General features: G+C 40.7%; 2 protein-coding genes and 1 long non-coding RNA gene across 5 annotated transcripts; 1 reads left to right on the top strand and 2 right to left on the bottom strand.

Moving 5' to 3' along the window:
- Nucleotides 1–3881: 3881 nt before the first annotated feature.
- FOXL3 (forkhead box L3) lies at nt 3882–5915 on the bottom strand. The gene is made up of 3 exons (XM_067551481.1): nt 5809–5915; nt 4740–4908; nt 3882–4367 (listed from the first exon to the last, which is right to left on the bottom strand). The coding sequence occupies exons 1-3, from the start codon at nt 5913–5915 to the stop codon at nt 3882–3884; spliced, it is 762 nt and encodes a 253-aa protein (XP_067407582.1).
- A 37419-nt stretch (nt 5916–43334) lies between these two features.
- Nucleotides 43335–119177, bottom strand: FAM20C (FAM20C golgi associated secretory pathway kinase). Of its 3 annotated transcripts, none has more exons than XM_067550921.1 (11): nt 118582–119177; nt 117508–118075; nt 115058–115236; nt 104782–104860; nt 62996–63088; nt 59852–59967; nt 50324–50504; nt 49550–49659; nt 47252–47333; nt 46379–46438; nt 43335–44463 (listed from the first exon to the last, which is right to left on the bottom strand). In XM_067550921.1, exons 2-11 carry the CDS (start codon nt 118062–118064, stop codon nt 44211–44213), a joined length of 1710 nt encoding a protein of 569 aa, XP_067407022.1. In that variant the 5' UTR covers nt 118065–118075; nt 118582–119177; the 3' UTR covers nt 43335–44210. The 3 variants fall into 3 exon arrangements, with proteins under 3 accessions (XP_067407022.1, XP_067407020.1, XP_067407023.1); XM_067550919.1 differs by having other exon boundaries at nt 117508–118312; XM_067550922.1 differs by lacking the exons at nt 43335–44463; nt 46379–46438 and adding an exon at nt 46461–47111 and having other exon boundaries at nt 117508–119177.
- On the top strand, nt 74496–76789 carry LOC137155010 (uncharacterized). The gene is made up of 2 exons (XR_010920318.1): nt 74496–74576; nt 75101–76789. It is a non-coding gene; the product is annotated as an uncharacterized lncRNA (long non-coding RNA).
- Nucleotides 119178–144179: the final 25002 nt, after the last annotated feature.

Raw genomic sequence — 144179 nt, forward strand, 5'->3', positions numbered from 1 at the left:
TCTCCATGGGTAGATTATAGTACAGAGAATGAGACAGGCTGCCAGTCAGCTGCTGGGGATCCTACAGGCTGAAGTTTGGTCACATGTCGCTAAAGTTTCCAGCCAGATAGCCAGTGCAAAGACTGACTTGAGATGTGTTTAACAGATGTGATAACACCCAATCCACCCAACAAAACACAATGCAATAGAATGAAGGGAAGGTGAGACCCACAACCCAGCACACACCAAACCTCAGCTGCTCCTTGTACATGGCCTATATTTGGTTCAACTAGAGTTTTACTTGTCTGCTAATTCCAAGCTATTTAGTGCACTGTCTTCAAACTCTTATAAGTACTTTGACTCGTTATAAATCCATATAAATGAGGGATGGTCTTTTAGAGTGAGAAGAGGATAGCTTTACTCACACTGAATGGTCCCAACAAAATCCAGCCCTTAATGAACAGAGCTCATCACTACGGGCCATATTCTCCCCTAGCTTACATGCTTTGCCCTGCCTCCACAGTGTAGAACATGAACCTGAGTACCAAATTCTGCTCTTGGTTACGCTGAGCAAAATCTGGAGTATATCCATTGACTTCTCACCTTCTCTGCAGCATGGGGCACGAGTCACTTGCAGGTTTAAACTAGTGTAAATGGTGGATTCTCTGTAACTTGAAGTCCTTAAATCATGATTTGAGGATGCCAGTAACTCAGCCAGAGGTTATGGATCTATTACATGAGTGAGCGAGTGAGGTTCTGTGGCCTGCAATGTGCTAAATGATCATGATGGTCCCTTCTGGCCTTAAAGTCGACGGGTCTATGTACATCACAGACAGGCCGTGGAAAGCTGAAGCAATAGCACTGGACTGTGTATGCAGAAAATAACTGGGCATTTTTTTCCCCAGTGAAAAGGTAATTTACGTAAATTTATCCACAACTAGCATATGGCAATAGCTCACAACTTTGTTAATGGAAACCTGGTGATCCATATCACTTGTGTAGGAGACATTTGCTCGGGGGTTAATACAATATTAATGTTAATATCAATGATCGATCAGTGGATTTGCAAGAAAGGCATAAAGTATTTAATTATAATTACATCGAGAATGGCTTTGTAATGGCTACGACATTTGAATAAGGTCACATCTAGCCCTCACCCCTGTTATGTTGTTCTATATTAAATGCCATTCACTTTAAGTGCTGGAAACCTTTCTGAAGTACTCAGAATATAATACTCTGGGTAAATTGAAATATGTCCCTTCATTTTTAGAAATATGATTGATTTCCTTTGCAAAACAAATGTTAACACACATTTGTACACAAATTTCTTTGATTATATGTTAGGGAAACTGAAATATAACAATCTTTCTTAGCAGATACCTTACTGTGAGCAAAGGAAAGGGCTCTTTGTGCATATTACTTCAGCTTACTCTGAATGGCTTTAGATCGCTGATGTAAATCTTTACATTTATATTTCTGTCCTCTGCATTTTCTAACACATTTATTCAAATGTTACTCAGTATGCCCGGTCCTGCCGCCATGGAAAGCAATGGCAAATATCCCATTGTAATCAGCAGGAGCCAGGATTAGGCTCAATCTGAACTTTTGCTGCAATTTAGTTATCTTTTCTTAAAAATGTCACCGAGTAACAAAGAACACATAGTAAGCAGTAGGTCTGTACATTTAGCAGCAGAAAAATATATTTCAAATATACTGTATTGATTTCCTATAACTGCAAACTAAACAGCATCATTGCTCAGTTTAAAACTATTAAGGAAAAAAGTTTTGCATATAAAGCAGTATACATAAATATATGTGTAAATATAGAAGTGCACACACACACACAACTGAGTGCATACATAGATAGAGATACTAAGTACAGACATGTCCTTGCATGCCTACATATGACTATGTATATGTTAAGGAGCAAATTCTGTTCTCTCTTACCCTGATGAGAATCCATGCCCACTGGCTGCAGTGGTTTTATTCTGTTTTTACATCAGTGTAAAGGAGAAAAGAATCTGTCCTCAGATGACTGCACAGAATATCCATTGATTCAATGGGTGTGACAAGCTCCCATCTGAAGGCAGAATTTGGCCAAAGATTTATTCTTTGAAACTCTGGAATTCATGCTGTGATATAACTTTGACGGTTTTTGCCACTTTCTTATTTAAAAAAGTATTCAACTAAGTTATGAAAATGCCTAAGGATTTTAAGTTTTATATTGGTGAAAACAAATAAGAATTTATTACCAATTTTTAAGAAATACTGCTGCTGGTAAGCTGTAGGTACATGGCAATACTTTTAACACCAAGAAGACATACATCATGCATTTTTATAACATAACTGCAGTGATATTGCTCCCTTTCTCAATAACAATATATAGAATATATAGTATAAATGTACAGTATATATTAACAACAATGTAAAATAACTTAGTGAAATGTCAAAGCTTCTGGATAAAAATTCAAGTCATGCCTTTGCACAATTTTGCTTAATCTTATCATCTCAACTATCTTCATTTACTTTGAATGTATGTTACAAAGACAGATTTTTGTTCTTACTTTATATAATTGCCTAGTATACCAAATAATGTCCTGGGCTTTTTGTTTGTTTGTTTTCAAGATTAAATCAAGCCAAGCCAAGTCACAAATAAGGGTTCGGTGGAATCCATCATTAGGCAATGGAAACCAATTAATTGTGCAAAATGTGCTTGAAAAACATTACTATGTGTTGGTCACATCTTATTGTACATAATTGTAATTTTTGTTAAAAATACCCATCTATAGCATATAGAGTAATCAACCTATAATAATTTTAAATGGAGCTCATGATCCTAACGTCTATGTCTCTAAATTATAAATCTCACCAGCTTTGCTGCAATTGTATCAAGTACCACTTTGGTGATTGCTTGCAGGAAGAATCAATAAAAATCCACTTAATAGGAATGTACAACTTGTCTCGAAGAAGGTAGGGGGACTTTACTTTGTCCCACATTTTGTCAATGGATACAGTTCCTTGCAGGGTTGATGCTTCCTTTATGCTGACTAAGTAAAATATGTGCAAGGGCTTTCTGACAACAGTTCAGGAATTTTCTGATAGCACAAAGGGAAAATCCTTTTAACCATAGATATTGTGAGTCTGTCAGTCTCTGTCATATCAGCCATCAAAGTTTACTAGAGTTCAGTAGCCTTGCAATAACTTTCATGGAATTAATTGGAATAATAGTTCACTTCCACTGGCTATGCAATTATGCCTCGAATTGAAACAAAAAATTCTATCATCATATGATGAATAACCATATTTATCAAATAGCATTGTAACTGACCTGTGCTACATACCTGTGCTACATATAAATAGTCCAAGCCATAATACTGAACGTAGCAAAAAAGGGTGGGCTAAACTGTTTTCTTGACCCAATTTAAGAAAAAAAAAAAAAAAACCACTAGATTCTCAGCTGGCATAAATCAATGGAGCCACATTGGATTTACTACAGGAGAAGATCCGGCCTATGTAATGGAATTAATCCTAATTTACACCAGTATAAGTGAAGCCACATCTCCCCTGTCTTTAATAAAGTCTAATGTGACCGAAGCAAATTGAAAGTAGATTGATTTAAATAAGAAAGGGAAATCCATGCAATGCATACTGGTGTCAGTGATATTTTAGAGACTAAAACTGCAGTTTTACAAGATGTGAAGATCATCAACAGTGTTATTGGTTAGATATTAGACTTTAACCTCAGAAAAGCAAATTTTGAAGTATAAACAGCATCTCAGCTGGCTGATCAAGTTACTCGTCACCCTTTCCAAGTACTATTGTGGAAAAAGAAGGCCAACTGATGTGACACCAGGCTGTTGTATAGGCTGTATCACAGAATTTGTTACCAGATATGAATAATATCACATTGTCCAGAACTGGAGATTAATTTTCTGGGACTCCAGTAGATGGTATTTATTATCTTGCATGTTATACTGAGATCTCAGAACAGGCAAAGGGTCTGGGGCTGAAAGAATGTAATCGATGCTAAATTTAATTTCAGAGTCAGATTTTCCTAGGGAGGAGTTGTTTAGGCTCTGTCTGTTGGAGGTGTTGTTTGGAAAGAACCCATGCGGCTCCAAGAGTCTGGGTCCAGATTCAGTTGGCTCGCATTTACTTTCATGACAGGAGATGCTGTATAAACCAGAATCCATGGAAGACAATTCAGGGGAGGAAGGATCTTTCCCTCCACCACTTGGTCTCTGCTCTTTGTGTTCCTTTTTCATGTTCCTCCTTCTCCGTCTCCGCCTGTAATTCCCATTTTCAAAAAGATCCAGCATGGATTCACATCCTGATGCAAAGCTCCAATAGTTTCCTTTTCCTTTCTCATTCCCTTCTGTTCTGGGAACCTGTATTCATTTAAAGGCAGTTTCAATGTTTGTATGTATTACAGATGCTGCTGCTTAACATCTGTGTTCATTTACATTCAAGAATGGTGTAAACATATATGACAAGCCATTTAAGCCTATTCACTTTCATTATACTACTTGTAGGCAAAATCCAACCTCTTCAATTTGCTTTATATTAACATAAATCAGAAAAGAACATACACATTACCTTTTCAAATGACAGCTTGGAGGCTGCACAGAGATTTAAAATTATTTGTAGCTGAATTGCTTGGCTTCCCCTCTTTTCTAACATTTCTTTTGGAGACTATTCCTACATAAAGATATTTTTAGTTGAGTACAGCGTCTATGCAGATATACAGTTACCGATCTTACCTTTACAAAACAACTGTTAAGTGATAAGTTATGTCGGATGGAGTTCTGCCAAGCCCTTTGATTTGATCTATAGTAAGGAAATTTCTTCATTATAAAATCATAGATGCCAGACAAGGTCACTTTGTTTGAAGGACTTTGCTGGATGGCCATTGCAATTAAGGCGATGTAGCTGAAAAAGGAAAACTCAGTGTTATGCCATTGCCTTGTATGTTATATTTTGTAACTAGGATCTCTCTCTCACTCACTCACATATATATGGTATATGATTCTTATAAAATTCTTCCCTGTCTTACATGTTGGTTGTGTCACTCCTTGACCTGAAACGGCTCTTACAGACCTTACCAGTCTGCTCAGAATCCTTTTGCTTCAGTCTAAGAGAAAGATTCCTATTTAACACTCATTGATTCATACGGCATGATACACAGGCATTACTTACAGACAATTGAAACCCAGTCAGGCTGTTTGTCCTTTCACTCAGCAGACAGTGCTTAGATTTAAAAATCTTGATCTGCTCAAGGAAAGTTTCCCTAAACTGTTAGGCTCCAGTGAAATGTACTAGACTGTGGGACTCCATAACTCCACTGGCTTCCATCACTTCAGGCTGGAGATCTCATCAGTCTGGCTAATTAGAGGGACACTGGATGCTATCTTTCCCCAGACCTACTCACGAACCCACACTGTGCATCTCTATTCAATTGTGGGGGCATCCACATTTATTTCCTTAAATAGCATCTGACAAATTTGATTAATTTCTCTCAGTGTCCCTAAAAGTGCAGAAGAGGATAGCTGAGGTCTGATGATACAAAGGAGTCCAGGACATTAAAGAAAGAAGTTACACTTTCCCCAAAGTGAAAGGAGGAAGAGAATTGGGGTGGGATGGAAGAAAAAAGACTTACTCCAAGGGAAAAAAAGACACACACCCTCCCCCTTCCAGTTCTCTCTGCCTTGAAGAAACCACTTGGAAAGATGCCTGTGCTGGTTACTAGAAAGAGCCAAGGGGGAATTCCCATTATCTGACAGTGCAGACAATCTCCCTGGAGAGAGGCAGACTTCAAAAACTTAACCTTACCTGTATGCTGGTCTGGTGAATTTTTTCTCTTCGTCAGAACTACAGGTTGGATAGTCATCCCCATCATAATTAAAACAGTTATAGGGGTACTGTGTGTTATCAAACATCTTCCTGCTCTTGGTTCAGCTCCCGTGGAGTGAGAGAGATGGAGTGATGTTTCTCTTTCTCTGTGCGTGGGCTCCCTCCTCCCTTTTTCCCTCCCCTCTGTCTCATTCTCTCTCTCACCGAGCGCACGCACACACACACACACACACACACACACACACTTCCTCAGTGTTGGGGTGGAGATTGTTTTTGTAATTCCTGAGTCCCAGACAGCCAGTCTGTTAGGATATTCCTTTTGTATTTGTTGTTGTTGTATCCAATCTGCTTATAGGAAAGGCAGCTAATAACTGATTAAATTGGTGAGTTCTCCCATGAACCTTTGAACTTGGGTGTGTACAGCCAGTAGCTCTGCTTCAGCTCTCTGGGTGGTCTGTGCTGGAGAGGGGCCAGCCGTTTTGCCATCTTTACATACACAATGTGACAAAAGCAAACAACATGATGTTAATAAATCATGCTTCAAGGTTTGTTCTTGTAAATTAAACTTTGAGAACAGAGTTTTTCCCCACCCTGCCCTGTTTTTTTCTCCCTTCTCTGCTCAGCAGGGTGGCTTTTTTATTATTTATTTTTGAAACCCGACATACAATAAACAGACATTCCAGCCAATAACGCACGCTGGCCCTGATCTGTAATCTATAATACAGTATAATGGACATAAATTATATTTCCATGACTAAAGGAAAATGTGTACGTTCAAAGAGAGCTGAACAGAGGAATAGGAGGGACTACTGTCAAGCAGGAAAGTAAAAGGAAAATAGCTGAAGGCAGAAGAGCTGCCTGTGTGGGCTTTGATCTGGAGGATGAATTAGACTAATAGCCTTGTGCGTTGGCATCCAATACAGTAACAATTTAATAGTATTTCAATGCTTTGGAGTGTTTTCCAACAAGTGATGTAAACCAAAGACATCACACAACGTTTCAGGGGGACTAGAAAGGTGTATGCCACATGATAATTCAATTATTTGAAGGCGGCTATTTCTCTAGCTCCAGGAGGCGATGCACATTGGAAGGGAGAAAGCAAATCGCTGCGCTGATAGTTACCTGAATGGAAATATAAAAGCAGAACTACCGGCATTACAGTTCAATGCAACTATATGCAAACTATGGCCCCAAAGTCCTTACAGAATTAAAGAATACGGTTAAAGTGAAATTCACCCAAGTGACAAGGAGAAACTTAAAGTGAAGTTTAAGTGGTGCATAAGATTTTGACCAAGCCCTGGGCATTGGAATGAACTTCACACTCACAGAATTAAACAATAAGCAGATATTGACTTCTCTTAAGAATACCAAGATTTACAGACCAGAGAAGTAAATATTGATAGAAGTAAAACCATGATCTTTCTCAGGTATATAACAATATGTAATGGCAGAGGCTGGGAGAAAATAAGAAGTAGAAGCAATGGAGGAAAGAGAGGTTTTCAGAGGAGATATGAGAATAAGCCAGAGCAGTTATGTAGAATCAGGAACACACTTATCCCAAACTACAATAACAATCAGCATATGCATGAGATGTGCACTCCAAAAAGCCCTTTAATGCAGAGGCTCAGATCCTACCCCCATAGGATTCAATGGGACTTTTGCTGTTGAGTTAAACTGGAGCACATTCAGGCACAAAGAGGATAGCAGACACAAGGCCTGCTTTTCATTTACACCTACTGCCAGAAGGGCAAAAAAGGGCCTTACTGTCAAAGAGAATCAGGGCCATTAATTTCAGTGGTTTTGCTCATACAAGTAAGACAAGAAGGATTTAACCCTTGAGGCACAAGTAAATCCCCAGTTCAACTTTTAGTAGCAATTCTTCTCTTTTAAGGTATGTTAGCTCAGTGAAATTCCGTTCACTTTGATGGAGTGATTTCTGATTTTTGCCAATGTAAAAGAGTCAGGTCGCTGGGTTCCAATTTTGTATTTTCTGTTTGTAAGTGTTTAAAGTTGAATATGGTATTAATTATAAAATAGCCTAGATTAAAAAAAAAGAATCAAAACATAATCTATTTTAATGAAAAGGCTACTTCGCATATAGTTACTTAAAGTATTTAATAGATAATGTTTTCTATAAGGAAATGAGGGAAAAGTAATAAAACTTGATTAATCTCATAACATTAGGAGCCATTTTTATTTACTGCAGTTTACCACTGTGCCACTGGGGGTGATAGTCTCTCTCTGTCAGAAGATATCTCTATGGCAGGGGTTTTCAAACCCCTTAGGAGGTTGCAAGATTATTATGGAGAGGTCGTCAGCTATCAGTCTCCGTGCATGCCAGAGAAGGCATGGTTATGGGGGGGTCATCACTTTTTTGGGGGGGATCATAACAGCCTGAAATATTTTCAAAGGGGGTCCCAGCAAAAAAAGCTCGAGAATCCCTGCTTTATGGCCAGGGACGATTGCTGGGAAATTGTTTGAAGGCAGTAGGTAACTTGTATAATAAAAGGGATTTTTTTCTAACATAGAAATGTTTGTTTTCCGTAAAACATGCATATTTGCTTTCCCTTTCTATTTCATCTTTGAATATGTGGATTTTCTATTAAATAACCTTTTTTTTTTCTTTTTTTTTTAACCCAAGCAGGTCTCTGGTATGCAAACTGTGCAGAATGCGTATGCCAAAGAGAACTGCTAACTGAGGGGCTGGTTTCACACCTTCCGCAGTGATGAACCAATGGGGAAAAGTCCAAGTGTCTAGTGGAGAAGAACTTGGAAAGGATGGATTTGGAAACACCCGGGACTGGAAGGGCTGTTAAGATCACCCTGCAAGGAGAGCGAGGCTGGTGAAAGCCAGGGTGGGACTGTGCTTTTGGGCAGACTACTGGCATCAAGCATCTGAACCAAAGTTGCACAACATAAAGGCCTCCTAGACTACAGGACAGGTGATGACACAACCCCTTGCTAGTCTGGATGATCCTCAAAATGTCACAGTGCCTAAACAGGGACTTGGCAGCCTAATTTTAAGAAACCCTTTTTGAAAATCTTGGTAAAGGATGACCCAGAATGACTCAGCTTTGGAAAGGGGCCTTTCCCCTCTAGGATGCCAATTTGAATCCACTCCAGACAGTAGTGACTGAAAATCATTACCATCTAATTGGTTGTTTACATGCAAAAAATTGGTAGTTTTAGTCCTTTTTGCAGGGGCCCATAATAAGAACCAGGACCACAGTTGGCATCCTTGATAACAATCTCAGGAGCGAGGACAAAGAGAAAGAAGAAAGAACTCCCTCTCACTCCCAGCTCTGGTCATAATTAGGTCATGTTGGCCAAGCACATGGGGAAACTTATATCACTGTTCTCTGTTCTGTATCTAGTCCATGGATAAGCATTATTATTAATAATATTATTTACTGAGAGCCAACAATGGGCTAGATGACTTCAGTCTCTGGGGCTGCAAATTGCACCGGCACTAAATTCACTCAGCATATAAGAACAAAGCAATTCCTTTTTGAGTTCTAGAAGAGCAAAAAGAAGTATAAATGAAATCTACTAAACTTCCTTTGGAAATCCAAATATATCAAAATAGCTGAATATATTTCAACAGTATTTTAAGGCCCTACATGCAAAATTTATCTCCTGAGTGAACATTTATGGCTCAATTATAAATCTTTGAAAATAATATTTACAAAAGAAATACTTATAGACCCCTAAATATGCCAAAGCAGAATTAGCAGATGCCACGATTATTGTGGCAAAACATGTTAACAATAGTTTTGTCTTAGCATCTGTACAGTCGTTATAGTTTTACTAGAGTAACTATAACTCATCCACGGTGTTATCATAAAAGCATAATTTTACCAGGCTAGTTTTTTCATATGTTGTATATTTCCAGAATGCAATGCTGTAAACCATTTGATTTGAGATAGTAAACAGGTGATAAAAATGTCATGTCAGATTTGCTTTTTTTTTTTAAATTGACATGAAAAATTATTTGAAATTTGTTATAATTATGACACAGATTAAGGAAATTATATCTGAAATTCAGACCCTTCATAAATTCAAAGATGGTTGCCTTTAATGATTGTTGTGACACATCAGAATAGTAATGGGTATCACTGTTCGAAGGTTACACAGTCTGTTTGTTGGGGTAGATTTTGATTTTAGACACAGCCCTGAGAAAGGGGTATAAATTGTATAAATTGTATGTATAATTTGTATAAAGATGTATAAATTGTACCACCCCAGAGTACTACCAGGAGGCATTGGGAATCAGACACACTTTCAGACTCATAATTCCTATTCTGTTTCCTCCTGGAGCTCTGTTTCCTCTGTGCTCCTGGAGGTGGGGCAGGTAGAAATTTATGGCCTAATCCAAAGCCTGTTGAAGCCAATGGGAAGATTCCCACTGACTACAATACTTTGTACTTTGTACTTCAGAGTATCAGGTCTTCACTGATGGTCTGTACATACCAACAGTAATTTACTTCTCCCTCTTTGCTGGCTACACAGCTCTGGCCACTGAGTAGGAGGGGTGGAGCCAAGGATCTGCTATGTCTTGTCCCACACTCCCACACTCCCAGTAGCTTTGTGGAGGAGAATGGACATGTATAAGGGGAGTTCTCTCTCCTCTGTGAGGGCATGTAGCCAGAGTGACATTCTAGCCCATTGTAAATATCTTAAGAAAATAAGGTCAATGATATTTTGAGAAGGATAGTGGTAGAACAGTGTCAGGCTATGGGTACCTCCTCTTTCTCTGTTCGTTTTTCTGTATTTCCTTCACCGTTTTTAAGATCTGCATATTGCTGCACAGCATCTCATTTTCTGACATTTATGGGCCAATTCACATCTGGGAGTGAACTGACGCAAATGGAGCTGCACCCATTTACACTGATTGAGGGATCTGGCCTCTGCCATGCAGTTTCTCGGGCTGATCATGATTTAGGAATGTCAGGGTGTTTTAACCACAGCTCTCATCTACAGATTTCCTGTTATCTGGTTCAGTGTTCTCTGTCAGCAGCTAACTCTCGGTTCTGTACTTTGTTTCGCGCTTGTGTGTGGAACCTCACTGAACTGAAATTTGCAGCCTTGGGTTCCCTGTTAATATTTTGCAGAGGTGACTTAGGTTTCCTAATTAAATGTATCTTGCTTTCTTTACCATGTCGGACACAGTCTTCCGATCCAGAGCTAGGCCTGAGATCATCACTATGAGGTGAGCAACATTTTCCATTGTACAGATGAGGGAGTTTACTTTGCACTTATCATCGTTCTTATTGACAAGCACTGGTGCACAAGTGGGATTTGAACGCTGCATGACACATCACTAATGTTATCTCCAGGAAAGGGTAATCAGAAATGCATTGAGTGTTTCGTAAGATTATTATCCCGCCTCCTCACCATGGAATAGCTCAGAGGCTCAGATCTCCCCCACTATAGATGCTGAAGTACCCCAAGGGAGTGAAGTTACAACAGGAGAATGGGTATGATGGTAGAAGATCATAAAGAGATAGCTGTAGATCTGCAGCACCTGCACACTGCAGAGCATGGCTCCTGTGTGGTTTCTGGTGGGGCTGCATGCAGCAACTTTAGGGGGCCTGGCTGCAGATAGCAACCAAGGAACTGCCACTATGTTGATCATCCTGTCCTTTTTCCCCATGGAATTATGGATTCAAACACCTACTCTAGTCTTTAGCTTGGGCTAGGATTTGGGGCACTGTGTCTGAGTTACAGAGATGTGCTGTAGTTTTACAATATTAGTTTTTCCAAGATTTTGAGAGCACCCAATGAAATTATTCCTGGAAGCTTCCCCAATCCTTTCCAACCCACAAATCTCACACTCCACCCCCGCTTACAAATCCTTCATCTTCTATTTATTCTCTGTGGCCTTAGCTCTTTCCACCAACATGCCAAGACAGCAGCAGACACTGCAGTCCTACTTTAAGTTTGGGACTGCATTCCTTCACCATGAATTGAGGGAACGGAGCATCTCAACCTTGCCGGCACCCGAGAATGATTTTGCAAGCTCCAAAACCCATCTCTGCTCACATTTACCTGCACCCCAATTGTTTCATGCATCGCAGGAGATCCGAGGATTGGTGGAGGATAGGGCTTCTACCAGGCAAACATGTCTGTGCATGTTAATTTTCCCCCTGAGCAGGCCATTACCATCTCTGCAAAAGCAAATTGTTTTGCAAGACCAGTAGCTTTCTCAACTAACTATCCCACAGTCTTCGTTAGGGTTGTGGACGGTCCTAGCCATCCAACTCTCAGCAGCCACTGGTGAGGATTGTGGTGAATTCTCCATCATTGGCAATTTGTAAATCAAGACTGGGTGTTTTTCTGAAAGATCTGCTCTAGCTCAAAGAGGAATTATTTCAGGGAACTCTCTGATCTGTGTTATGTAAGAAGTCAGACTAGATGACCACAGTGGTCCCTTCTGGCCTTAGCATCTAGGCATGTGATCAATTTCTCCATTTTTTTCCAAGGACAAGATTTTGTGCAGGCTGGACATCCTGAGGACCCCTTTGCAGAAGGGAAGTTTATTGGTGTCTTAAATTCTTTAGTTTGCTGGGGACCAATGGGAGGGAGATTCAGAATGCATCAGTGTGTTCTTTGGGTGTTGTCCTGTTACCCATGACATGGGTCCAAAGCACTTCGACTGCATATTGATGGGATGAAAATGTGGTGGATCAGGGTAGGACTGCACAAAAAGCCTGGGTGCTGCCTCAGTGACATTGTTTGTGTCCCCCCCCCCCCACTCCAAAATCCCTTGAAACTTTGGATGCATGAATGGAGAAGGTGGTGGTGGGGATGTGTAGGCGGAGGATTAGAAGAGTTATTTGGCCATAGACCTTTACTAATACAGTGTTTGTCTTCTAAACTAAACACAGCTAATGACTTGGGCCAAGAAACTAGTTCCAGATGCTAATTGCTTCAGTCTGCACTAAAACTGACATCATACAATTAAGCACCGATTACTTATAAAATTATTTTGCTGAGCGGTTTAATCCAAAGGAAGAACTAACATAGTCTGGATTCCTCTCGCACGTGGTTAATTGCAGAAACGGGCCCAAATTGTGCAGTGCTTTCTCTTTAAGCCCTCATCATGATTGTAGACTATGAGAGTAGGATTTGACCCAGAGCTGTGCTTTAAGTACACCAGCATAAATGTGGAGTAACACCACTGCAGTCACTGGGGCTGATTCCCCATTGCTCTAAAGACCATTTACAACACTCTCGTGGCATAAAGGGGGCACAGACTGCTGCAGGGAAGACCTGCTTTGTGACAGGGCTCTCCCACTGTCATAGAACTAACTGACAGAGCAACCCCACCAGCTCTACTCTCACACCCCAGCATTTAGGATTTTCCGGGACCAGTCAAGGGTGGGCAAGGGTGTGGCCAGAATGCACTGTGCTCCCGCTATTCCCTACTTCCCATGGTCCCAAAGCAGATCTTAATGACAGTGGGGACTGCACTGGCCTCCAAACAGCCCCTGAATACAGTGAGCATGAACACTGCCCACCCTCATAATTTGCGCCTGCACCCAGCGCAGGGACAGACTAATAATCAGGGCCATTTAATGAGCTCTGGAGTTACATGGTTGTAACTGGGAGCATCGTCTGCAGTAGTAGACGATCAGGTCTGTGTACTTCCTCTGCCCCAAAGCAAACAGGTACAGCTCTGCTGATTGCTCCTGGGCTCTCTCCCCAGACTCAGCCTGCCTCTTTTCCTTGCAGCCACACATCTGCATCCCTTCCAGACCCCACCCTGCCTGCCTTTCTCCTGCGTAAGCCAAATTCCCTGGCCTGCTGGGTATTGCCTCTTTGGAATTTCAGGGGATGGGCTGGCAGCCGTGGAGGGCTGAATGGAGACCTGCAGCTCTCTGCCTTGCATCTGCCCAGACTGGAACTAAGTTGCCCATTACTAAGGCATCATACATTCACCCCATAGAATACTTAAAATAGGCTCGTGTATCCAACTCTGAGGCCAAGGCCACCACCCAGACTATTTGCTGACATGCAACAACTGGGGTATGCGTGTTCGGGAACACACCCAGCTACCCCTTTGAAAGAGTTAGAAGCACCTCTAATCCAGCAGTGTTTTTTTACAGGCCCCTTCTGTGCTGATTCATAGATGATATGGATGCACTACAAACACAGCTGTGTTGCTGTAGCTCAAACTAGTGTAACGCCTGGTGTTCTAGTTCAACACCTGGTAGTTCAAGCCCCAGGTGGCCGGCCAAGAGGGCAACTCTCACGAACCCTTCCCCTGCTTGCACCTAAAATGTGTGCTTCTACAAGGATTTTTACCTGTGGGGAAACTTGGCTGTGAGTGAGCCAAGAAGACATATTATTTTATGTATATATAATATATATATAAAGAGGAGACAAACAACGAGGATATGAAACTAGGCAAAAAGAAAAGGGGAAAGTTTCAGTTTCCTCTCTTCAATGCTGAGTGGGCCGCACCCTAAGCTGGTGTAAATTGGCACTGAATTACTCTTTACAATCTTTACTCGTGTTCAGTGGTACTTCTATCCATAAGCAGTCCCTTTATTTTTAGAGAAGCTAATCCTGGACTAAGGTGTCTCTCAGTGTGACTGCCTGTTTTTCTCAGCCCTGATGTTCCTCTTGCAGTGAGAGGAAAATGAATTCTCTATGCTCGTTCCCTCCATGGCCTTCTTCCTAAGGCTGCCAGAAAGGGAACCATGGTGGGTCACTTGTGGCAATCAGGTGCCTTATCCAGTAGAAACTGGACAGAAATCAACACATTTCACATAGGCCGGCTGCAGCAGGCTATGGTCCAGAGCTGGCAAGCCTCGTGGTCCTTTGAAACCAAGCCACACCGCTCCAGCGCAGGCTGGTAGAAAAGTCCCAGAGATAAACAACACTTGCAAATGAGGCTCCCCGTTCTCGGGGATGGTTTGTTGGAATAGAATAAAAATATCAAGAGTTCACCTGACCTTGCAGGCACAAAAAGTTCCTCTCATGGTCCGCAGCATTCCCTGAAGCCTTCCTTCTAGCAACTGCAACACAGCCCCCGCCCAGGCTCTGTTCCCGGCCCTCAGTCTGGCTAGCATGGAGGATTATCTCCAGTGCTGATCCCACTCCTCGGCTGTGCTTGCCTTTTAGCGTACTGTTCTGTTACCTGGCCTCCCGCGTACCCACCTTTCCCGATTTCCTCATGGGCTGCCGCTTGATCATGTGATCTTCCCAGGGCACCACAAGTTCCGGAAAGCCTGCCCATAAAGTGGCCGAACAATAGGACAGGCCTCGGCTACTCTTCAAACGGGCAGACTGTTACCCCAACTGACCAGCTATCAGAGGATAGTAAGTTTTAGCCGTTAGTAACTAGGGTGGTGTGAGAAGAGGTGATCCCTTACCCCACAGCCCATCTCCATTGCTCTTTACATCTGATTTGCTGTGTTTATCTCGAAAACGTTAGCTTGTTGAGGTTTTTCTTGATTTTGGAAGGGTTTCCTTTGTCGGTAATCGTATCAACTGTAGCACTTGCTTTGCTTCCAGAATAAACACTTGGTGGCTGGTATGTCAGGAACACCTCATTACATTTTCCAGTGCCAGACACTTCAGCCTTCTTCTGTGCCACTGAATTAGAATAATCACTTACAGATAATCATTTATCATCCTGCAGGTATTTGAGCATCTATCAAATGATAGTGACTCGCAACAGAGAATTCATTGGTAACTGCATTTTGAGGTTGGTGCTGATAGTTCCTTGAAAAAGTTTCAGCTCCCTTCTTGCATAGCTGTTCTTTTAATCTTGTGAGTTGATTTGTGTTGTACACACAGGTTCTGAAGAAAAATAAGATTTAGTTTCTGCTTCCTGCAGTGTGTTCCCATAATTAATTTTTCTGTCATTCAGGAATATGGGGACGTGGCATTCCATTTAGTGACAGGGGGAACGTTTTAAAAGGCACAAAAGGCAGTTGGACATTCATTGCAAATCAATGGGAGTTGTCTGCATAATTCCCATTCATGCTTTTGAAAACCTTGCCCCTAAGGCTTTATTGGGGGATCAGATATTTATGGGAACATGCTTTGCAAATTTCCTCTTGATTAAGCACAGGTCAGTTAGTATTAACGTATCTGATGTACTCTATTGTTCTCAAGTCCTTAGCAAGGCTGTGAGCTATGACTTACATTTTATATGTGAGCTGGTTGAAAAATGGTGGTGGTGGGGGAATTGTAAACATTTCATTTCCACCCAGTTTTTAAGCAACATTTTCATTTCATCTCGATTTCAGAATCTGACATTTTGTTTACCATCTGAACTTTCTAATATGGAGCTTTAGTTGAATTTTTTTTTCAAAATACCTATTAGAAACCAAATAGTTGGGATCAGGCATTAGTTCTTTCCATTTACCTGTGGCATGACCTGTTCAGGCACTTCTTGGTAAGTTCACATCAGCCCACATTTCCTAATTTCAGGGTGGAAGATTTCTTTCTCATCCTTAGTGTCAAATTCTGTCATGCTTTCTGTTTTACCCGCTTTTACAATGGTTCAGTATGGGGCTTTTGTGTAGAGCTGGTTGCTTCAATAATATTTGTTAGACACTCTTGGGGAGTCAGGAACACAATTGTTCGTGAACTGATCCTGGTTTTCTTCTAATGTCACCATTATTCACAAGTATTCACCCAGTGGTTGAGAGCAGTAATTTTCAAGGTTGCTCATGAACTGTTTGTTAAATATTTACCATTATTGGGTTGCCTAACTCACATGATTTTATTTCTGATCCATGATTTGTCAAATGAGTCATTTTTAATAGGTAGAACAAATGGTGAATGGCAGATATTGAATAAGGCATGATGCATTTCTAGCATGGATTTCTAGACAAATAATAATTTGTGAAACTTTGCAATCTCATGGACTCAGTATTTGTTTGTCCAATCAAAACTTAACAAATAATATAAGCCTCTGAATCACAGTGAAGCAAAGTGAACACTTTTACCACAAAAAAGATATTCATGAACCAGATTATGTAAGATTTAGCTCTAGTAGTAGTGAATGGAGACTGCCAAGATGTACAACGCGCAATGGTCTGTCCTTTTAAAGTTATTACACAGCTATAACCTGAAAACTTCAGCACTGTTGATGAAAGCAGTCAAAGTACTCCTGAGCTTTTACAGTGGGAAACTCAATGGCTAGCAAAATAGTGCTTGTGCCCAGTTGACTTCCCACACAAAAGGACACAAGGCATGACCACGAGGCCACTACGATGGCCCAATAATGTACTTCTAATATATAAACAAAGGATGACAAAGGATGACGAGGCAACAGATAAATGCTTGGGAGTAGAACAAGAATGGCTCAGGAAATGATGAATATGTGTCTGGCTGAGAAAAGCAATGAGAGGACCCAGGAAATAACAGCAATCTATCTATATATACTTGCAAAATCTGACAGTAATAATAATTTCAAGCAATCTTTGGCAGAGTTTGCTTTTCAGAGCAGAGGTTCTCTTCTTGGGGGTCATGCCTGAGAGAGGGTCGCGAACTGGCCTCAGGGAAATTCTGTTCTAGATGGCTGGGGTCCTGAAACATTTTTCTCTTGTAATACGGAGTCACAGTATGGAAAAGCTTGGAACCATTGCTATAGAGTAATTTTAATCATCTCAAACCTAATCCAGAGGATTGTATTTGTCTTCAAAGACACACGCCATTACGCCCTGTACTGGCAATTGATATTAAGGAGAGTAAGGACTGAGTATAGTTCTGAAAACCCACGGAAGTCAAAAAGGATCTGGTTATATATTGTCTTGTCTACCTGAGCCTCCTGGTATAAAATGGATTGCTGTGTTAAATTCATACGCTTTTGTTTTAGAGGATCACATATGTCCAGCTGCTTCCAAATTCTACTCCACACTTAAGGCCAAATCCTGCCCTCAGACAGATGGACCTAATACTGAGCTCACTCAAGTCAATGGAACCCCACCGCTGTAAGACAGGTGTAGGTGAGGTCAGAATCAGTCTGCATGTGCAGCTCTCACTGTCGTCCATGGCTAGAACTTGGCCTTATTTCTGCAGCATACTTGCAAAATGCAGAAGGAAACCTCTGACTGATTCTGGATTCCAGGTTGCTGAAGGCAGGTTACATTTTAGAGGCAGCATGTAATAGAAACAGTCTCGAGAATCACTCAGATGTAAGGGGTAAGTGGTAGTTATGAGGGATAAATATTGACATTATGACAGAATTATGCTGTTCAGGAAGCAGGATTGGTTAGTAACATGGCTTCATACTGGCAGAGATTCCTGTCACCGTGCATACTGCATACTGCACAGTCACTGATTCGTATGTAACGCTCTGTTCTTCAGGAAAAAAGCCAGAGTATAGAAGTGCCTTAGAGGCTGCTTTTCTGCCCTGCTGAGTTGTTCAACAACAGCTGGGCCTGGACACAGAACATTTTTGATCACCTTCTGCAATCCCTGCCGCTGTAACTGGGTCCAAATCAGACACGGAGAGCTGAACGTCCCCTAAAACAATTGGGGGTTGCTTGAAATTGGACTACGGATCTGAATTTTGAAATGGCCTTTGTCTTAAGTGTGGCTGAACAAAAATCTTGGATCCAAATGACCACGGATTTGGGGGGTTCAAAACCCAGACCTGGATCCAGTCTGCGTGGCTTATGCCCTTCCCTATCTCCTGTGAGTCTATCAGGGCAAAAACTCCTTCTAAATAAGTCTCTGGTCTCAAAAGTTGTTCTTCACTTGCTACAGGATGGAATAGCACCAAGTGACGAGCCAGAGATTTATTAAGAATGACTCTTTCCCCTACAATGAGGCTCTCCAGGGGGAGATGTTCTTGATTAAATCTATATGTGTTTGGATATTTTTGGCTGTTGGAATCCAGATCTGAAGTTTGTGGCTTGGTGCCATCCCTAATTTATTTATTGTTGTAATGGATGATTTGGGAACACTGATTAGACAGACCAAGGCTTCGGCTTTATTTGAAGGCACAAGAGAGGTCCTGTCTACAATGCAAAACAGAAGCATGCTTTAACCATGTCAGGGGATGACCATGTTGTAACCACAGCCCCCAAACACATTTATATTTGTGAGGTAGGAAGGATGATCTAACGCTTAGGACACACTCTTGGGAGCTATGTGCTCAGTTCCCTGTTCTGACACAGACTTTGGTGTGATCTTGGGAAAGTCACTTAGCCTCTCCGAGCCTCAGGTCTCCCTCTGTACAATGGGGATAATAGCATGGCGTAAAGCTGTTGTAATGATAAATATATTAAACATCATGAGGTGCACAGATTCTCCAATAATGGGGCATATAAATACCTTAAAGATAGATATGTAGATAGGCCCTTAGCTGAATTTTTATTGGCCTTTGCGGGTGATGTTTAGCTGAAATGAAAAGTTTTTATTAATTATTATTATTATTATAATAAATCTGATTAGATTTAGAGCCTCTCAGAATTTCCCCGGCTCAGTGCAGCTCTGCTCCCAACACTGTCCTGTGCCTTAATAGAACAATCTGGCCTCAGAATCTCCTCGGCATTTACCTAGGAAGAGGAGAATGTTATTCTGGGACAATGCAATCTGCTGATTCGAATGTACAATTCTTACAGAGCTGTGTGATTCCATTTCCATAGTTCCGTCTGAAAAGATGAGTCTTCTGGTTCTAGGGTGACCAGATGTCTCGATTTTATAGGGAGAGTCCCAATAGTTGGGGATTTGTCTTGCAGAAAAGCCTATTACTCTCCCCCCTCACCCCTCTGTCCCGATTTTTCATACTTGCTATCTGGTCACCCTATCTGGCTCACATTTTAAAAATAGCGTGCCTGCTCGAAGCATGTCTCCAGTCATTCATGACAGCTGTCTAGGTGGTCATGGGTGCATGCACCTGTGTGCACGCTTGCCGCAACTGTATGCACAAATTATGCGTATGCATTTTGCATGTGCAATTAACCACAATTTGCATATGCAATTAGCCACAAGGTTACAACTTTTGGACAACCGTTCTGCTTTCTTTTGGGCTGTCAATTACATTGGCTTTTCCCTAGTTGCAGAGCTTTCCAGTGTAATGGAATAGTTGCTATGAAACGACAATGAGAAGTAATGAAAAATGAAATGGTGCTATCTTAGAGTGTGAAAAAGGGGCTTGGCTGATAAAGCCAGTAGCTGCAGCGATATATAAAATCTCTCAGTCTGCTTTAAAAAAGCAATCTGCAAATCATTCAATAGGCAGCATTTGAAATTTACAAATGATTATCCATGTTATATTTATTTAATGTGATGGGAAGGAGCAGGACTGCCTAAACACGCCAAATAGCTGAAAGAAACAAAATACTCACGGATTTGATGCGCCTCACACCATGGTGGCTAATGAAATAATCCGCAGCCTTGTAATTACATGAGGTCATGGACAGAGATGACATTTTTCAAGCATCAAGGTGGACAGAATTCAGACTTTGCAGAACTGCCTCTGTGCTGCACCTATCTGTCGCTGTGGAAATGTTCTGCAGCCTTCAAGTCAAGAGCTCTGGCGTGCCGTTGGGGATGAGGAAGAGGTGGATCAGCCACCCCGTGAGAGCTCCAGGTGTGCCTGAAGCAGGGACTGTGCCTCCTGCTGTTTCGTGGAGTGCAAAGCCTGCTAAACCCTATGCAAGTGTACCATGCGTGCCTCGGCCTTGGTGCTGGATTGGAAAGAAAGGCTGCAAAACCCCACTCCTTCCTTGCCCAGTGTGGTGATGCTAGCCCAGCCCTTGTCTTTAGTCTCTCCCTGTTTGTGCTAAGAGGAGACGGCTAGAACTGACCGAGGAAGGAATTGAGACTCCTTATGCACTCTTTCCCCATTGCTCATTGAGTCACACTCTTGCTGCTAACTGACATGGGCCAAATCCTCTCCCATCCCTTTGTAGGCACCAAAGACCCTAAATGCTGTATGGTTAGTTCAGCTGCTAAGAGACAAAGCAGGGAGACTGCACACTTTGGAGGGTAACTTGGGCGCAGACTTGTGGCTCATTTCATGGGCTTTTTTAGCAGCTGCATTGGTGCTCCGTGGCCTGTTGGGGGAAGGATTCTTGTGTAAAACCCATTTAATTCAGGCCCTGTGTGCTAGCCCAAGATTTGGCCCTGAGCATAAAAGCAAAATTGCTTCTTTCACACTAGGTTACGTCCCATTTGTGGTAGCAAAATGTTGCCCCCTCCATGCAAACTACAGCTTCTCCTGCTAAGAACTTGGGTTAATATATATGAAAAATGTGTGTGATCATTATTTTTTAAAAAAAAGAATCCCTGTTCTTTGGAGCTGCATAACAGCTGCAGGCAAAACTTGTTAGAGCTTGCTTTCTGAAATTTTGTTCCTCCAGAAAGTCAAGGGAAGACAATGTTCTGATTTCAGGCTGGAATAATTACACTAAAATAAATCAGAAGAGAGTTTATCTTTTCTGGTTGTGGAAGCATCTAGTTTCAAACCACTCCTTGATTGTCACTGATTTGACATGGGAGTTTTGCTTTGATTTTGCCATGGGAACAGGATGTTGCTCCTGGTGATTACAGTGTGTTCTGACACTAGCAGAGTCCCTTTGGTAATCAGATGAAACTTTGATAAATAATTGGAGGGTTAACGGATAGATAACTGTAGATAGATACTACGCGTAATAGCTGTGTCCCTGTCATTACTATCATCATTTTATTCGTAGATTTTATCTCTTTCCCCCACTCTCTGTTTTTTGCCTTTAGTGACAGGGCCCATGTCTTATACCTCTGTTTAGCACCTGTTGTACTCCACAGCAACATCCAGAGGAGATAGGATTGTTCCCCATTACCCCATCGAGATCCTCAGTGTTTAGTTCATTTGCCTGGTCTGTGGTCTGGGAACTGGATTTGCCCATTTGCGTTCTAAACATTGTTGAGCTGACACAGCACTTGCTGTATTTCCTGATTCAGCTTTATCCAAGATTTCATTGGTTCACCACTTATCCTGATAAATATTCACCCTCTGCTGAAGAGCACATTTATTAAAGTAGCCCATGCTAACAATCTGGTAATAAACTGATTAATAGTTTGATTCATCAGTTGTCACACAGCAAACTGGGAGATGCTTCCGTGCTGATTTAAAGTTTGCTATTGATCTGAATGTGAATATTCAATAAATGAGCCCAGGAATTTGCATGCAAGTGCTGGCTCCATTTCTGTCTGCTCAAATGCAATAATTAAGCTGAAAAGATTTTGTTGGGTTACATAGTTAAGAGACTGGCAAGGAAACGGTTAAACTTCCCCCATCCTGCCCTTGGTGTAGGATGGATCACAGTTGCTCTGCCTAAGTAAAAGGGCTTCCATAGTACCATGGTTGGACCTATTGTGGGAAATTAATCAGTTTTCCCCACTGCATGGCTTGCAGGGAGTAGGGCTGGGAAGGTCAAGGAGGCTGGATCTTTCTAGGAAGCTACCTGGTGTGCTGTGCTATGCTGTATGGGATGGTGGGAGGTTCTGGCTGCTGGAGCGAGTGGCATTCAGCTGCAGTGAACCTCCTTTTAGATCTCGGCTTTGGACTTGATTGAAATAATTCACACATTGACCTTGATTTTGGCAAGACATCCTTTTTAATAAAACTCCGCAGGAAAACGTGTAAGCTTCAAGGTAAAAATGCAGAACCCTTTTCTGCTTCAATCAACCTGTCACTGGCCTATAAAACAAAGGCTTATCTGAGGTATCTTCTGTATGAACAGCAGTGCTGCTTGGTCCTTATCAATCAGGCAACATTTCTTGCTATTAAAGGAAGCGGTTTCGCCTAGTGGATCAGGCACTAGATTAGAATTCAGGAAGCCTGAATTTAATTCCTGGCTCCACCTCTGGCCTGCTGGGTGACCTTGGGCAACTTACTGTCCTGCTCTGTGCCTCAGTTTCCCCTTTATAATTGTAAAATAGGGATCCTTTGTAAAGCACTTTGAGATATGAAGAGATAAGAGCTAGGTGGTGTTATTTATTATTAAAGCATCTCATCCAGAACAGACCCAATTTTCAAGCTGTGATATGAGCCACTGGCAGGAATAGATGGTTTTTTAAGTAGGCTAGGCTGCTACAGCTCTCACATAGAGCCTTCATGCTACTTGAGTACCTTTCTAGAGTAAAATGGCCAAATGTAGAATCAGTGACCATAAGCTAGATGTGGAACCAGACAGTAGAGCACAAACTCAGAGAAGGAAGATTTTGCAAGCAGTGTTTAAGGAAAGATTAATAACTAAGACTCGGTTTTTGACACAATGTAAAAAAATATTCAGGAGTCTGAGAAATATATTTTTTCAGATAAAAGTGTTACATGATCAGTGGTTGGAAGATGAAGCTGGACAAATTCAGGCTGGAAATAAGGCTGTGATTTTTAACAGCAAAAGGTAATTGACCACTGGAACAATTTGCCAAGCTTTGTGGTGGATTCTCCCTCGCTGGAAATTTTAAAATCACAGTTGGATGTTTTTTCTGAAAGATATGCGCTAGTTCAAACAGGAATAATTTCAGAGAAGTTCTATGACCGGTATTATACTGGAGGTCAGATGAGATGACCACCTTGGTCCCGTCTGGCCTGGGAATCTATGAAAAGTATGAGAAATGATCAAACACTTTATGTAAAAATTAAAAGGCAAAACTGTGCAAAACACATGGAGACAGGAAATAGTTGGCAAGAACAGCGCCATTCTATGCGGAAATGTGTCATTTAACTGGAAGTGGACAATAATGACAAATGAACATCCACCAATATTGTGAAGCCTTAACCTTGTCTGATTCCTGGATGCAGTATATGAAGTTTATGGCTTTGTACCTTTTGGAAACACTTATGTAGTTGTCATGCCAGTCAAGTCTTCTGAATTCGTACATTGCTTTGAAGCTGATGAATGCTCAGTAGTATTATTGCTCTTGATAAAACAGGAAGACAGTGACGTTTATAAATATCATATGTTCTGTGTTTCCATACTTTCAAATCATGTGCAGTAGAATCCTATGATTCATGTCTGTTTTTAAACAGTGATTTATATTTATAGTGATACCAATTCAGCACTCAGATTGTATGCAGACAGGAGCCATAGAAGAACCTAGATTTGAGTGAAAGTGATGCTATTTCTATATTCTCCTCTAGATGGTGCACTCTGATTAAAAATTTAATGGAGGCCTATGTATTACAAAACATTAATTGGTGTGTGTGTTGAGAGAGGTTTTTATTTGCAGGGGCAGAAGGGCATATTGCTAGGAGCTGAGGACTGGAAACACCATATTTTGCAGACTTCCTAGTTAGAATGAGAGCCAGATTCTGAATCTTTTGAATGAACTTTTCTTAAGACACAATGCACTAAACTGGGTTGAACCATGAACTATTTTGCATGCCCAAAATTCTGTGCTTGTGATTTTTTTCTCTCCAAGAATCTGCATGCTCAGAATTGCACCGACAGTTTTAGACCCCTTCTAGAGGGCAGGCTGGAAAATAGCGCAGATATGCGTGAATGTTTTGAACAAAGCTGGATCCAGTTTCCAGGTGCAAATCGCTTTTGACTCAAATCATGAACAGATTTATATTTTCACCAGCTTTTGGTGCAACACCCCTGCCCCATTTTATATATACTTAAAACAATATTTAGCAGGGTGCAAAATCATAACGTGAAAAAATAGCCAAATAGTCCATGGGAAGTCCTGGGGAAAAAATATTGTTTGCAAAATTCTAATCAGGATTCACATATGTCAAAAGTAGATTCCATCCTTTGCAGAGTTCTTTAAAGCATCAGCCACAGATTACTAGGTTCATTCATAGCTCCCATTAGTCAGCCATCTCAGGAATCATTCAGAGACTGTTTCTAATTTACCTCTAGACAAGTAAATCCTGTTGCTCCAAACACAGTGCAGATGAAACTGATGATGATTTGGAAAAATTGAGGCTAATGGTATTATTGAAAAGAAAAACTGCAGACGTCTCTGAAGAAAGAAGGAGAGAGAAAATGGCTGTGCAGGAGGGGATAGGTAGGATAAATCAGAAATTTACTTTTCCATCTTGCTTATATACTTTGAATTTAGTTGCTACTAAACTCAGGTCTGGTACATTTCTAACTCTCCTCTTAAATGCTAACACTGTACTTTGAAAACATTGATATTTTTATACTGATTCTGTGATGATCCACTAGGGGGTGCGCGAGGGTAACACATTCTCTAGGCTATGATAAAGTTTAAGGCTGCATAATTGACTGGGCAGTCATGAGATTTAGGTTCCATTCCCAGGTCCACTGAAGACTTTTTGGGTGTCTTTGGGCAAGTTGCTTAACAGCTCTGTGCCTCAGTTTCCCCATCTATAATACTTCCATTCCTCATAAGGATGCTGTCAGGCTGAAGTAGTTAACAGTGAGTTGAGATGGTTGGATGGAAGGTGGGATATTACTGTGAGTGAAAATTAAAATTAAGTGGAACTGGCTATCACTTTGGCCCAAGAGATGTGCCTCAGGATACCTGGTGGAGTTCTGTTGCTGGGATTTTCTCTGCTTAAGCTTCTGAAAAGCTTTGATTCCTTGTAAATGTTGATGATCTGCCAAGCAAAAGAGTTTTGTCTTCTTGCCTTTCCAGTGACCTTAAGCTGGGCCTATTGGACTATCTTCATCCTGGAATAGAGATGGGGAGAGCAGTTACTTCACCAAAGCAGTCAGAAGTCCCTTCAGTGCAGGGAATGCAGTGGTCAAGCATATTGTTGGTTTTGCAATAGAATGTAGGCTTCAGGCCACTGGGTTTACAAGTGTGTTATCAGAAGTGAAAGGCTGCTTTTAAAAATGGATAAGCAGAGGCTCTCAGCTCAGCATGCTGTCATTCACAATTCACCCGGGCTCATTGCTTAAGGAAGAGTTGATATTTTTATAAAGTAAATGTATTTTAAATCCATTCTTTAGCTGGCAGTGAATATGTGATTCTCTGAGCTAACTAGAGACAAGGGGGCTGCCAGGTGGGTTCGCTCAGACAGATAGGGATCGATGAGTTTTTGTTGTAGTTTAACCAAGGGTGGGTAAAACTGACCATGTTTGGGTCCATGGTTTAGTTGCACTCATACAGCAACTTTCCAATGGCACATCTGAAAGGTGAGTGGGTGGGTGTTATCCTCATTTTACGGCTTGCCCAGGTGAGGCACAGGAGGTTTGTGGTGGGTACATAGGGTGGGGACGTAGCCAGGGTATGCCTAGGTCCCAGCTGTTGCCCAGCAATCAGTAGCCCACATGTGCTGTCAAAGCCAGGACACAAATTATGGCCAGTCACAAAGTTGCTCTACCATGAACCAAGGGCTAAACTCGCCCCCAGCAGCTGCCTGGTTAGTGGAGGCACAAAATACAGAACCCTCAGTCCCGGGCCCAGCTCAGCTCTGAATTAACTCCCCACAATGAGTCTATGGATATGGCTTCACTGCAATGTTAACTCTTGGCCTCTTACTCGAGTGCCTAGCTGGCCGTCCTTCCTGCATCCACCCACAAATCCCTCTCATCTGAGTTTAGTGGTGCTTTCAACCAGGCCAGCTGGCCTGGCTGGTGTGGTAGGCTAAAATCCAAGTGAGCTTTCACTCGGGCCAGTAACCTGTCCACTTTGCAGCGAGGACCCAGGCTACCTCACTTGAGTGCTGATAGTCCTCCAATGCGTTCCCATAATTCAGCCTGCATGCCAAGGATAGACAAGTTCTCCCACAATTGACTGGGAAGGAATGATAGAGCAGCTCAGTTTACAGAAGCACAAAGAAACATGCGATATGTCCCCCCCAAAATCCTAGCAACACACGCAGGGGAATGCAGCATCAATAAGGTGGCCGTAACTTGGGTAACACTTTTCCAGGGGCTGCGCACACCTAGGTTATACTAGCTTGGTGGTCAAGAGTAGGGTCTGATCACTCGAATGACCTGTGCAGTGAAGGTGTACCCTGATTTACCCAAAGCCACTGTCAGTAGTGGAATCAGGGACAGGCTATGGTCTAACCATGACATGGGCCCCACCTGGTGCGTTGTAAACATTATCACCTCACACCACTCACCCAGCAGACCATCAGCCCCGGGAATGGAGTGCAAGTGGAAGAGCAGGGTCAACCTGATGGGCAAGTGGCCGGTCCTTTGCTGTCCTCTTTGCCTTGGGGATCAGCTCCCAGAAAGCTAGGCTCTTTCTCGGGCAGCGTCATGAACCCTGACGTGATGCTGTTTCAGTGCTGACGTCAGCACATAGTTACTACCGTGTCTGCTGAAATCAGTCCCGTAACGCGCAGATTTAGTGTGGCGGATGCCGCAAACTGCTCTGGGTCAGGTATGTTCTGAATGTTGCTCAAACTATTCACCCAGCCCTACTTATAAATGTGAACATGGGGTGTGTGTGTGTGTGTGTGTCTGTGAGTGATGTTTACTCTTCAAGAGAGAGCCCCATTGTTTCAGCCCTCACACAATTAGCAGTAAAGTACTATTAAAGCACCTTCCCTGCACCTATTATAAAGTCACAGTGTGAGGTGCAGCCATTAATCAGACAAACTGCTGGAGAGAGAACCACTAATTGAGAGAGATCTGACTCCCTGAAGTTCCTTTCCTTTTTCTACCCAGGTTTAAATATATAATTAGTTCTATATTGTTGGCTCTCATCGGTAGAAGACAGGGAGGTTGTATTTTTATGCTTCTGTCCTGTGGGAGGCCTAAGGGTGTTTCATTATTTGCATCAGTTGTGTTTACAGGAGTTATGCACATAGGGTAAACCTTCGTACATCCACCAGAGGCTATAAACTGCTGTGGAGTTTGCATGCCAGTTTGGGTGGGTCTAGTGAAAAGTGTGGGGGGGTTGGGGGCAGGGGGGCAAATAAAATCCCCTTGCTCCAGCTAATAAGCCAGTTAGGCCCTCAGTCATAGCGAGATGAGGCATGATTGCATTTGGGACCAGATTCTGATAAACATTCTGGGTGAGAGAGGGTCTCACGAGCGGCCCCCTGGAAGCTAAAGAAACCACTTGTGGAGTGAGGTGCTGCTCAGAATGAACGAGAGCCTCAGAACATGCCTGGCTGGAATTAGCCACGTGCCAGTTTGCGGGGCACACTGGAAATGGAGGCTTGATTCTGATCTCCTTTACACCAGTGTAAATCAGGAGTATCTCCACTGAAGTCAGTGCAGTTATACCAGTGTGAACCTGGTGTAAGTGATAGGAGAATCAGGCCACAGTATGGATATCCTGGGTTTCTCTCCAGAGTGCCTGGGAAACCTCTGCACCAGATTCTGCCACCTTACTCTGAGGTGCTGCTTGAGGTGAGTAAGGGTGGCAATACCTGGCCCTTTATTTTCTCCCCAGCTTATACATTTTAACCCTTGGGATTTCATTTTCTTTGGGCCAGAAATGGCCCTGAGCCCTAAGCAAGAGCTGGTGTATGAACCATACCAAACCAGATTTACCCCAGCAGAGACTGTGACTCAGATACACTCCTCGGAGGCACGTTTCCCTCCTGACTCCCCTCTGGCTCCAGGAAGGTGGTGGTGGAGTTAAATCGCAATTTGCCACTTGGTAGTACATAGCCAGGATGGGGCAGTGCCAAGGCCCCACACATTCCCAAATGCCCCTTCCCCCATTCATCTGCTGTATGGTGCCCACTGTCATCTGCACTGCCTAGACTCAAGGTGCCTAGATCCAGGTAGGTGTGCAAAGAGGGAATTCTCATTCTCCCTTGCTCCCCTTCCCAGGCTTATAGTCCCAGCCACAATTAAGCCCCTGTTCTTTGTTGGGAAGCTAGGAGTGAGCACATCTCAGCACAAGTGAGGACAATCAGAGGCAATGTGTGGAAAAAAAAGATGGTTCCAGTTTAATCTCCAGACCAGAACTTGCCTCTCTTTCTCTGCTCTGCTCATTCCCAACCTCCCCTCACCCCCGCCTGCCCCCCCATCCTTTCGGAGTCGTCTAGAGCTTAACGATGAAAGCTGGCTTCATTCCCTCAAAGGATCAAATGCACTTGGCCTGTTTTCAAGCTTGATTGATGTTTATATTTATTAATTGTTTTCCTGATTTCCTACTGATATCACAGAAAACCCCGAAGAAAGGAACCTTTGATGGAGACCAACACATTTCAAAAGATGACATACCACCTCAAAAGTTTGCAGATAAATAGAAGATTCAATGTGTTTGGTTTGGGAAGCTGTTTGTTTTTCTTTCAGATATCATCCAAGATAGTCTCTTTCAACATGCATTTTAAAGATTCAGCGTCCAGGCATGAGGCTCCTGTCTCTGACTTTAGATATTCCCTTTGGTTCTTTGGATTCTGTTCAAGTCTTGTGAGTCTCGCTAAACTTGGCTTTAATGAACTTTAATTTTCAGTGTCAAGTGTGACAATAATTCTTAACATTCATATAGTGTTTTTTAGCTTCAGAGCACAGTCCAACCATTAATTAATTATTTCTCCCCATTCCAGTGATGAGCAAACTGAGACAGAGAAGTTCAGTGACAAGGCTAGAGAGGAAGTAGGTGTGAGTGCTGGCATTAGAACTCATAGATGTATAGATTGCAAGGCCAGAAGGGACCATAGTGATCACCTAGTCTGACTGCTGTATAGTACAAGCCATAGAATTTCCCCAAAATAATTCCTAGAGCAGATCTTGCAGAAAAACATCCAGTCTTGATTTAAAAATTGGCAGTGATGGAAAATCCAACACAACCCTTGGTGAATTGTTCCAAGAGTTAATTGCTCTCGCTGTAAAAAATGTACATTTTATTCCTAGCCTGAATTTGTCTAGTTTCAATTTCCAGCCATTGGATCATGTTACACCTTTCTCTTCTAGATTGAAGAGTCCATGATTAAATATTTGTTCCCATGTAAGTACTTACAGACTGTAATCAAGTCACCCTTTAACCTTCTCTTTGCTCAGCAAACTAGAAGGAGCTCCCTGAGTCTCTCTCTATCAGATATGTTTTCCAATAATTTAATCATTCTCGTGGCTCTTCTCTGAATTCTGTCCAATTTATCAACATCCTTCTTGAATTGTGGGCACCAGAACTGGACGCAGTATTCCAGCAGCAGTCACACCAGTGCCAAATACAGAGGTAAAATAACTCTCTACTCCTACTCAAGATTCCCGTTTATGCATCCCAGGATGACATTAACTGTTTTGGTCACAGCATCACACTGGGAGCTCATGTTGAAATGATTATTCACCATAATCGCAAAAACTCAAGAAGTCTTGGCTTCCAGTCCATTGCTCAGAGATTCTCATTCCCAGTCAGTCTATTTCCATTCAAGGTTCCAGTAAAAGCTTTGGATATGGTCAATCACTTTTCAGGATTGTTTGGGTATGGATTTCTAACAAAGCCAAGTAGTTCTTTGGCACATCATGTACATCATATAGGAGTCCCACATCATAGGGGAGTTTGCACTTTCTTAAAAAAATTAGCTACTCCTTGTGCTGGTCACTGATAAATATCTCCCTTGCCTTCCTTTGGTTTCCTTTGGCTCACAAAATAACATTTTCCAGTTGGTTTTATGTGGCAATTTTAGATTTTAGCCCTTTTCCATTTCTTCTCTCTCTCTCTCTCTCTCCTCTTTCATTCATACTCCCTTCTGGTAATATTCTGTCCTGCTATGAAGCATGCCCAGAAATGTAACTTTGACTCCTTTTAGAGGGGCTTGGTCTGCCCCCGCCCCTGGTGCCCCTGACTGAGCCGGAGGAGTTCTGTGCCCCCAACTATTATTGGGGGGCCTATGCCCCTGTTTGCTCCCCCTTGTGCACACCCCAGGTCCTACATATGGATAAAGCTCTGTTTAGCTCTGTTGGAGAATGTCTCTCATACAGGATATTTAACTGAAGACTTAGGTCATCTTGCTTTTGTTCAAATTAATGTCACATTCTGCATTCCTACTGTTTCCTTTTTCCATCAAACTCCTGGTAAATCAGGAAAGTGCAAACAAGAGATGCCCTCCCATAATCTCCAATAAAATCCAAGTGAAATCTCCAAAAAATCCAAATGATTTAAACAGCACTAGCCTCTTCTGTTTTTTGTAAAGAACTAAATTCTTGTTCAGATACCTGCGGGCCTGTTCCTCCCATTGTGACAAGCTCCACCCACCTATATACCCACGAGAAGAATAGATTTGCATGAATGTGATGGTAGAATTTGGTCCCGCATGTACAACAGGAACGTCACATAAGATTAGACCCAAACCTTTAAACATATTATTGGACAGAGTGGATGCTTCTCTTCACAGACTTCTAGATCTAATTAAATGCCATAGATGTCTGCATTCCCTTGCAAACCTTTCCCGTGTGTCAGGGGATTTTGAAAAGACTGTGATTTTGTAGATCTCGGTATGACTCAAGTGTCACACTATACCCTTATCTAAGTTGTGTCTTCTCTGGGTCTGGAAGAAGATGACTTTACTCTGGCCTTTATTCATTATAGTGTCTTTAAGGCTATTGTGCTATAAAAAACGTTGCTCATTAAACACTGAAAAGCAGAGGGACCTTTCTTTTGACATGTTTGAGAGGATGAATGAACTTGCAAAAGTCTTGCTTATAGAAAGAAAAATACCACCATACTAAAAGCACAATTGACATTTTTCGTTCTTTTTCGGTGCATAGACTGCTCTGCTAAGCACTGCCACCAGTATTTTGCTTAAGCAGGCTCTTGCCCTTATATATAATTAATTAATGACCCTATCCAGGTTCTTTTATCTCACCAGGGTTAACAGCTCTTGAAGCTCTCAGGCAGGCCTTATATTTAACAGTGTCAAATCTTGTTTTGTCTGCTTTTAGTTTAGTGGTAGCTAAATTTTGTTATCTTTTCACATTTATGTTTCTAAAAAAAAATCCCGGACTAAGGACAATTTTACTGAGACCATGCCTGCATATGTCATTATGTATTTGGGTGTCTGACAGAGCGCGATGTGTCACTGTTACTGCAAAAAGAGTATAGAACAAATCCTGGCTTCAGATTACATATATATGCATGTCTGAAAAATCTTGGCTCAGAGGGAAACTGCAATGTGAAGTTGTTTTCCAGTGATCCTGACTCACAGATACCTGAAGCCACATCTTCAGCTGGTCCATATTGTCATCGGGCCATTGAAGAGCAAGGTCGACAATTTAGCTTCTCTGGAAAAATGGAACTTTCTAACATAAGGGTAGAGATTGGCAGTGGAGGAGGCAGAACCTTATTGAGGGCCAGTCCTAGTCTGTGGAATTAACTCGTACAGGAACTAAGGATTATAGCCAACCTCTCTACCTTCTGCTCCCAGGGCAAGGTGCACTTTTGTGACCCTGCCTCCTCCAGTATAAGCGCAGAGCAACATGTACACTTAAAAAACACTCTCCCAAACCAAAATCCCACCAAAATAAAACACTCCACATAATTCTCCCCCTGGAGAGAGGATGAGAGAGAGAGAGAATGAGCCACACCTGACAGATGTTAGTCACATTGCTTAATGCACTACTGGAAGGTGCTCAGATACTACGATAACAAGGCAGTATAAGAACCTAAATAGAATAGAACAGAACAGAACAAAATACGTTGCTGAGCAGAACTGGTTGAAATTTTCCATTTGAAGAAAAAAAATGTACTGACGTTTGGCCATTTTTTGAAACTAGACGTTTTTGTGAATAGTCTTGACATTTTCTGATTTTTGATTCAACTTTTGTCTTTTCTTTTCTTGCTGAGCTCCCACTGCAAGACCCTCCGTGCATCCGCCACACCTTGAGCAGGAAGTGAATTTTCCTGATCTTTCCGACATTCTCTCCTGTCCACCCTCATGGTTTCAATCCTACATCCCCACCTGTAGTCCAACTCTTTATATTTTCAATGTTGGAAGTGGGGTGAGGGCTGGGGGATGAATTAAAACAGCCAATTAAAGAGGTAGTCATGGACATAGCCAGGATCTTGCCATCTCAGGTTGCTGGAAGGTTTGTTTATACTGAAGTGATTTGCACAGCTTTGAGGTCCTTCAGCATTTTTCATAAAAGTGTAAAACAGATTTTTTTCCCCACATCTACAAACACTTCACAAATTACAGTAGCAAGACATGGAGTAATTCTATCATGACCAACCCTCACTTTCATCTTTATTCATGCTGAAATTAAAGACTGAGCTCCTTCTCCACAGTAGAATACTTATCTGATTTATTTCAATGTATAAAAGGACTGTTCAGGGCTCTAGGCACCATGCTATCATTATAAAGACATCCAATTATCAATGCATCATTTTAGTCTTGATTAAATGGTGGTAATGATGAATAGCTCTATTTATATTATGTCCCAGGCCCCCTCGTCATCTACTTTGAGGTCCTCAGATGGAAAGTGCTACAAAAGTGTAAAACGTAAGTGGAAAAATCACATACTTAACAGCTAATGGTCATGAGATCAGCAATAGATTTAGGGTGCGATCCAAAGCTTTTTGAAGTCAATGGGAGTCTTTTCACTGACATCAATTGGTTTTGGATCCGTCTCCAAATTTGAAATGTCAAAAAAACGTGGCTTTAATAGGAAAAACAAACTATCACAATAGACTCCATACTTCTAGATACAGCCAGATAAAGCAGATACATATTCAGATAAGAAGACACATGGGAGGGGAGGAAACAAAATTATAACGAAACCCAATTTTGCTGTTGCACTTGTCATCTAGGAGCTAAAACAAGATTTCTAATATATTTATTATGAATGTTTTCATCTGCTTTGCTGTTTTTGCATAATGAGCACATTCCTCACTTAAAAATTAGCTTCCTCACTCTCTCTCCATGAGATAGACAAAATGAAGTATGCTGTTATTCATGTATTTATTTATTCTTTCATTAGTTTTACTTGAAACATACTGGGATATACATCCAGTTCCCAGGAAAACCCCAGGGGATAGAAAAGGCTTCACATTCAGTTGTGAACTCAATTACCACATATCTTCTCCCATAAATTAGAACACATTTTCAAAGCAAGGAGAAAATGAAACTCCCAATTTCTTAAGGGTTACAAATTCTACAATAGAGAGAACAAAAATACTTCAGGATGGCAGCTTTGTGAAACACGATAGGGGGAATTTAGGAAGATCCCCTCTATCATTGCTGCATTAAGATGAGATGCTGCTAGGGGCAGTTCCAAACACATTTTGCCATGTCATGATTTGTTACATCAAGCTGAGATCAGCATGGCAGCAATAAGCATGCTTGACATTGATCAACATCGGCACTAATATCTGGGACACAAACATGATCCTAGCATGTAAGGAAAAGAACTTGGCTTGTTCTAGATAGATCCAAGTCATCATCTTTATTTTTTTTCTAGCTAGCACAGAACGTTCTCAAAAGATGTTATTTTCAAATGTAAGCCATTAGGAGATCCTGCATTCTGATAGGTTGAGTGTAACAGCCTTGGTGACTTCTTGGCACAGGACCCCATGTTGGATCTCCATTCGTTTGGAGAAACATATTGTCTGAAATGTTAGCATCTGGCCCCAAGCTCCAGTGGTCACGGCTTCCCCACCTTGTTCTGTTATCCCCTTACAATCATGGCAAGAGGGCTCATCCTTTTAATCATAGACTTAGAAACACTGCATGGAGGCGCTTTGTGTCCTCTTGACAGAACTGCGCTGGTCGGAAGCATGACCTATCAGTATCAGGCCCAGCAACTGTGTGAAGCACAGACCCTCTTTGCTTCCCATCATTGGGCAACACAGAACATGGATTTCACTTTTTTAAACCTCCCACTTTTGGCTTTGCCTTCTGGGATGTTGCAAATCCACTTTTCCAATTGGCTTTGGAGAGTACTTCACACATAGCTGTGCCCATCCACGTTTAGCACCCTGACCAACACACCTAAATCAGGAACTCCTCATTCAGCTGTTCTCATCCTTCTCTGTTCTTCTAGAGCACTCATTCTTGGAGCACCATACACCTCAGTAAAAGACCACATGCATTCTTTCCAAAGATAAGACCTAGGCTTCCAGAGCCAGTTCCTCAGCTAGTGTATCTCAGCATAGCTCCTATCATCAACCTCCAGTGAGGTCTCTGATCTCGTTAGCTACTCAGCTGAGTGGCGTCTGTTTTGTGGAACACTTCCAGGAAAATAATGCCAGGTCATGTTCTAGCTCTGTTATTGGGAGGAGGCCAGAGTAGGAAGGTTCTTATACCATATTCTACAGTTATAAAGTTAGCATCAGCTAATAGACATGATGGTATCTGAGCTAACAACAGCTCCCCCCTATAATTGGAGATGTCAGTGGTAAATGTACAGTAATGGGTGGCAAATATTGGCTTTTTAATGGTTTAACAAGACCTGGGCACACAGTGGTCTCTGGTGTCTCCCCTCAGGGACCATCTGTGTTCCCAGAGTCCCTCCCATTGGCCAGTCACTCTCATGGCCCCAGTATAAAGTCTGGTCATGGAGGAAGAGTAGCTTTTGAGACCATTCCAATTTTGCATATTTTGGGCTGTGAAGATGAGGCCAGTCATCACTCAGAAGTGATGAGAGGCAGTGAAGAGTGTGGAGCACTATTGGACGCTCTCCTATGATGTGCCTCTTCTGGTCCATCCTCCCAGAAGGCAAAATGCATGATGAATCTTAATTTAATGAGCCCTGTTATTGAGGTGACATGGAGGGAAAGGTTTCCATACAGTGGCGATAAAGAGCTTCCTTTTTAAAATAGCAGGTATCTCTAGGTTTGGGTTTTTTTAAAAAAAATTAATTCTATTTTGCTTAATTTAATGATAGCGCCATTTTAAAAATACAGTATAGTTTTATTATAGATAGTTTCATTGCTTACAATTATTTGAATCAAGCTTTTTAGATGGCCACAGTTATATCTTCTGTTATGCTGGAAGATCATTATTCTTCGGCAGCTGCAGCTTAGAGTTGAAGGTTGAGGACTGAACAGTGGACCCAAGACGTGTTAAGAGGACCCCAGAATGACATACACTAAGCTGTATCATACTGACTTAGACCACTACAGGGTCCACTACAGAGAAGTTTGTCTGCCTGAACCACTGATAGAAAAACAAGAAGTGTGTTGTCTGGAAAAATGATACATAAGCAGTCAATTCACCACAATTTATAGCAAAATAGATGAATGCATAATGAATAGGCTGTCATGCTGCTGTGGGATGTTGTTAGACAGGAAACATACCCATGAGTCCTCTGCACTGAATGTCTGAATTATCCATTTTGTGGCCCAAAGGGTGGAGACCTGGTAAATAAATGTCTGAAGCTTTTAAAATGCTAATAAAACATGACAGGTCTGAGTTAGGGTTCTGTAATATGAGAGAAGACATGTGCAATGCTCTAATAAATATGCAGTAGTCTGTTAGCCAGTTTGTATTCTCTCTCCAGACTACACAAGACTAGATGCCCTATTTATTTTTCCTCTGACTTCCTGGCCTCATTGCTTATGCCTATTTTATTTATTCTCACCTGTTGTAACACTTTGAACCCCAGACAAATACCTAAGGGGTTAGTGTAACTACAGAGAGAAACACAAGAGCAAATAAAATGCTGTCACCGCCATTGACCCTTTTAATTTTCGATGCGCTAGTTTGAAATGTGTTTTCTGAAGGCTCACTGAATCTCACAGCCATTGAGGCCCTGATCCAAATCCCTCTGAAGTCAATGGGATGTTTTCCATTCACTGCAGCGGGCATTGGACCAGGCCCTAAAATGAGAAAATCCTACCGTTCTCCACAGGGGTTGCAGAGATCCTGCTGGAGCTGAACTGGGACAGTTCTGATTCACAAGGGGTACGGCAAGATTTGAAAGGGCCATGGATGGGGGGGTTTCTTTTCTGTCATCCATGGAAGCGTCCTGTGCATCAGGGTGCAGTGGGCCAGGGGAGAACTTGGAGGATCAGTCACCATGCAGACGTCATAGTCCTGTCCCTGCCCATCTCAGAATGAATGTAGATCATCTCTAAAGCCTGCAGAGGGTAGATTTTCCCCACTCACTGTCTTAAATCTATAGGAAGCCTAAAGGTCTCACTAACTTGTGCTGTCTGCTAGCAGCCCTATAAGGCCATTAAGGCAGCCAGGGATCGCTGGAGTTCAGGGACACGCCACCCTCAGTTCCTTTCCCATGGCTGTCCCCCACCATCCCCACCTCCGCGAACTAGCCAGAAGGAGGAACATGGCATATGAGTCTCTCTGGCAGCTTCACCTCACTCAATGATCTTCTGAAGCTGGAATAATCCCACAGAGGTCCACAGCATCTTAGTAGAGCAGCCCAAAGCTGTGCAGTGGTTTCCCGTGGTTTGTCGGGATTGCCAGGGTGTAGGGAGATGTCCATTCCAGTGATGCTTTCATCCTCTGTCATGGTGAAGAAGACAGGCCTGTGCCATACTTAATGCAAACGAACTTTCTTTACTGGGGCTGTCGGACCACACAGACCCTGTAATTCTCTCTGTGTTTTTAGCCTGTTCTGTGCAGTGTTACCATAAATTCTGGCCTGGATTAATCATTTGTGAAATACACTGATCTCTGGCTCAGATACATTTTTGGATACACCCAGTTTTAATAAGACTTATCTATCTCAGAGAGATTTTGAGAGGCTCACTTCATTAATGTCTGGAAAGTTCTTTGAGATTCTTAACTGGGAGGTGCTATAGAGGCACAGACTTTCTTTCCTGTAAAGGAGATCTAATCAATTTGTCGGAAAATGATTTCCTTTGCATATGGGACCAAGATACAAAAACTTATTGCGACTAATTTCTTCTAAATGCTATTGTCATTCTTTAAATAAAGCTGCAATTACAATGCAGAGATTCAACCATGGATGCCCCAATTTATAAATAATGATTTTAGGAAAGCTTATTCAGGCCAAAAAAGCATCCTTTAAAAATGGCAATCCAGTGCAATGCAGGGAAGCAAACAGGAGAATAAATATCCAAAGATATATAGAGAAGACAAATAATAATAAAATCTTTAAGCAGATAACTAAGGAGCCCAGGAGAAGGTCAGTGAGATCATTCATCTGTAAATAGGCAGTCAAGGAGGAAATTGGGCCTAATCCTGCTTCATAAAATTCCCATTGACTTTACTGTTTAAGAAGGAATTATTTAAAATCAGCAGAAAGGGCTATTTATATGGAGAATGACATAAACTTCACACTACAGACTGACTGCAAGAGACTTTTATCTTAATTATTTATAAAATTCTCCCAATAGCAAAGACTCTGGGTACAAGTCTAAGATTTAAACCATCCAACCCTTAGCATTCAGGTAGGTGCTACAGAAAATACCATGCTATAAGGAAGGCTGTTCCCAGTTCTGGAGAGATTATTTCATAAGGCCGCTCTTTGATAAAAAATATACATTTATTTTTTAGCTTCTCCGCCGTGTTTCTAAGGTCAGAGAAATAACACCATGAAACTTGATGTTTTGGTATTCCATATTTATTCTCCATCAATTAATTGCATATCAAATTTGCCCAATTTACAAGTCAAAACAAGATTTGTTTCCAACTGCCAGGGCTCAATCTGCGATCAGGACATCAAGTTGTGTTCCTGGCTCATACATTGTCCTGTGATAAAGATTCTAGAATGAGCTTCCCATACTAGTTTTTATTGCTGCTCCATCTTCCACAGCTGTATATCTTCTGCAGTGCTGACAGCTTTAACATTCATCCTTTGTCCATTAGGCACTATTCATCCTTGGAACGATGCACATAGGACTGAGAAGATGTACACAGAGTGTAGGTATTAATTGATTTGTAGAGCCTTTTGCAAACATCCAGGTGCGACACAGAACTGTACATATAAGGAGAGCGTGCTCCACTTCAACAGACATGTAGCCACCTCTGGAGTGAGATGCAGCAACCATTAGAACAGCACCAGTTTGGGGGTTATGAGCTTTTAACTTTGCTGGCTTATTGGTAGCGGGTTATCTTGAATTACACTGCTTTTACTATGTATTTTTAAGCTACGTTAAGGTTACCTCTGGTATGTGGCTAGGCATCCTTTTTAGCATTTCTATACATCTAAAATAAATACATAAAATACATAAATATCTTGACTAGCTTTTAAATAAGCAGAATACCTCTGTTTTAGCTGGGGTGTGGCCAAGACACAAACATAAGTCAATCCCCCAGGATCACAACAGTCATACACTTGGAGGTTTCATGTCCAGATCTGATGCCTTCCAAATTTTGGGGTGTCCTGATTCAGCCCAAGCTATCAACTCCAATCTGAACTTGGATCCAGATCTCAAATTTTGAGTTCGGGTCCACCTCCGGCTAAGATCCTACTGGTTAACAATCCTGTTCTTGTGTTACATGTCACTGGAACTTTACTGACGCCCGCTAATCAAGGTTTCACTTATAAGGCTTGGCTGAAAGATAACACCTCTAGCGGCCGGCTGGTCTTTAGCACAAGTGTTCTCAACTGTTTTCATAATGTGGAATAGCTTTGAATACAGACACTGTCTAGTGGGCCTGCCTTCCCTCCCGTTCACTATGCCCTAACATCCATGGGGCAAGTATAACAGACACAGGAATGAAAAAAAACAACAGCAAACTCTTTCACATATTTGAATGTAATTTAGCAGTTGGAAATCAAGCAGAACCAGTAAAACATATGACCACCACCTCCCCGAGAGCTACAAGTGGCCCCCGAATCCTAATTTGGCAACATGTGCCAGGCTGGCATATTGGTTCAGTAATAGAGGGAAGAGTGACAGTCACTGAATCAACACCACCACAGCCGGCTTGCACGTAGGTTATCCCCCTGAGGCTTTCTAATCAAGCCCTGACCAGGTCTGACCTATCAAGCTGAACTATTTGTAATTTTTCCATACACTCCCCAGAGCACTGGCTGGGCGTTTTAAAGATATAAATACAGAAACAAATAGTTAATCCAATCTGACAAGTCCACAGCCTGAGGTGGTATGGCTGCAGGCTATCAACGTGCCACTCTTAGAGGCACGTTTCTGTATGTAAAACTACTTGCAGGAGGACCCAGAAGCATCTAACAGGCATAAAATCGAAGACCCTGATGCTAACTTGCCCTGTGCTGCTCAAGTGTTCCCTCCCATATTCATTTTACATTTTAAAATGAATTTGTTTAGACTATGTTTTGTGTCTGCTTAGCAAACGAGTGCACTGGCAGGAGTACTCATCATTGACACTGCACATGTTAAGGCAACAATGGAAAAAAAAAATCAATGGAAAGTGAATTTTTAATCTGTAAAAGTGTTAGCTCTGGAAATCTGATGCTAATAATTACGCTTACTCAGGCCCCAGTTCAGCAAGGTACTTAAGCAGGTGTCTAAATTTGATCAGGTGAGGTGTCCCACTGACTTCAGCTGGGGACCTCAACACATGTGACCTCTGGCTCCAATCACAACAGTGAGACTACTCATGGTGTTCATTTGACACCCCGTCCTTGTCTTCATCTCTTGTATAAGACAAGTCTGACTGGAGCTCAGCTTCTGCCTGCTCATCTGGAAGGAGACTGGATGACATTAGTCTTCTTCTGAGTCACGTCTCATTTCCAGCCCCTGTTTATTTCCCACATGTGAAACACTTTGTGCTGTTATTACATTGCAAGCTCCTTAAGACAGCATGGGACAAATACTTAATTTATACTAGAACAGTTTATTTGTGAATTTCCTTGGGTGTTTAACAACAAACAAACAAGCAACAAAAAAGTCTCTCCAACATCTTGATTGCTCAAGAGAACAGTATCACTACTCCAGGCTGTCAGGTAAATTTGCAATTAAGCATTTTTAAAGCCCTGTTATTTATCTGATCAAATATTTACTGTGAATACCACGTGCATTTTGCTGAACATGTTATGTCCCTGACAGACTGCAGCAGCTTCTTTGGGTGTCTTCTGCACATATGTCGTTACGCATACTAATATGTGGTATTTTTGAGTAAAACTGCATGCAGGCACATTTTTCTATAGTGGATATTTGGCCTGATAGATGTGCAGGACTCCTAAAGAGATGTTACACTGTATCACGTTAATCCTCCTTAGTTCATGGATTATTGACCTAATCAACAATGACAGCCCCTTCAGAGCCATTGCATCTCACTGCATTAATCTGGCTGTCACACATGCTTGGTGTGGTGAACAGCCTCCATACAAAGAGCACCTATAACTTCCTCAACGTTACCAGCAGGTACAGAAGACCACCCTGTGCAAAGGGCAGCACGAGGCCTATGAGCCACTGAGGTCCCCAAAATAAGACTTTAAATGGGACTTCAGTGGGTCATAGGCCTTGTGCTGGCTGTCTGCATGCGAGTGGATTTCACCACAGTACAGCAGGTCCCTTTCTCTGAATTGGAAAAAAAAATCCTTACTTATTTTCAGCGTTGAAAGATAGGGACAGACCCTGAACCCAGACCTCTGTCCCTTTTGCGCCACCACAAAGGAAGCAGAGAGCTGTCCTAGCAGGGCATTGAGTCCCCCCTTAGGCTGCTCTCAGCTATTGGGGGAACTGCTTTGGGCCCAAGCATCAGGGTAACAGAAAGTTTGTATTGAGTCACACCTTGTGCCCTTTCCCCCCCTCCCAGTCCATGTCCAATAAATAAATAAATACAGTTGAAACAAGCCAAGTCACTAATTTGATGGTTTCCCCTCTCAGATACCTAGAAGCAGCCACATGAAAATTAACACACAGGCTAAAATTCTAGTTCCCAGCCTGAGCTCCAGCACATGGATGCTTCTTGCAAGACATGGACTGAGGAACTCATCCAAAGCCCATTAAAGTTAATTAATGAAACTCTTCCCATTGATTTCAAATGTGCTTTAGCTTAAGTCATGAGTGCCCTCAATTCCCACTGAAACAAAGCTGAGGGTGCTCAGCGACTTGCTGGATTCTAGCTATGGTACTTAGATGCCCTCCATTACCAGAGCATTTGAGTATCGCACAATCTTTAACGTCCTTATCCTCACAACACCCTTAGGAGGTCGGGCAGCGCTGTTACAGCCATTTGACTGATGAGGAATGAAGCCACAGAGAGAGACTAACTAAGGGGCTGGAAAGAAGGAAGCCTGGAGAGGGAGCAGGGAATTGAACTCTGGTTTCCCAAATCTCAAGCGAGCCATCTGACCATGGGTTTTATGCTGCCTTTCTAGTAGGCTGCTGATTTGTGTATCATAAAAAAGCTAATGTTATTCTGAAGATTAAAGCAGAAGGAAAGAACTTCTGATTTTTGTAAATGTAATAGATTTGGAAATTAAGGCCCCCCCCTCCCTTTTTTTTTTTTTTTTTTAAATACAAGATGACATTTATTGGGTTAATTACAGAGCTGCAGCATTGTCATGCTACGGTCATGCCATATGGTCAAAGTGCAGGGAAAGAAACAAAGAAACAGGAATCCATTGAAATATAACAATAATGAGTTTAAGATCCCATAGGATTAAGTTTAAGATCCCATAGGAACAGAAGGCTGTTAATTTAACTTACAGACCTGTAATGGCTTCATTAAAAAAAAAAAAAAAAACTCTGTGTTGATTCCCCTCCCCCCATTGTAGCTAAGAAGTCCTTTAATTGAAGCCCTTAACTAGAGTCTACCAGCTCTCAGACCTGGAGTTGGTTCCTGAACTATACCACGTTGTCAGGCAGAAGAGACCATCTCAACTATGTTACTTCCCCATGGGAAACTAAACTCTCTACTACACTCCCCAGCTGGAATGAGCTTTTTCAGGACTGGGACAGACTTGTGACACAACTGAGCTCCTACACTGGAGAAACCCATCTGAGCTAAGGGAGAGTTCTAACCAGCCAGAGCTCTGGGACTGAAATCAGCTCCTTCCCCTATGGAGCAGGCTTTATAGTCTCACTACAATGAGCTCTAGCCAATCAGGTTCCTCCACCTGACTCAAAATGGAGTCTGACAGCTAGCAACCAACACTGTGGCTCTCCCCCTCCCCCCCCCTGAAAATCCTACCAATGTATTACTGAACTCTCTGCTATTTCAGGATAAAGGCAATTAAGGGAAGGAAAGAAATAAAATTGTGATAACCCTGCAGAGTGCAGCTTATGGCTGCTCTCCTTAGCACTTATTAGGGGATTTGAATATACATAGGTACATCACAGGGTGGGGGAGCAGGCATGGAGCCTTCCATACCTTGTCTATTATGAAATCATTGGCATTTTGTTCTTAGGGAGAAGAAGGACTGCTTCCTCTGAGGTTGCTCCAAAGGGTCAGGGCAGGTAGGGATGTGGCTCTGCTAAAACTTCTGTAGCAGTCTACAGAGCTAGCCCAACACACATGGGAAAGCAGCTACACTATACCAAGGGAGACTGGGGAAATCAAGGAAGCACAGTGCTTCTGGAAGGCATGTTACTTCCCAGAGCTCTTCCTGAAGCAGTACTCGGTTGCATGATGACCCTATACTCAGGGCTGTGGCTAAATGCCACAATGGCCCACACAGTACCAAAGCAGCTGCAGAATTGCAATGTATATTACTCATCAATTAACCATTTTAGAACAACCTTCTCTACCTAGATATGCAAAACATGATCACAAATTAAACATCTACTTCCTGGATACTTAGTTTATAGTGTTCCTTTGAAACAGATTTGCAATTTAAATGAATCCATTTAGACATTCTGGCTACACATTTGCCATATCTTTATTGCACTTTTACCACGTTGCAAACAATTCCACAAAATGCTGCCAAAGTAAGCCTAGAAGCTGCCGAAAGCAGCTTTTACCCATATATGTATATATTTACACAAAACTATCAAAAGCAAAATTGGGAAAGTAACAGCCCTACTACGATAGTCTAGAAAGATCAGAGCTGCTCCTTTCTTAGAGATAAATAGTACACATCATTTTACATCATTCTGTAAAACCAACATTCAAGTATTCTTGTCAATGCACAATTATCGAAATCCCCTTCCAGATAATCTCTGTACTTATTATTATTGTTATTTTTGCTTTTAAAAGTTCATGTGTCTTAACCCTTTAAATGCCGAGTAGCTGAAAAACAAAGTATTCAATTTAAATTAGGTACAGTGAATGAGAGCACTTAAAGGGTTAACACAAAATACTAAGTGGACTGTCACCAAGAATAAATTGTGAGTCACAAAACTATGCTGTCCCTCTTTTGTTAAATTTGGTAGGTAGGTGTCTGTGGTTTTTGTAGATATACTATATATAAATACAAAATATTAAATAAAGGCCTCCTTTCTATACAAAAAGGGCAGGAGGTGTTTTTGCCACCAGACTAAAGTCACCTGTCAGTTATCTCAATATTTTCCAAACCTTTTCATATTCTGTTTTTAGGAACTATTTAAAAGCATCACATTAGATTTATTTTTCTTAATTAACTAATCCTTCACAGAGTCTACACTTTACCTACTTTGGGAACAATTATAACTCATTTTTGAATTCACTGAATTCACAAAGTTGCATACACAGTCTTTTGCAAGACTTTTTTTTTTTATCTTCTTTACTTAGCTAGTAAAAATGCAGTCATGTGATTTCACTACCTCTTGGTTGTAATAGTGTTAACATCAGCGTCAAAGTCATTTTCGACCACATTATTATAACCATCTTTTTCTATACAGTCACTAACAGCTTTGAGAACAATCCGTAGCCTCCTGTCCATTGCCTCTAGGTGTAGCTGATAAAGGATGGGTGCAACTTTATCTTTTAGTAAAGATTCCTCCATCAAGTGACTTAGTTTGTACTCCTCCTTGGCTAATAACTGTAATCGCAGATAAGTAGACTTCCTTATTCTAGGAATGAAGGAGAAAGAGTAAATCAATATTTGAGTTACGTTTTATTACATGTGGCATAAAAGACAGAATTAAATTAGTCCTCATCATACCAGGAAAGACATGGGCGTACAAAAATATGGCACATATGTAATGTCAGGCACCTACTCTTAAAGAACAGCCAACATTTTCAAAAGTTGCCAATGCTTTTAGGTGGCTCAATTTTTAGATACCCTCTTGAAATATATTAAATAGCCCTGATTTTCAGAAAGTGCTGAGCCACCCACCCTCTGAAAATTAGTCCCCTTCAGAGTTTCTCAGATTGGACACCCAAAAATGAAGGCACCCAGTATCACTTGTCACATCTGAAATTCTTGACTGATGACACAACATTTTCAAAGGTGTCTAAGTGAGCTAGGAGCCTCAGTCCCATTTTCAAAAGTTACGTAATTCTATTTTGTGATTTTTTTCAAGTTTATTTGAAGAAACCAGAAGTTTGCTCTGTAAGTAGCTGAAATAGTTTTGTTGAAAATCTCTTCCTACAGATGCAAATGAGATATGGACGTGAAAAAAAGACTCTGAACAACATTTCAAAGGTGCTCTAAATGACTTAAGAACCTAAGTCTCATTTTCAAAAAGGATTTAGGTGCCTAAATCTCACTGAAATCAGTGGAATGTAGGCTCCTAAATGCCTCAAATGCAGCAGTGCAGAACATTTTAAGAAGAATATACTGCCCAGAGTTTTTTAATGAAATTCCATGGAAGACACAGACCAATATTTAGAGACAATTTCCGTGTCCAATAAGCAGGCATTAAAAAAACCCCAAAACAATTAAACTGGAGAGACGTGCATCCGAACAGTATTTATAAAATACTTCTCAGGCACCTACAGTGCACGTGCAGTGGTGCACAATCTGCATATGAAATCTTCCCTCCTAGGTCAAGCTCAGCAAGGTGCACATCTACATGAGAACTCCAAAGAGGAAAAGGTGCCATTGCATCTGTTTTCACCACATTTGACTATTGTCACTGCCATCAGCCCCTCAGCTTTGTAAGCACCAGTTAAACAGATTGTGTTGCCCAACAACAGATGTCCAACAATACCCAAAGCACCTGTGATGGGGTGTACCTGCCCCTCACTAGAGACCAAGGGGTTAAGCCAATGCTCCTGGCTGCAGAAGCCAGGCCCTTTTGCCCTTGCTGGACGTGTTCCAATTGCTGCTTCAGTGTAAAAGGGAGCAGTCCAGCTCGCTCTGGGTGAGACGTTGAGGAGGAATGATGGGTGGTGGAGGCTCCAGCCAGGGAGTCAGAGGAGTTTGCAGATGCCTAACAGAAGCTGGATTCACAGGCTGCTACAGCCGTCGAAGAAGCTGGAGACCCCAAAGACGGCTGGGTGGAGGCCTCAAGAATCAAGTAGGATGTGGACCAGGGGGAGGGCTATCTATCAACCCATGAAGAAGCAGTGTGTTTTGGCTGGATCCCCGCTGACACAGTGGCACTCATGGATCACTGACAGGGCCCTGGGCTGGGACCCGGTAGAATAAGGAAGGGCCAGGTCCACCTACCCCAGCTCCCACCCATCCTCAGGTGGCGGCCCCTTCCACGCTGGTTGATAGGCCGCTCTACCCTGAAGACCAGGGTCACACTATTGACTCTGGCCATTAGGCCACACTGCCCCAAAGGCAGGGGAAGCTCAAGTGCCTTCAGCCACTAGGCAACCGAGCCCTGAACCTATGGGCTTCTCACATGCTGGAAGTTAATCATGCACTTAAATGCTTTGCTGGATCAGGTCATAACTACTCGATCTCACATCTTCCTTCTACATGGAGTGAGTAGTTTATGCAGCACCTGGCACACTCATGAGCATTTCAGTCCCGCCAGCTGAAAAAAGCAGGGCTCACTACAGATTAGGAATAAATACCAAAATAAAACATACCTGCAGCACTGGTTTAAAGGCACCAATATGGATAGCTCATCATGGGAATATTTTCCAAACCTATTGAAAAATAAAGGATGAAATGACAAAGAATATCTCATTGTCTAATCCATGCCCGTATTTTTTTATTCCAGAAAATTAAAAAGAATTTTAGGAATATAGGGCCTGATCATTGAAGGCAATGGTGCACAATCAATCCCAGGGCTGATGATTTGGGAGGAAAGGTGAGATAATTGTACCAAGGCCCTTAGCTCAGCCCCCCACCCAAATGTCTGTAATTGGGGTGAAATGGGGGTGAAGTAGGAGGGGGTGGGGCCCCAGCAAAAATGATGTACTAGGGCCCCAAATTTCTCTCAACAAGAAAATTATTTAAAGCCAACAAACAAAACAAAGATTGTGTCTTAAATTGATGGGAATTTACTATTCTGGGTGAAAATTGAATTTAGGTAAATTATATTACCAGAGCAGAAGGATGATTTTGTGATTAATGAACAGGACTAGGTTTAATCCCACCTGAACCAGAGCCTTCCCTGTCAGCTCAGGTAAATCATATAATCTTTCTTGGTCTCAGTTGCCCATCTGTGAAATGGGGATAATAATACTTCTTTCTCCCACTCTTTGTTTGTCTTATCTATTTATATAATAAGCTCTTCAAGCCAGAGACGGTCTCATATCTGTGATTATACAGCATCTAATCTTATGGATCCCTGATTTCAGTTAGGGTCTCTATTCACTGTTGTAATACAAATAAATAATAACAATAATAAATAATGTATATATTGAAATGTATAAATTATCTCCATAGCTGTATTGTCATGAAGTTAGTCTAGCCAAAATGATTCCACTGATCAGTACAATTATTAACATATTTACCCTCGTCCATTATCTAAGTGGATAATAAACGTTTCATTTCCAAACTTTTCAAAGGTTTCGTAGTGATGTCGATCCATGTTTCCTATAGAATAACAAGAATAACAATAAAAGAACAAAACAACAACAATAAAACTCTACACTGTTATTCCTAAAGTTTTTTTTGCTGGGAATGCAAATTGGCAGACAGCCCAGAAACTGTTTATTTCAGCAATGGGGAGAATGTTTCTGACTTCCTTAGTTATCTATGAAAAATTATTGTAGTTAGTCATTATTAGCTATGAAAAATGCTAAAAGACATGGCAAATTACAGAAGATACTTTTGTTCAATCCTTTTTAGCTTGATTCTGTAGCAGGGGTGGCCAAACTGTGGCTCATGAGTTAATGTGCTGCTCGTGGAGCCTCCTAAGCCCCCTCATTCTCTGTCTACCAGACTGGGGTGGGCAGCCTGGAGCTTCTGCCCTGCGGCAGGTTGGCGGGGCTAGAGGATCCTACCCAGCAGGGAGGGGTGGTCTCGGATGGGGAGTCAGTAAGTTTGGCCATTCCTGTTCTGTAGTATCTTCCTAAAGAAGGTCTTTGCACATTTATTGGGAATGTATAAATATTTATTTCTTTTGATTTATTTAAAAAAATCTCTATCCTTTCACGTGGCTATTCTTATATAATTTAAAACATACATTCTCATATAAGGATCATACAACAGACAATACATTTCTCATACCATTTTAAGGACTAAATTATGGTTCGCCCTGTGTAAGCAACAGTGCATAGTTGCTCTAAGAGTCATGGTCTGGTTCCTAGTTCCCTCTCCCCTGACAGCCCTATATCTAGTGCAGACTACTTCTTCTAGCATGCTAGCTGGCTGGCACATTCATGAGGTCGAGGCTTGTCTCCACCTACCCCCACCCTTGTCTGCCCATTCCCCACCCCCACGTGTGGGCAGGAGAAGTAACAGCTCTACAGAGACCACTCTCCCCCACATGCTGGAGCCCACCAGGCGTGCAGCTCAAGGGAATAAGCAATTTTTTTGTGCTCCCTTATTCCCCTGTGCAGGTGTATAGAGCAAGCTACAACCTTGCCCTACATAAATAACCTCCAAGCAAATCCTATGAAACCCCCAGCAACCACCTCACAGTTCCCGATCTTCAAAAGCCTGGGAGAAAAGATGAGCTTTTCAACCCATCTGTGATCACCACATCCACACACCGCAGGACCAAGAGCAAGGAAGTGAATTCCCTCACTGAGAATACCCTGCACGCCACTCTCTCTCTCTGTTATAATGAGGGCTCCCGCTCAAGCGCCTCAGCTGACCTTAACTTCACAGAGAGACAGACAATCTCTGAAATAATCAAGCCCTAAACTAGTAAGAGCTTTTATAATTAAAACCAACACTGACACGCCACCGCCCAGGCAGCCAGTAAGCTCACAAAGCACCAGTGTTGTATTCTCTTGGTGTGAAGCTCTACTCAAGGAGCCTGTGTTTACAGTGGGCAAATGTATCTTGTTATAAAAAGGCATTAATGAACGTGATTTAACTAATGTGATGTTAAACATGACTTAGTGTCCAGGATTAACCAGCTAACCCCAGTATCCTTATCTACATTAAGGGTGAAATAATATTTAATGTTATGCTAGTTAAACGTTACTGAGAATGTTTCCTAATATCTTACCCTCAGTGGGCAACTGCAGTCTACACTGGCTTCAGTTTCCAAGTGGTCTCAAGCTGTAGCCCCATGTTCAGTATATTAAAGTAGGCCTAGGATTTGTTACTCTTGTCTAGAGTTTGTAACTAATTTATTTATTTCTGAACAGCTTACACACACAAAAATACTGTTTGTGGTGTGTTCTGCACCTTTCCTGATTGCTAATCAATAGTCCCCTTTTTATCTACCACACCTTATGCACTAGCACACAGGTGTACAAAGATCTACCAATAATGTATAGTCTGGACTTCTACATGTAGAAACCATCCATTACTATGGAGTGACATTCACTGTCAACTGTATTGTAGGGGCTCTGGATTTCCATGAAGAATATTTCACGTGATTATCAAGAAGGACATTCATCATTGTGCTTACTTACAATATATTTCTATAAATCTTTGTTCTTTTAATCTGCACTGATGCAAATATATGTCCAAATAAATCTGCAATTTTTCACAATTACCCAAATTGCACATACAGTATTTGCAATTCTAGCTGTGCATCAGAAAATTGCTGAACTATACAAAACGCCGTATGGAGAACTGATCCTTACTATAATTAAACATTGCATTTAATTTTAAAAAGATCTTAAACATACCCATTAGAAAATCAAAAATTGTCATATCCATTATATCCAAAATTCTGGTCCCACTGTCATAGGGTGGTGTTTGTTTAACCTCTTCACAATAATCCGGATCAACTTCCCATCTGGAAAAGAGATATTGTTGATAGTTTATTTCAGATCTAAAGGTTACTCAGTATAACAAAACCTTTCAAAGTTTTAGTTGTATTGCAGTGGGTTAGCACATGTACAACCAACTCTACAGGCTGTTTCAAGCAATATAAATTCTGATAAACATTGTGTCTGATGAATTAAGGTAAATTTTCTAGAATTTCTAGAAGAATCATGAGTTTAATGAAAATATCAGATATTAGGAGATCAAGTGTGCCTTCTAAATAATTACATAGTCAGATATCTAAACTATTCAACACTTATTTAGGACTGACTGCTTCTGTACTGGACATAGATATTTCCCAGTTTTATCCTTCACAAAAGCTGTTACAGGCCTTGATCCTGGAAGGACTTATGCAAGTGCTTGTCTTTAGACATGGGAATAGTTCTCCTGAAGCCCATTCAAGGATCAGGTATTTCTTTCAGATTCTAAATATTTATTTTGTTTCAAGTACATCATTGTCTAGGGGCCTGATTTTATGCCCACTAAAGGCAATTGAAAGGCTCCCACTGACTTCAGTGGAATTTGGATTAGCCCCTTTTCAGAATTTTTTTTAAAAAAAATTAAACACTGCTTATATTTGACCTAGCAACACATCAGATCTGCTGCTGGAAAGCCCTTTGGTCTCCACTACTCACTCGGCTTTCTTGCGTTTATGGTAGGAGCGTCTCCATGGATTTCTCCAGGTTTTCCTTTTAGCTAAAGACAGGTCAGGTAGGAAAGCGGCGAGAGAACCTTCAATCTGATCTGGTTTTCCGCAAAGAGCATGCTCGGTTGAGCAGTAGTACGAGCACTCGCCATAGAAACAAATGTTGTTCGCTGACAAAGGAAGAGAAACATCTGAAAACGTTCTCTTTTATTAGTGTTTTAGAGAAGGTAAAACACATAGAAATATGGAAACAACCACGAACCGATATAAGATCCTGACTCAAAGCTCATTGACGACTGTGGCAGTATTTCCATTGCCTTCAATGAGCTGCAGAGGCCCAATCCAGGGTCCATTGACGTCAATAGAAAGATTGCTATTGATTTCAGTGGGTTTGGAGCGCAGCCTGGATCAGGCCCTCTGGGAATAGTTGCAATGTGTGTACATTCAAATAAAATAAGAGTTTCCTCTATACCTTTCCAAACTCAATATATCTTTTGAGCCATATTAGCTATTCCCTTCAGACACTGAGGGTAAGCTCTAGACATAGCATAGCACGCCCCCTCCCCCCAAATGCTATACCTGAACATTAGACAATGATCGATATTGCTAAGAGTTTGCTCAGCACTTTCTGAAAATCAGGTCCCTTTGATGTGTCCCAAGCTGGGGACCCAGAAATTAAGGTACCCAAAATCAACAGTCACATTTTAAAATTCTGTTTCATTTCTTTGATGAACACTGACAGCATTTTTTGGGTGTTAGATGCTTTCATTTTTACAAGGGAGAATTGTTTGTGATATGTACCCAATTTTCCAGGGAATCAGAGAGCTAATTCTCTAGCAATAGATATCTTAAATACAAATTTCCTCTCTATATGCTGTATTATTCGATTACCCAAAACCCAGAATGCCTCGACAGCAACTTATCATATTTGACAGGGTCTAGTGCTTTAAAATCTCACAACTACCATCATATATTTGAGTGGTAATAGGAATGCCATGCTGTTTTACAAGCCATAATCCACTTCCCAAGTGAATACACTAGACGGCTGAAGGATGAGCACTTTATCCCAGGAAAGAAACCAGATTATTAACAAGAAAAGCAGAGTGATGTTCCTATTATTGCTGTTTTACTACAAGGCTTTAAAAATTTCCTTACTCAAATATGTAAAATGTAAGTGGTGCAAGATCACGTCCTCTCCTCATGCTACTGTGCCACAGGGATAAGGCGTAAGAAGCTCCATTCTTAGCATGGCTCACCGCAAGGCCATTCAGTATAGCCACTGTGGTGCCTGAGTGCTGCTACAGAGTTGCTTTTCCTAGGGAGAAGCTCACTGAAAATAGGGCAGGGATGGGTGAAGCCATGGCTCAACACACATCCCTTCACATGCTGGCCTGCAGAGCTTTCTGTCTGCAGAGGATGTGCCATGATATACCATAAAGAAGTGTGGCTAGTTACTTTGCCCCTACACCAATAAGACAGTTCAAGTCTCCCAAAATACCTCCTGGAGCTTGTTCTGGGGTGGTAGAGCTCTGCATAACCATTTCAACGGCGCTCCATGCTAATGGCATGATCTAACCCTTAGCAAGAAAAGCATCCAAATGGAAACAGAATGGTGTTTGTTCGTAAGGTAGGTGATGTGATGAGGAGAAAAGGTTGGGAGAAAGAACAGTCCCTGACAGTACAGTGCTAGCATATTGCATGTTTAAAGAGGACACTCCCTCAGTGACACCGAAGAAGTTACAATAGATGTTGATGTGTCTTTTTGAAAATAAGGTTGAACATACCTCAGGAGAATATGAAAGTGCAGTAAGCTGTGATGATGCTTTTACTGATTGGTATTGCTCAGGTCTATTATTTAGAGGACAGACTGATTATCATGAAATTGTCTCAGACAATCAGAGTGCAGGGTTGATGGATTATTACTTAACCGTTTTTCTTACTTATTCATTTCCCTGAACTTTGGTTGTGAGCATCCGATTTATGCATTATCTGTATGGTTATCACTCAGGGGCCACATATTATGCAAATCCCTGTACTCTGATAGGCTGGTAGTCATTATTAGCCAATCAGGGTACAAAAATAATTCCTACCCTAAAATTGTCATATATTCATGTCCACAATGTTTACTTACATTGGCTAAGTCCCTCCCGATTTGGTTCCGAAACACAAGGTAAATAAATGTGTATTACATTCTTTTCTGACCAACAGAAAGAGGGAGAGAATTTTCTTTTGAACTTCAAATTGCCATAAGATTTTATTTATTATTTAATCACCCTCCCTTTTTAAAAAAAATAGTTTTCCTTACATTTAAAATGTGTGCATTGCCTTAACAATTTCAGGATAAGAATAATAACTTCAGGAGATTTGCCATTAACTCAAAAATAACCACATCATTTACTGATATACCCTTTGGGTTGATTAGTTCCTATAATCACCTCAACCTTCAGTCTTGGTGCATGTTTAACACAGGATCTGATTATTAGGTTATAAGCAGCAAACATACTCAATTTATCCTTTAAATAACTTGAAACATTCCTGTAACTAATGTCTATACACATACACCTTTGGAAAATATCTTTCAAATTGCAAAGGAAAACGGTTTTATCTATCTATCTATAAATATGCAATTTAGCTTAAAAATAAACTACTACAGGCCATAACAACAGGACTCTGCTGTCTAAAACATGAAGGGGGTTTATTTCCTCTCTTAAGGCTCTCCTTCTCCAGACTGTCACTTCAGCGTTAGTCTGGATGCAGTTTTCCACGAGGCTACACATGCACTGAAGCTTTTTAACTTCGCCTTTGATCACGACTATTAAATCAGGAGAGTTTCATGCCTCCACCTGAACTTTTTTCATAATCCATAATGAAAGGGGGATGAACATTTGCTGAATGCTATGGTAAGCCACAGTTTACTGGGAAACTGGACTATCGCATCGCAGTAGACAGTGGTACTATTAGCCAATAACTCCTGAGAAAAAACATTTCAGATTATGCCTTTGAAAGGAATCAACATAGACAAAATATTGCAATAGATTCCAGGCTAAACACAAAAGAAGATGTGTAGAAAATCACACATAGGATCAGATTATGATCCTTGCTGCAGGATAAAATAGGGGAGTGAGGAGACGTAAAGAGATCCCTTCCCTCTTCCATGCTTCCTACCCATATTGAAGGGAGCAGTGCAGTGGGAAGAATAGCTGCCCTCTAGCCACTACTCCCCATCCTGTACCAGTGGGCAGGGAGTGGGGAGGGCAGGAGCAGCGTATGGGTGGAGCCTTGGCACAGGTTACTTATCCCATGAGAAGTCAGAATTGGATCTGTGCTCTTGGAGATGGTGCTAGTCATAAGTAGATAAGCAATTGCTTAGGGCCCCAAGTAGTTTAAGGGGGCCCTGATGTAGTATTATCCCCAAAATACCATTCATCTTATTTAATGTGCCCTTCATCTTATTTATTTGTATGTCTTGTGTTGGTATATTTATTGGTTTGTGGAAATAATGCAATCAGTGTTCTTAGGAGGACGGGTAAGGCCCCATCCCCCAAAGATTACTGCTTAGGGGCCCTAGAGGACTAGCACTGCCTCTGTGCTCTGCTCCTGGGTCAGCACAACTGTGTGTTGCCCTATACGTGGGGTGGATTGTAAAACTGCCATCTATCCCACAGGTTTCAATTTAGTCGAGTGCCAATGCTGTCTGTTCATTTGCTGATGTGGATAATCCACTGCGATTTACCTTGATAGTTCGAGACACTTTCTCTTTAAAATCACCATGAATCTGCTTACACCTCGAGGGAGGAAGCTTATCAGCTACCCTGAACCTTAACTGTTTTGTAAAGAGCAAAAGACATGTCAATGACACTCGTCGGCTGTCAGATCCACGGTTACACAGCATGTAAATTTGACCTTTTTAGAAAGGAATGATATTAAATACAGCACTTCTTACTGCAGGAAGAATGAGAGTAATAGCTTCTGACTTGGTACCAACAGAACGTAGTCGGCAGCTTTCCACATTGTTAGTGAAAGCAATCGGGACTAATAATTTGGCATTCATCACATAGTAGTATCTAAATAAATCCACAGCAAGGTTTATCACCACAGTCACATCAACCGCTGCATGGGGTGACAGAGCTAACATGGTATGTGCTGACTGCATTGTACTTTCCAGTTAATCACTGTTCTTATTGGGGCATATCCAGCTATTGATTTTTACACAGATCTCCCATTGACTTCAGTGGTCGTCCCAAGCTCTGAATGATGGCAGGATATGTCCTAACAACGAGAGTTCTGTGGCACTTTAAAGACTAACAAATTTATTGCCGTTGGTTCCCACTGGCTTCCAGGGCCCAAGCATAATTTTTAGGGCCCAGTACAAACTTGTAACATGGGCCCGCTCCCACACACATACCCATGGGGGTTGCAGCCTGGGCCGGGCCCCCCAGGGCCTCCGGGCCCCAGTAAAGTGTACCCTTTCCCCCCCACCCATGTGGGGGCCCTGCTGCCTTCAAAAGGATTGCGCATGGCACTGCAAGATGCAGGCACTGTAGCTCACATTTTAGCATAATTGAAATGAGAGAAATGCATTATACACATCTCTTATTTAAATGACACAAAATGGGTATTTTGCCATTAAAAATATTTCTACCCACTTCCTGCACACAGGGGTTGAGGTGAGGTAGGGTTGGTTTATTATGGGTTATATCTCTCTGAATAGCACTCTTCAAAAGGATTTCTTTAAAAAAAAAAATTCAAAACCACTGATGCCAAATATTTGTAATAATAGACAACCCCAGTTAAGATAAATTCAAGTTGTTTTTTTTTTAAAAGTCCCTTTTAAATTCAAGTTTATCACCTGCCTTCCCCATGACAAATCTCACCTTCATATGCTTATATAGAGCACAGTCAGGAGCCCCATGTGAGGAAAAAGGGCAGTACAGTATTTGGTTTGGTTTTTTTTTAATATATTATGACACCTTTTTGTATACAAAGGGACAATTTATGGAGATCCTTGTGTGGGGATGCAGGCATAGGGGGAGCACAACACATCTTCAGAGAAAGCAACCATGGGGTAAGCTGCTTGCGCTTTCCTAGTGCAAAGGGTTGAGGGGAGTCTGAGCACAATCAGCAGCATTGGCACACCGGAAAGGAGGGGATGTTTCAGATAGGTGGATCCCCGAAACACTTGTGCTGTGTCAACTTCCATTTCATTAAGACAAGAGCACGAGCAACAACGTTTGGAGGGACCGAGAGCGATTCTGCAGTACATTTGCCCTATACTTAAGGCATCTGAATATAAATTGAAAAGATCTGTGGGTTTTGACAAAATGCCTTGCAATCTATAATCCACTGATGGAAAAACAGGAATATAAAGGCTTAGTCTGATTATTACAAATAACATAAAAAATGTGTCTGTATCTATCCATCCATCTTGTGGCTTTCATAATGTTAGCGAAACAATAATTCTACTTTGGTGGAAAAGGAATATTTCAAAATGCTTTAAAATCAAATGACATGGCAAGACCATTATTTCACTGAAAGTAGCATGACTTTTAATACTGTGCATTTAGCAATCCCTTTGCAATCACAAATCTAGACAGAGGATGTAATCCAGTATGCTTTCTAAAGCAGCACATGAAAAGATCTTTAATCTACCTGCTCAGAATAATAACGGACTCAGATTTTCTATTGTTTGCTGGAAAAAAACATCCACAATCCTCTGGAATGAGTTACTCTGAATGAAAGCACTAGTGCTTACTAGCTCTGTAACTGGATTTCTTTAAGCTGCTGCCTCAATTACTCCTAAAACTATGGCTGACATCATTAATATGTCTCTTTTTGCTACCTGAAGAAGAGCTCTCTGTAAGCTTGAAAGCCTGTCTCTCTCACCAACAGAAGCTGGTCCAAGCAAAGATATTATCTCACCCACCTTCTCTCTTTGTGCTAGTAAATTACTATTCATTTGTAAGAGTACTAGAGTTTCCAAAGCCTCCCCTACTGCAAAGGATGTAAAATTAATTTATATGATTACTCTTCTACTTCCATTTTTCATGTTTAGTCCAAGCTGCCTGAGAGTGCACTTCTCCTGGAATGCAGAATAATGTATTGACTGATCCTATTTGTCTGGTTTCAGTGTTCTGCATTTCTCAGCGTAAGAATGAATGCTCCCCTGATGTGTAGTTCCAAACAAGAGCTGCATGCCAGTTATTAGCACATGAGGGCCAGATAGCCTGGTCCCATGGGACAACACTAGTAGGTGGCCTCGGGCACGGAAACTCAGTGAGGTTCTTTCCCCAAATTGTTCCATTGCAGGGATGAGGTTTGCACACTCCACCCATCATAGAACAAGCTGGGAGTTTGGTCCAACACCCATTTGAGTGATCATTAGATGCAGGAGGCCGTTTGAGGCTCTGCGTCTCTTCATGTGGAAGCGTAGGTCCACTGGAGCCATGCAGCCAGGGGCTCCCCATTAAGGGATAGTTTCCTAGTCTGGTGGAGGCTCTGTGCAAAATTAATGCAACTTACTGCTGCATTAACTTTAACAGGTGCCTGGGGTGAATTATATTTGTGGAGGAGACAAGATGTGTCTCCACAGCCCTTAACTCTCCCCATGCACTGGGGTGGACCAGCTGCAGAGACAACATACTCTCTCTAATATTCAGCTGCGGGGTGAATCGCCTGGAGATCTTGAGGACTCGGTGTGGCAGAGATGTGAAGTATTCTTTGGTTCCTTGCTATGTCTGTATTGTATGTACTGAATCTAGTCAGTTTAGCACAAAATGATGGATGGGAGAATCTTCTAGAGGCAAATCACGCCCCCATCTGTGGTTCTGTAGAGGTAAACCCTGAGAACAGAGTAGGTGCATTTCTAATTGGGCAAGCTGAGGGCTGGGTTTGATATAGTCAGTTGTTTTACCACATCATGAATCCTGCAGCAGGGGTATATCAGAGCTATAGAGACTACTTCAGCTACTGGGCTGAGGTAGCCCCTGCTGATATCTGAGGATTCGCACTTCTGAAGCTAGCACTGAAATCAACAGGATCCTTTCAAATAGGAGGCCTTTAATCGGCTAGTTGGGCTGGATGCTAGGTCCCTGGATTTGTCCATAAGTGCTTAATTTAGGACTGTTATTACTTCTGGACCCCACATTAATTAATTAATGCCTTTTAAGGCCAGAATGTAATATAAGATACAGGCTGTTCTTATGGTAATGTGAGAATGGCTAATTAAACTAGGGATTTGCAGAGAATGGTGTTGCAATTCACCAGCCTAATATAAGAAAGGTATATTGATTTAGAAAATCTATAATGCAAAAACACAAGGTTAAGCATTTTATTCTCCAGCAAAGCCTGATGCACAGTTAATCAAATATTTTAATTGGATTTATCTGAATCACATAAATAGATGTGGATAAAGGATTATGCTTGGACCTTCCTCTGAATGTCTAAAATTGTATAATGATGAGATAAATATCTTTATCTTAACTCGCAGCCTTATTTCTGAATTTCCTTGCTTCAGTTGCTTTAAACTGCTCAGATATTGTAACATTGTTTCATTATTCTACTTTCGGAATCACACAAAGTTTCCCTTGAAACCTTGATATGTAAACTAGAAAATCCAAAAAACAAAGGATCAGACCCTTCCAAATCTTTCTCACAAACATGGGAATACAGTGGTTAACATTTCAGGCAAGCCAAAGCAAACTACATTAACTTAATATTATCCACCAGATTTTCAGCCTGAGTCTTGGCTCTAAATTTTGCTCACAGTTTTTGCACCCAGAACTGATTGCAGTGATTGTGCACATATTTTGTGCTTGAAAATTCACATTTGTCACTCAAGTCCTTGACTGGAGCACATGCATTCCGGGGTGTGTACACAAAATGGCTGCATACCTTGTTTTGTGCGCATAGTCAATTAGCTGTACATGTAAAAGTGGGCAATCACAGCTTGAAGTCAGATTTCACTTTTTGCAGTTATGCAATTTTTATTTTACAAGGGAAGTTATGCTATAAATAACAGCATGTTAAAAATGTGCATATGACAATGTTGAAAATATATCATGATCTCAGAATGTAGACATCACAAATGACTCTATCGGTGATTTTATGTGCACAATAAATGGCCATTTTTGTAATGAAAACCCAAAATGGAGGGTTATTGTTTCTATCTGATGCATGCGTGTAACAATTATGTTCATGGAAACTGAGAGAAAGGATTCTCTTGTGATTAAGACTTGGGACTCGGACTCAAGAAATCTGGGTTCATTTCTCAACTCTCACTGATTTCCTGAATGATCTTAGACAAGTCACATAGACCCAGTTCAGGAAAGCACTTAAGCACACTGCACATCATGTAACGTAACTTAATAGTAAAGTCAATGGGAATTAAGCACATACTTTTTCTCTGTGTTTGCACTGAAAGTAATCCTTTGGGGTGTGTGGATTATTAGACTCTTAAGAATGAGCCTTTGAAAATTCAAACTTTGCTTTTTATGAGGCTACTAGAGCTGGGCAAATAGTGAAGAAAGTATTCAGAATCATACTGTAAATAAAACCCACACATTCATTGCAACGGCATTCGCAACCCCTTTTATTGGCTATCCTCAATGTGCAATTTTATTATTTACAAGAATGTTTATGGAGCTTGACATTCTCCCTGGTCCAGAGGGCCAGAACAAAGGCTATGCACCAGTGAGGTCACAATTAAACACTATTCTGCCGATATAAGTGGGACTTAAATACTGCATAGGCCTTGTGATAGCCTCTGGAACACAGCTGAATTTCAACTGAAGGAATGTCCTTCACACATATTTGCTTGAGTGTCACACTGCCTTGCTATGAATATTGATGTAAGTATGTGTCCATGAGAACGTTTGGGCCCAAGGAGATTTATTCAGGTTCCCCTTCCATTTATAAAAGTTTCATCCAACCGGAGAGCAGAAACAATAGCATGTAACCTATAGCGGTGATCATTCACATAGCACAGTAACCTGGTATAAATAATAAATGTGCTAATTAATAGTTGTTTTGAATAATCTTTAAGTAACTGATGAAATTGCTTTACATAAAACACTTGTTGAATAATTTGCATTAACAAACGAATATATACAAATTAAACTCATTGGATTATTTGTGAATGGCAAAGGGACAAGGTGGGTGAGGTAATATCTTTTATTGGACCAACCTCTGTTGGTGGGAAGTACAAGCTTTCCGGGGAAGGAAACAGAGAGCTCTGTATATAGCTTGAAAGTTTGTACCTTCCACAAACAGAAGGTGGTCCAAAAAAAGATATTACCTCACCCACCTTGTCTCTTTCATATCCCGGGACCAACATGGCTACAACAAAGGGGATTCAATTCAATACAATAAATTGTTTGCTGTGAATGGCCTGATCCAGCTCCCCTGACAAACCATATTTGTTTTTATTTAAAGGTATATAAAAAGAGAGCTCAAATTACAATTAAACAATAGGTGCATTTCTTGTAATATTGGAAGATAGCAATGTAATGCGTAAAACTACCTGGTGAAATGAAAAATGTCCTCCACAGTTTCTTGTCACGAGTAACATCCCTTATTTCTCTGGTCATATTAACCAATCTACCTGCAACAGGTGGAACACGACGAAAATCTAGGATCCTGAAAGTGAAATAAAATGGGCAGCTTATTTTAAAGATTCTTTAAACAACAAAAACAAAACCTCTGATAATTTCTTCCCCTAAAAACATAATCATGAGGCAAACTAAAGAGGAACCTTAAACCCAGAAGGCACCAAATAAATTTATCTGTGGCCTTTATATTTCAAAGAGCCTCCTCAAGTTTAAACCAGATAATCCATTTTATATAGTATATATATATATATTAAAGATGTACATTTTAAAATATGAGTCCTGACTTAGCTTTATTATATAAAGCAGAATCATTATACGATAAAAAGCCTGGGCAGATAATGTTTCATGAAAAAGTTAAGCAATGTAAAATCCTAGAAATCTGAGACACAAGAGACCTATTTGCTAGTCCAGTCCAACTGCTCACCAGTGGAGGATTGTTCGCTAAAGTACATTATATTCATTATTTTTTCACTCCTGTTTTAAGTGACTCAAGACATGGGGTTCCAATGTCTTCCATTGGTAACCTATTATCTCCATTCCAGGATACCCAGAGGAACCAAACCCTAACCCTAACCCACAAAATCTTATGGGACAAAAGTCTCAGCCAACACCAAGAAGCCATATAGGACATAAACTTACCTCTAGCCTGAGAGGCCCCAACCTTAACCCTTGGCTGGGTAGCCCTAAGGGCTCCAAACCTAACCCTAAACCAAGAATCCATATAAGCCCTAACCCTGTGCAGGCCCTACTATTACAGCAGGCGGGGTAGACCTAAGGGCCCCAAATCTAACCCTAAGTGGAGAATCCACCAGGGGCATCAATCGTAACCCAAGAAAGAGATGCACTATGGGTCCAAATACTAACCTGGAAAACCATAGAGGCCCTAACCCTACACTGGGGCGAGTTTTACAGGCTCCATGTTTTACACTAGGATGGGGAACCCTAAGGGCCCCAAATTTAATCCTAAAAGGAGAGTCCTATGGGAACCAATCCTAATCCTAGATGAGCTAGTCCTAGGGTATGTCTACACTGCATCTTGGAGCAAGCTTCCCAGCCCCGGTAGACAGACATGTTGGCAGGGCTCTTGTTAGTACACTAAAATAGCTGTATGGACATTGTGACACTGGTGGAGACTCAGGCTAGTCACCAATGCTCAGATCCAGAGTGTAGGGTGAGCTGGAGCTTGGGTGGTCATCTCGAGCCCCCCGTGGTGCTACAACATCCCCACTGCTATTTTTAGCTTGCTAGTGTGAGCACCATTAGCACAAGTTTGTTTACTTGGCTGGGAGGCTTGCACTACTCCCAGCTGCATGGTAGACATATGCCCAAACCTAACCTTAGGCTAGGGTGCCCTACGGATCTCAACCCTATCCCTAGGGCAGGGAGTCCTAGGGATCCTAACCCTAATACTAGACTGGGATGCCCTGAGGACCCACTGCAGACCCTATGTTGGGAAGTGAAACAAGCCTTAATCCTTACACTAGGTCAGGGAGCTGTATCAGCCCCAGTCCTAACCGAGGCTGGGTAGCACACCAAATCTAACCCTAGTCCTAGGTCTGGGAGCCCTCTGGGTCCGAACCCTGTCCCTAGGTGGAGAAATCTTATTGCCCCCAACCCTAACCTTAGGTCTGGAAGCCTTATGGCCCCCCACCTATCCACTACCTTAATCTTAGGCCAGAAAGCCCTATACATTCCAACCCTAACCCTAGGATGGATAGCTCTACCAGCCCCAGCCCTAACTCTTGGCTGGAAACCTCTACCAGCCCTGACCCAAACCCTAAACCAGGAAGCCTTACAGGCCCTGACTCTGACCCTAGAGCAGGCAGCCCTATGGCCCGCACCCTTAGCCATAACTCTAGAAGCCCTATGGGCTCCAACCCAACCCTATATGTGAAAATTCTGTGGGCCCCAACCTTTATCTGAGGCCTGGAAGCCCAAGAGATTCTAATCCTAATCCTTGATCTGGAAGCCCAACTGGCTCCAACCATTACCCTAAAGGATGCCCTATGGGCTCCAATCCTGACTCTAGCCCAGGACAACCCTCTGGCCCCAATCCAGCCTAAACCATGGTACCCAAATGGTCTCAAACCCTCATCCAAGCTCCGATTGCCCCTTGTACCTGAAACTTAATTCTAGCCTGGTCAGTCTCACGGGATCCAATTGTAACCCTTTCCCAGGATTCCCTGCTTTAACTCTTATTATGAGTTATATTATATATTATTATATTACCTTATATTATCTTATTATATTACCCCCCCCCCCAGGTAAAAATGTGTCATGGTCCCAACTCTGTCCCTAACCCAGAATGTGCAAAAAACTGCAACCTTAATCCTAACCCAGAAAACTCCATGGTCTCTAACTGTCATCTTAGATTCCCAGTAAGACCCACTCATAATCTATGCACTGCAGGCTAAACGAGCTCCTTTCCATATGCTATCCTGGACACACAGATGGCCCCTCAGGATCCAGCCCTAATCCTGTCCTAGCCCAAGCAATGGGCTACATTCCTCATTGTAACTGTGGGCCTACCTATGAACCAGACTCTCAACCCTGTGCAAAATGGCTCTCAGTCCCCAGTCCCAACCCTATGAGTCACCATCTCTTCTTCCTTCTCTGTTCATCATTTATTCTTTTCTTCTCTGAGTGCTCTCCTGTTTATCAATAACTATCCCATATTCATGTGCCTAGAACTAATTGAAGTAGGATAGGTTCAGTCATATGAATGCTATGTATCCCCCATGATATGAGACGTCTCCATATGCAACTCAAGATCACATTGTCATGTGCAGCATTAGAAGCTTCTCTTTAATATCACCTCTAATTCTTTTGACTGTTACTTCTTTTCAGGTATCCTCCTCCCAAAGTAAACCTTTGTTTCTAATTATTATTCCCCAGTTTCATTCTGTTCCATTTATTTCTTCATGTAGATTGCTCACCCTTTTTTATATTATTTTCTATTTTTAAAGTAACTCAATTTTTGCAGGGCAGGAGGGTTTGGAATAAAATACACATAACATTTATTTTTTTTCTTTTTAATGTTATTTCATTTTACTTACCTATCCAAATGAAATGCTGCTATTTCAGCATTATGCCTTTCATAGTCTGAGAAATAAAAGAAGTCAGGTGGGGTTTCTTGTTCTCTGGTTTGCCTGCAAAGAAAAATGACAAATAAGGGTTCGTATTTATAATGAGCAATGCTAAAAAATCTAGCTCTTTATTCCAGAGTTGAGTATTGGTTGCTTAATCGAAGGCCCTTAAAAATACTTCATGTGTGAATTGTTCACCATACATTAATTTTATCTTTCTTACTTCTGTAACAAAATTCTGAATTCCAAGCCCATCCTCATGCATGCAGGCTGCTGTCACAAGTGCTGTTCCACTCAAGATACTCGCTCTATTTAACAAGATCTATATTATCACTCAAACATTTCATTAGTGATCGCAGTGAAGGGAATGTTATTTCATTAAATTATCATTAACTGTAATTATAAAATTTCCAAAAGTAATAAAATTTCTCTTTCATCTTTGGCAGTTGTGGAGCTGCTATCTAAAATATGACTCTTCTTTTGTATTACTTGGATCCAACAATGACATGTTTTCTTCATTTCAGAAGAAATGGAACCATTCCAATTTGACTGCAATGACATATGTCACATTTCAAAGAACATTAACAAGACTATGCTCCAGAGAAGTGTCAAGAATTTATTGTTCCTTCATTTTAAGCACAAATAAAAACTGGGTTTTTTAAATAGAAAGATAAAGCTCAAACATCAAACTCTGCTAAGAATGGAAAGATCCTTATATGTAACATAGGGGCGATCTCTGGGCACGGTGAAGTCAATGAGAGTTTTGCATTAACTTCAATGGGTCCAGGAACTGGCCTGGGGATGAAATTCACCCTGTGCAGTTGAACAGCACAAGACCTATGCCTCACCTAAGTCCCACTTTAACCCTATTTTGAGGACTTAAATGTGACTTCAGTGTTGCATAGATCTTCTGTAGGCCATCTGCTTGGGGTGAATTTATAGGTATTATTTTTCTTTCTATTGTATTTGTATAATACAAAGTAGTTAGTGCCTTAAATGAAGCATAACTGCAGACACATAGAGACCATCAACATATTTATTTTCCTGTCACGTGTAGTTCAAATTGTGACTATTTGTGGGCCATCAGCCTCCTTAATGAAGGTACAATACTTAGCACTGTGATCGTAATTTTCACATATGTGGTCCCCTGCTCAGCAAAAGTGCTGCGGTGTAGCAATCAAATAAGCAATCACTGCTCTCCCTTTGCTCCTGTTGTTGCAAAAAGGCAGTAAAGGATAGAAACTAGAAGTCAGCAGGACAAAATAAAACAAGTATTTTCCAGATTGGAACAAGGAAAAAGGTGGAATAGCCAGTGACAGATCGAGTTGAGTCAGCTTATGGTACAGTATGTAATAAAGAGAAAACAACTAGGCCTCTTTGTACAGTTCCATGTCTAGTGTATGTTCTAACGTCAGTACTTGAGAAATGAGTTTTGATTGTAAACTCCAGGAGAAGGAAATTTGTATATTTCTATTGGGCAGACAAGGATTTTGATTAATGTTTATTTTTTTCTGATTTTAATAAGTTTCTGTAACTAATTCAAAGAGAAAAAGACACATCTCCAGTATTTTGCAAAGCTTACACCATTCACGCAATGCAGCTGATCAGCTTCAGAAAATATTACTAATTAGCTAATCAGTACTCTCTGCTTTTTATCTTCTAGAGAGTTTAAACATATCATTGTTGTTCCTTTGCCAATATATATACATATCTTGATTGAGAAAGTAAGTCCTGAATAAAGGGTAGATCTTAATCTTGAAAGTGCAACTCTCCACAAAAAACCATCATAGTTCTTTACTGCTGCACATCTGACATATGGGGAATCAACTCATTACATCGCTGCAGGAATAGTATATTCTAACAAATTTCACTTTTCTATTAGGTCCCTGAAGCTCCAGGCAAAGGTAATGGATATTATTAATGGTAGAATCAGTACTTTTTTTCCTGCAGGCAGGATTAACCTTGTTTATATGTGTTTCTATGCTGTCATTACACATTTTCAAATTTCAGTGCAACATCCTAGAAGGTCATGATCTCGGTCATGAAGAGGACCAGGACACTCATGGAAATGCTCAAAAGGTGGACAGGAAACTGAACTCATGGCTAACTCTGGACCCAAGAGCTACCAATACCTTATAAATCTTGACTTGATGGCAAAAATAAACTACAGCCATTAATTATTTAAAGTCCTTTTGATAGTCCAGCTCACCCACTCTACATACACAGAAAAAAAAAACCCTGATCAATAGAAGTGACCAGCACACATTTTCTCTTCCTGTACTTTCACAGAAACAAACATTGGGTGCTTTTTTTGTATTGGGTCCTGATTCAATATAAATCACAAGGAAGATTTTTCAAATCCCAGAATTTCTGCAAAGCTGCGCAGAGCCAAATTGGGGCAGGCACAGAAGACCTCGCTCAGGGGCCTGAGAATGAAACTCCTCTCCCAAACAACCTCAACAGAGTCCTCAAGCCACCTCAGTGTCCTCCCTAGAATCAGAGTTCCCCCAGGATCCAGGCATTCTCTAGTGACCTACTAGAGCTTCACTGACTCAAGCTTGAAAGCAATTTAAAGAACCCAACATTCTTTGGGGCCTGACCCCTAGCTAGAACCCACCTGGCATCCTGAAGCCTTCACCTCTGGTTATCTAGTGTAATGTCCCATGGTAGGAAATGACTACTGATTCTTAAAAAGGAAATGATTACAGTTTGTACTGTAAGCAGCCTCTTGGACTGGCATAGATATCCACCAATTCTATTTAAACAAGTGTTTACGGCTAATTGAAGTGCACACCAGCGGCCGAGAGATTGTTGGCAACTCCTCAGCTACCAATGAGCTGAATGCCACTCTGTCTCCAGAGAAAAGTGTAAGAGGTGTGATGTGCATGGCACTAGGGACACTACAGAATTTAAAAAGCCACCTGGACCTGGCACTGTTTTTTGACAATGCTTTCTTAAGAACCAATGGTCATTTCCCAGGGACTGCGTTGATCTGTGTTAGGAGGGCACCATTTTCATATTTCCCTTATCCAAATTTGTATTTATTTATATTTGAATCTACTTTACCAACAGTTCAAAACCAAAACCAGTGAGACTCTTCTCTGGTGTGTGCAGTCAAATTGCTTGGCAGCATGGTTAGATAAGAATTCAGTGGGTCAAATTCTATTCTGATTTATACAAGTGTAGAGTCAAAGGTTCAAATTCTGCTCTCAGTTACACTGATGAGACCCCATTTAGCCCTATGGATTTATTCTGGCTTTAGATAATTGTAAATCAGAACATAATTTGTCGCCCAATCTCTAACTAAAGTGTTGGGAAAGGAGTCCTGATTTCTGACTCAATTCCAGGTCAATGACAATATTATATGAAACCACACTTGATTTAATCTAACCTGTAGCATGTTTTAAGTAGAATTGCATCTTAAAAGAAAAAGAAAAAAGAGCCTATTGTTTCTGGTTTATTATGTGATGATTATTGAACAAAGACTAGCTAATAAAATGACAAAAGCAATTAGATATTTGAGCAAACAGACCAAAAAGATAAGACCTCTGCAGAAGTTTAGATGGCTGATTGATAATAAATTAACGACAATGGCAGGAGCTGCTCAGTGCCAGCAATATAATCACACACCATCCACTATTTCAGAATCTACTGGTTGCAGAGGGTGGCAGAGAATTTCTGTCTGTTCTTCCTATTTTGCAAACAGTTGGAATCCAGTATTCTTCTCTTTGGGGAAAGATTTGGCAGATTTCTATAATGACAGAATGGGAAGTTCTGGAGGAGAGACAGATGGAGTTCTGCTCATACTGCAGCAATTAAAATTTGTTCAGTGGCACCAGACCAGACGAATTACAACACTAGTAGGAGACAAATCAGAACTAGCAACATCTGTAGAAGAGAAACAAGAACTATCATGAAAAACCAAAGCCACTGCAAATCCTGAACATAACTGGGAGAAAAATAAGAGCAAAGCAAAAAGTGGAATTTTAAATTAATGGGAACTCATAAAATGAGCTTTATCCATAATCTGACCTTCTGATGCAACAGCAATTCAAGCTAAAAAAGGGAATAATTAAAATGATTCAAATTGGTGAATGCTTTCAGGGACAATCACAGTGAGTTAACTCCATTATTAAATATTAATTATTATTATTATTAACACATGATTTGTTGTTCAAGAACATTTTGACATTTGACATGACGATTTATGTGTGAAAACATTTGCAAATCCCCCAAAATTTCAAAAATTTCAAAAAAAGCATCCTTTTTTTTTAGCCCATAGTTTTGTACCTTAATGGCAATAGTCATTGTTTCTTCTTCCTTATTGGCAATTCATGAATCTCATCTGCACACTGAGCCCATAAAGCCGTCTGTGGCTAGCTGGCATATAACTTAAAAGTATTGCAGAGAAAGCTGGTATAGAAACAAAGTCTTTAGGCTAGTAATCAAAGGTTAGCTTCCAGGACCTCTCTTCTACACCTGCCTGTTATCAGTAGAACTGAAATATAGCGTGCCTGTGGGTTCCTCCCCACCACTCAATAGAATTCCATCTCAATGACATACTTCTCCAGCACAAACTGCTGTAACTTTCAAATCATATGCATAGCAGTCAAAAAGCAAGAAAAGGAAGAAACTATTAGACATTACTGAGTCAATTGTGATATATGAGGACATAAGCAGTATGCTAGCAATCCAGAGACATTCCAGAAGCATCTTTGTATCCAAGCAACTGTATTTTAACTAATCCAAGGGTTTGCCATTGGTTTATTATTGCGGATTCGGAGGCCATTTCTTTTTAAATAGGCCATGTTTCCTACTCTTTTTTATTATTATTATTTAAAGGAACACCCAACAGGAATCTGCAGAATCAACTAAAAGGATTACAGAGGGCCAGTGGATTACAACAGCATACATCCACAAGGTATCAGTACGGCTGAGTGGATGAGTATAGCGAACAGGTGTCTATCTCCTTTTGTGTGTCACACTCTGATTTCAGATTGGAATGTGAGCTCTTCCAGGGCAGCAACTATGTCTAGCTATTGTAAGCCATCTAGCACAATGGAGCCCTGGTCCTAACCGGACATTCTCACAATACACCTAATAACAATAAGTATCTTGGAAGCAATGAATGGGATTGTCTGGGGAGGAACGGTGTTAATTCTACAGTAGCAGGACCAATAAGAGACTTAACAGGCCAATGACCACTGATAAGTAACTTTCTAATAGATAACTGGAGATTATCAGGGTGTACTCACAGGTACCACTTGTTATTGTTCTCTTTTAAAAAGCAACGTTCCTTTCATATGTCTAGTCCCATCCCCTGTGCAATATTTAAATCTTGTTTCCTCTTAGCTGCAGACACTTCGGCGTAACATAAATACAATAAAGAAATACAATGATAAAATATAGTTAATATAGTATTAAAATGTGCCACTTCTGGTACTAGCTTTGCTGCTATCTGTACTACCTTGCAGGTTGCAAGGGAGATGGGACTTGCTCTTCCTATTTACCACATAAAGCCCAGAGAGCCTTTCTACCAACATAGATATGTGTGATATGTTTCTATTTTTCCTGAACTTACTCTTCTTACTAGCTGAAGAAACAGAATGGAAGTCCAGTGATGGCTTGCAATATTTTTTCTTTTTCTTTGTTTCTTTTTTTCTTTTTGTTATTATGTCAAATTGGATTGTGCAGCACTGGAATCTAAAGTGCCCCGAGATAATCTAAAGCTTATTATTCTAAGTGAAGGAGGCAGCCGATAGAGAAAAAAAAGGATGTCTCTGAGGCAGCTGCAGTCCTTAGTAGGGCACTTACATTTTGCATGCAGAGTCATATCACCAGGGAGAGCTTTCTATCAGCATTTGGCATCAGCTAGAACAGGTGGAAAAAATTCCACTTAATTTTATAATACATTTTAGGGGCTTAGTATGTCCTTAGGAAGATAAATGATATCGCTAATGCATTGACATCTACAGTAGCAAAGATATCTGGCACCTATTTGCAGCTCCTTATGGAATCTTGGCAGCTGATAGCTTTGGCTTTATCAAAGCATTCTGTTACAAAGAGCACTCCTAGGGACTATTGGAGCTGTTTACAAGAACAGAATATGGTCCAGAAAATGAGTGGCCAATCCAGGAATGCAAAGACATGCAATTTAATGTGCAACAGAAAGGATGTTTGTTTGGCCCAGTCATTTGCTCTCCTCCAAATGACAACATGGACTTTTGCAAGATGTTTGAGTTTCTCTCATCTCACTAGCAGTTTTACAATTAGAAAAATGGAAGAATATTTACAATGGCAGGAAAGCAGAAATTCACACAGGGATGCAACAGTAATGGGAATAAAACTGCTGAAAGGATAAATACCAAGATCATGCTACTCTTTTTTCCCCCCCCTTTTTAAGGTATGCAGAAAAGGAAAGGTTGACAACAGCACATACTCAAAGACCAGCTAACTTAACATAAATAGTAGAAATGCAATCAGTTGAATGGTACCCAGCTAGGGTGAGAGAGAGAATTGCATATAGATCCTTTATACGGAAGAAAACAAACAAACCGTGAATTGGCCACTGGACCTCTCCAATGCACTTGCTGAGATTATTTTTCCTTTCCCAATACGCCTTCCTTCTTGAATGCACATGCTAGCTTCACTCTTCTATCATGTTAAGTTCAAGCTTTTTCCTCATTTTCAAAGATTCCCATGACTTCCCCCTTTAGTACATCAGGTTTAAATTACTGTAAATGGTGGATTCTTTGTAACATGAAGTCATTAAATCATGATTTGAGGACTTCAATAGCTCAGCCAGAGATTAGAGGTCTATTACAGGAGTGGGTAGTTGAGGTTCTGTGGCCTGCAATATGCAGGAGGTCAGACTAGATGGTCATGATGGTCCCTTCTGACCTTAAAGTCCATGAATCTACTGTTATCTTCAAGTCTGCTTGCCTCGCCCTCCCTCCCGTGTTGCTCTCCTTTTCCGTCAACGCTCCCTTCTTGATTGTGCCCATTGCCTCCTTTACCTACAGTAGACTTTGTGCCCTCTTCCATACTGCTTTGTACTCTGGTTGAGTTGTTCTGCCCTATGTTTGCCAAACTTTCAAAAAAAGTTCTACAGATAGCCTGTTGTATGAAACGTTCTAGCTAGGGCCCATGTGGTTCTCTGCTTGTCTTCTGTGCTCCACAATCTTTGGACTTGATCTTTAAAGGTGCTGAGCACCTTCAGCTCCCATTACCAAATGAGATTAGGGGTGCTCAACACCTTGCCGACTGCGGACATTTCAGACCAGGGGCCCCACTGATTCTTTAGCAATAGTTCAGCTATACAGAGCCGTGCATACTGGCTGGCCTGTATGCATATTAATCCCTTAGGGTTTTTTGTTTTGTTCATTAGAACATTTAAAAAATATTACAAGAAATGGGACAAACCCAGGACCATTTATTTTAACCCCTCCGTCTCTCCAAACTTGAGTGATTTGGATAATATAAAATCCAGATGCAAACGAACCCTGATTTGGGTATACAAAACCAAAATTCATCCAATGAGATTTTGCAATACCCATATCTCCTCAGGCCAATGGACACAAGTTACTATCCTGATTATAAAATCCTATAAAATATAACTGCCTATACAGTCAGGTTACTAACGTGTTTCAGTGTTAGAAAAGCTATATAATAATACATCAGAAACAAATTAAGAGGGTCTTTATTGATGTACATTTTTCCAGCAAGGAGATTTTTATTTTCTCTTGCAAGTCCTGGATTTGAGGCCCAATCCTTCCCTGATTTATACCCTGTGCATTCCATTGATTTTATTGGGACTGTGCTGGGTATAATATCAGGGCCCCAATCTGACTAACAGTCTCTAGTGTAAAACCCTGTATAATTTATCAAAGAAAGGGTCACTAAAGCAGAAGATAGGTCTGTCACACAGGGCAGTTTTTCCAGTCATTCTGTGTTACTTTCAGATGCACAAGACAGGAAGGGAAACTTTTGATCGGAATCAGAAGCATGAAGTTTGACTAGTTCGGAAAATGCCCTTCTGTTTCAAGATCAGCCAAACAAGTAGCTGCACTTCCTCATGGAAAAAACAATGGCAAAATATTAGTAGTAGTGTAAGTGCATTAGTGAAGACGTCTAACAGATCTAACACATTTTTTGGCATGATGCCTGGCAATATTCCATTCTCATTCTTACTGGAACCCACCTGACACACCAATGCCACACCAAGAAGATTTCAAAGCTAAAATGATGGAAGTTAGCTTGATGGAAAATATATTGACAGGTAGGTGAGATTTTGAATTCACAGCTTTTTTTTTTTTTTTTTAATTGAGAAACTAACTAAAAAGAATACAAAATGAAATGTAGATCCAAACCACATAAGCCACACTAAACAATTCCAGAAAAAGGAATGGAATATAATGATGCCTAACTCTAAGCAGATGTATATATGTACATTTGCAGTGTACACTACATGTACAACAAGATCATACACTCTGTATTCTGTGGTAGTTCTTGACATAATGTGATCAGACAAGCAGGGCCATTTCTTAGAATATTTGTCCAGTCTTACCCTTCTTTTCTGCACATCTAACAGTCAGGCATACAGTGCTTAACCACGCATGCAAGTTTAAACAGTTGAGGTGAGGTGAGTTTTTCCAGTGTTATGGGCTAGATTTTGCTTGGATTATCATTACACCAGTGCAGCTCTGTTGCGTACTGATGTAACTAAGAACAATATTTGGTCCTATGCTTTTTAAAATTACTATTTTGTAATTATCTAAACATATAGGAAATACCATAATTGAGGCTGTTTTCCTCACTTTCAAAGGTCCCTGTGACTTTCCCACTTAGTGCATCTCTACCCCACTCTCCCTCCCATATTGCTCTCTGCATTCCACTGGCTGCAGCTACCAAAGAATACAGAATATTTGGCCTTGTTGAACATGTAGCATATACAGCAAATGTACATGCATACATCTGCTTAGAATTAGGCATCATTGTATACATACACCATAATAGAGGCTCAAATTAAATGTATAGGCATTTAATTAAAAAAAAATAGTAAGAGGACTAAAAAAATGCCACGATGCCTAAACAACAGAGTAAAAGATGTGGTTAGAAATAAAAAGGCATCCTTTAAAAATTGGAAGTCAAATGCTACTGAAGAACATAGAAAGGAACATAAACTCTTGCAAGCCAAGTGTAAAAGAATAATTAGGCAGGCCAAAAAAGAATTTGAAGAGCAACTAGCAAAAGACTCAAAAACTAACAGCAAAATGTTTTTAAAGTATACCAGAAACAGGAAGCCTCCCAGATAATCAGTGGGGCCACTGGACGATTGAGGTGCTAAAGGAGCACTCCAAGAAGACCAGGACATTGCAGAGAAGCTAAATGAATTCCTTGCATTGGTCTTTACTGCAGAGGATGTGAGGGAGATTCCCACACGTGAGCATTTCTTTTTTAAGTGATAAATCTGAGGAACTGTCTCAGACTGAGGTACCAATAGAGGAGGTTTTGGAACGAATTGGTAAATTAAACAGTAATAAGTCCCCAAGAGTCCTGCAGAAATCAAATACGAAATTGCAGTAGTTGAATTACTAACTGTGGTATATAACCTATCACTTAAATCAGCTTCTGTACCAGATGACTAGAGGATAGCTAATGTGATTCCAATTTTTAAAAATGGCTCCAGAGATGATCCTGGCAATTGCAGGCTGGTAAGCCTACCTTTAGTACTAGGCAAATTGGTTGTTACTATAGTAAAGAATGGAATTATCAGACACATAGATGAATACAATTTGTTGGGGAAGAGTAAACACAGCTTTTGTAAATGGAAATCATACCTCATCAATCTATTACAATTATTTGAGGGGGTCAACAAACATGTGGACAAGAGAGATCCAGTGTATATAGTGTACTGTGTATATAGTGTACTTAGACTTTCAGAAAGTCTTTCACGAGGTCCCTTACCAAAGCTCTTAAGCAAACTAAGCAGTCAAGGGATAAGAGGGAAGGTCCTCTCATGGATCAGTAAATGGTTAAAAGACAGAAAACAAAGGATAGGAATAAATGGTCAGTTTTCAGAATGGAGAGCTGTAAATAGCGGTGTCCCCCAGGGATCTGTCCTGGAACTAGAGCTGTTCAACATATAAATAATCTGAAAAAGGGGTAAGCAGTGAGGTGATAAAGTTTGCAGATGATACAAAATTACTCAAAATAGTTAAATCCAAAGCAGACCGCAAAGAGTTACAAAACTGGGTGACTGGGCATCAAAATGGCAGATGAAATTCAATGTTGATAAATGTAAAGTAATGCACATTGGAAAATATAATCCCAACTATATATACAAAATGATAGGGTCTAAATTAGCTGTTACCACTCAAGAAAAAGATCTTGGAGTCATTGTGGATTGTTCTCTGAAAACATCAGATCAGTGTGTAGTGGCAATCATGAAAACGAATAGAATGTTAAGAACCATTAGGAAAGGTATAGATAATAAGACAGTAAATATCATAATAGCACTATATAAATCCATGGTACGCTCACACCTTAAATACTTAGTGCAGTGCTGGTCACCCCATGTCAAAAAAGATATATCTGAAATAGAAAAGGTACAGAGAAGGGTAACAAAAATTATTAAAGCTATGTAATGACTACTGTTCAAGGAGAGATTAAAAAGACCAGGACTGTTCAGCTTGGAAAAGAGACAACTAACAGGGAATATGATAGAGGTCTATAAAATCATGAATGGTGTGCAGTAAGTGAATAGGAGAGTGTTATTTACCCCCTTCACATAACACAAGAACCGGGGGTCATCCAATTAAGTTAATAGGCAGCAGGTTTAAAACAAACAAAAGGAAGTACGTCTTCACACATGCACAATCAACCTGTGGAACTCATTGCCAGGGGATGTGGAGAAGGCCAAAACTATAAGTGGGTTAAAAAAGGATTAGGTGAGTTCATGAAGAATCCGTCCATCAATGGCTATTAGCCAAGATGCAACCCCATGCTCTGGGTGTTCCTAAGCCTCCGACTGCCAGAAGCTGGGACTGGACAACAGGGATGGATCACTTGGTAATTGTCCTGTTTTTCCCTTTGAAGCATTTGGCATTGGCCACTATTAGAAGACAGGATATTGAGCTGGGTGGACCACTGGTCTGTCTCAGTATGGCCATTCTTATATTCTTAATAGCTGCAATTAACAATACACACAACCATACAAATACACCCACACACCCATATATATATTAGCCCCAGGATCAACAAATCCCTGTTCCCTGGGTGATCCAGCTGGGGCTACTCCAGGGCAATTAAGCCAATTAGGCCAGCTGAGACCAATCAAGGAGCTTGCCCCAGCAGTCAAAAGCCTCCCTGTTGGGCAGATGGGGGCACCTGACAGGGAATTAAGAGGAGGAATGGAGTGCAGCAGCAACAGCAACAACAACAGCAGCAACAGCAGCAACAAGAAGTAGTAGTAGTAGTAGTAGTAGTAGTAGTAGTAGTAACTGCTGCTACAGGGCTTAGAGCAAATGCTGTTGCTACCACAACCCAAAAGGTACCAGAAGCAAGGGGGGTACCCGTCCAGGCACGGCCAGGGATCCTAGGCACACAGGCCTGAGGGAGAATCCCCTGGCTCCAGGAAGCAGACCACAAGCAGTGGGACCAAGGACAGGTGACCCAGGGAAGGGAGTAGCTCATGGACTGAGCAGTTTTGAGACTACTCCACACAGGGTCCCTAAGTCAGGGCCCGGGGCAGAGGCGGGACCAGGCCCCTCCCACTGCTCCCACCCAGGCATAACGCCAGCCTAGCCGAAGAGGGTGCAGGACCCATGGAAGGGCAGAACAAGCCACCCTCGCCACAATATGTATACAAGAGAGTGAGAAAGACTTTACAGCCTGAGCTAAACTCTCAGGATGAGAGCTGTAACAAACCCATATCCTCCTTGCATCAGGCACAGAGAATGATGCATAACACACCAGCAGGCTACCTGTACACACTTAAATTGAGTGTGTTATCACAGACCAAAGGCTGTATGTATAGTCATTTACTGCAAATTCTCTTTCATCTTCCTTTTTTAGATGGATGAGGGGAAGAGGATTAAGTGGGTATCAAAGCCACATTGGCTAACTGGCTATGCACGTTAGATATAAAGGATTCTTAGCCATCAGCTATAAAGTGCAGTGCTTGTATGCAAAATGAAGGACTCGTGGTATGAAAAGAAAGACAAGTGCTGGGAAGCTCCTGTCACTAATTTACTTTGTGGATAAAAAAAAAACCCTTAACCCAGAAATAACATTTGATGAATCTTTGAGACAGAAACCTGGCTTCACATACAGGAGTAGGAAGATTAAGAGGCACTTGACAAAACAGTTCTCTGTAACCACATTAATATGGTCAATGTTGTTGCCACAGCAGGGAGAAAAGAGTCTCGTAGCAATTAAATAAACAGGAAAGATCATTAACGAGGGGCTGCAATGATATTTTGTGCATCTATTTAATGCATCTGCATTAGGAAATTGTAACATATGCAAATCCTTTTTGCCTATATAATTGACTTTCTCTTTTAGATGCTATCATTTTATGAAGATGGTGGTCTGCATTTTTGTTAGGATTAGCCCATGAAATCTGTCATTTTCCCCCCCCCCCGATCTGTACCTTGGAGGCCCTCCTTATATATTGTCGGCTCACCATAAACAGCAAACATGAAAAATGATACAGCTGTAAAAAAAATGTTTTGTGAAAAATAGCCAGTGCAAACATAAGCTTAGTTTGTGCCCATGCAGCCTCAGACTTGCTTCAGAGAAGGAAATATAGAATATTTTATACGAAGAAGGGGTTTGAATATTTAAACATTTCTAGTGCTCTGGCCTGGTTAGAAGAAAAATACTTGCAAAATCAGAGGTTTAAAGTTGTCCCTCAGCCCAGAGAACGTTGTATAATATGTACTGTGTCTGGGGTCACTCAAGGGTAAAGATTTAAAGGAACAATAACATTAAATGAATTAGAAACACCAAATAGCTCAAGTTTCCTTTGACGAAAAGCTAGAGATATTTTGATTTTTGTGGTACAATGCATGTGCCATAGATACTCCAGGTTTGAAGACAACCACTTCTATTTCTACATATATTGCAAAAAATGACCTTTTGAAAATGTTATAAACATGATGAACTGAGAATCAGCTATGTAACTTCTGTCCACCTATTTGTCAAGCTCCTAAGGTAGCCCCCATCACTTTGGTATCTTACAGCAGCACAATATTAATTAATTTATCCTCAAAATGCCTCTGTGAGACAGGAAAGTGTTGTTCTTTTTTTTACAGATGAAGAACTGAAGCACAGAGATATTGAGGACTCAATTCTGCATGAGTTAATCACTTAAGCTCATGCTTAACTTTAAGCACCTGTGTAGCCAATGGGACTAACCATATTTCTTAAAATTAAGGAATTTTCACTGTTTTGTTGGATCTGGCTACAATGCTCAATACTTTGCAAGATCAAGCCATAGGTGACTTGACTAAGGTCATACAAGCAGACTTTGGCAGAGCCATAACATGGATCTCCTGACATCTGGTCCAGTACCCGGACTTCAAGATCATCATGCTATCTTCTCTTATTCGTAATACCAAATACTTTTGGTCATTCCTCCAAACCCATGGAAGTCAATGATATTTTTGCCAGAATTTCACCATGTAGATTTCATTCAGGTTTTTGTGCAGTGAATCTACACAACACAATACATACCCAAACACTCAGCAACATTAGAATCACGAAGTGTGCAACGAAACTCCTCTTCAGCAATGTTATTTACTATGACTGCTTGAGTGGGTAAGGTAAGCAGGATTTGGCCATAAAGAAGAGTCAAATCTTGGTTCTGATGTTTTCTCCCTGAGGGATACACATTACCACTAATGTGGCTGTAGCCGGGAGGTGTGGCCTCCCTCTGAGATTGACAGGGAGGGAGAGCCACTGGTCCCGCCCACAACAGGGGACCCTTTATAACGGCCCATAAAATCTCTACACTGTCCTCTGAGTGCCAGAGACAAGTAGTCACCATGGGTGATTAGGATGTAGTACAAGGACATGGACAATAACCCTAGTCAATAAGGTCAAGCAAACTCCTCTGCAGCCTGACATATAGAAATTCCATGAAAGAAGTGCTGGAGGAAGTAGAAATGGAGCACAGTACTTACACTCTGTACTGCTTCTATTGCCCATAGCTTTTGGGGTTTATTTCAAAATGTAGCTCAAAGTCAGAATTTCTTTCTCACTCTCTCTCTCTCTCTCTCTCTCTCTGTATTAAATGCTTGCAATTTTGAATGCTTGTATCTTTTGGATAAGGTCTAATAAGAACAAGTTTCTGTCTCTATTAGCTGAAACATGCAATAAGAATCTCTCAGTTACATTTTACAGTAGCATTGCAAAATCAATCAATAAAAAGATCCTCAGACTGGATGTGAAAGTGAAAATGGTTTACTAGTACAACATCCATCTCTGCTACTGCATGGTACCTCCACCATGGGCCAACCATATGTCCACAGCTGTGCCAGGAATGTTCCTATTCCCAGTGAGCTCCAAGGAGCTGAACATTCTGCAAAATAGAATAAGGTGGGCTTCTAGGTGAGTGCAGTGCTCTGTATTTATAATTTACCATTGAAGTACTAGCTGGTAACTGTGTTATGTGTTCAGGTATGATATTTAATCTGACAAACACCAAGTGCCTAAGATTCTGCAGACAAATATATCTGTTATGAATCATTATCAAGTGTATAACTACATGTCCTGTATGTATATCCTGAATATAGAGTGGAATCTATTGATATACAATAACAATTCTCTGCAGAATGCCTGTCCAAGGTTTATTCACCACATACTAGAAAGACCTACTTTTTGTGTAGTGGTTTTTAGCTACAGTTTTTAAAGTGTTTTTACAGAGGAGGTCAGTAGCCTTATCCCCATTTTACTGGAAGGTAACTGAGGCAGGAGAGGTGAAGTGACTCAACCAAACTTACCCACGACGAATAGAAACCAGATCTTTTGAGTCCCACACCAGTACTATATCCACTAAGCTGTGCTGGCTCTCACTTAAGTCCTTGCACATAGTCCTTGGGCTGGTCATCTCCCCAGGGGAGAATTTCACCCTTACAGAACTACAAGTTTTTCTTTTCAAGGTTGTCTTTGTACAAAATCCAGAAAATCTTCAGTAATTATACCATAAATGAGAGCAGGCCTGTGGTTACTGCAAGATAATCGCTCCCTAGGGCTAAGCATTTCTAATTCCTCAGAGGTGTGATTGCCCAATAAAGCACACACACCCTTGAACTTGCTTTACTGCTGTTATTAACATGCTTTAATGGGTGGCAAAGGGTGATGTGCCTCTCTGAGCTGGAAAGAAGCTATAATTGCCTATTTCAGACTCCTTTGTGGTTACAAAAGAAATGGGAATTGCTTTGATATGGTATGATATTTCATTACTCTAATAAAGCAAACTGTTCCACCGCCCTCTTTTTATTGTTACTCTCGGTCTGCTGTACCATTGCTGCTCCTCTGTCTGGCAGCAGATGTGATCTCTGTGAAGGGTATCTAACCTGCTCTGTGCTTTTGACTCACTCTGTGACTCAGGGCAAACATCCATTTCTTCCACTGGGCGTTCTGCCTAAGTGAGGAATGTAGATTAGCACCCCATTTACTTCATTGCTTCTCCTGTCTTTATGGGGGCTGGCTCTAACTCAGGCGGTATCTCAGCAGAAAGATGAAACATCCATTGAGCTTTAAATACTTGTATGTGCCTGGGTCATCTACTGCTATTGAATAGAAAGAGCTATTGAGCTGTTAATCTGCTGGGTTTTGTTTAATGGATATTAACACACATAATCTACCATGTCTAAGCCATTCTGGTCAAAGTGTTACAGGTTTAGGAGTATCATGACATCACTAGTTTGTCATTCTGAACATTGCTGATTTCGGAGCACAAATCTGATTGACTTCCATTGGATTTGCGCGCCTAAATAATTTCAGCCCAAATCCTCAGAGGTATTAAAGTGCCTAGATACCTTTGAGGATCTGGGCCTAAGGGGCTGTTGAAAATCTTGCCCCACATCCAATCTGTGCCAGGCTATCACAAACTTCACTGCTAGCCTGTCCGGCAAATCAAGAGCACTGCAATTTTCACAAATTAGACTGGAAATTGCACTTAAAGATCCTTTCTGTTTGCTGTTCTCTGGATAAAGGGTTGGATCACCCTCTTCTGGCCTTTGCACTTCCCTGTACCTGCAAGAGCCCTTGTCTGACAGGAAAGCATTATTCATCCCCAGAGAAATCCAGGCAGTACTGGCAATACTGCCCATTGGGGGAGAGGTGCTGTAACTGCTCTGAAGGCTGCAGCAGGAATAAGGTGAGTTAGCATTTTACCAGTTCCGTTCACCACACAGAACAGTTTTCCCAGGTGACTGGAGAATTTTAAAATCAAGACTGGATGTTTTTCTAAAAGATAATCTAGGAATTATTTTGGGGCAGTTCTATGGCCAGTGTAATATAGGAGGTCAGATTGGAGGATCACAATGGGCCCTTCTGGCCTTGGAATCTATGAATCACATGGCTCTTCACATTTAATCCTAGTCAGTGGACATTGCCTTCATTAGCCAGCTGAATGCAAAGGTGATGAAGAATGTAAGGAGCTACAATACTTTCCTTATTAGAAGAACCATAGGGGTTGGATATTCAAAAAGTGCTCAGTGTTAGCCTAGTTTTACCCCCATTGAAGTCAGTGGTAAAACTATTGAAACCCTGGAAAATCTCATCCTATAAAGAATAAAAAGCAGTAGGATACCAGAATAACTATGCTGAGCAACACTAGGTAGAAAGAAATACGCTCTTTCTTTATTTCAGCAGGAACTCTTGAGGCAATTGTTATTTTATATAAATATCTGCCATCAAGTGAGAATGTATTCAGTGAACTACTATTCTCAAAGTGCATAGTAGAATATTTATTCATGCTCCATGGATCACAAAATGTCTACACCTAGACCTCAAGCAAGCCTTAGAGGAGGGAAGGGAAATACTTACACTGAAATGATTGAGCTCCATAAATGTAAAATGTGCCATAGGTGTGCTGGTTTTAATGAGAGTTTAAATCATTTTAGGCCAATTTAAAATTAAAAGTGCTTTAGTGTAGATTGTTTTGCAAAATGAGAATAAGTACATGTTAAGGCCAACAGAGGTAGCTAATAAAAGCACAATACAAAAAAAAAAAAAAAAAAAAAAGAAAGAAAAGAAAAAGTTTGTGAAAGACGTGCAGAAAAACACTTTTAAGTGAAATATATGAAATGCCACTTTTGCCAGCAATTTTTTACTGAGCTATTTATGATATGCACTGTTTTTCAGTAACTGCTTATGTCTGGCCACTTCTAGAATTTGTAAGTTTTATTAAAATGTCTCCAAAATATGCAGCTTATCTACAATACAATGTGATATATATGTGTAACCCACATGAGTTCTTGAGGTTTATATTTAGTGAGGATTATTTTTTAAATCAAATAGATCACTCACATTCACATCTAGTGAATTATCCTCATATTTTTATAGTACATTTATTGGACCTACCAAAATATGCTCATAACAAAATTGAACAACCATCTGGTTTTAATACTGTAATCGCTGTCCTTCCTTGCTCCTTTCCCCTACTGTTTATTATTCTTTCTCTGGATCTGATGCAACAGCCTGTGAAGTAAATGGAATGCCTCCATCTGAGTTCAAGGAGCACTGGATCAGGCCCTTTTAGAGTCATGTCTTAATTAGGACCCAACCCTCTACACACTAACACAGCATCTGAGCCAATGCCAATTGAAGTCAATGGAAAGATGTTCATTTATTTCAGTAGGCTTTGAATCAGGCATTTGCTAAGTCAACAGAACTATTCATAATATTAAACACTACATGAATACCATTCAAATCTGGCCCTATGCCTTTGATCAGACCCTTTGATAAGGCAGGGATCATGGCATATCTCTATAAGGTGCCTAGCCTAAATTTGGTCACATAGATCTTAGTAATCATCAGATTGAATGCCCTTAAAGTGCAATATAAATAAGAAGGGGTGAACTGATTTTCATATAATGCTTAATTAAAACTGAATCCTCAGCCCTGTCTCACGACCCTTCAACCCACTAACATTTTTAAGGTTGAGATCTGTGGATAAAAAAATAATCCACAATTGATATTCGTATGACTTCTAACAGGTCACTCCAATAGGAGGGCACTACCAGTTGCCCAGGCTATATTTCAATAGAACTGGGTGAATATTTATTTTTAGCATGAATATTTGTTTTAATAAAACATTGAATTTGTTCTGGAAGCTTTGTTTTCCAGGAACATTCTTGCCAAAGAATTTGCTGGCAGGGATATTCAAGGAAGCAATGAAGTTTAAGCAAATATTAAAGAACTTTCTTGGAAAGTGAATTTTAAGATTGCAATACTGAACATCTGCACTGGAAACTTGGTTCCAGAGATTATGCTCAGACAGGAGACTGGAATGATACCACATAACCTGCTCCAGTCAGAGCTAACCACCACATTTCAAATTCTGAACACAAGCTCTCACAACAAATTGCACACGTCCACTCTAACAGATCGAGGTTTATTCAGGGAAATTATATGGCAAATTTTTCTATAACAAACTCGATAAAGCTGTAATCTGCTTGCTGACAAATTGCAAATAGAAAAAAAGAGGCTAAATTCATTCATCAAATTGTCCACTACAAATTATCATCCCCCCTTTCAGAGAATGTCTTGACCCCTTCTTCATCTGCTACCTACCACCCTGGGATCTTGCAAGTCTTTGGTCCCTCTCCTAGGCCCGAGGTTGGGTTCCACAGACTAATTCACACACCTTTCTCTGTCAGTTTATCCTTGATTACATTGCAGGCTGGATCCTTCCATCTCCATGGAAGCTCTCGATCGTGGCTGAAGGCTGACCACACAGTGCATTCTAGGGACATAACTAATGAGAAAGTCCAAGATCACCTGATATTAATGGGTGACCCAGACTCCTGCAATGTAGTGAGAGACCTGCTGAGTCAACAGTAAAGCCTTCAGAAAGCAATAGTGACTGCTATGGTGTGAAAGAAACAGAGCCTGAATGTAGGAAACCACATTTTTTCAATAGTCATGAGTAACAGTGGGCATGTGAACATGCACAACATATACCTCAGCGGATGGGACAGCTGGAGAGGCATGATTCAGGTGACCCGGCTTGTTGATGGACACAGACAGAGGGAGTTGGGGAGGAAGAAAAAGAAATATCATGGGGAGGGCTTTGCTTACCCAAGGACTACAGGTGCACAAACAAAGTGACCAGAGGCCATATAGCAGGGTTAAGTCTGAGATCCTGTATTCTTAATATAAATTGTTGTGATTTCTTTGTCTCTGCAGCACAAATGTCAGCTTTCCCTTTAGATTTCTAAAGCTGTATCAGTTTCTGACATAACTATAATGTCAAACACATTCTTAATTTGGTATTTAATCCAAGTTGCCACTGTAAATCCCAGGGCTTGGTATGAGAGTGTGGAACTAAGGCCTTTGTCCCCTTCTGTTCCAAGGGCAAGATGCACTTCTTCTACCTCCCTTCTCTAAAATAAACACACAGCAGTGTATACATTAAAAAACAAATAACTCACAAAACAAAACCCTACCAAAACAAACCAATAAATTGCACTTACAATTCTTCTCCCGGGGAGAGGATGAGAAAGAGAGAATGAGCCACACATGATAGATGTTAGTCACATAGCTTAATTCACTACTGGAAGGCACTCAGATACTACAGTGATGAGGGCAGTATAAGAACCTACATAGAATAGAAGAGAATAGTCCTGCACCTTGCAATGGTGAGAGCCAAGACTCCCTGCTGTTATGCACTAATTCAAACCCTTTTATAGTTTAACAGCAAGAGTTCCAGGGTAATGGCACCAAAGGGTCAATCTTTAGAAACTCCCTTTCAATAAAGTTATTTCTTAAACTGTGCCATCTAGTGTGACTTAGTGCATCTGAACAAAACACCTCCTATTGATTTTCATTCATTTTATCAACTGTGAAGTTCTTTTAAGATACCATTTCCAGACATAACCTTTCTATCCCCATTTATGGTGAGTCTTGAAACTGTTTCCAAAATCAGATTTCCTTTGTAACAATATGGTAAGCTGCTAAATCAAGTCACTGGGCAAATAATGCATCTATTTTTATGTAACTCTATAGGCTGAATTCTGCCCTTAGATATCCACACACAGCTCCTAAAAACGAAAATGGGAGTTGCCGCTACAAATCAGAGCAGAGTTTTTTCTAATGATTAATATGATACAGTTTCATCAAGTTTAATTAAGACATTGTTTCAAATTATTGACAAGGCGGATGGTGTTTGCAAAACAAGTTACTTGCTAGAGGGATGGAGACTCCCTGCTGAAACAAATGATTATTACTACACATTATGCATTTCCAAATACTTGGACATACTAAATTATTTACTTTTGCCTTTTAATTTTATGCTTCTAATTGTTTTCCTCGCCCTTATGCTTTTCCATTTGAAAACGGAATTAGCTACAATGCATCATTAATGATAATGACAACGTATTACATCTGCATTTCTATTGGTTTTGAAACCTCGTTTCAAAGCGAGTGATTGAAGTAATTGATTTTAATCAGAAAAATAAAGATGAAAAATCAGACATTTTTTAAAAAGGCAGCAAGTCTTTTGGGCTTCATGAGCCATTCTGCAAGGTCCAGGAGAAACTCTTGAGATAACAGTGAAATTTAAGGAAGTAGTTGAAACCTCATTTTGTCACCCCTGAAAACGATCAGCACAGGGTTTATGGACTAGTTAAGTTCCACTCAAGCTATAAAAATGGGTCTGTTACAAAAACACCTTGCAGAAGCACACATCCAGGAATAACGGACAGGAAAAAGTGACAAACTTCCAAAAAGTGGGCGGGGTCCACTAACAAACCAGAATAAATGCATCCAGGTTGGCAAAACTGGGCAAAGTGCTCTTCACACAGCATCCTGATAAACCACTCCACCTTGGTGATGGAGTAAGTAAGGCACATGGATATATTTATCTGCCTTGTGAGGGTTTTAAGCGGATCGCTGATCCACAACTCCTTTGCACACGAATAAATATGCAGCTAAATGATGGTCAGAATTCAGGTGCTCACAGCAAATAGACTGAATGTGACTCTGGATTTTGAATATGGTGACACCAAGAAATCTCAGGGAATTGTTTTGTATGAGGGTAACATAGAGGAAGAGTGTTGCTTCTTTATAGATGCAGCTACTGTAATGTTACTGAACTAAAAATAACTGTAAATTCTAACCCAAAATTGATCATCCCATAAATAGGCAGATAACAGTTTTTTTCCTCTTTTAGGTACATAATGCATCTACTTTCTATTTGCAATATGGATTTAATCTCTGTGTAAGTAATGTGCATGTAGATAAACACTCAGTTCCTTTCTTAAGCACAGCGCAACCCTGACTAACAAATAAGAAATCTGGGTTACAACTTTGTCTTTATGTGTTGGATGCTCTTTGTCTTCTTCACACTGCACGAATTAGCAATTCTGTTGTGAAAAAATATTTTATATAGTTAACAGGAGGGTTTCAATTGCAAGATGTGTTCTTCAACAAACACAGCAACAAATATGTCTGCAATTAATTCATCATGATCATTTCATTAGAAAACGATACAATCAACATTTAAGTCTTATTATGGCTATTGACTAAGAAGTATAGTCAACTCACTGACTATACTTGCAGGTCAATATTAAGAATGGTCAAGAGAATAAACCAAGCAAATTTACTGTCTAAAGAGAAAGCAATATTGTACAGAAGAGGAAGAGTCCTTCCCAAGAACTGAAGTCTTGCAGAGTGTTTAGTTTACCTCACAGAGAAGATGTGCTTCCCAACTTCCCCCTTAAACAAGCCATCTTTGATAGCCTGGCTGTTTACAAGTTACAGATCACTGTTCACATCGCTTAAAGTTTACGTTTAACTAGCCAGTTTGTGCCAGCTTTGTCTTTCTTGCCTCCCTGTACTCTCCCATCTTTTGTTTGAATATTAAATTTCAAACATTAAGGGGCATGATATTCCCTACTACAAAGCATTCATATATCTTACCTAAATATTTCCTTGTACCACATTGTACCTTTGTTTCACAACACTCCTCCATCTAGTTTTTGACAGTTTTTGTACTTGCTTAAGCCAAGTGCTGATCTATACGTATCTCGGGGCATTGTGGGATATATGCCTTAGCATTCATAGGCAAGAATAAGCATAGTACAATTTAGCATTATTACCCAACACACATACACATCTCTCTCTCTCTCTCTCTCTCTCTCACAAACACATCATGTGCATAATACCTATTAATATGGTGTCATATAACCTAAATGAACTGGCTTACATGGCTAGCAATTGTATGTATTAGGAATGTTGTAAGGAGAGCAGAGATGTATTTGGTTTAAGATATAAAGAAACATCTCACTTTATTTTACCACTCCAAATCCCAGTACTAGGTTTATAAATTCAGTGCCTGCTTTGATGGATCACAATTTAGATGTGAACCACCATGTATTAAGTTAAATGCCAATCTCATTCCTTGCTATAATTACTGCAAACAATTTCATTGTGTTTCACTGAATTGTTGCTTTATGTATTAGCTGATGCTGTTTCTTGTCACTGTTCATCACATGAACATTCTTTTTACCTGCTGTGTGTGTGTAGCAGAAAGAACCCTGGGATTTTTAATAGCATAATATCCTAGGAAGAACTGAAAAGCAACACAGCATGCTTTGCATTATTTATACATGGAGTCCTACAAATGGCTAGAAAATATTGTAGATTTCCTGGAAGATAAATATATTCATTACACTGGAACCTTTCATATAATATACTGCATGTCACTGAAGGAATTTAATTACTATCAAGAAAATATCTTCATTTTTACTAGATTTGTAACAACAAAGTTGTGATAAGACACTTTCTAATTCAAGTGCACAAGAATCCTCACCCATCCAGAACAGAAAAATAACCTATGTTGATAGATCGAGCAGTATGTCCCAGTAGTGTTGCTAATCAGTAGAAAATTCTCAGCATTTTTACAGCTTGAAATAAATTGTCGGTCTTGCCAATTGGGAATACTAATGACAAGAACCATAAACTATTTCGTAACACCAATTAAAACTAAAGGGAAAAGAGAGTTTTATCATAGATCAGCAGAATATTTTGGTACTGTGCTTGATTTAAGAGCAGAGCACCCGTACAGATTTGCCAAGAAGGAGGCTCTCAAATTTATAATTGGGAGCTACTTAATGGTGGCGAACTCATAATGCATCTGGGGGGATATGTGGTTAGCTGGGATTTGGGGTGTAAGCTGCATTTGTATCCTACACTGGCCTAGGCTGGTGATTTGTCAGGTCAGGCGTTGGGTGTACTTCCTGAGGCCTCAGCCAAAGTCACTGAAACCAGTGGAAAGATTTATATTGACTTCAGTGTGCTTTGGATCAGGCCCTGAGCCAGTCTGTTATGTGCAGTCTGGCCATAAAAGGGAATTGGGAGAATATATTTTTCCTGAACCTCAGATACACTTGCTTCCAGCCCTTACCACTCCTGCGCAGAGCAGCCATCTTGACAATGCCAAACAGCCTGATTCTAACCAGTAATACTGCCTTCTTACCTAACCAATTACTCTCTACAGCATTCATCAAAGAAAGCGGCCATTTTCTGTTTTTCACAGTTGAACATAAACTAGGGTGAATTTCAGTGCAGCGATGTCGTTTTATCAGCCTGTTTTACAACCCGACTCTTAAGCATTCTCGTTAGCACTCTGTTCTGAAGTGCCTGTCATTTTAAAAATTCAGAGGCCAAAAGATAAACTGGGAGCAGGAAGAAAAAGCACTCTAAGTTACGGAAAAGAAAAAAGACCCCTCACCCGCTCAAAATTCAGGGTCAAATCCTGCTTGCCTTACTCACACAAATAATGCCATGGACACTAATGGCACTAGTCATAAGGGGAGATATCAGTGCTGCCAATGCTTGCAAATTCATTGCGAGTCTTCCGATATTTGAGGATTTCCTTACAGCCCCACTGGCTTGAATGGAGAGAGCATGAGAATCTCAGCTTTCTTTCTTTTTTTTTTTTTTTTTAAAGTGAGTGGCTGGCCTTTGTGGTTGCAGAGGAAAAGCTTGAAAAGACAAAGTAAGTGCACTCTAAAGGCTCAGAACCAGAAGGCAAACAAAAAGAACCAAAAATGTATTTGAAAGAAGCCTCATGATTTTTAACACAATCTCATGAATTTTGGGGGGGCTGACTTATGATTTTTGCATGCTGGAGGTTGGCAGTATTGGGTGAATTCACCACTATATAGATAGCCAACTGAAGGCCTCTGAAAGCCTTAAATCCCACACAAGTCCTCATAGTAGGTCATAAGTGAGACATAAGGAATGCACAGTCCTTGTGCCAGCCATCTCTGCAGAATTTCACCCCAGGCAAGCAACATTTTCCCATAAGTTGGTTAAAATAAATCACTCTTTTTAACACTGAGAAAAGTTATCAGTGTTCAGCTGACAAGGTTCCAGCTAAAGAGTGCTTTGCTAATGATGTCTGCATTTAGATGACAAATCACGCTATTTAAATTGCTTCAGCATACACATCCTTTACAAGCAGGGTATCTAGGTAACCATTCTAATGCTGCTTCTAGGTAGGAGGGAGAAGGGAATAGCTAATTTCTTCAGCTAGGTGGAAAATTATTGCTGAAGAGATTTGTCTAGTTTGTTATGGTCAATTTGAACAAAATCAATTTACAAATAATTATTTAAAATGTATTTAAAATTTGTGGTTATGCAAGAAGGAACAGAATAATCATCCTTTAAAAATTATTTTAATGTTCAGGCTTATCTGTGAAAATACTTTTAAAATCCATTTTTCCCCAGCATAAAGCCTCTTGTATTTTAAAATAAATCAGTATTAACGCACTGAGTAGCTAAGGGCATGACTGAAATATTTTTATGTAGAAAAGAAGACATTCAGAAACATGAATGTTGAATTTGAGGTGTAATTTTTAATCATCTTTTATTTAGTTTTAATATACAATTAGCTCTTTTAAAAATGCCAGCAATCGCTTTTTCTTTTCTCCAGTGACATTGTAAAATGAAAGTGTTAACTCTTGGCTAAAGATGCGTTCGCACAGATTAGCTAAACACGAGCTATTTGGTTCCATTAGAGCACCGCTTGCAATTCTGATTTACACTTGCTTCTGGCTTGTATTACTGCCAGTTAAACATTTTGGAAAGGTTCATTCACTGATGACATTTACTGGGTGGGGACAGCTGGCCCTCTACAATAGTTAAACCCTGCATAAGGCCTGTTCATGGCTCCATGATCAGACAGACATTCCTATACACCCTTTACATACATAAGAATAGGTCTTTCATGGGCCATTTGCAGGCCAATATGGCAGGCCACATTTGGGATGGGTCAGGAGAGGGAAGAGAAGCTGTACAGTAGATCCAACACCCTGGTCCTGGGTTTGAGGGGGTGGATTTCTCCTCTTCTGCAGTCCACCCACAAGAGTCCAAAAATATGGGCTTTAGGCTGGTGGAGTGGGTTACACCTGCGTATTTTTGCTAGATCAGGCCCAATTGTACAAGGTTATTTGTGAGTGGATGTAACAGATGTTATCAACTTGGCTTTCCATATAGCTCCTGTTGAAATCCAAGAGAATCTTTCCATCATTTTCAAAGGGAGCTGGGTCAACTCCTAAATCCCTCATGGCTGGATTGTCACAGCCTTTATATTCAGCCATGCAGGCCACTGAAGGGGGAGGAAGACCCCTGCTCAGATTACAATTTTGGCCATGATGGGGACCCCTACTCCTCCTATTGCCCCCTGGCTCCCAAAAGCATGTTTGCAGAGAAGGAGTGGACAAGTGCAGGGCATGGGAGAAGCCCTGGCTCCACTGCCCTTCTCCTCCTCCAGCTCACCTGCCTGAACACCTGTCTGGGTATGCAGTGGGGAAAACACTGTTTATCAGAAACATCTGAAATACTCTACTCCCTCTGCAAATTAAAGCAGAGGAGCTGGGGAGGAACTCTCAGTCTCCAAGTCAGTATCTGCACCCTGGGTCTGGCCCTAGATTGGTGCATCTAAGCCCGGCCCCTTCCTTAGGGCAGACTGTGAAGATATTATGTAGCTCTACATTTTCATTCCCTCACCGGAGCAATGATAATGTTTAGAGTCTTTGTTGTTGCTCAGCTTAATCTGACTCCCTTTTGTAATGCTGTAAAATTTTAAAATACACATGAGATCTATTGTAATATCAACTGCACAATACAAACAACTTCTGATATCCCTTTCCTTGAAAACAATTTCAGAAAAAGTGACTCATTTACTTCTCTTCTAAACAAGAGAAATAATATTTTCCAGTCCTCCCTGAGGATACATTTCACCAACAGCTAAGCCAGATGTAGAAACGCCTGCAAACCTTTTGATTCTTTTCATAAAAAAGCTGCAGAGCAAGGGAATAGGTATTATTGTGTTTTAAAGCACTGTTAGCCTTTTGGTTGGCCTTAAAATCAGATCAGATCACAAAGAAAACACAGCATATGATCAGCTAGAGAAGGTCACACCGAAAAGGAATTCACGTGATCTCATCTTTAACAGCTAACCTAACAGAAGCACAAATCTTAGTCACCACCTGGTTCATCAATTGCCACGTATAATGTCTGATGAACTGAAACATCTCACTGCTACAGAATCAACTCCCAGCAGGCTATGGCTGAAGGAAGAGCCACACAGTTAAAGGGGAAAAAAATCTTACATTATTACAGCAGTCACTTTATTCACCAGAATTAAAATCTCTTCACAGATAAAAGTAGGGACTTTTTTTCACCCTACAAATTAATTTTAGATTTCTGTAGAATCTTTCAAAAGGAAGCTAATTAAAATCCTGCTCTTTTTGTTGGATTCATATTTCTTGCAGTGATGGCAGTTTTTGAAATTCAGGGCTGCTGTGTTTAATTCTTTAGGGCATGGAGTGCCAGAAAATTCCTACCACAGCTTCACAGATATTAAAATGGTTTGGTAACTCCAAAATACCTTGCAAGCCAGCAGGTATTCAAATGTAATGACCCATTGCTATGAAGAACCAATGTAACATAATTTCCATTTTCTGGAGATAGAGAAGCTAATAAAAACAACAACAATACACTTAGATAAGAGGGTTCAATGTGTCCTATATATATATATATTTCTTTATATATAGAAAGAAAAAAAATCTAAAGACCATGTCCAGACAAAATATTACACAGCCTTTGTCATGCCATGCAGAACGAAAGACAAGTGGCAAAAGATGTGCTTTAATTAGGCCGCAACTTTATTCACTTAACGTAACTGGGAATACCAAGCAATAAATTATACAGTGCAGGCCATTATTCATTCCTTAATTATTTCCACCTATTTGGGAGCACTGCTGTCAGCTCTTCCTCTTTCCCAACGTGGTCCCAGCCAGTCCATTGCTGGGACCCCACCACCTTCCCCTTGTAATAGGGTTAAGGGGGACTGGACAAAAGTAGGTGTTCTCCCTCAGCTATACCAGGAGTTGGGATACCCAACCCCCTCTTTCTCCAGCATTCTCAGGACGTGCCTCCCCTTAAATCCACTTCCAACTCTCGTTTACCAGGAAACAATATCCCCTCTATAAGGAGTACCTGCACTGGACACCTACCAAAAGGAAGTGCCAGCAATTAGCTTGTCTGCTTCCCTCCTCACTGGGCTTCCAGATAATTAACATTTCTCTCCCTAATATCAGCCAAAAATATATACCCCATCATCCTTCAATAACACAGGTACCAAATATGATATATCCTAAAGAGAGTTCCCTGCAGAACACAGGGGGTATAAATACCCTCCCTCACCCCTCAGTGCATATGCTGGGTCAGTGGCCCCACCTGGCCCAAACACTTCCTCTTCTCCACTTGGATCCACTCAGTTAAGTCAGCCCCCCATTCCCCTCCATCCTAACCCAAAGGCAGTGAGGACCTTCAAAGGAGCCCCAGGCTGCTGCCAAGACAAAGAGTCACTGCGTCCAGTGGCGGTGAGCAAATTAGACTCACCTAAGGCTGAGGTCTTCAAGCCAAATGTGCCTGGAATACTGGTGTTTGTTTTGGCCTCCTCCTTACATAACAAAGGAATTTTTTTTTAAATTATTTTAAAAAGTGAATGTAGGCGGCTGCCAGCAAAATAGGACACTAGGAAGGTGTACAGTGAAAGGGTTAATCTATTCTACCTGAAACCGCAAGGGCAGGGGGAACGTGGTACATGTGTGCATTGTGGGTGAAGTAATGCGAGCTGAATAAAAGGAATAAGACATGCCAAATATTCTTGGTCCTCAGAACTGCCTGTCATACTAATGCCATCTTGTGTATCTGGTAGGGCCCTTCCACTGACAGGGGCTGCAATATAACAATAGAAGAAACATTGGAACAACAATGGACTATGCAAATCTTGGTAAAACATTAGCCAACAACTGACAGGTGACTGGCTATGTCACCTAATCGACACCACTGTATTATTATCACTATCTAAGGCCTCTTGACTAAGAAAGGCTTTCAGGAGGCTATGACATTTGTGGACAAGCAGAGAGCAGAGGTTCTGTTTTTAGACCCTTAAGGCAACCCCACATACAGCCCTGAATGACTGTATTGTATGTCCTTGAAAAGCAAAGACAGGGAAGGGAAATCAGGTAGAGGTGCCACTCTCTGACTCATGACACTATACAAGGCTACTAGACAGATGAATGAGATTATATGTGCAGGCTCTAATCAATTAGGGCCAAGTTCTTTTCCCAGTTAAATTGCTGTAAATCTGGAGCAACTTGACTGAAGCCAATAGAGTCACTCTGGATTCACAGTAGTGTAAATGAAAGTAGAATTTGGCCTTTCATTTCAGTTCTACATTATGATACTGTTTATGTTTAGATACACTGTTTTATGCAATTTCATCCAGTCTGAGTGGACAGAAGCAAACCATTTTATAAACAACTTTTGGGAAAAGGAACGTTAGGTGGGCTTTTCTTGTCCAGAGGCAGGACCACACCATGTTAAAACTGAGATGACAGAGCACTAGACTGAGATTCAGGTGACCTTGCTGGATGACCTCTCTGTGCCTCAGTTTCCCCCTGTGTAAAATGGGGATAATAGTATTTAGCACCTATGTCAAGCACATTGAAAGCTGCAGATGCAAAACACAATAGAAGAGCTAGGTATGTTATCACTAGTTCAGTTGAGCAGCCATGCTTACACAGAGCCAATTTTATAGTGTAGCTGGAACCCTTATGGCCCACAGATCTAAACACCATATATCTCAGGGCATAAGATGACATGAAAAGACAATGAAAAGAGAGTTTTTCAATGTCTTGTCCCCACCATCCTCAGGGTAATGGATACATATATATTTGCCTGGGCACGAAATCATCTGTTTGTATAGAGGTTACCTGGAAATGAATGTGGCAGGAGTGAGGGGCTATAAAAGATTTGCTTACCAGCTCTGCCCTCTCTATGAGTTTCTTTGATCCAAAGGACATGCCAGTCTGGGAGGGACCTGTGGTGTATTGCAAACATAGACTCCTGTGTTCAAAGGAACCATAAAATCTAGGTCGACAAACACCACCACAAGAAGTTTCTTCCCCTCCCCCCCCCAACCTCTCCTGACTGGATGAAAGTCAAATAGTGAGCTGTCAGTCAGCATGGGGAGCTCATAAGGTGTAAGGGCAACTGAGCCTAAGAAGCTGCTTTGATGGTTGTCTTTGACAGGCTGCACTCAGAGCGTTTTCCTCACTCTACCTAACTGACTTGCAGGCAATGCAGCAGTGAAGCAGGTTGTGGTAGGGAGCTGCCTGGCAGGGCTGGTTCAAACACTGCTGTTCTCAAGCAGATCCTGAGGGGGAGGCAGGCTGGTGGCAGCTGTGCACTGTGTTGCTGAGTCCCTGGATGTTCACCAATCCCTTGGGCACCAAAATGGGAGGTGGCTATACCTCTAACTGAAAGCGGATGAGAAGCTGCTCTGGACTAGTGCATACTGGGAGAAACATCTAATCCTAAAGGAAGTAGCCTCAGGTGCTAACCCATTCTGAGTGCAAGACACCTAGAAAAAGTAAAGGGAAACTCATTTCCATGTGGGAGGGAATCCCTCCTAAACGGCTCTCCCCACAGAGTGTGGAAGAGGAAATATCAGCTTTCCTCAGTGGCGAGGGGGACACAGTGGGAACACCGAGTGTGTAGGACAGCTTAAAAAGCACGCCAATTGTAGGGGAACTTTCAAATTCAAAAGGGGGTGAGGGCAGAGGGATCAGAGCTCTCTCTGTCGTGTTTCTGGTGTGATATTAGACTTGGAGACAGTCAGCATACACGCAACCCAGGAGGTTCCCTTACTGCTGCTTACTCAGAGATTACTCTGCATGGGCCACACCTGGATCCACCCAGCTGCACTTTCTAGTGTGGGTAACCACCCAGTCTCTTAAAGGGACAATCCTGGACTCTCCCTCTAGTTGGGTTAGATAAAAAGTCCCATGACTTATTACTTCTGTCAGGAGCAGTGGATCAACTGCAGGAGACAAAACATTTTGCAACCATAAATGCTTTAAAATGTTCTCCTGAATAAAGAACTGATGGACTAAAGACAATACCTGGACCTGGATTTTATTTAGTTTACAAATCATTCAGATTGGTTGGAGGACCAATATGTTTAACTGATGTTTGTGGAATGGTTACTGTGCCTGTGCCTCTGCTGAAATGATATGCGTGGCACTACAGTGCCATCTATGCTGCCAATGGGAAAACCAAAATAAATAACCCTAATGTACTCCATACCCAAACTGGATTTAAGGTGACCTTATTTTCATTCACTCCTCTCCCTGTATAAGTAAAGGCATGGAACCTCAAGATGGATAGCCATTTGGACAATCACAGCTAGAAATTCTGCCCTCATTACTCACACCAGATGAACATGAACTGTCTCTTGGCAGCCAATACATTCATGCCCATCTGTTTGGATGGAACTGCGCCTGCTCACAAGTTGTCTGACACTTCAATGGATGCCAGAAGAGCATGGATTTGAATATATAGCCAGAATACACTGCGAGAGCCATCGCTTTTGCACAGAGCCCTTTGTCTCCAACAGCACAGAAACACTGGCCCTGCTCGTGCCTCTTATGCAATTACTCCCACTTTACACTGCTGTGAGAGGAGAATCAGGCTCATAGTGCTGTAACAGTACAAGCAGAGACTTTGCAGGTTCTTCCGCTTGCCAATAAAGCAAGGCTCTAGTGTAGAGAGGACCACATGAGGCGCGGGCTGCATGTTAAAACACATGGTAGGATCATTCCTGTGCATCATGATAAAACCTGAAACCCAAAGGACTGGCTGTCTGAGGATAAGACATGAGATGAGCAGAATTACTGAGAATTACTCAGTCAGTGAAGGCTATGTCAGGCAGAGCAATTACTGCATTCCTGTGCTTGGGACAGGGATGGTGGAAAGAGTAGGAGTAAAAATGGTTTAAAGATATACTCAGCACCCCCACCATGGATGGTAGAGCAGCCTCAGGGTTGCTCTAAATGATACTCTGCTTATTAGATCCCTCTGTGAGCCCTGAGAAGTAGAGAATAGCTGTAATGCACTCTTGCCACACCCTCAACTTGCGCACAGCACAACCCTATTTCACCCTTTACATCTGGGACTGGGAACAGGGATGGTTTAAAGTCTCATGCCAGCTCTGTGCCATCTGCAGCTCTCTGCGTTGGGGGCATTCTTAGGGGAGAGGGCGGACTGCTTCTGCCATCTGCTTTACACTGACAGAGTCCTATAAAAGGGCCTTAGCATAACAGAGAATCAGGCCCCTTGATTCAAGATAGGAAACATCCCTGATAGTGGGAAGCTCGGCTATAGATCAGAACACAAAAGACTGACATCCCTGTTCTCTGAGCATGTTCTGTGGCAAGTCCATCATGGCATCACATAGGTCTTTCTTCTATATCTGGATATGGGAGAAAGTGTGGCCTCCCTTTTTGGTGGAGTTGCCAAAACTTAAGATTCAGCTTAATGAGAGTTGTACTGAGAAACATTTTGCTTCTAAACAAAATTTGGCCTTGAAATTTGAAATTCTATGTAAACTCGGTGGCTTAAATGTCAGGAATTAGACTTTCTGCTGAATAAAGCTCTAAAAAATCAAATGAAAAAGAATCCTTATCCAAAAAGTTAGGCAAATCCTATGCTCCTCCATACACACTAATGTAACTGACAATATAATATCTTTCCTTTTGGACATGGGAGGGTAATGGTTGGATAATATGAAAATAATAATAAGCTGGATGTGAAATGTTATTTTACACTCCATCACATAAAGTATTACAACAAAACGAAACCACTAAAAACTAAAGAAAATGTAATAATTACTAGATTTGCCCCTGAACGAGAGAATTAATATAGCATTTTCATCTCCTTTTTTGTTTTTGTGATAGCATATCAAATAGGTCCAAAATACAAGTTATATATACATACACAAATTCACTTATTTCTGAAGTCAGTATTTATGCTAACTTTTATATATATATCCTCTTTCACTTGTCTCCTTAGTATTTCACTGGCCAGGTGACTACCACTGCAGTTGAAAGCTGGACCACTCATAGATTCATAGACTTTAAGGTCAGAAGGGACCAATAAGATCATCTAGTCTGACCTCCTGCACAATGCTGGTCACAGAACCTCACCCACCCACTCGAGTAATAGACCCTTAACCTATGACTGAGTTATTGAAGTCCTCAAATCATAGTTTAAAGACTTCAAGGTACAGAGAATCCACCAGCAAGTGACCCATGCCCCATGCTACAGAGGAAGGTGAAAACCCCCCAGGCCCTCTGCCGATCTGCCCTGGGGGAAAATCCCTTCCCAACCCCAAATATGGCGATCAGCTAAACTCTGTGCATATGGCCATGACTCACCAGCCAGACACCCAAGAAAGAATTCTCTGTAGTAACTCAGAACCCATCTCATCTAACATCCCATCACAGACCATTAGTATATTTACCACAGATTAGCAAGATTTACAAAGAGGTTTTATAATGCTGACAGGATCTTCCTGATTCTACTTCTGTGAGTAGTCTCTGGCTTAAGTGCCAGTGTGAGATATTTTATCATTCATATAGGATGATACAGCATAGCACACTGCATTTGTTTACAACTGTTCATGTGCACACACAGAAAATTTACCTAGGGTTTCTTTTTTTATTCTTGCATGCAAATTAGTATTTCAGGCCTTCTCAGTTTTACTCACCCACATGCAGAACATTTTCATAGGGTGGAAAATTGTAAGCAAAAATGTACTATCACTGTTGAGATAGACACTTGACATGACAGGAATGCCCAGAAAGTCTTAAAGAAATATTTTAACACATTACTTAATGGGATTATTAAATGCACTTTTTTCATTTCTGTGAATCGCTGGCAGCATAATTTGGGCAGGCATTGTGCAAACCTTCCTAAGCTTCTCAGCTCTGCCAAAGCCCTTCCGTCTTGACTTGCGTCACCCTCTTATTTCAGATCTGGGTCTCTCCTGAGCAAAACCTACCACTCATGCCACAACTGCAGGCTGGTTTTTGTGTCACCAGCCACTGTGGGACTGTGTCAGGTAAACTCATCTGGCTGATGACCTTTGGCAGATTTGGACCCGGGTCTCCAGAAACGATAGATGCTGCCTTGTCATCTCTGCTTCACCAAATGCTGTTTATTCCTTTTTCCTCTTTTGAAAAGCCACATGCAGGATGCTGACTGTTACTAAATACATATTCAGAAATGGAAAATGAGTTATGGAAGATGGAAGTTTGAGGACCAAATAAACAGTTCAAAGAGCCAGATTCACAACTCCCATCACCTTCCTTCACAGCAGTGGAAGGTATCAGATGCAGCAGAATCAATGCAGCTCTACTGCAAGAAGAGGAATAGTGGCTTTGTAGACCCCAAGCAACGGGGACCTGCACCAGCAAGCTCTGCTCCGTGAAGCTTCTCCACATCAGTATGAACTGTGGATACAGTGTGGCCTAGTAGATAGAACACAAGACAGGAGACCAGTGTTCTGTTCCCAGCACTGCCACTGGCCTGCTGGGTGACCTTGGGCAAGTCATTTCTCCCTATATGTAAAACGGGGATAATAATGCTTACCTCCTCTGTAAAGTGTGATGTCAACGCTAAGAGATAGATATTATTAATATGTAGAACTTGCTAGCTTGAAATGAAATATTTAAGACTCTTCTTTCATGGAGTAACAATATGGCACTAATTAGTTAATAAGGATCTAATCCCTGACAGTAAACTGTCATTCAGCAGTGAACAAAGCAAGCAGCAAACACCAATACCTCTTCATTCCCAAAGACTAATTAACTAGATTCTTTGCACCCTTAAAATGGAGAGAGCTAATCAATGACAAAGCCAAAGGCATGCTAGAACTGGTGTAAAACAAGGCTGCCCATTTAGTTACAACCCAAAAGGCAGGCAGGTACTGTCAGTGCCTAAATACTATAGTGATTGGTGCTGTATCAATGCCTTAGTTAGATAAGCGCAAGAAATAGATGTTATAGTAGTGTTCCTTGACCATTGACCATTACAGATCTTTCCAAGCCTGCTGGAGAGGCTAAGGAGAAACTGAGATTTGTTTTAGCCACTGTACGAGGTCCATTTCAGGACAGATCATTTTGGAAAGATACCGATATCCATGAGGGGTGGGAGGAGACTATCGGCTTGGGGACCATATACATTGTCATCATGAGTCCTATAAATTCTTAGGAATTGGAGAGCAGAGAGTTAGAAAAGGAAGTGTTAGAAAAGGAAGAGTTAGAAAAGCAGAATAAGAAAAGGAAGTGCTTATCATGGGGACATAAACATTTGTAACCACAGAGCAGCCCACTCACATGCAAGGGATCCTGGTCCATGACTAGTGTTCCTAGGTGCTATAATAATGCAAAGAATAAATAATAATAATCATAATAATCAAAGGACTCGTATGCAGGCACACTCATCACACAGTCACATTCCAGCCTTGACTCTGCAGTCTATTAATTCCCCAGCCACCTGCACAGGTTGCAAAGATGCATAACCCCAACTTCTCAGTGCTACCTCATGCCATCTTCCATTACACCCATCTTTGTCAAGTCATGGTGATTATACAGGAAATATTGCCAGAAGGAAACAAGATGTAAGAAAAGGAAATTGCTAGTGTTTAACAGAAAATAATCAACTTGTTGAAAAAACACTTCTTGAATTATTATTACAACAGTCGGGTGGAATGACCCATGGGATAATTCTGAATAATGCCAGCATGGGTTGGGCACAATATTGTAGCGGTGGAGAGACAGGAAAAGGTGTTCTCTGTTTTCCTTTTCATAGACACCAGCCAAGTGAAATGGCACCGTTCTGATCTTGCCAAGTGGATCTTAACCAATGCGACTCTGATCTTAGTTAGAACTTCTAGGTGCTACAATTCTTCTAAGATTGCCACTCATAACGGAAAATATTTGTACTGCGATGTCATTCCTTCACAGGAGAACATTACAATGAAAACCCTTTCTAGAGATTATCAGAAAGAATGGATGTATCTTGCTATTACACTCTGATGATACTACAATAGTAAATGAGCAGACTGAATAATTGTCCTCTAAGTTACTTTGACTATGAAAATGTTTACATGGGAGTAAATATCTAATGATATTTCTAAAAATCTTAGAACAAATTGCACTATGATTGAACTATGTGCTCCTGCTCCCCCCCTTCTCTTTCTGCATACCCCTGTAACAGTATGTTTATACTGGATGACTGTCAGCTGAGACACAACAGGTATGCAAAATGTATTTCCTCAAAACAGCAATGTATGCAATGTATGAAGGCAAACCAATCATATGGTACATATAAATAATTGGCCCTGATTCTGAAGTTCACTTATGCCAGTGTAAATCAGAAGTAGTGCCAATGAAGTTAATGGAGTAACAACAGTGTAAATAATAAGGCCCAGAGGCTGCATTTCTCAGGTAAGTAGTCACACTGTAACTTCAAAAACTGGACATAATTGAAGAAAATTAAAGCAATTAACAGTTGTTTTTATTAGGGTGGTTTTATGTACTATATAATGCTACTATAATAAAATGCAGTATTTGTATAGCACTCTCAAAGGGCAAATCAAAGAGAAAATTAAAGACTGTTGCAAATTGTTTATTTCTAAAAGTATGCAATTTAAAAACTAGTAAAATAGCTGTCCTTTGCCAACTAAAACAAAGATATTCACTTCCCTAGTATCTTGGTCTGAAATAGCCCAAATTTAGTGATCTTCAGACCAGGATGCAAAGCCCTGCTCTTTGAAAGGAATTAGAGGAGGTATGAGAAATAGGGCTTTTAAAGAATACGAGATAGGAGTGTATTTATTTTATTTTACGTTTTTTGACTGACTATTTTTTCATTATTTGGGAACTTCCGTCATTTTATTTCACCTGTTGTTAGGAATAGTTTCTTTAATGGTTGTAAGAATACTTAGAGCTTGTCTAAGATGAGAAAATGCACAATGTTAACTAAAGTGCTAGTTAAAATATGTTACTTGACAGGTCTCTAACATGACACATTTTTCCAGTAAAGACAAATCCTTAGACTCCAGGATTGCTATTTTTAAGATGTTAAATTGGAATAAGTAAATAATTAAAAATAATAAAATTCTTGCATCTGAAAAAAATGGGAGTAGTGGACATTGATTAGCTACAATCTTTTATAAATGACTATAATGATGCATCTTTTATTTATCCTGTATTGGTACTTACAAAAAATAATGCACTATAAGAAAAAGATGTACAGAAAGCATATAAGGCTTGATTTTAGCCTCCCTTACATCACTGTAAATCTGGAATAGGATTCTGGTTTCATCCTAGTTTAAATCCAGAGTGACTTCACTGATTTCAAGTGCATTTCTGTGGATGAAACAAATAGGGTTCTACAGACAGTATTCAAAACTCATAGATTTCATAGAGAATGGTGCCCTTTGTATGGGTATTTTAGAAACAGCCTGTAAAATTGTATAGGAGAGAGATAAATCTCTATTAAATTCTATAGGGTGGCTCCAAAAAAACTATAGAAAAGATATTTTATGTTCAGTTCTATCTGGGAATTTTACCATTGGCTTCGATGAAGCAGGATTTCACCCTTAAAAAAAAAGAAGCCTCCACGAGAAAAAACTTTTTGCTTTTTTTGCTAAGCCAGCTATTTCACTCTTTCAGTTACTAACAGCAAAGAGAAAATAAACAAAAATATAAAAAAATAGGGTATTTTTAGTCAGATAAGCCAATAGCCTTTTAAATTTATGATAACTCTCTCTCCATCTGAATAAGTCTTGACATGAGACATTGTTGGGCATCTCAATAAATTTTGTTATGCTCTACAAAGCTAATATAGTAACAGGAACTAGCATTAGGGTTGGTGCAGTTTGGGGGTTTCGTGATGGTGATAATAATATGGCACAACAGAGTTGTAATAGACTGAACAAAGTTACATATTAACTGTTAGACCCATTGCAAATACATTCCAACTTCCCTAAAGTTTTAACAAGCGTTGTGATTCATGATTCCTTTGGAATTAGCTTTGGAATTTACATGGGGCCATGGGATTTATTAAAAGAATTGGCTCACCTTGTAACCCTTTATGGGCAATTATTTCACAGAGGGAGATGCAGAGCTCCAAATAAATAAAATAATTGTAGATGAGCAGGCTTTATTTATCACAGTAACATTCTCTTGGCCATTAAACTCCTCTTTCCTGAATTTTGTTCTGCTTACCTGAATAAATGACCCAATGGTACAAGATTTGTGAGGCAATGTCAAACACTTAGAACGGGGGACACCAAGAAGAGATTCTGGTTTCTCCATTTCCAAATACTGGCTGTGCTGAAGGATTCTTTCATGAGCTGGCTCGCTTTATAGATTTAATAAACAAAGAATTCTGCAGTTCTGAAATGCAAACTAACCATGACCTGCTCATGAGTTCTCCAGGAGTTAGAACAACTTGCCAGAGAATACATTTCACTGTAACGCTGCTGCAGAAACCATCTCTGAAGTGCTATGGAATATCCATTTAGTTAATAGATATCTGTCTGCATTAGTAAAGAGTTGGCATGTTTTTCTTATTCCATCCCATATGCACCAATACAATTTCAACTCTGAAGAATACTGAGCACATCTATGTGTATCAAGAAGGATTCACCGATATTACATATGAAGTCAAGTGCAGACAGGGGGCTGTACCATCACACACTACCTGAATCTGAGCCCTGCAGAAATAAGGGATTTTGTTTTAAACCAACTAGAAACGTAGACAGATTGGGACACTTTTGATCATGAATTTTCTTTGGGAATCAAGCTCAATATCCTGCTGGCTCCAACGCCCTCTGGTATGTTAAAGAGTAGCTCAGTTCATATACAGAGCTGCAGCTCTCATTGAATGCACCCCTTTATTTGACAGCTGAGTGGAGGCCATAGTATTTATTCACAGGCAAGAATTGCTACATTATTTAACTGCTATTCAGACTGGGCTAGAAGCACGGTTGTTCACAGGGAAAGGCATATCCACTCAAAGGAAGACAAACACATCACTAGTGCTTCCTGTGTTCCATCTCGGCAGCTGGGAATGTGCATCTCATGGGATTTCCCAAAGGCTGAAATAACTATTGTACACATCTTCAGAAACAAAAGAGGAAATGGTCCTGGTTGACCTACTAGACTTCTTGGGTAGTGTGTACTCCTCCTACTTGTTGATCAGTGAAGTGCAGTCATGGGGCTGGTATCACAATCACAGAGGAAGTGTGCAGGGGCCCACGATGCCTGTGACTTTCCTGAATGTCAAAATGAGAGCCTCTTCAACTTGCTGATCCCAGAGCCGAGAGCCAGGGAGATGTTTTATGGTCCACAAGATTCCTTTAAAGGTCTTCCCTGGCTGTGACTAAGGTAGCGAGGAACCTGTACATTGCATTAGCTCTGAAGATACCCTGAGAACATGTAGGACGTCTTTTGACATTATCCACACGAGTCTCATTGTCATATGATCCCCCTGCCTGGGAAGGCGTCAGGCGTGGGCGGCTACATAAAGCCTGAACCAAAAGTGATATCTCAAAAGAGGAAGCAGCCTAAATCTAGAGAAGGCTCCTTTCTGCTTCTCTGCCATGGGAAGTCCTGTAGTTTTAACAGCTTGTATTTTTACAGGTTTAGGATGTTCAGCTCCAGGGAAAGAAATCACTCTGCATATCTCACCAAACAATTCACAGGAAACAGATCCTAAACTGGGGGAAACGGATACTATCCCATTGAACTCAATAGAGCGACATGGATTTGCACCAGCTTAGGATCTGGTTCCCTGTTAATAATGAAAACAAACACGTACTAATGTCCTTAGGAAAGTATTCTGCAGTGATCATCTGAAGTATAGCAGTGTTGCTACTCTAAGATGCAGTGTTTGGGAACACAGTTGTGGAGTGTTCAGCGGTTTGTTTTCTAAACATGTATTTAATGCAAAATCAGTTATAAAATAGTTTTTAACACCCTCAAAATCAAGCTGAAGAGGTGATTAAGACATAGTCATTTTCTCCTCTTGTCCTAGTGGCAGGTGGTAATTGCTTCTGTATAGGAAACTGGCTATACATCCATTGTCATCCATCATCTTGCCAGTGGTGTATATAAAGCGGTACACATGGTAAACTTTTGATTTAACTTCATTAGAATTCTCAGAATTACAATGTCACAGCAATGATAATGATTTAAAATATCTGCCTCTAAGTAAATGGAGACAAGAGGAATCTTGTACATTTTGGAAAGCCACCCAGGCCATCACTCTTTTACCTAATAATTAAAGACAGGTAGGCCCTATCAGGTTCTCAGAAATTTCCCATGGAGGGTCAGAAATGATTTGGAATAGTGATAAAATGTGTCAGATAAAATGTGCAGGGGAACGGGGGGAGTTGAGTCTCAGTGGTATCATCCAAACCAATGCTGTGCACGTTGCTTTTATGGTTCTAGTGGTTTGGGGATGGTCCATTTAGGCACCATCTCCCTTCAGACTTGTCCGCATGATCTTTCATAGGTTTCCTCTCAGAGATCTGAGCCTCCCAGGCCCACAGGGGGAACCAATAAGAACATGAGTCCAGAGGAAGCCAGGCTGAACAGGAGGAATTAGGGAGTAATGTGAGGTCCGTGGCCTTTGCACAAAAACCTTGGGATTCTGTGGATGCTCAAAGATCCATGGGATTTCCTCACAGATCTCAGGACATGTTGAACAAGGAGGGCTCCCCCAATGGGTTGATGTGAAGGAAACTCAGTTACCTTTTCCTTCTGAAGCCCATATAAACCCTGATCTACCTTAGGCACTTACCTGGCCCCTGTTAGTGTAGTATCTGAGCATTTCACAGTCTCTCTTGCATTTATTCACAATATCCCTGTCAGGTAAGGTACTTCCCTTTATTATATCCCCATGTTACAGATGGGGAATAGAGGCACAGAAATATTAACTGGCATGCCGAAGGTCACACAGGAAGTATGTAGCAGAACAGGGAATTGAATCTAGGTATCAAGCTACCTCCTACCCACTGAACCATCCTTTCTGTCTGCATGTAGAAAACAAAACAAATACAAACCCAAAACCACTTATTCTGTGCTGCTTTATTCCTTTACAGACCATCTTAAAGGAAATAACTGAACTTCCTTATAGGGGGAACAAAGAAAGGAAATGAGTTCATTATTCCAGTGATACCCCTGACACAGAGAGTGAGTAGCTTCATTAAACATTCTGCAGCCTCGGGTGGTTTTACTAAACCCTGTATAATAAGCACACATTGATTTTCATTATTATAGGACAAACATATAGGGCCTGATTCAGAGCTCACTTACATCAGTTTTAAACCTGTGTAACTCCACTAACCTTGGTGGAATTAATCCTTATTTACACTGGTGTAAGTGAGAGCAAAATCATTCCTGTTCCATCCAAGTCTTTTCTCTTCATTCTTGCTTCATTTTCCTGAAATAATCTTCTCAAATAAACTCATTTTCATAGCGACAATACAGTCTTAGCTAAGAGACAGTACAGTGCACCTCTAATACAAACAGCAATAAATCAAGGGATAAAATTATAATGCATCAAACAAAGACTATTAATATCTTCTTCTCTAATAAATCTATTCTGAAAACTTGGCCAGAACTCACATTCTTGTCTGGTAACATTTCCAAAACAAGGGATTCAACACAAAATGCAAATTATTGGTACAAGATTCTTTTAATAAAGATCCATATAAGAAAGGAACTTTGAGCACATTCTCTATTTTTTGTGAGTGGAAGAATTCACAGAGAACAGTGTGCATGCCATTTCTTATAAAACCACAATATATCTGGTGTCATCTAAGGATCTAATCCAAATCCCATTGTAAGAGATGTAAGAACTGAAACTCTTTGTAAACCCACATTAAGAACTGAAACTCCTCTTGCCTTAACATGTCTCTTCCTCTTAACATGCCTACAATTTACATTCAGGGGGAAGCTTAGATAATTAAGTACCACAAACTTAGAAGCCGTTATGAGTGATCTTTTAACAGTTGTCAAGAAGGTAATATGTCAACGCTGTGTAATTCAGCTTTAAAATGTACCGAAACATTTCTTACTTACTTCATTGGTTTAAACAATGCTTGTCCATAATTTTGGAATGTCATGATCAGTTTTAGCTGGGTGCCTCCTGATTTCATTGCTGTGAGGGAGGGGAAAATAAAAACAATTTAAAATCACAATGTACAATATCTACTTACAGTCAGCCGTCAAACTGAAATAGCACATCTATCTCTATCTTTCTCTATCTAAGATTTTATATTGCACTCATCATTGTGATGTTTGAGCACCCACCTACATGTTTATAGGGCATTCCTAAATAGGGATGAAGAATTAATTAGTGAATGAGTAGGGGAAGTGAAGTCTAGAGTAGCTGCTCAAGCTGACTGGACAGGAGTAGAAAGGGAATCCTGCATCAGCTTTTCTGCTACTGACCCAATCCTATAAGCATAGAAACATCATCGGCTCCAGTGGGAGTTCTGAATGGTGAGCATGTACAGGTACAGGTCCTGTAAATGCTCACTTACCCCACTCCCTAGGTTCTTTGGTCTTGCTGCCATGAGAAGAGTGCATGACAGAAGAAGAGATTGGGTGTGTTTTGGAGAATACCAGAACCTCGGCTGTACAAATAGGTGAGTAGCAGCCGGTTTTTAATTAAAGGCATGAACAGATACAATTGCAACTCCTAAACTATGCTGTGATTAGTTTAAGTATTTATTATTCCTGAGCAATATGTATATGTCTTTTATATTTTCTGTGAGCAAGATCCAAAGCCTATCCAATGACTTCAGTGTGCTTTGGCTCAGACCCTGCATTAGTTGATATGTATATAAGCAAGAGGTGACTTCAATGGAGTTTTGAGTAAGGACTGAGTAGTAAAGACTGAGTAGTACTTTGCAGACCATTTTTGCTTGACTCTCAAAATACCAGCTGATGGTGAATTACTCTAAAACTGACATTTATTCCTAGCAAACTGCACCATTTGTACAATGTTATTTTAACAGTCAGATGATGGTGTTTTTAAACCTGGACTGATACTTTTTTGGTTTAAGTGGAAAAAAACATGTCACTTAAAAAACAGCATTGTACATGAATAGAAGAGTTCTCAAAGAGTGCATCTTATCTGATGATATGGTTAGTCAAGGGAGGTAAATATACGCTTCAGCAGACCATCTGCTCTCGTCTGCCAGCCAAAAACACTTTGAATAAATGAAATGACACACACCCAAGCTCTTTAATTCACTTCTGCATTGTGCAATGATGGTCATGTCAGTCTTCTCAGTGGGTGCAATTTAGTCCTTTTTAATGCTTCCGTTGAATGATCAGATAATCCCCTTCTTTAGAAATCAGACAAAAAGATATAAATCTAAGAACTACGTAAAATGACATGTTATTTTTTAAATAAATTTGGCCCTAGAACTGTCCTTATTCGACCAGTCTAAAGTATACATTTGCTTTCCCTAAACAATACCATTAGCTATACATCCTATTAATTACCCCTCTCTGTGCCTTAGTACTGATAGGTCACCAGCTCTCTTTCAGAGCTTGTAATCCGTATATTTTTGCAACAAAATGCTATGCAAATCTGGTCAGTTTAATTACTCTTCTTCTGGAAGAAAATCCCTCCTGCATTGCTATTTTGCTGACCCCTGCCTTCTATTGCATTACCTTGCTATCCCAATGGAACAAATACATAATTAGAAATTAAAGGGCATTAAATAACTTTCACTGAACAGGTATACCAGAAACATATGTTTTTTATATATTAGCCTCACTCTGCTGCACTAAGTGGGCCAGATCCTCAGTTACACCTGAAGGGAAGGGGAGGAGGAGGTATAAGTGGCTTTCCACACACAGATACCCTGAATCCTGGAGGCAACTAGGGCCAGTTCAGCCCCCTGCATAAATTAGAGCAACCTCAGGCCTGCTGTAATATGTGCTGTCAGGAACATTTCAGAATCACTGTAGCTCTTGTAACAGTTTTGCTATACCCCTAGATTGTCATCTACACTGAGTGGTCAAGAGCAGGTGGTGTATAATTAACTAGCCCACATTTACAACACCCAGGAATTCACCTAGAAACTAGAAATCCCCAGATGGCTGTTTAAGCAAGCTTTTCATCACATTTCACTGCCAGAAGAGTGTAATGGACATAGAATGGGGCCAAGGTTTTGACTCTCATTGGTCAAGTTCTATTGTCACTTACATCAGTTTAAATCCAGAATGTCTCCATTGAGATCAATAGTGATGCTTTGAGTAACAGAGATCAGTATTGCATCCTTAAGATTAGATCCTCAGTTGCTATAAATCAGTGTGGCTCCCTTACCATTGGCAAAATTGCACTGATTTACACCAATGAGGAGGTGGTCCCTTGTTTCTAAAGTTTCCAAAATAGATCTTTTTTCATTCAGTTGCTAAACATGCAAATATGGAGCCAATTCCTGCAGTCCTGTTTACTCTCCACTTCTACGACAATCCGTAAGAATTTTGTCCAAACTAGTTACTGTAGGAGTTAGACTTTTATTCCAAGAGCAGTGTCGAGCCATCAGTTATTAAGCAAAACTCCCTGTTGACTTGAATGAGGAGTTCTATTTATAAGTTGATGGTATGTATAACTATATACTGCTTATTTGCAAATAACTATGTATTTGCAAATAAACAGCATTTGTTTCACACTTCATTTAAAAAAAAAAAAATTTAATTGATTGAATGTTACACACACAAAAAGTCCCCAGCCCAAAGAGCCTGTGGAAAAGGCATCAGATACAATATGGGAATGTTATGCCCAAAGCAGAGTCAGTGTTTGAAAAGCCGGGTCTAGTTTCATCTCCCCCCACCCACATAAAACTGATTTTGCACCATTTCAACAGAATACTCCCATTTTACAAAAATGCAGAGTTCTAAACCTGGCATGACCTGGACCAAATGGAGGGGGAAACAACCATTAATTCCATTGAGAGCTATGTAGCCACGGTATTGGGAAAGCCTATATTGATTGGGAAGGGGAGATTGTTCAAGATCAAAAAAGTATGGAGATGGAGGGAAAAGAGGGGGTTCCCTCACACCAGTTTCTAAGCACACAGCTTGGAATACTCTAAGTTTACTAGGATGTAGAGCATGTTAAAGCAGCACAACAGATTATTTGGCTAACAACCTCAGCTGACATTGACTTTGGCCACAAGAAAGGGGAAAACCTTATGAAAGGTTCATGAAAAATTGCTCGGATTCGTTACACATCTGAGGCCTGATTTCTTGACAGAAAGGACCAGTCCATCCTTTGTATGAGGGAGTAAAGTGAGAAGATTAAAGGATCCTTTTGGCCTTGTCATGCTTACCCAGAGATTATTGCCCGTACAAACTGAACTGGTTGCAGTAGGCATCCTGAGCACAAGGACTGCTGGAGTTTTGTGCCACTGTTGGGGTTAGCTGTAGGACTTCAAGCCTCCCAGCAACAGGCAGCAGTGTAATGCAATGTAGGGTGGCACAGAAGCTACACACCCCTTTTGCTTCTGGAGGAATGGTACCGTGCTGGGGAACAATCTGCCTAGGAACTCCAGCAGGAGCTACGCAGCTCCACACTCTCCTTTACTATGGCTCCCCACAGGTTTAACCCAAAGTCTATACACACAGGTGCCGAAGGTGAGGATCATTAACGTTAATTATACAGTGCCATAGCTGTGCATGTCACATCACGGATGAGTAAAGGTACGGTCTGAATCCAGTGCGCTTTCAATCTAAGGTCTTGAACCCACAGACACCAGCACTTGTGCTTAACTCTGGAATTCGGTGCATGCAAAAATCCTGACTTGCATATGCGGCAGTGCAAATCTAAAGCAGGGCTCACAAATGCATGGACGCCCTGTCTGAACATTAGGCCTAGATGTTTTTCTCCTCCTTTTAACATCAAGCCTATTTGCTGTCTTCTTTGCATTTTCTGACATATATGAATCAGACAAGGAAAATTCCACTTTCCATTTATGTCTGAGTTCAAACATGTTTCTGTTTATACCATGCCAAAGAATAAGAGTCCAGTCATGTTTTAAAGCCTTGTTTGCTTGTTTGAAAATGCCCTTGAGACTTCAGCTGCTACCCAAATAAAAATTTCATAAGGAGTTATAATGCACAGGATTAGAACATACAGTATTCAGAGAAGATACATAATGACACTAAGCCATTACAGCCTGGCACATCTATGATCAGCATGCTAAGACATTTCTAAGAAGGCCTCAAAATATAAAGCTGTTCTGACTCCAAAGGTGTCCTCCAATCAGGGTCATAACCCACATTTTAAAAAGTCCCTGAATATGCCTTTATGTTACAGACTATGAGCAACTCCGGAGAAGTTCTTAGAAACTCACTGACACTAAAGAACAAGTCTTGAGTCAACTCTTGTCCAGCACTTCTTAGATATGTTTATTTAGTGTTAAAAGGAAATTCCAAAACAAATATTACTTTTAATCTTTAGGCAATTCAAATGGTCAAAGCAAGAAATTGAATGCTAAAGGCTAATATACTCCAGCCTTAACATCTCCTTCCATCTAAGGTATTGCAAGAGTTTTAGGGCCTGAACCAAAGCTCTCTAAATTTGAATAGGCTTTGGAACAAATCCTCTGCGAGGTTAACTTTACTAGTGGCTTTTGGGGATTGCAGGCCAGGTCCAAAGGTAATTGACGTCTATGAGCATCTTTCTATTGCTTCTGATGGGCTTTGGATTAAGCGTGCAATGATCTTCTCCTATGCTCACCTGTGGTCCTTCTCCCATGTGTCCCTGGGGTCCCTCGTCAGTTATGCCTCCAACTTCTCGCCCTCCTAGTTCCCCTGAAAACACATGTCCATGTTTCTGCAAACCCTCTGCACACCTCCCCTCTGTGAAGTTTTAAAACAGTGAAACCCTCCATGGAACGTATGGGATGTACGTCACCATCATTGCTCAGTCATATTTTTATAACTGTCCATTATGAGGTTTCTTGCACCATCCTTTAAAGCATCTTCTACTGACTGCTGTCCGAGACAGGACATTGGATTGGATGAACCACTGGTGTGACCTAGTATGTCATTTCCTAGATTTTGTTGCATCCCAGCCCTCATCCTTCCAGTCCATTTAGATTGTAAGTTCTTCTGTTGGGGCACTTGTCTTTGTAAAATGTGCACTACTGGTGTTGTTTTAAATAATAATAATCATTATTATTAACAATGGGAGTGACATCTCCATGGCCCTGACTGTCAAGTTAAAATATTCCCCATAATCTTTTGCAACACCAACAGGAAGAGATAAAGGACAGAGTGTTAGCATTCAGTCTGAACTTCCTTCCTTTTGACAGTGTCTGACATAGAGTCTCACACGTACTTATGCGCTGCTGATATTTGAGAGAGAAGGGACTGAGCTAAAACTTGGGGTGTGAAAATATCTGAATCAGGGAAAGTTCACATCCAGATCTAGATTCCAACCCTGCACAGCCTAGATTCTTGTTTCCATACAAGCTCTTATAAGGAACAAATTTCAAAACAAATTCAAGTCCCAATCACTTCTTAAATTTTCCTTGCTCAGCCACTGCTCCTAACTCGTTTTTAAAGGCCTTCAAGATGATAAAAGCAGTTTTCAAAGGTGGAAACATCTGTTAAAACATCCAAAGTCTTTGTTGTACATTTTTAAGGCCTCCCCTCCGCCCAATTCAAGGCTGTAAATTTAATCAATCTGCTGATTCTTGGCAGATTCATTGTTTTCTTATAAAGTAAATCAGTGGTGCTACATTTCATCATGTTTTTCACACATTTTTTCCTTGTCTTTTGATGAGATATTTATCATTTTATTGAGAACCAGGATCTAGGTTCAGCATTCAGAGGATTGTCTTTTATTTTACTGTTTAGCCAGTGTCTACCTTCGTTAATTGTACCATTTATCTACCACATCAGTAATTTTGTGCTCTAGCTTTCTAATTATTGCCTGCACAAATGGAATGCATAAACTTTAGAAATGAATTGAATCATGTAATGTTCCCAAGGTCTTTCAACCAGGGAATTAGAAAAAAAAAACCCAAACCACAGAAGCCTGTTCTGCTCACATGCAAGCCAGTGGCAAAACTCCTGTTGACTTTAATAGGAGCAGGAGCAGGCCCACATTTATGGAATTGATGTATCTAACCCTGTCTATGCTACCGCTTACGTTGGCAAAACCTGTTGCTCAGGAAGGGTGAAAAAAACACACAAAGTGCCAGCATAAGTGGCAGTGTACCCAGCACTATGTCGGTGGGAAAAGCCGCTCATTGAGGTCAGTGGGAGAGCTCTCTCCTGTCGGCACAGGGCGGCTACACAAGAGATCTCACAGCGGCGCAGCTACATCAGTACAGCTATGTTGCAGTAAGCTCGCTGATGTAATATTTAGGCTCCAGTCCTACTTCCTTTTAAGTCATTAGAAGTTTTGCATTGAATTAAATGAGAACAGGATTGGACCCTTTACACTGAACAGAATAAATAGCAAACACATATTGATATGCAGAGCTTTGAACACGTACCTGGTTTAAAGCTACTTTTAACCCTGTCCTTTTCAAGGCCACCTCAGGGTGTCACTGTGGGAACTAGATGTAATGTTCATATTCCATTTTCCATAGTGCCCTCATCAATGGATTTGTTCCATTTAAACTTTAACCTCAAGGAAATGTCACCTTGATGCTCTCTGCTCTTGTGAACTAAGAAGTAATTGCTTCTGTCACCATTTTCATTTTAAGGTAGCTGTATAGGTTACAGAATCTGCAAGCAGTTTTGATTTATCCTGAGCAGTCTATTTGGACATGACATTTGCCAATTAATAATAAAAATTAAGCAGAGAAACCTGATTTGGCTAAGAAGGCTTTTTAGCTGAAGTTCAGGTTGCAAACAGTATCAAAACCTGCATATCAAAACCACATAAGCCTGTTAAAACCTATACATAACATATCAAAATATTAGAAAACTTGCTGTGACAAGATACCTTGCACTAAAAGGACTGGATATAGGTCTCTTCCATCTATTTTCTATGATTCTATATATTTAATTGCACTTAGTGTCAAAAGAAAATGATGATTTTCAGGCAGTATGAAGATTTCAATTTGTTTTACACTTTTAACCTGGTAGTCATTTTCATAGCTGCCTTTCAAAAACAAACACCAAAGGAACCATTCTAATTAACTTGGAAAATATGCAGGATCATGTGAGGACAATGTAGTGATCATCAGTGTGTCCTTTAACATGTCAGACTTCATTCATCCATTTAAAAGCTTTGGAATCCCTATTGCGCCTATGCACTAAAAGTGAAAAATGGGCTGGTGTTCATATAATAATAAATAAGCCCTAAGAATGTTTAGTGTAAAACAAAACATGCCACACTATACAATACAAATATTAATAATATAAAATCAGGTTCTTTCTTTCTTCAAACCTTTCTATAGCCCTGTTCACAGAGGAACAAACATGGCTTGTGTTGCCAGTGGTTTGGGCCAGATCTTCCCATCTTTATACAGGCAAGCTTCCCAATGTAGCCAGGATCAGGCCCTCTGATTTTTATAAGCTCGCTTTAAAGGGCTAGTTTGAATTCATTTCTAGGAACTGATCATTACCTATCTTTTCAAACAGAATCTGCACTTCTTTGTTTAAGGAACATTGTCCAATGAGATGTATTGTTTACTATTTTTGGATATCTAAATAGAAAGGTATCATTGGTGTAAATTACTCCGATTTAGAATTTTATTGCTGTAGCATCTTGAGGCCCCAACCCCATCATGCAAAACACTGTACAAACATGTAACAGAATATCCCATAGGAAATACATAATATGTATTTAAAAACATAATAAATATGGTTTTGTGCATCTGTAGCACTTTTCCTCTGAGAATCTCAAAGCCCTAGCAAACCTTTAATAAATTAAATCATTGTAAGACATCTGTAAAACATACAGGGTGAAATCAAGGCCCCAGTAAAGTCATTGGCAAAACTTCCATTGGCTTCATTGGGGCTGGGATTTTTCACTCGTAATCATAGGTAAACTGAGGCAGGAAAGATTAAGCAGCATGCCCAAGATCACAAAGCGAATCAATGACTGGGACAGAAATAAACCACATTATTTCTGATTCTCCTTCCTTCACCCGCTAGCCAGCACATTTTTTATGATAAATTGATAAAGATTTTATTACATCATCTATTTGATAAGCATTACATTATGTTCACAGCTGAGCATACTACAAGCCATGGTTTTCTTCTGCATAAGCAACATATACAGGATTTAGATCTTGGAGAAAAAAATATAGTTCAGTAAATTTTGAAGCTATGCTATTCAGCAGTGGCCACTATGGTCCAAATGCATTTTGAGAGATGCATGATGCTCTTACAGTAAGTCAAAACGCGGCCAGTCAAGTGTTTCAGATGCAAACTCTTCAAGAACCTGAGATTAAGCAAAATTGTTGCCCAGAAGCTGTGCAAAATGATAGATCACAGAAGTGATACCACCATTCTCCAGGGTGTGGGACTAGGGGTAGGAACTGGCACAGCTTACATCTCTTTCTCTGATGGACAAGTGAGAAGTACTTGTAACATAAGTATAGTAAGGAGCTGTTCCCACTCTCCAATTGCAAGATGAAGATTCTGTACATCGTGAGTAGGTCAGGTAAGGGGACTATCATTCCCACAAAGACAAGGTAGTGAAAATTACCTACAACTTGTTTCACTGATTGTAAGATATCTTTGTTATCCCAAGGCCTAGACTGCAGGAAGATGACGAGCATCCGGTATTGTCTAAAGATAGTGACTGCTATTCCTATTACGTTAGATGCTATCTAAAGAGGGCAGATATATGGCATTATTCCCAAATCTGGGCTCCTTAATAAAGCATCTCAATCCAAAGATGGAGCAGAAAAACAGCACACGGGCTCATACAACTGACATTTATTTATGAATCTGTTGATTTGATCATTCAGTACATTGGATCTGGACATCCTGCTAAGGCAACATGATTTGAAAATTGCTCTCTTTGGGTGAAATTCCCCTGTAAACAGAGTGCAAAGCCTAAGCACCATTTAAATTCCACTTAAAGCCTTGTTGTGTCTCTCTGCACAGGGTTGAATTTCATCTACACAGGGTTCCCCATACCAGGCTCCTGCTGTCTTGACTAGCTAAATCAATCCATCCTTTCTGATCAAGAATCCCATTTAATCCTAGTACTGTTCGGAGAAAACTATGGTTCATGTGATGGAAAATGTAACCATTAGGCCCACTGATGCAGATTTATCTGGGTAAAATTCCCATTAAAGCCAATGGAGGTTTTTACTGAATAAGGTTGCAGGGTCAAAACCCAATGACCTAATCCAAGTAGTGGAGGTACAGATTATCATCAGTAGAGAACTCCTACTATTTCATCATTGTGAAAAGTTGAAGCATACTTAGGAAGCTGGTATTAAGTATAAGTTGCCTAATTTTTATGTGCCTTTTTTATGTTGGCAAGCACTAGAATAAAATTACATTAGCTGGTTTAGGATGCCAGGACCCTGTTTTGATTTATTTTTGGTAACTATAAACCCACATTCAAAAGCACCTAAAACTATTCTTAATCAGCTCCATAGCAAATATTTCCATGTGTTGCAGACCATTAAATGCATGGAATGGTCATCCTAGTATCATCTCAATCATGGATTTATAAACTGAATAAACAGAGGTGATCTACAGACCCCATCTTGCTATCCTGATGCTTGTTTCAATCTCTTTGAAATCAGTGGTAGAACTGGGTGTACAAACACTGCAGCTCTGGACTTAAAGCTACAGCAGTACTGGAAGCACAATACAGTTTGGCAACATCTATGGAGACGCTGCACTGTGTTGCTTCATTCTTTAAACCCCTTCTGCAGGTGAAGATGTTGCTCTTCATTTTTCTTTCCTCAGGACTTTTTTTAAACACCAAACTCTTTGTTCAGAAAATGTGAATGAAAAAAATCAGACTTTTGAAAAATTCAACTTGTGTTTTACAGTTTAATGAGCAATATTCAGCCTTGTGGTAACTGTAAGCCCTCAGAAGTCAATAGGTTTACCTCAGGGATGAATCTGGCCCAATATGCTCTGCACCTAGAATCTTGCTAGGGTACACAGCAATCGGAATAGCATCTCAAATATTCAGGGAACATAGAACCAGCAAGATCTCTTTATAAGGCCTCTTTTATATATAACACGGAAAAGAAGTGCAGACTTTATTGTGGCCAAGAAGCAATGGTTTAGGAACACCAAATATAAATCATGCAAAATACTCATTAATATTAAACCAGTCATGAGATCTTGAAAAAATAAATGGTTTTGAAAATAAAATATATGTATCTCAACGTACCAACACTGGTTATCTTCTGGGAGACCAGGTCTTCTAGCAAAGCCTCAACTGCAGGATTGTGTCTGGAATACAACTCGTATCGATTAATACCAATGTGGAATTTTAACCAGTTTGGGTAGGAATCTACAGCTGTTTCTCCAGTGGGTAAAAATTCTTCATCTTCATTACCTTCGTTTTGCCTACCACAAAAAATGTAGAGAGAGAGAAGTATTATTATTTTTGATCTGCCTGTTCTCAAAAAAACCCAGCTTATTAAAAGAGGGCTAGAAGGCAATGATGTGAAAAGCAAACAGTGCAGATGTAAGAGAGAGGTTTCAATTTGTCCTTGATGCAGATTAATGACCTGCTCCTACTTCCAGTGAACCAATGGAAGCTTTGCCATTGACCTCAATGGTAGTAGAGTTGTGATCTAAATGATTAGGGCTTGATCCAAAGACCATTAAAGCCCATGGCAAAGCTCCCATTGACTTCAATGGACATTGGATCAGACCCTTATAAAATAATAAAATCACTGTTCTAAAGCTCCAACAGAGTGGGGTTGAATTTGAAGTAGCTGCAGTATAGTTTATTTTTTAGTACAGGGTACAATGTAAAAAAACCCCAAACCACCGTGTTGTTTTTGTTTATTGTAGAGTTGCTGAAAACAATTTGAACAAGTTTGAGACAAAAATATAAATGAAATCCCAAATCTTTATTTAACAATGAACATATCCTGCAAATTATTTGACTATTTCAATGTTACATTCAGACACTGTACCTCATATTCCCTTTTTATTTTATTATTCCTAGGGGATCAAAGGAAGTGAAATGACTTTTGACTACTTCCTAAATGCAAATTCTGTTTCCCCTGTCTGTAAAGAAGCTTGCTTAGTTTTAAGGTATTGTTATAGCAAAGAATTTTATTAATGTTATCTGCTAAATTTGATTTTAATTATTTAAGTTTTGGGAGCAATAACTAGTAGAAACACGCAAAGCAAGCAGTTATATTGGAGATCACATTGCCATCACATGCCTTGGTTGCAGGAGTTAATTGTACCTTTAGCCATCTCTAGAGTATACTCCATACATTATTGTCATATGTTGGTGATAGAGATTTTCCAGAGAAATTGGAAAGCTAGTGCGCTTTAAGTTTAATTATGATACATAGAGGTCCTTTGTGATTCACATAAACTTGAGGATGAAAATGAAAACCTTTACACTATATTGTTCAAGATTCAAATCCATGCTGGTTGCTCCACTGCTTGACAGAGCTTTTGCAAGGCACAATGAAGCTGTTTAAACATTACAGTGTCACTGTGTTTGAAAGAGGGTGCTGTTGTATTAGAGACAAGCCTTTTGATTTTTCAGCCATTCAACTTCCTAAGCATTTCTTATATATCAATGAGGCAGACAATTTATAGATGAAACCAAATGCATTACAAGTTAGACAGAAGCACTGGGCTTTAGAATGTCAAAAAATAATTCAGAGCAGAAAATGTTGTGTCAAAAATCAGATCCTGAAGGTTGAAATCCTATCTATAGCTGTATATTGTGGATAGTTTTATGACCTTTGAAATCAATCTGTCTACTTCAGAAAGAAGTTAATATTTTACTGCTTTATCTTGTGTTCTTTATTTTTGATGGTTTTGGGGAAAGATAACAAGTCTAACTTAAACCTCTTATTTTCTTATCCCCTTTGGGACACCTGAATTATATCGTTGAAGTTTTCATTTCATCTGAAATAGTTGTTATTCCAGCCTTGCGAAGGACATGTTAGAAGCTATATTTCTTTACAGACACAAAACAAATATTAGTTTTATTTCCAGCTTTCCCATATTTTGAACCCTACAACATAACACTGCAAATAGTCCCTGTTTTCTACTTATGATATTTTAACCTTTCTCAGGTTTTTAATAAGAAACAACAGTGCTTCTTAAATTATATGTAATAAATGTGGTCTTTAAAAAAAAACAACTCAGTAGTCTTAACATACATTCAGCTACTACACAGCAGCTGCTTTTGTCGCTTATAATTTTGCATCCAGGTTAGAGTTGTAATTTCTTTTTGAACACCGAAACCTAAGTTAACTGCATCGCCATCTCAAACCCTGTTTGCCAGAAGCAGTGACTCTGTTTCCTTCAAACTGCATTATTTTTTAAAATTCACTGTCAAAAGAGGCGCACGGATCCGCTTGCCACCCGGGGGGCTAGTGAATCAATAGCTTTACTCTGAGCAAAGTGAGAAATTTACCTCTCAGCGCCCCGACACAGCCCCAGTCTAATGCCCCATGAACGTAACCCAGAATCTGGGCCAGGGAGAGAACAGCATGCTCCCAAGCGCCGCATATACAGCTGAGATGTAGCCTAGCTGTTACCAGCCTGGGGGGGCTGGCGCCTGCTCCCTTTTGCTCGCTGTAAGAGGCGCTGGGGAACAACTCCGGATTCCAGTGCCCCAGCCCAGCGTTTACTCACCAGTCCTGGTTCTCGGCCGCTTTCGGGTTAAATCGGATATCGCTGTTGACGTTAAACAAGACATCCTCCTCGGCCAGGGCCGGGCTGGCGATTTTGTAGAGCGGCTGCTGGAAGAGAGCCGCCAGTTTGGAGTACCCCTTCCCCAAGGGCGGCGTGTTTATACTCCCATCTCGGATCAGCTGCTTGTGAGCCGGATCCCGGCTCAGGCCATTTTGCTCCAGTCTCTTGAAAGCTTCGGCTTTCTCCGAGGTGCCGCTGATTTTCTCCAGCGAGTGCGAGCTGAGGTTGGAGCCGGGGTCGCTGCTGAAATCCTGCAGGATCCGCAGCGTGTGCTTGTTAGGCCAGCCGGCTTCCGAGCCGCTCTTAGTTCTCTGCTTCCCCCAGCCCTGCGCCTCCTCGCTCGCCGGGTGAGAACACGAGCAGCCCGCCTTGCCCTCCGTCCTGGCCGCTCGCTTCTCCAGCTTTGGTAACAGATCGATCATGATGTGCATCGTGCAGGCGATCAGAAACACCATCAGGATCAGCACCCGGAATTTTCGGACCAGCATCATCTTCATCGCCAGGGGTACTAATAAATTATAAGGGGGAGCGATGAAAGGGAGGAGGGGGGGGGGATTTAAATATTTAAAGGAGCTCTTTCACAGAAAAAGCTGGCATAGATTTGTGTTTCTTTTTTTTTTTTTTTTTGATCTGAGCACACGCCAAAACCCGATCGAGTGGATAAAGTTATTTCCATAGACGGTTAGGAATAAATATTCTAAACGTGGTAGGTCCTGGCTTCTCTGTTTCCGAGGCTCATCCAGTGCTTAAGCAGAAAAAAAAACAAACAAACAAAAAACAAAAGCACGGAATCAAGTCTTGAAAATCAGCAGGAAACTAAAGCCAACAGCAGTACAATGGATAAACCCGTCTGTCCCATTTTTCTTTTCTTCCCCCTTTTTTTTTTTTTTATGACAGAGGTCACAGCGAGAAAGAAGAGGGATTATTGAAGAGACAGCCACATCTGAAGCTCTGATTAGGTCAGGGGGAAAAAAAAAAAAGATATTAAGGGGGGAATAATAATAATAATAAAACCTGCTCAAAGAAAAGGCTTTCAGGAGAAGCAAAAATCATCCATAATATTTAGATGCGCTGGAAACGCTGCTCTCCATCCTTTGAAGTTGACCAGTGATGCAGCAGTGGGACACACACACTCTCTCTCTTGCTCTCTCTCTCTCTCTCTCCTCTGCGAGACTGTTTAAAAACATTGGCTGGAAAATGATTTTCTCAGGCTGTTTCCCGATTCTTCATCCATCGCATCCCAGTGCTGGGGAGAGACTGCTACGTTCAGCTAGGATCAAATCAGTGTGGTTGCTGGATCCAAACTGGGGTTCCGGGTGTGTGTGTGTGTGTTTTGTTTTTGGCTGCAAAACTGTCTGATGGCACTACTGCAACGGAAAGCTTAAATATGGCACAAAAAAAGAAGAAAGGTGAGAGGAAAGAAACTAACATAAATCAGTAGCGGTTCTTCTTAGCGAGGGAGGCGAAGGCTTTGATCTTTGCTGGGTCATGCGGATCTGCCTTGAGAGAAAGAGAGAGAGAAAGGAAGAAAGGGAGAGGCAGAGGGAGAGAGAGAGAAAATGAAGAGAGCTAGAGAGAGATCTTTGGCAGGTGCAGAGTGAAAACCCCTTTCAGCTACACTGACTGCTTTAGACTGGTTGGACTAGTAGCGTTGCAGCTCCAGCCTTCAGTGGGTGTGTTAAATATTATGAGCAAGCCATGAATCCAGACGTCATAGTTAAGAGATTGGCTAAATAAACGTTACAATGATAGTAACAGGAAAACCTCAACCACAAGCTTTTCTTTCTTTCTTTCTTTCTCTCTTCCCCCCCCCCCCAATTCTACTGCAACTCCAACTGGGGCAAGGAGAGGGCGTCTGTTTCTCAAAGGTTGGGGGGAGGAGGAGGGGGAAATCTATGCTAATAGCATTGCAAAGTATTAGTACAGTCTGGCTGCCTAGACTCAGGAACATGAATTCTGCTATGTCATTGTCTGGAGTGGAGAGAGCATTTTCTAAAGCAAATCTACTTCTTTCCCTCCCCTCTGTAACAAGGCCAAAATGTAAAGCTCTGCTTCTGCTCTTCCTAAGAAACCTATGAATAATCTTTATTCTGAATCTGGGTCCTCTGGACTGTAACAATCTTTAAAGGTGCTGCAGTGTAATAATCTAGCCCTCTGGTTACATCAGCTGCACAGGCTGCCTCTTGATCATCACATAGTCTAATGGAAAAGGAGATTAGGCTACCAATTTTGTCCCCTGTCCTGGAGAGATTCTGAAAGCTGACCAAGAGTTTTTCATAATATAAATTAGAGGGGAAGGATATTGGTTACGGCACTGGATTGAGACTTGGAAGATTGGGTTCAGTTCATGGCTCTGCCACAGATTTCATGCGCGTCCTTGGACAAGTCCCTTTGGTCCAGATCCTCCAAAGTATTTGGCACCAAGAGCCCATTGAAATTAGGAAAGAGGTACCTAAATACCTTGGACGATCTGGTTCTTTAATCTCTCTTTGCCTCAGTTTTCCATCTGTAAAGTGGGGATAATCCTACTCCCTTTGTCTTGTCTTTGGGGTAGGGGCTGTCTCTTACTAGGTGTTGCATAACAGGGCCTTGATATTGGTTGACGGCTCCTTGTGATACTGAAAAGTAATGAATAGTAGTAATAAGCTAAAATACTTATATCCACCACTTGCTGTATTTACACAGGAACACATAAAACCTGTAATCTGTTTACTTATTTTGACATTATGATGTCACACACTGAACTCTCATTATAGGACTGTTAAGACATCAGGATATATTACAGTTCCTTGCGCTGTGCGTGTGCATTAAACATATGCCTCTGCTCTTACAACATTGCTGCACTGGGAGCCTTTGTTTGCAAAGATGGTAAATGACCCTGAAAAGTATAAGGCTACGTAGGCCCTGAACTTGACAGTTGTTCAATGCAGGTGTGCCTTTGGGCTCCCCAAAACCCCTATTGACTTTAGTGGAGCTTGGTGTGGGTTGCAGTGGTCCATCCTCATGGATCACCTGGCATAATTGGAAGCATCGTTTGCCTAGACACATTTTTAATGCTGTGCTCCCATGTACTAATCTGCACCTTGGCAATTTCTCACTCGGTGTGTGAAGCTTGGAACATGATCTTTGGTAGACAATCCACCACGTTTCTACAAAATGGGCTCAAGGGTAGATACGTCGTACAGTAAATCTGGACTGTAATAACATACAAATGGCTTATTGAACTCGTTGTGCATTGGGCATCATCAGCTTGTAAAGAATAATATGTAAAGCCATGTTGTGTGTGTTTTGTTTAACACTGCACGCACAATATGAACAGGATATCCAAAGAGATCCAGGAGATGAACAGGAGATCTGGGCCAAATCTTGCTGTCCTTCTTCAGGCAAAATTCCCAGTGAGAACTGGAATTCCTGTACTCTGCCACTGATCTATTAGCGATGCTGAGCAAAGCACTTACACCTCTAAGTGCTTCATTTAGCCCTCCATCAAATGGGGAGAAATAGTACTTACCTACCTCACAGGGCTGTAATGAGGCTTAATTAACTGAGTCCAGATTATAACTGCAGGAATTTGCCTTAAGATCTGCCTAGTCATAGTTCCACTTGCCCTGCTCCCCACACTTCCCTTAGGCTCCTTCCCCCACACAGCTGGCTCGCATTATTTCCATGATATTCTTAAACATGGCTGTGGAGTCTACCGCTCTCAGATCGTAAAGGAAGATCATGTTTCAAAATGGGCAAAATGGTGATTTGTAGCCCATGGCATAACAAAAGAGGTTCAGGGGAGGGGAGAGATGGCAGGAGAGTTAGGGTAATTGAGCTATCTCAACCTCTAAATATGAATGTCCATACTTTCAAAGGTTTGTGTTTCTTGTAAGTATAACCATGCAGAGGATCGTGGGGACTGAAGATTTCCCTCCTCCCCAGATTCTTCATCACCCTGATATCCTCCAGGCCCCACAATCCACTGGCGATAGAATGCTCACCTGCCCCATAGGCCATAGACACTCCATTGGGCTCCCATTTTGCACAAGTCTTCATCCCTTTTCATGAGTATTTTGCTCTTCAACGGACAAGGTTTTCTAGAGATCAGTTGCCATTTTGAGGTTTAATCCACAGGGGAAAGGGCTAGATTCAATTTTTTAAATGAACACTGAGGTCTCCAGCGGTCCTTTGATTTCAGTCTAATCTTGCCAGAGCCAAAGGTCCCTGAAGTCATTAATAAAAGAGAGTTGTTTTAATTCTTCCATCGCCTTTCTTTGCTGAGTCACTAACTACAAATACAGAGCCCATTTCTGTAATGATTTATGTGAGACTCCACATGCCTGAAATTACATCCATGTGTAAGTGTTTGTTGGATCAGATCCACAGAGATATCAATATTGTCACCAACTAAAGCATCCTCTACTTTGAAGCTTTGGATGGAACTTGTATCAGGGTTGTAGTTTACAAAATCTATCACTAATTGCTTTAAGAGATTTCCCATAATGGACAACAGTATCTTTATCCTGGACTCCTAATTAAATGCTGGTGCTTTTAATGGGTCTGAATAAGAAGAGAGACATGGGCTTCTTTAAACACACTATGCATGAGTTACCTTATGGGTGTAGCTTATCCTCTGCTTTTGCTAGTGTTGAGGTAGGGTAAAAGACACCAGGGAATCCTGCCCTCAGAAACAAGGAAATGCTGATTGCTGCTGTTTATCTCACTCACTTTTCCTGTCTTTCCTGGGCTATTCTTATATGGGAAGGAGGATATCCACACTCCTTGACATCATACTCTTCTCAGCCTCTTGTGACCTTTAGGGAACATACTACTTCCTCTTGGTTCATGGCCCCATTCAAACTAACATTGAACATTGAGGCATGGGTCTACCAGATGTGCATTCTGAGCATGCTGCAATATGGTGGTGGGACTTGGACCACCTTTGGCAGGCACAAGAGAAGTCTAAACACCTTCCACACCCACTTTCTTCACCATATTCTAAATATCAAGAGGGAAACCAAAGTTCCTGACATCAAAGTACCTAAGAAAGCCAAATTGCCAAGTTTAACCACTATTATCAAACACAGACACCTCCATTGGCCTGGTCACTGCACTAAATGGATGATGGGTGCATTCTAAAGGATCTTCTCTATGAAGAACTTGAGGATGGTCCATGGGCACTAGGCCGACCTAGGTTCAGGATCAAGAACATTTGCAAGAGGGACTTGAAAACCTGGCTATCACAAGCTGGGATGATATAGCTATCAGTTGGCCACACTGAAGGGCTGTTGCATCAGGGAGTCAAAGAGCTGAAGAGAGGTGGTGGAGAGAGAGGAAAGCGAGGAGGAAAGCGCACATGTAGTGAGTTGTCTCCTTTGGCGCTGCACCTTATGCCTTCATTATCTGTGGCATGGACTGTTACTCAAGAATCCGTCTTTGTAGCCACTCACAATGCTGCAGCATGGCACACAGTAACTGAACGGCTTTAGTGTTTACACCATCATCTTTCAAGACGGACGGCTGCCACTAATTGATATATCCACCAAAACTGTTACCCCCTAAATAGACAGGACTGGTGAGTAGCTTGACCAGCAAATGCTCTATGGGCTATATCATGGCTTTTGCTCTGAGTAAGGGCCCAGGACAGTCCATAGCTTCACTGCCTCAGGAGCAAACCAAGTGGGGAGTTGTAACTCTCTCTCGCTGTCTCTTTTCTTTCTTCAGTGTTATCTGTTAATACTCAAGTAGTCTGTTAATGATCTCTGCCAGCAGTGCATTACATCCCCCTCTGCACCAGCTAAGTTGTGCTGCTTGGCAAACCAAGGAGATGGAGCCAAGAATCCCTGGTTAAACTCTTTTGTGTGGGCTACTTGTCCAGCAGGTTCCAGCACAATGGAGAAACAGCCTCCCTGCCCCACATGTGTAGGAGATAGAGTAATGGTTCTGCAGGGGCTGCTTTCCCCCTAGAGCTGGAATCTCTTGAGTGTAGAGCTCATGCAGGGGACTGAGGGAGCAGTTTACACTCCCTCACTCCCCTGTGTGGGTGTGTAGGGCGAGGGATGATCTTGGCTTATGTTTGCATTCCAAACATTTGCCATACCTGTACCTATGGGGTTGACAGAAAACTGAAGATTGCACTTTCTATTGTCTCTCGATGAAAGTGGTGCATCAAACAGTCTTTGCTCAAAGAGCTGATCTATGGACAGCCACAGGGCCAGATGGATGGGCTCAGAAGTTACTTAAGATTGTTTGTTGTGGGGTTGTTTGGCTTTTTGTTTTGGAAGTATAGAGCTCAGTAAAAAAATGTAAATGTTTCCCCTTATCTAAACTCCAAGACTGCATATGGAACTTTAGTACAGGGCCAGCAGCTCTTGATTTCTGCTGTGTTGCTTGTTGGATGAACATTACCCCTGATAATTCTGAGTATTATGTAAACAAGGAAATAATGAGCTCTTAATGGAATATTATGACATTAATACATTATTGCATGCAGATGAACAAAAGTCCCTCATCATCATCCTTCCATTATCTTCATTTGATTTTTTTGGCTATTGCAATAAATGCAAGTCTTCTGCCTTTCTCCAAAGTATTATTTGATTTGTATTGAAATTTCACATGAAATAGCTATCATCACAACGTGCGATTGATTTACATATGGCACGTTTTGTATCATGTATCATGAATGAGCACTGAGCATCTTTTTAAAAAAAATACTCTGGCTTTTGTTTCACTGTGCCATATAAGCACATTGAAATTCAGGGGGCGGTCATCTTCATAAACCATACCATTTCTTCGTCCTTTCTTCTGAGCATGAATTAACAGTTGCTGATCAAATCTGAGTGGAATCTTGATCTACCTCATTTATCTGCTTGCATTTCTGAGCTATGAGAATGGCTAACACACATGACAGTTTATTTTGGTAAATTAATTAAGCACAGTTTTTTGTGAGTACACACACTGAGTCACAAAGGTCCAAATCCTCAAAGCTATTTAGGCAGTTAGCTATAGCAGTTAGGTGCCTAAATAGCTCTGAGGATCTGGACCTGTTTTGTTTTCTGCTGGCTTCTTTACAAGGTTGCCATGTGAAGTTCAAACAAGTGGAACAGATTGTAAGCTAAGGTTGAAAATTTTCCATCAACACTTTTTAAAATGGAAAGTAAGGTTTTCAACAACATGAAAATTGTTGCAGAAAGTACCTTCTGGTGTTGAAAGTTCTGCTGATCTAATGTTGCTTTCCCCAGCCTCTTCTGCTGGTAATATCATTGTACATACACAGGGTGCAGCTGAGCATTCTTTGTCCCCAAAGTGGGACCAGAGTGCTCACTCAGTTCATTCTTTGTGCTCCCTTTTGTGAAGATACATGGCTATGTCCTGTGGTCTCTTCTTATTAACACACACAACAGCAAGTAACAAGCATAAAATGGGGATTGCATGTTGGGTTGCTACACTATAAACTCAACATTTTTAAGGTTCGTGTTTGAACCCTCAGTCTCCTGGTTTTCATAAACAAGATCCCAAACACACACCCTTTTAATAATCCTGATTATTGGCTTGTTTATGGAAGATCAGCTCCAAAAGTTTGCAGTTCTTGTATGCTTAACAGTAAAGCAAACATACAGCATCACTTTCATTGCCTTTCAGCTCAAGACCCTGTTAGATGCTGTATATTTTCTGCTATCATGTCCAAATCTCCCAGAAAATCAAATATGCTGCCTGGCCAGTCATCCCTTTCCCCTAATGGTTTTGCTAAGGTTGATTGCAGGTGCATTGAGTTGGGAACCTGAGCTAAATAGTAATGAAAGGAATGACATGTGATAGGCTTTCATTGTTATGAGCAAACCTGGGCTGCCTAGTTTCAATGTCACAATACCAGGCAAAGTTTAGCCCATCCTGGAAACACATCACTGACTTTGATTGATTTCAGGGGGACAAAATCTTCAAACCATGGCACATTCTCTTTTTGAATGTATACTTTCTTTTATGTATGTGTGCAAATGTTTCATACAGTCTAACTGTACGTATGTGCATTTTTAGATATTGTGTTGGAAAACAGGACCCAAAAAATCCATTTGCCTGACTGGGTCAATGAAACAGAACCCTTTTGCCTGTTTATTTATTACAAAACAGCTGTCATAATTGCAGAGATAGGGTTAGATCCTCAGCTGACATACATTGGCATGGATTTCAGTGGTCTAATTACACCAGATGAGGATCTGGCCCAGAATGTTATACAACCAGCAGAAAAAAGAACTAGATGGCTATATCAGAACAAGAACTGGTATTGTTGTTTTTAAAGCAATTTGATTTGGACTATGCAGGTATTCACATTTCCTCTATTCATTCTAGTGTAGCAGTATTCTTATATATTGCTATAAAACAGTAGGACTGAAAACTTCACTTCTTAAGTAATAGGATGTTATATACAAGATTGTCTGTTAGGAAAATGTGTTACCTAAAAAAAGATTATTTTAAACTAAGTCAAAACACATTATCTTGACATGCATGACATAATAGCGTACATCATGTGAATGATCACAATTACAACCTGCTATATTAAAATGAATTACTATAAGAAAATGTGAGAGCATATCTATTGCATTCCTTGTGGATTTTCTTGAAACGTTCTAAATTCAAACAATAGTGTGTATGTGTGTATATAAATTATAAAATGTAGCTCAGCAAATTACACATAAAATTATTTTTGCAGATTGATTGATGTTAGTGGAGCTATGTCAGTTTTTACCTGGAGAGAATGTGTCCTTATGTTAAATCAGAATATACAGAGATACACACCCATGCTACTCACTGCAGGGTAGTTTATTTGTTCATTGAGTAATCTCTATATTTCTGCAAACTTTTTTTCCTTTTATTGCAGTGCAATTTTAGTTTCTTATGGATGTTTTGACTCCTTATCTTGAGGTCTTCTTCATCTTGTTGACTGAATTTTCAGTCAAATTGTAAAACCTGAAAAAGTCAAAAATATTTTATTACATTAAAAGAAAACCACAATTTCATAGTAAGTGCCTGTAATATGAAAATGAGAGGTACAATACTACAACCCTTCTTCTATCTTTATCCCAAGCATGCAAACCCGTATTCATATAATTTTATAACTCCTATGTATTTCAAATAATCTTACGTTAACTGTCTCAGTAAATTCAGTGAGACTATTTATGTTCACAACAGTTTGAAAGATTGGGGTTTTAGGGTGAACATATGGATGCTGGTTCAGGAAAATACTTCAGTGGTGCTCAACATTGACTTCAGAGGGACTACTCACATGCTTAATGTTGAGCATGTGCTTAAGTGCTTTGTTGAATAGAGTCCATACAGAACACTCCTGCAGGAGAACTAATGCTACTGACTGACAGAACTAGGTGGGCACTTTTAAACAGACCAAAATGTTGACAAAAGATTTTTTTCATGGTGTATTATTTTCTGTTTTCTGATCAGCTGAATGGGCAGGCCATTCCATTAAGTCCACTGTTCACTGGAAAAAAGAGATTTTGAAGGCAGCTACCTGCAAAGGACATTTTAAACTCAAAATGATCCTCCTCACCCCCAAATAATTACTCTAAACACAAGGGGATGCCAAAGAAAACACTGTTTTAATTTAATTCAGTGAAACAACTTGTAACCCCAACTCCATCAAATCAAATAATTATAAGAACAAAACACAAACCTTTGTAAAATTATTAACGTGGTGTGTTTCCTTTCTGATGCATTACCTCCAACCTTTCGCTTCATCCTTTCTATTTTTCCGATGGGTAGGTCCTCATTCCATCGTAATCCAGACACAGCTGTTAAAGGCACGAATTCTAATCCATCCCTGCATGATATTTTTTGTAAAAAGAGTTCTCTTTTGATCTCTGAATTAAACCATTATGGCCCGTGTTAAGATGTGCCCATGAGTGGCCTGGCCCTGCTCTCGCTGAACTCAATGGGAGTGTTTTTAATGGGAGTAGTCCAGGGCTTAAATTTTAGGCTCTACCTCACTGTGAATAAGATGTGATATTTAGAAAGATTATTCATTTTACAGTCAGTGTGTCCAGCTTTGTATCGTTTATCTTTGGGTTTATCACGCTGTAGTAATATTTTACTTCTTGAGTTGTTGATATGAGGTTTTACGTGAGCATTTAATGCATAAAATTGTTGCATCTTTCACCTGTTACATCTGAACACGGTGCATGCTTTGTTGCGGTGAGACATATATGGTTTTCATTATAGAAGAAGATGTGCTGTAATAAAGGACGGGTCACCTGATGGTTAAGTCACTAGATAGGAACTCAGGAGATCTGGTTCAATCCCTGGTTCTGCCACAGACTTTGTGTAGGGCCTTGATCAAGTCACTTAATCTCTCTGTACCTCAGTTCTCCAACTATAAAAAGAGGATAATAATACTACTGTTATCTGCCGTGTCTCTTTAGACTGCAAGCTGTTTGTGGCAGGGACTGTCTCTCACTACAAGTTTGTACAATGTCTAGCACAGTGGGCCTTGGTCTTCTTGGCCATGGTTACCATACATCCGGGTTTTCCTGGACACTGCCTCTTTTTTGAACTTCCTTCCTCTGGCTGGGCGGATTTTTCAAATAACAGGAAATGTCCAGGGTTCCTGCAGAGCAGATAACCTGCAGCTCAGAAAGAGCTCTGATTGGGCCGCTTCCTGATTGGTCCCTCCCCTGTATCCACAGCTGATTGGTCCATTCCCCTGCAAGCCACAGCTGCTGGATCCTGCCCACCCAGGCCCCAGCTCCCAGCCCTGGGGAGCGGGTCCTGCAGGGAGGCCCTGACTGACAGCTGTCACTGTGTCCTGGGCTCGTGCCGGCCACCCTGCCACCATGATAGGGAATGACACTGCTCCCCTCTCCCCCCCAGCGAGTATTCCTGTTGCAGTTACTCCCTCCAGCACTCCTAACTATACCTCCCACTCCAGGTCACCATCTCCCACTGTCCTCCTCCTCCTCCCCCCCCCCCCCCCCCCCCCCCCCCCCCGGCAGTGTCCGTTTTTGGGGAACCTGAAATATGGTAACTCTACGGCACTTGCTATAATAAAAATAATTCATAATATATGCACCCTACCCATATACTTTAACATGAGTACTTTGGATCCAGGGTGAAAACAGTTGCTTCCTTACTTTCTCTGTCAGAAGACAAAAATGTTGAGCCCTTGCCAAGAAATGTGCAAAGATATAACTCTGAGGTGGGTAGCAAATATGAATATTAAGAATGCAAAATCAAAATGGTCTTAAGTGCATGCTTTTTTCCCTCCTCAGGTCTTTGATGATCTAGGTAACTTGAAAGAAAAAAAAAAAAGGGTTTCCATGGATATTATGAAACCAAAGAAGATCATTTTGACTGTGCTTTGTACTGGGTCCTCTACATGTAATGTAAGCCTCAGGGTAAATAGGCTTGTGTGGTGGGTGACCTTTGACAAAAAAAAAAGGTAGGACTGCAATTATTGCAGTGATTCACTGATTTTAACTGAAATATTATGAGTCAGGGGCTCAGGGACAGGGTACAAATATTTTTGTGGAACGAGGCTAAGTAATTTATTGACTAGTTCCCCTCGATCCCTTTGTTCTTTTCATTTCCTCACAAAATATCGTGACCATTGCATAAGGAAACCAACCCCACAGGAGTCAAGTATTGTCCATTTGAGGTAACATCATGAGAAATACAGACTTTCTTGTTATTAAGGTGAATTGAATTCTCTCCTGGTAAAGTTTTTTCCTATTACCGTTGGAATTAATGCTCTGTATACGGCTGTCTCTTCTGATTTCTCTCCTTTCTCACTGGAAACCATGTAGAACAGGCACAGACTAGTTCAGCTCATGTGTTTGAAAATATGTAGGCAGCTCAAGTAAAATTAACTAGATAAGTGCCTACCATGATGCAGCCCTAGTCTCAGCTGGGACATCTTAGGCATGGTTGTAATAGGTATAGTTATAATACTACTACAAACAGAATTAGCATGGTTTCTTCTACTAATAATACATTTCCAGGGCATAAGAAGCTTACTATTATGCCCTGGCTGCAATATTGACCCACCAAAATATTTGTCCTATGGATGTGTGTGTCTATCTCTCTCCTTTCTCTCTCTCTTCGCAGAGTGGATTGTGCACAAAGCCTGCAGTAAGAGCAGTGCAGAGTTGCACCCTCTTGCAAAATGCAGCCACGCCTCTCCCTTGCATGGTAGACATGCACTGTCTATCTATCCATTTTAATGGGGTGCAGTATTCTTCTCCCCGAATGCTCGGTCCACTCTGCTGACTGCTAAGAAGGATGAGTAGAGCACAGTGCTAGAATTCTGTCTGACTCTCATACAGACAGTGTGGGATGGGTGCTCCTTACTCCCTCCCCACCCATTGTGCACCTGCCCAGGGGCTCGCAGAATCTAGCCCTGTATGTTTTCCTTGATCTTTTCTGCATGGGCATTGTTTTTGCTTAGGAGTGGAGCCCTTCAGAAGAGGAAAGGATCAGTTTCACTTCACATTGTCCTTTTGCAAATCCTTGTCAAGCACTGGTGTAAACAGCCGCTAGAAGAAACCATTTGCAGTGCACAACGAGTAGTTTTAATGGTCTTGCAAAATCCAGGAGCTATTCTACATGTTCTTGAATACCACCAATTGGCACCTTATCTGTTAACTGTTTGCATATATACAAACACAGAGTACTCCTGTAACAATCACCACCCCTTGGGGCTAGTTCTTGGTGGGCACCTTGCAAAACACATGAAATACTAATCCATGCTAAACAACAGCCAACAGGTTTGCTTTTCTACTTCCCTGCTTCTATCTTTTCCCCATTTGGTTGAATATTCAGAATCCTCTTCAGCCATAGAGACCAATCCTCTCCCTTTTGGGGCCATGCTGCTCTTCTAAGGTGATGGAGCCCTTGACTGCACCTTGCCATAATGCTTTCTATATCAGTGACAGTGGCTGAGCGTGCTGAGCTTTCTTAGGCAGTTTCCCAGTGTGCTGAGGTGACTCCACATTGGATGTCTGAATGGCAGGTCCATTTGACTCAAGGAGAGCTGAATGTGCCAGTTATTTGCTTTGTCTCCCTTCACACTGTCTGGAAAGTAGAGATTCATCTTGCCCAGGCAGTACATTGTTTTCCCTGACTAACACTTAGCTGGGGGTTACCATATGTCCGGTTTTTCTGGACACTGTCTCTCTTTTGAGGCTATGTCCTCTCTGTCCAGGCGGATTTTTCAAATAACAGGAAATGTCCAGGATTTTTACAGAGCAGACATTGCAGCTCAAAAAGAGCCCCAATTGTCCCCCTCTCCCCTTGCATCCGCAGATGATTGGTCAATGGACCTGTCCAGTTGCCATATCCTGCCCACCCAAGTCTCCACTCCCAACCCCGAGGGAGGGGTCCTTGAGGGAGGCCCAGACTGACTGCTGTCACTGCGTCCTGGGCTTGCCCCAGACACCGTGATGGGGAGTGACGCTACCCCCCACCTCCAGTGAGTACTCCCACTGCAGATACTCCTTCTAGCACCCCGAAACTGTATCCCTGTTACAGCTCCTTCTTTGTCCTTTCCCGCGCACCCCGCCAGACCCCCTCCCCCAGCAGTGTCCTCTTTCTGGGAACCTGCAATATGGTAACCGTAAGCATGAAATATCACTAAAAGGGTTAATGCTGAATGATTCAATATTTTAACAAAGCTAAAAAACAAAAACAAACCAATCAATCCGGTAGGTCTGAAGGAGCCAAAAGCCACATGCCAAGTGTATTGTTGTTTAATTTTGTTCCTTTAAAAGCCCTGCATTATTCAGTGGGAGTAAATGGCTTGGTTAAGAAAATTCATTGAACTGGCTATTGGCTGGATGTAAAGATCCAAATGGTATCGGCCATTCAGTAACAGAAATTTTCTTTCTGTACATCAGCATATTCTGGCCCTGCAGTGGACCATGGTGCAGGAGAAAATTGGCTTCTGCAGACTAGACATGTCTACTGAGTAACTAAGGGCCTGATCTAAAGGTCATTGAAGTTAATGAGAAGCTCTGAAGTGTAAATCCCTCCTTAAAATTCACCTTTTAAGAGATGCCTACAAAATACCTGACAACAACTAGGTTGCTGGTATGCTGAAGCCACTGCTTATCCTGCTGACCGATGTTGTCTCATTGTTTCCTTCTACTCTCTTGGTGGTCTGTCTGCATCCATCTGTTATCTCTTGTCTAATACTTGGATTATAAGCTCTCTGGGGCAGGAACTGTCTTTTTGGTTAGTGTTTGTACAGCACCTAGCACACTGAGGTTCTGGTCCATGTCTTGAGCTCCTAGGCGCTATGATAATACAATTAAATGATCACAATAATTAATAATGGGCCTTTGCTTTTTGGGATTGATATTGCAAGGTGCAGAGCATAACAGCGAGGTTACTGGGTGCTCTCCTCCCCATTGCAGGTGGTGGGAGTTGAGGGTGTATTACATTTCACACGAGTGCTCAGTAATGAAAATTAAGGACACGATGGATTAATGACACAAGGGAAGAACACAGAATATGAGATACCAGCTTTAAGTATCATTTGCATAAGTGCACATAGTCTACAGCAAGCACTGGCTTTTGTACTTCCTATTTTATTTTCTCATATTGCTTGTGATTCCTTAAAATAGAAAGAGAGATATTAAAGGTGCCAAACTGTGCTCTGGCATCTCAGAGTAAGGGTGTATCTACGCTACAGCAGTACAGCTTTGGCAGTGCAACCATGCTGCTGAAGTACTGTGGTGTAGACACTTCGTACATCAGCTGAAGGGTTTTTCCATCTAGGTGGTTAATCCACCTCTCAGAAAGGCAGTAGCTAGTTGATGGAAGGATTCTCCTCTCAACCTGGCTTGTTTACGTGCAGGCTAGATCAACCTAACCGCGTTTTTCAGGGCGCAAAATTGTTCACAGCACTGAATGACAGAGCTAAGTTGACCTAAGTTTTAGTTGTAGACCAGGCCTAAGTCTGCACTGCGATCAGACGTGTGACTACAGCAAGCGTAGATGTACCTGAGCTAGTTTTGATCCAGCTTGCTTGAATAACAGTTGCAGGGAAGCTGCAGCAGCATGGCCATGTATCAGCCCTCCTTGGATCCTGGGAACGTACTCCATCACCTTGCCCGTGATGCCACCTGTATTGCTCCAGCTTCACTGCTATTGTTATTGAGCATATGTCTACACGTGCTACAGTCACACCTCTGACTGCAGTATAGACATACCCTATGTGTCACTAAAAAAAACCCTAAAACCCCGCCCACATAAATAACCATGTACAACCTCTTTACTGTCGGGAAAAGTTGCTGGTTGGATATTTTTCATTCTTCACCTACTTCTGCTGCAGCAGTGGGGTCCCTGTGGGACTGAATCCATAGAGAACGAAGCAAAGTGTTTGTTGGGTTTAGGATACGATTTGGGAGGTTCTCACAGCAGTAGTACCTAAGGATTGAGTGAAGATGGGTGGAGGCAGGCCAAGACAAAGAGGGAGTAGGTCTGGCAGCAGAAGTTCCATCAATGTACAGGTCATCCAGGCACCTAGCCACATGGAGTTATGTAAAGGCTGTAGCAACTATTCCAGCCAGTTGCTTCCTTGACCTTGTGAACCAAGAAAAAGAAGCTATTTCGGCTGGGCAGTGGCATGCGAATTAGGGGCTACAGGGCCCCAATTCTGCAAATGCTTCAAATGTTCAATTCCCACTGAAGCTCAGTGCACTGAGCGACAGTAGCACTGGCTTAGGAAACTACATGCAACAGGTGTATAAGAGATGCCCAGAGATACCCCTGGGTGGACACATTATGGAGTCAGCACATATATTTCACTATTGTCCCCCTGCTTTTCTATGATGAATCTTTGACAAAATGGGAGTGTAGTGGTCACTGGATCTTCTGGGTCCAGAGCCCTTTTCTCTTAAAGAACGTCAAGGAAAAGAGCCAAATACCCTCTGTGCATAACCAAACATCTTTATTTATTTCCAGAGATGAGCACTTCTGTAAAACAGCTGTGCGGGGTAAGAGCATTTTAAGGTACGGAAGCGCAAATGGCTACACCCCAGCGGAAAACACTGGTCCTGTGCATACCCTTGTGTAGTGATAGCCTCTTTTCCTATATGAAATTTACTGACATCATGTTCAGATGCTGCAGCACTTTGTCCCCCCTCATTCGTAGCAATAGTGAGACACTGGCTAGGATTTTATCACACTTCTGTTAATACCACGGGGTAGGTGCTGTCTAAAGTAATTTAGTCCTTCACTTGCTGGAACCTGGCAACTAGAAGGGCTGAGAAACAGAAGAAAGAAGGAGTAAGAAAGAAAGGACTGAGGCTTAAAAAAGCAGGAAAGGCAGCAATGTTCTTCACTGTAATTTATAAAATGATCTCTGAAAAAATATTTTATCTCCTTCTTTTCTCTTCAGACTCTAGCATTCAAGGGGAAGGTAGATCTGACTGCTATAAGCCCAATTCTCCAGCAACTGTAAAGCCATTGACTTCAATGGAGTAATGCTAGAAGTCAGAGATTTGCCCCTATATGTTGAATATGCACATTTACAGTATATTTGGGCCTCAGGTAATAAACATACCACACACACAGGAAGAGTCCCTGATGTGTAGAGTAGCAGCTTTCCAGCATGAACATATGCAAACCATATTTCTTCAGCAATAATCGCCTATGAAAGTTAAAGCTCTAAATGACATTGGAGATAAATCAGAATATTGGTATTGCAATAGACTAGGAATATGCTGCAGGTCTAGAAGGTCTGTACGACTGAACAGCAGTAGTAAAAGATGGGTAAGAGGGTTCATTTATGTCAGTGTTTTCTTGATATGTGTACTTTAGAGCTATGTCCAGTATTCCTAGAGCATACAGACAGGAACCCTTTGTAGAACCAGCTTAAGAAACCCTTACTCAAATCAGTGAAGCCAGCAGGTATTCATGTACGAGTAGCTGCTCTTCAGTGTAGATAAGAGTTTCACAACCTTGTCCCTTATGTGTATAAATCCAGAGAAATAAAATAAATGAAAAAAAAAAATAGACAGACCCTTCAAATGCCATCCAACATTTTTTAAATTGCATATTTAATCTTATCATCGCCTTATCTACACAAATGCCTGTGTACACACACACACACACACACAGCAGTGTTACTCAATGCTTAGTCCATTTGTTTCATGTACAAGTCTGGACGATAGCCAGATGGGTAAATAACTGACTACTCGGCTTTTGCATGGAAATCAGAAAAACAACAGCTGTACTCTATGTAGAAAAGAGTTTAAAATAACTCTGTTTGCAAGCACCACACTAGCTTTTAAACAGCGTAAACAGCAGATTCAACGTAATGGCTGGTTAATATAGGAAGATTAAAAAATATCTCCGCTAGTGCTGGAAATTCACTAGGCTTGGTAGTGGAGCTGTGAATGGAACAGTAAGTTTCACAAACAGAAATTCCAATAACACTTTAAGCACCCTGTCCTTGTTCAGTCACTTTTATTGCAGTGATCTGTAAAAATCCCTTTTATAGCCACTTCCATACTGTAGTGTCTTTCTTTCATGAGTCTGAAAATGTGTAACACAATAATTAATTCTCACACCAACCCTATCAGGGAGGTAAGTATTTCTATACCTATTTTACATGTGGGGAAATTGAGACACAGAGAAGTTGTCACTTGGTCAGGGTCACAGAACAAGTCACTGGCAAACTCAGACTCCTGAGTTTCCTAATCTCCTGCTCTAATCATTAGTTTACACTCTTTCCCATTTATAAATCACTACAGTATAGTAATACAGCAATATATTAAGGGCTAAAATCTATTCTCGGTTACACCAGAATAAATTCAGAGTAATTCTGTTGTGCTGCATGCCATAACCCGAGATTTACAGCAGTGCAAACAAGAGAGGGATTTGGCCCTAAGAGGTTAATTAAAGTGTCATCCTAAGTTGTACATCTTCCAATGTGTTTGCCCTCTTGTGCGGCAGCCGTGTGTCTTTTATGTAAGTCATCCTGACAATTGACATTTGTAAGTTGTTGCAATTAAAACATTTTCTCATCCAGCCCATCTCATAATATAATGCTAATGCTTTACTCGCCAGATCACATTTCTGTTTTAATGTTCAACACAGTGTTAATATGATCTTTCCATTTAAGAATATTGCACACAGATTCAGAAACAATTCTTAGGAAATGGTTGGTTTTTTTTTACCAAATAATTAAAAAATGCTGTGTTTAGAGGAGTCAGTTTATCTGTATGTTGTAATTTCAGTATAGTATGTTTTGATTCAGTAGGTTACTCTGGCTTAAAAAAAATACAAAAACAAAAACCCCACATTTTTTCTTAGGCTAGAGTGCTAAAAAAAGACCTATGCAACACCACAAATGTGCAGTGATGGGCCATGTCAGAGAAACCAATATTATAACTTTCATCATTTGTCTAGTATGCTAAACCTCTACTTTAGCAACACATGGTAGTGCAGTAAAGTGAGTCATGCATTCTTCAATGTAATTACCACGCACTGCAAAACCGAGGCTGCAGCAGTCTAACCCTTTTCCTGTCTGTTCTCTTTCCTTCTACTTCTTTTCAAAGAACATATGTATGGCAGAAAAGCTATGTATTGCATCACCGATGCAACACTGTTCAGAGTAGACATGATTCAAAAATATGTCATGACTAAATATAAATGAGCAAAACATCCTTCTCATAGGTACTGCCTTATAGAGAAGCCTTCCATAGGTACAGCCTTATAGAAAACTTTTATCCAGCTAGTATCTGTAGTTTAATAATACAACCTGGTATAGATTACCACTGCAAAGTCAAGGAAATTGATTTCACAGATCTGGGTAAGTGCTACAAGATCATTTCTTTTCATATGCATTTGAATTTTCCAATTAATTTTGTTTGGATAGGTTTTGTACCCAAATGTGTGCTTTCCACACATATTCTAGAAAACAAGCCTTACTTAGGTAAATGCACATGATAAACTAGATTTAAACTCGTATATTCATTGAGCAGCCAATCCAGCAAAGTGCTTAAAAACTAGCTTAACTTTAAACACAAGAGTAATCTCATTGATTTCCCTTGTCAGAAGCAAGCCATATAAATGCATCTTGAATCAGACAGCTAACTAACCGCAATACAAATTGCAAACTGTGAATTTTACACTCACAGATCTCATTTCAAATTCATATTGATTCAAATTAATAAAATTCATATTATTGTTGGTTAGTTAAATAAATCATACAATCAGGGGTCAGAAAAAGTATTGCATGACTTATGTACATAACCAAAACAGATGAGGATTTCAAATGACATATATGAGGGAACAAAAACAATGTGATTTGATTTGTGTAACTCATCAACAACAATGCATATATTGAATATTTATAATTAAATGTTTGCAAACTATCTGTGGAACAGCAATTATTCGTAGAAAACATTTGTGAAAAGTTTTAAAAGTATTCAAAAAATTTTGCAGTTTGCGTCTGGAAATACAGAAAAAGAGGCAAAATATAAAAAATATTCAGCCACCAATAATATTTTAGGATCATTTTGGAGAAACAATTTTGACAGGTGGTATGCCATTAATGATGACAAAAAAGGTTACAGTTCCCCAATTTGGGGCATATTCACAATTATTGCAAGTAGGATATCTGAGGAACACTCACTCACAGCTGGGACATTGTATATTTGAATTCCTGTCCCTACATAAGGGTTGGAACAAAAAAGCTGATTCCTTGGTGATGAAATGGTTTGAATGAACAGGACATTCTAAAAATAATGACCTCCCAAAAGACCACTCCTTCATAAATTTGCAAGCATATGGGACCATTTCCTGAAGTCCTTTCTCAGTCAAAATTACTATTGATTTCAGTGGGAGTTTTGACTGGGTAATGACTTCAAGAGTCAGCCCGTTTTCTTTACTTCTGGAATTCTGCAGTTAAGTTATTACTAAATCTTATTTTGACTGCATGAATAAATGATGCACAAATCCAAACCTACAACTGTGGTCACCCTTGCTAATTGCTTTGTCAAACAAAATAACAATATTTTGTCTGCAATATTTGCATTTTATACTGTGCCTATCATGGTGATATCAGGCCATGGTATAAAAACCCTGTATTCTGCAAACATGGACAAACTTTATTTAGTTACCTATAGCTATTAGCGAAGATGATCACTGTAGATTTGTGCTTTAGTTATGTGCATCATTTATATATATAATGAAAATAAGCTCACTTTGAGTTCTTAATTGCAGAAGTAGATTCCCTATAAGTACAGGAAACACTGAGACTGCATTTTGTACTGTTGTATGGCATACTTGACAAGTTTTTAAGGGGAACCACTTCAGAGAAATTGCCATTAAAAAGTCAGCATTTGTCAACAGACACCACTTGGCTACCATAAGAAACTCCTACACTGTAATAGGAAAACCAGTAGTTTCTTAAATTCCAGTTTTGTGCAGTATCTATTTGATGAATGATGATTATTTTTATTGGCAGTCATAAATAATATTGAAATATAAGACATGCCACATTATGTACGTGCTCTGTATTTCTGTAAATATCCCTTCCTCTCTTTTCCATTCAATGGTTCTATCATTTCTATTAGAAAAGTTTTTAATGGGGAAAATAGTATACCCTGATCTGACTTAGAGCCCAGTTCAGCTAACACTTCTGCATATCCATGGCATTATGTACATGAGTATCATTTTGCCCATTCAAGACAAAGGGCTTATTAATATGCATAATTTTATGCATATGCAGGATGGGACACTTTTAGTCCCACCGTTACTATATTCCAGATATGTTACTTACAAATCTTGAAAGGCCTCTACTTCTTTTATGTCATTGAATTCACTGATCTGAATTGTCTGACAGATTCCCAGAGAAGTGCCATTTTTGTACCTTCCAAAGCTGTGTTTTAGGGACTATACAAGGGACACTTGTTAATTTCACATTTATTCTGAGATGTGTCAACATGTGTCGATTTCTGTCAACATCTTGAAATGGACTATGTTTTAGGAACAATTGCAAGTGTTGTGATTGCTGAAGCTAATGCTGAGATGCAACATTATCTTTGATAATGGCTCTGTTATCCTGTGTCAGTGCTCTCCCTTTTCTGAGAGGCTGAATCAGAAGTTCAATATGTTAAGAGTATTGTTTCTCAGGTCAAGGAGATGTTGAAGCTGAAGTTCTGTCCCTAACGTAATCTGTAGTGATTATGTATGGAAGCATGAATATGACTTCTCAGAGCCCCTCTTATTTTTTGTATCACTCCATAAATGTGTATGCAGGTTCAAAGCACAAGTAAAAACAGTTTTCCTGTCCAAGAGTCTACAACCTAGATGCCAGTACAGCAGGAGGAGATAACAACACATGTAGAAAATAAGGAAGGGTGGGATGACTGAGGGGACAATAAGAAAACATAGTTATGTGGGAGGCTTGTGTATTCATCATGGTGAAACCAACTTCCTTTTCTTGTAAGTTTGTATTAAGTTGTTTTGATTGCAGCTAAAACTTATATGAAAGCTTAAAGAGGAGGGTTTGAGAAGAGACCTAGATGAAAGTGCTGAGGCATGGTGGATTGGGTCAGGCAGGATCATCCAGGCAAAGGGATACTGTAACAGGATGGGTTGCCCTTGGGCTGGAGAGCCTGCGTCTAAGCCAACCCTGATTACAAGATGAGACCCACCTGAGACGAAACAAGGATTCCAATATTAGAGGCAGCAGGAAGCTGCAGGGAAGGGTGTGTGGTTGAGAGAAGTAGCTGAGACTGCAGAGGCAGGAGGCCTGCAGTAAGCTAGAGAAGCCCAGGAGACTATGTGGAGCTGGAACTGATGAAAGACTTTGTGTTTGTTTGGGACTCTTGTGTTCTGTGTTTGACATTTAACTCTATTGCCAACCTAGTAAAGAGTGAATTAAAACATTTTGGGCTGAGAAGGCAACTGGAAACTACGTGCATTCTTAAAGGGCCCCTTAAAGGGGAAATAGAGATGGGTGGTGGCTATGCTCACTGTAATCAGAATGGTTGCCTTATGGATGGAAGAACAATCTAAATGCTGCATTACTTACAGTTGGTTGATTAATGTCAAATACAATTAGATGGGGCCCTTATACCCTGGGGACTCAATCTTGCAAGGTGTTGAGAACCAGCCCCTGTGATATAGAATGTAAAGATACCACACTTCCTGCTGGGGCAGAAACAAAGGAATCTAGAACAGGGCAGTGAGAGGCTGCAGCCAGAGGGCAGCAAGAAGTTTTGTTACCTTATTTTTGCACATGGTTTCTACTCTTGATAACGGGTTTATCCTAAAACTGGTCTGTTTGTCAGGAAGACATGACAGCCCCAATCCAGCAAGCACTTACGTATGCAAATAGTCCCGTTAGTTTCAGTGGAACTGTTTGTGCTTAAAAGCAAGCACAAACTGAAGAACTTTACTGGATCGTTAGTAATCACTGGAGTTTTGCTTTGTATCCTATGTGCCATTGCCATAGGTTTTGGTTTTATTACCTCTTTGCGTGTATTCTTTGTCTTGCGATTTCAGAGAAATGCATACTGATAATGCATGAAAATAGAAACAATAAATCTGCCACAGAAAAAGTGCTCAGCCCAGAGAGAAGTATCACAATGCACATTATTGACCCATTCATTCATAACAATAACTCTGAAAAGAGTTAGCGCAGTGTGCAGCAATGAGGCCTTAAAGACAGTGCAATATGGAGATTATGGACACTGTACAGAGTATGAGAATGCTCCTTGGGAGTGGGTGAAATATATCACTTCAAAGTGACTGACGGACATGAGTTACTAAGGCCATGCAGTAAGAAGCCTAATGGTATTGTTAGGCCATATAAAGTTACTACCTCTGCATATTTGCTATTTTTTGTGTCATAAAGTAACATGGTTTATTTTATATATTTTCCAAAATACCCAAAGGCACTTTGATTTAGGGCTAGACACCATCCAACCATGTCTGGGAAGGTTAGAGGGTATGTGGAGATTCAGGCCAGGCAGTGCTGGAGTTCTTGGGAAGAATTCTGAATGACTTCCCCAGAATTTCTTGTGGGAACTCCCAGGCTGTGTGCTTCAGACTGGCAACTCCTCCCTACCTCGGAATGAGGACAATATGCTCTCCACACTGCTGTGGCTCCATCCTCACTGTGCTTTTGTTTACACGCCTCACTCTAAAGCTGGTCAAATTTTTTATACCTGAACAGTTTTCCACTGGGAAATGCAGTTCTGTCAAAATCAAAATGTTTCTTGGAAACATGCTGATTTCAATGAAACGTTTGGTAGGAAAATTGAAACAAATTGTTTTGACTTTGTCTTTTTTTTTTTTTTTTTTTATAACGTCAAAACACTTAGTTTTGATAGTGTTGAAACATGTTGGGAGAAGGTAAAAATGTTTGATTTTGACTTTATTGTTTTGATTACTTTTTTAGAGCAATCTTTTTATATAATATGATAAGGTTTCAGTGTTACTGAAATGAAATCTTTGCTGTTGCTGAATCAAAAATGTTTGGAATTTTGGTTTATGGAAAATTTTGACTTCTTGTACCAATTCAACATGAAAACAAATTTTGAAATGTTGGAATTTCCTGCAGAATGGAAATTCCATTTTTCAGTCAGCTCTACCAGGGACCCAGACAGGTGCAAGAAAGGAACAAGGATTATGTGATTGCGATTCCAGCCATTCAGAATGCAAGAGAGATGGAATTCTTTGGCCTTCCTCTGCATACATAGGCTGTCCATATGCTGACTCTCAGTACAGGCTAAAGGCCCGCACATGTTGCTTGCTTTAGATTTCATTTAAAAAAAAATAAAAATTGTTTTATTTTTGAAAGACCACACTCATCTCTGTTTTGCTAGCAATAAGGGATCAGGCAGTCAGAGGTGGCAGCCTGGCCATCAGCTTGCATTTCTGATCTCCATGTGTCAAACCAAATTTGGTCCCTCCTGAAACTGAGCTTCTTTCTCCAGTCCCAAGTATCATACAACAGTCTCAGTCCATCCAGTTTGGCTTCAGTTTGTCTAACTTACAAAAAACTCCATGGACTATTGTTATGGATGGATGAAGGTGCTAGACTGGTGGGCTCTGCAGGAAGCTGTGACCATATTTCTACAGCTTGTGGGCTGGAAACCCCATCATGACACCAATGATGATGTATAAGAAGTATAGTGAGGAAAATGTGGGGAAACTGGGAAGCTGCTCCTAAGAAAACTTTGTACTAGTTTTGGGGTTTTTTTTTCATCATATGACCTGGTAAACCCAGTGCCAGCACATGGTAAATTATGAAGGTCAGGTTATAAATCCAGAAATTATGGATGCATCAAATATAATTAAAATAATCAGCCAGATTCTGAGTCCATTACTCATATTTAGAGCTGGTTGAAAACGTCTAAACAGTTTTCTGCCAGAAAATGCTGATTTGACCAAATAGAAATATTTCACAGCAACAGGGATTTCATCAAACTTTTCACAGGAAATTAGTTTCAATAAGATCAAAACACTTCATTTCCATTTTGTCATCTTGAATATTTCATTGTATTAAAATGTCAAAACAATAAAGCGGAAACAAAAAGTTTCAGTAAGGTTGAAACAAAATATTTTTGGAATATAGCATTTTGTGAAAAATACTGAGTCTTCCATCTTCCAGCCCAACTGGGGACCAAACCACATTTCAAAATCTCGGAATATAGGCTCTGTTTATGTTATCGAGCTGTGTGTGTGTGCACTGTTCCTCTTTCTTGTCCTAGAAGCATATTGGGCAGCTTTTCATGATACATGGACTGACCTTTGTTGCAGTTTTGATAACACTTCTGTGTCAACAGATCAAACTCACAGAGGTAGCAAGCTAGTTATATTTACACTCTCTTAAAAGGTTTGGTGCAGTTGTCACAACTTGTCAACGGTCAGTGGTCTGAATGGTTCATATCTGTGCAATGATACGTTGGTCTTACAGTGCCTGGCACGTATAGAATGAAACAGGCTGGTTATGATTGTTGTGCAGTAATACAATACACAAAAGCAGCTACTTCCTTCATCATTAATAATGATAATCATATTAACCATGAGTAATAATGTTAGTTTAATCTTCCCTTTTCCTCTCTCTCTTTTTTTTTTCACTGCTGCCAATAATAAAATGAATTGTGTCTATGGTTTGATTTCCTTTCTTTCTTCCACTGTATAACATTTCAAATCCTCCCCAATTTTAGAAAAGCTAGGGAGCAGCAGAACTGCAGAGTTTCGTTATTACTTTTGCAAAGTTGGAGAAGGTTTGTAAAGTTGCAGGGTGGCAGTAGGGGTTGGAGAGGAGAGTGACAAAGCCCAACAACCTTGGACATCACTCATTGCTCTGCAGTCAGCGGCAAAAAGGGAGGGAGGAGGGGAAAAAGAGGAGCAAAGGGAGAAAAAACAAATATTCAGCATTCTGATATTTTAACAATTCATACGTTTTCCAAAAATGTTGTGTGAATAAATAGGAAAAAAAGAAAATTAATCCATTTTGAATCCTATGAAACAGAAACAACTTAAAACATTTCTGCAAAGCTGTTTTCCCATGTTTTGACCAACTCTGCATGACATAAAACAAATATGCTCACCCCAGTTACCTATATTTCAGTCAGTTGTTAAATAGAAGCTGTGAGTGGAAGTGGGGAGGAGAGGAGTGAACAAATGATTCACAATCTAGATTTTAATTCTTTGTCAAGTGAAAGTCTGCATCAGAACTAGAAGCTTGATCTGCTAAACCATGACCTACAAGTGATTATTTTTAATGTCATACATTTTTGGCATCATCAAAATCAGAAAATAAGTACCTCTAGTTTTACTCATAATTTTCTCAGGAAATGAGTTTCAATAAGGCTCGGGCTTCTAAGGCCCAGATCTTCAAATGTAGTTAGGCACCTAACTAGTTAAGCACCTAATTAGTTAGGCACCTAGTTAAGCACCTAACCCCCTTTAAAGAGCTGAACCTAAGTGCATAAGGTACATCTACACAGCAAAATAAAAAACAACTAAAAAACCCCATGGCGGCAAGTCTAAGAGCCCAAGTCAGCTGACTCTGGTTTGCGCTATGGGGCTAAAAACAGCAGGGTTGATGCTCAGACTGGAACCCAGGCATCAAGGGCCTCACCCCTTGCCAGGTTTCAGAGCCCAGGCTCCAGCCTGAGCCTGAACATCTACGCTGCTATTTTTAGCACCCCCAATTGACCTGGGCTCTGAGACTCGCTTCAGCGGATCTTTTTTTTTTGCTGGGTAGACATTTGCAAAGTCACTTTTGTAAATGGGACTTGGGCTCTTGTAGGTAGTTTTGTAAACTTTCACCCTAAATCTCATTCTTCAAGAGTGCGTTTCTGTCCAATGAAACTTAGCATTTTCTTTTTGATATATCCCATATTTCTCTCCAGTAAAAGTACACACCATGTATCATTTCCAGATCTTCCATAAGTGTTAAGTAAAACACAAGACCATGTCAGCAATTATAGGTGGATTGGATTGTCTTAAACATCTACAATTTACTCTATCAAAACAGGTAAAGTAGTGACAACATCTTTACCCCATAAACCCTTCTTTAAACCTAACACTCAAAGATAAACTGCAAAAGAATTATCCTCTAACATTTCTGTTTGACACTGAATTATATT

This window comes from Emydura macquarii, unplaced genomic scaffold (genome assembly GCF_026122565.2).
Source record: "Emydura macquarii macquarii isolate MOO-44397 ecotype Brisbane River unplaced genomic scaffold, CSIRO-AGI_Emac_v2 contig_1348, whole genome shotgun sequence".
NCBI classification, from domain to species: domain Eukaryota; kingdom Metazoa; phylum Chordata; order Testudines; family Chelidae; genus Emydura; species Emydura macquarii.

Bases quoted from the DNA above. Each gene is read 5' to 3' on its own strand.
- FOXL3 (XM_067551481.1), bottom strand. From the start codon at position 5,915: ATGTTTGATAACACACAGTACCCCTATAACTGTTTTAATTATGATGGG. The intron at 4,909-5,808 runs GTAAGGTTAAGT...TTCCTTTTTCAG, and splicing joins TTCACCAGACCAGCATACAG to CTACATCGCCTTAATTGCAA. The intron at 4,368-4,739 runs GTAAGATCGGTA...AAATGAATACAG, and splicing joins TTAACAGTTGTTTTGTAAAG to GTTCCCAGAACAGAAGGGAA.
- FAM20C (XM_067550921.1), bottom strand. From the start codon at position 118,064: ATGAAGATGATGCTGGTCCGAAAATTCCGGGTGCTGATCCTGATGGTG. The intron at 104,861-115,057 runs GTACGTTGAGAT...CCTCCCTCACAG, and splicing joins CCAGAAGATAACCAGTGTTG to CAATGAAATCAGGAGGCACC. The intron at 44,464-46,378 runs GTATGTTTTATT...CTTCATTCCTAG, and splicing joins CCTTTAAACCAGTGCTGCAG to AATAAGGAAGTCTACTTATC.